Here is a 118,775-nt window from a genome sequence, read left to right on the forward strand (position 1 = left end):
GGATGAAGCCGGCCGCAATAATGCACAAAATGGCTGTTGATTTGGGGCTGCCGCAGAACCAATCCAAAAACACTTTTACCAAAAGTACAGTGTTTTGTACGCACGTACAGAAACAAAAGTAAAAGTGGACAATGATTTCGTCGATGTGATGGTTGCAAACGCTGTTAAACATCGTTTTCGAGATGGCTGCAGCGAAACCACACCATTTACATTTGGATTCACACTTGATAGCATTGGAGAAGCTCTAATTGGTAAAGGAACTGAAGATAGCCCTCTAGTTATTGGGTTTTCGACCAAATCACTGGTCAAGAGACTCGGTCGAGCATCTGAATTTATTTTTCACTTGGATGCCACTTTCAAACTTAATACTAGAGGTTTTCCGGATATAGTTATGGGTCTATCAGATATGTGGAGACAATTTCACCCTGTGGCTTTCTTTTTAGTCTCCGATCTAAAGAGTCCCCAATGGACTCGAGCAATTCGGGTATTGCTGGATCTGTATTACGACATTTCATCACAGAGTGTATCGTTTGGATTCGTGATGATGGATGCAGATAATGCTCAACGAAATGCATTTGAAAGTGTGGCTGGTGCTATTCTCGCTTCAGATAAGCAGCCAACGTACTTGATGTGTTTCTTTCACGTGATGTCAAATGTTAGAAAACATACCGTGGGGTTCTCGGAGGCAAACAAGAGAATTGTATACAGACATGTATACAAAATTCACTACGCGCGAACCTTGGTGGATAAACAGAGTCGAATCGACGATGCTCTGGAATCATGGAAGGTTAACACCGACTTGCAGTCATTCTCCGAGTATTTTTCGGCTCAGTGGCTGGAGGGGCGCTACAGTAAATGGCAGTGTGTGGAAACTCCGACTGGAATGGCAAAAACTAACAACCCGTGTGAAAACTTCAATCGCCAATTGAAAAACACTCATTCTATGCGCAGATTGCTTCATTTAAACCCTCTTTTCATGGAGTTACTTAAAGTGAGCCAGGCAAGATCAATTTTGACAGCTACTTTTGCGACATCGACACGGGCAGCACCCCACATTATTAGAGACTTCAGAAAATTAAAGAGAGAGCGCCTTTTAACCATTACTAGTTCAGCTCGCATGAAAATTGCTTTTCTTCTGGAATCGGGGCACAGTATGGGAGAATTTCGTGTTCAACAACTAAAAGGAGCTCCTACCGATACTCGAAAAAAGAAAACAACTGATGAAGAGATTGAAACCACAACTGACCAGGAACTTGAAGCTGAAGAACAGTGTACTTTGGGATGGATTGTGACAGCTGAGAACGGACTTTGCGATTGTAGAACTATGTTCAAACTGGGCTCATGTGTTCATCTCATGGCTGTTAAAGACACACTAGGTATTTCGCTCGAAGAAAGATCCGCCCGTAGAGAAACCTTTCCGGATAAGAGACCCCACAAAAAACGAGGACGCCCAAAAGACGTTGGTCACGCTTTAAGTCTTTCTTAAAAAAAAACAGTAAAACACCATACGTCTTTGAATCTTTTGAAATTTAAGATGTTGCCAAGCTTTTAAAAAGAAGTGAGCTATGAAATCTCCATTCCAGTCGCTTTCCCAAAAAATCGAACGGTACCTGTTAAAATAGGTTTATCGAGGTCCTCTGTTGTGGAAGTTTTTGTCATTTCATCTTGTGCGTCTTGAGCGGCCTCCTGATATTTCACGTATGCCGCGCTAATCCGCGACACTGCAAAATTATCGGAAGGTCCATCCGTATTAGGCTCGGGATCAAAACAGGTTATTCCGCTTATAGACGAAAAAACATCACTTAAGCTTTCAGCAACGGCGACGTAGGCCTCATCCGCGGTCGTTGCCCTGTCCTTGTACTTGGAAAGCATCACCGCATATTCAGCGCTTTTTATTGCAGCGTCTAACACACCCTTCAAACTACCAGAGTCGTACGCAATACTGAGGCGGACGATCTCTTCCTTGGATGCCACTTCAAAATAACGAGCCCGAGCTTTTAGAAATCGATATTTCTTATGCATATACGATGAAGTTCCATCTGAATTGATCTTTGGTGACTGTGAAGCTCGTTTTCGGGATTCATGTGTCGTGGTCGTTATTTGTGTTTTTCGTGAAGAATTTATGTGTCTTTCATCCACAATGCCGGAGTCACATGGAGGAAAATCAGGATCATCAGTAGTAGCCATCATATTTCTTCGAGTCTCGACAGGGAGTGATAGCCAGGCCTCACGTAAGCGGGTACCCCCTCGTCCTACTAGCCATTTCGAATCGGCGATTTTAAGAGGTGCGCCTGTTAACAGTTTCCGCGATGAGGCTTGCAGTTTAGCGTAACGATTGCCATCCGTCTCTGCGAACTTCCAAACTGCTTCATGAACAAACATAATTCCGGTCTTTGTATAGAGATCTCTGAGGTAAATTCGATAATGTGGTAAAATCTAAAGGAAGATCATTCATCCTCATAGATTGCTATTGATAGTGCATTCAAGATAGCATGAGTACATGGAACATCTATTAGTGTACTTATAGGTTGTACAATTCTGCTCGGCAGATATACGCGCACTGTAGCTAGAATAGTGAGACCCAGTACAAATCTGCCGGCACCTTTGACGGACACTTTGACTAGTATACTGACACCAAGTAGCAATCTGCCTGTAGTCAGTAGTATAGTGGCAGCAAGTACAATTCTGCCGGCAGATATACGCGCGTTACAGCTAGCATAGTGAGACCCAGTACAAATCTGCCGGCACCTTTGACGGACACTTTGACTGGTATACTGACACCAAGTAGCAATCTGCCTGTAGTCAGTAGTATAGTGGCAGCAAGTACAATTCTGCCGGCAGATATACGCGCGTTACAGCTAGCATAGTGAGACCCAGTACAAATCTGCCGGCACCTTTGACGGACACTTTGACTAGTATACTGACACCAAGTAGCAATCTGCCTGTAGTCAGTAGTATAGTGGCAGCAAGTACAATTCTGCCGGCAGATATACGCGCGTATTAGCTAGCATAGTGAGACCCAGTACAAATCTGCCGGCACCTTTGACGGACACTTTGACTGGTATACTGACACCAAGTAGCAATCTGCCTGTAGTCAGTAGTATAGTGGCAGCAAGTACAATTCTGCCGGCAGATATACGCGCGTATTAGCTAGCATAGTGAGACCCAGTACAAATCTGCCGGCACCTTTGACGGACACTTTGACTAGTATACTGACACCAAGTAGCAATCTGCCTGTAGTCAGTAGTATAGTGGCAGCAAGTACAATTCTGCCGGCAGATATACGCGCGTATTAGCTAGCATAGTGAGACCCAGTACAAATCTGCCGGCACCTTTGACGGACACTTTGACTAGTATACTGACACCAAGTAGCAATCTGCCTGTAGTCAGTAGTATAGTGGCAGCAAGTACAATTCTGCCGGCAGATATACGCGCGTTACAGCTAGCATAGTGAGACCCAGTACAAATCTGCCGGCACCTTTGACGGACACTTTGACTGGTATACTGACACCAAGTAGCAATCTGCCTGTAGTCAGTAGTATAGTGGCAGCAAGTACAATTCTGCCGGCAGATATACGCGCACTGTAGCTAGAATAGTGAGACCCAGTACAAATCTGCCGGCACCTTTGACGGACACTTTGACTAGTATACTGACACCAAGTAGCAATCTGCCTGTAGTCAGTAGTATAGTGGCAGCAAGTACAATTCTGCCGGCAGATATACGCGCGTAATAGCTAGCATAGTGAGACCCAGTACAAATCTGCCGGCACCTTTGACGGACACTTTGACTAGTATACTGACACCAAGTAGCAATCTGCCTGTAGTCAGTAGTATAGTGGCAGCAAGTACAATTCTGCCGGCAGATATACGCGCGTTACAGCTAGCATAGTGAGACCCAGTACAAATCTGCCCGGCACCTTTGACGGACACTTTGACTGGTATACTGACACCAAGTAGCAATCTGCCTGTAGTCAGTAGTATAGTGGCAGCAAGTACAATTCTGCCGGCAGATATACGCGCGTATTAGCTAGCATAGTGAGACCCAGTACAAATCTGCCGGCACCTTTGACGGACACTTTGACTAGTATACTGACACCAAGTAGCAATCTGCCTGTAGTCAGTAGTATAGTGGCAGCAAGTACAATTCTGCCGGCAGATATACGCGCGTTACAGCTAGCATAGTGAGACCCAGTACAAATCTGCCGGCACCTTTGACGGACACTTTGACTAGTATACTGACACCAAGTAGCAATCTGCCTGTAGTCAGTAGTATAGTGGCAGCAAGTACAATTCTGCCGGCAGATATACGCGCGTTACAGCTAGCATAGTGAGACCCAGTACAAATCTTTTAATCTAATACATTTTCTGTATTTGTAGTTGCCCGTGTGGATTAGAGATGCTGGAATTAATAGTTCTGCCTGGAATTTACGAAGTTGACAAAATATGTAATATTAATAGTATATAAATAATTAAAATGGGAAGTTTGTTAATGTCCTCTTTCTCCAAATTCTAATTCATTATTGATTTCCATATGTGATTTGAGAAGACAGGGTACCTTTCCATGCGCTCTGTGAAAACAACGTCCTCTCTGTGATTTGACGATTTCCATCTGTAAAAAAGTATTTTTATCCACATTATTAGAGACTTCAGAAAATTAAAGAGAGAGCGCCTTTTAACCATTACTAGTTCAGCTCGCATGAAAATTGCTTTTCTTCTGGAATCGGGGCACAGTATGGGAGAATTTCGTGTTCAACAACTAAAAGGAGCTCCTACCGATACTCGAAAAAAGAAAACAACTGATGAAGAGATTGAAACCACAACTGACCAGGAACTTGAAGCTGAAGAACAGTGTACTTTGGGATGGATTGTGACAGCTGAGAACGGACTTTGCGATTGTAGAACTATGTTCAAACTGGGCTCATGTGTTCATCTCATGGCTGTTAAAGACACACTAGGTATTTCGCTCGAAGAAAGATCCGCCCGTAGAGAAACCTTTCCGGATAAGAGACCCCACAAAAAACGAGGACGCCCAAAAGACGTTGGTCACGCTTTAAGTCTTTCTTAAAAAAAAACAGTAAAACACCATACGTCTTTGAATCTTTTGAAATTTAAGATGTTGCCAAGCTTTTAAAAAGAAGTGAGCTATGAAATCTCCATTCCAGTCGCTTTCCCAAAAAATCGAACGGTACCTGTTAAAATAGGTTTATCGAGGTCCTCTGTTGTGGAAGTTTTTGTCATTTCATCTTGTGCGTCTTGAGCGGCCTCCTGATATTTCACGTATGCCGCGCTAATCCGCGACACTGCAAAATTATCGGAAGGTCCATCCGTATTAGGCTCGGGATCAAAACAGGTTATTCCGCTTATAGACGAAAAAACATCACTTAAGCTTTCAGCAACGGCGACGTAGGCCTCATCCGCGGTCGTTGCCCTGTCCTTGTACTTGGAAAGCATCACCGCATATTCAGCGCTTTTTATTGCAGCGTCTAACACACCCTTCAAACTACCAGAGTCGTACGCAATACTGAGGCGGACGATCTCTTCCTTGGATGCCACTTCAAAATAACGAGCCCGAGCTTTTAGAAATCGATATTTCTTATGCATATACGATGAAGTTCCATCTGAATTGATCTTTGGTGACTGTGAAGCTCGTTTTCGGGATTCATGTGTCGTGGTCGTTATTTGTGTTTTTCGTGAAGAATTTATGTGTCTTTCATCCACAATGCCGGAGTCACATGGAGGAAAATCAGGATCATCAGTAGTAGCCATCATATTTCTTCGAGTCTCGACAGGGAGTGATAGCCAGGCCTCACGTAAGCGGGTACCCCCTCGTCCTACTAGCCATTTCGAATCGGCGATTTTAAGAGGTGCGCCTGTTAACAGTTTCCGCGATGAGGCTTGCAGTTTAGCGTAACGATTGCCATCCGTCTCTGCGAACTTCCAAACTGCTTCATGAACAAACATAATTCCGGTCTTTGTATAGAGATCTCTGAGGTAAATTCGATAATGTGGTAAAATCTAAAGGAAGATCATTCATCCTCATAGATTGCTATTGATAGTGCATTCAAGATAGCATGAGTACATGGAACATCTATTAGTGTACTTATAGGTTGTACAATTCTGCCGGCAGATATACGCGCACTGTAGCTAGAATAGTGAGACCCAGTACAAATCTGCCGGCACCTTTGACGGACACTTTGACTAGTATACTGACACCAAGTAGCAATCTGCCTGTAGTCAGTAGTATAGTGGCAGCAAGTACAATTCTGCCGGCAGATATACGCGCGTTACAGCTAGCATAGTGAGACCCAGTACAAATCTGCCGGCACCTTTGACGGACACTTTGACTGGTATACTGACACCAAGTAGCAATCTGCCTGTAGTCAGTAGTATAGTGGCAGCAAGTACAATTCTGCCGGCAGATATACGCGCGTATAAGCTAGCATAGTGAGACCCAGTACAAATCTGCCGGCACCTTTGACGGACACTTTGACTAGTATACTGACACCAAGTAGCAATCTGCCTGTAGTCAGTAGTATAGTGGCAGCAAGTACAATTCTGCCGGCAGATATACGCGCGTATTAGCTAGCATAGTGAGACCCAGTACAAATCTGCCGGCACCTTTGACGGACACTTTGACTAGTATACTGACACCAAGTAGCAATCTGCCTGTAGTCAGTAGTATAGTGGCAGCAAGTACAATTCTGCCGGCAGATATACGCGCGTTACAGCTAGCATAGTGAGACCCAGTACAAATCTGCCGGCACCTTTGACGGACACTTTGACTAGTATACTGACACCAAGTAGCAATCTGCCTGTAGTCAGTAGTATAGTGGCAGCAAGTACAATTCTGCCGGCAGATATACGCGCGTATTAGCTAGCATAGTGAGACCCAGTACAAATCTGCCGGCACCTTTGACGGACACTTTGACTAGTATACTGACACCAAGTAGCAATCTGCCTGTAGTCAGTAGTATAGTGGCAGCAAGTACAATTCTGCCGGCAGATATACGCGCGTTACAGCTAGCATAGTGAGACCCAGTACAAATCTTTTAATCTAATACATTTTCTGTATTTGTAGTTGCCCGTGTGGATTAGAGATGCTGGAATTAATAGTTCTGCCTGGAATTTACGAAGTTGACAAAATATGTAATATTAATAGTATATAAATAATTAAAATGGGAAGTTTGTTAATGTCCTCTTTCTCCAAATTCTAATTCATTATTGATTTCCATATGTGATTTGAGAAGACAGGGTACCTTTCCATGCGCTCTGTGAAAACAACGTCCTCTCTGTGATTTGACGATTTCCATCTGTAAAAAAGTATTTTTATCGGTCCCGCTGCGATTTGTTCGGACGATGCTACACTACGGCCACGTGGATACAGGGGTTAATGGTAACTCCAAAATCGGTGAAGTTAATATTGTGAAAATATCACCTGTAGACCAGTTAATATAAAAAATATCACCTAATATTTTCTTTTGAGACAATATGATATTATTAAATATCAACTTAATATTAGTTAATACGATATTATATTTTTCAATGATTGCGTAATCGGGCTACATTAACTAATCAGATGTCGTTAACGCTCGACTAGCTGAAGTATTACTAATCAACCGTGAGTACCGGGACAATTGTGAGTGACGGCAAGGTTGGCGTTGTGTGTTGGCACTGCTGAGCGCATTAATCTAGCGCCACAGGCAGCAGGTTTATTAGACGCACGATGTCGACGAGGAGATCGGAAGAGAACAAGAACAAATGTCTTGATTTCGCTCTATCAACGTTAAACAGCTGCAAGCGTTTGCAGTTTTCCATCTCGATCGCCTTTGTCTGTGTCACAGTGAAATACTAGAGCAAATACTCGTCAGTCTTAAAGCCTACTGCTTTTCTAGAACCTGATCGAAAAAGTTATTTGGCTCCGCTCGGTTCACAGAGGTAAGCTGGCAAGAAACGTACTTAAGTGGGAAAATATCATAAAATATCATGTAGTATCTAATATTTTTCAGTTCTCCGAGCTAATATAAAAATATTACGTTAGCTTTTGCAAAAATGAGTTACTATTAATATTTAATATCGAAAATAGTACTATTACTATCAAAAATATCATATGATATTTGGTTACCATTAGCCCCTGCGTGGATAGCTTTGCCACTGCCCTTGACAAAACAAAGACGGCTGATTGCGTACGGTAACACGCGTGTTGGCCTGGTTAGAAGAAGGATGTGACCGAGTACGCCCGGTCTGGTGTTAATTGTAGCGGTGGAAATGGGTCAAGACTTTGGAGATCGGGACCGATGTGGATGCCTGTCATGGACCTTTCAGGTCTGTTCTGCTGGTAGTCGACGCCGTTGGTCCTTTACCAACAACGGAGAAAGGAAACAAGTACATATTGCTTTTTGTGGATTTTTTTCACCCGGTGGGTTGAGTCATTCGCTGTGCGGTCGCTGGATACTATAACGTTTGTTGAGTCCATGATAGATGGAGTTAGTTTGGGTCATCGTGTCTCTTAAATGTTGCTGAGTGATAGGGGTCCAACTTTACGCTGGGGTTGCCAAGGTCATCGTACGAGTTCCTCGACTCGAGTAAAAGCTTCAAGTCGCGGTAGTCGTAGTCGTCCATGAAGTCCGGGCTCAGTGCATATGCGAGGATGACCTTGAAGCGCTTGGGGACTTGTGGGGCCAGCGTGGCCAGGCCTTAAGCTGGGACGCCTAAAAAAGACCTTCGCCTCTGAAGGACCTTTGTTGGCTGGGCGCCAAGCCAAAACATGTCGTCGCACGAGCCAAGACGGTCTTCGGGATCGTAATACCCCAGAATCGCAATATTGAGACTGATAAACGCGCTACGCGACAGGTTGAGGCGCCACTTGAGCTTGCGTCTGGTGTCACTGACGGCTTTGTCGGGCCTCAAATCCAAGTGTCCGGTCATCCAGAAGCGATAGTGACCTCGGTACAGGTCCGGGAACTCGACCAGGTCGTAGTAGGTCTTGGCGTCCGACCCACGCATAACCAAGACGTCACGGCTTGGTGCCGTCCGCGACGACTTCGTCGATGAAAGTTTGGATAGCAGTAGCTACAGCGGGCGATAAGCAGGAGGCGAACTCGAGCTCGAAGGTTGTCTTGGATTTCTTTAGACGGGCGTCTACGTCTTGCCCTTATTGGTGGAAGTATTCTTGCGATTGGAGATAGCAGGGCCGTGCGCTTGAGTGGGCCTTTGATCTCGACCGACATGGCCTTAGCCGGGGAGGTTGACGAGGAGCGGGAAGTGCTCGAGGCGGGTTCAGAGATCGAAGCTGTCGGAGCAGGGAGAAGGCGCCGTCTCCGTGGAGAAATTGGCAAAGGAGTTGAAGCCGTGCTAGCTGAGTACTCGTTGGTGCATGATGTACGGCGACTCGTGCGAGGTAATGTTAAACCTGGAGGGACACCGCGGAAGCGCCACGTCACTGTCGGTCAAGGCAACGGCTGTCGAGGGTTCAACAGACGCCCCCCCCCCCCCCCTGGTCTGGAAAGCCCCGTGACACATCCCACCACAATGCTCTTCTTTTGAACACGTTCTAAAATGTAGTGGTGTTTGAAATCGATGTGCTTTGTCCGGGTCAAAACGCCGACGTTTTTCGACAAGGCGGTATCGTCGTAGCTGTCACTTACCAGCAATGCAGCTCCCGCAATAACGTCCGTGCCCACACCATTTCTTGAGCGCGCCATAAGCGTGTCGTCTACTGTGCTGTGCCGGAACGTAAGACGACAAAACGTTGATATTTGGCCTTGTTAGCCACCGGACACCGTTTTGCATTAGCACAACGCCTAGTGCCGAGCGACGATCGTCGAGATTGCTTCCCCAGCAGTACGCGCGATGAGCACCAGCGTTGTGCAAAGTATTACAGCTTAAGTGATGGTATGATGACATCTTCAGATAGCGCAGATAGCGCAAAATGTAAAAAGCCGTCATCCAGAGTCTTTGGCCGGGGTTGCCGAGCAAATGGCAAAGATGAGCTGTTCCGTAGGCAATATCAGGTCTAGAACAGACTGCAATGTAGAGTAGTGAACCCATGAAAGCGCATTACGGTACATATCGCCGTTTAGCAATTTCTGCATCAGTAGACTGGAAACCCACTCGTGAAAGTGTGAGGCTAGCCTCGCACGAATTTTTAGCCGACTCTGCTCCATCTTGCTTGAATCGAGCTACTGCTTCCAATTTATATCGCCATTGACAAAGGCTGAAGACACATTTATCCACATGCACTTCAATACACGCTAGAGAGTCGCTCATGCTAAAATAATTTCACTTAAGCGTCGGTAGACCCATGGTAATCCCATTCTCACTGTTTTTTAAGAAGGTGCTTCTATTGCTTATCCAAGGCATTTTGCTACCAACTTACTTTAGCCGGATGACAAAAAAATACTTGCTGCTGCAGTCCAAAATAGCGATATCAACTATTTGCCATTTTCTAAAATAGTGCTAGCGGAATCTGGACAGCACCTGCAGAAAAAATGTTGTTGGCCACTAATGGCTAAAACTTTCTAGAGAATAATATAATCCTTATTTTAGTTAAGTGGAGTGGATAGTTTATTCGGTAGAATACGCTATATTCGCTGCTTGAATAACTGTGTTAGGACGTTTGTCATCCTGTAGCACTACGCCTACTGAGCAAAATTAACCAATCAGCGATGTTTGGCAGCATTTTTTACAGTAGAGATTTTAGTTTCTTGTTGGAATGGATAAAATCTAAATAAATGACAGATAGATTACCGACCGATATTCCAACAATTTATAATAGTGGAATAACGCGACCTTCATTATTCCACTGGTATATATTTCTGAACGATATTCTAAAGCCTTAGCTGTTCCAGAAACTTAAGTTCTTCAGTCGGATCTTAAAAGTTGCAAAATGTTTGAAAAAATATTAATACTTTATTTGTCGACATCAAATTATTTAAATAAAGAACGCACTCCACGAGCTCGTTCAGCGGACCGATCGTCGACGGTCACAAATGAGCTGCCACTGAAGCTTCGTCAGTCATTTTCTCTTCTGGAAGAGCGTAGGATTCACCATTGCTGCGCTGTGCAACCTGGAACGCGATCGAGAAATGCATGATGAAACGGTCAAGCGACGCACAGCGATAAACTTTACGCGTGCGATCCGCAAATTTTCTATTCGCAGTCAGCTTTTATTAACTAAACATTTGTTCTGTAAGTAAAAGCGACGGAAACGTTTTATCAGTACTGCGCAAAGTGGCGACATATGGTACTATCTGTTAGTTTTGTGGACGGTACTACGGTTCTAATATAGTAGTTAGGCAAAAAATCATGCTCCCTGACTGCGCGAGCTGAGAATTGCGAGTCCCCATGGCTCGGATCCCCAATCGTATCGTAGTCTCGCTGTTGTTTGTAAGAAAAAATGTCAAGTGCTAAGTCGACACAGGCGAATGTTAGTACCAACAATACATGTGTGGATCCTCCGATTGCACATCCCGAGAGAACTACAAATCATTCGCAAAGTGCGCACGACTCCCACTGATAAGTGCCGGCCACAATGATTACCGGTACCCACCTACCCACGGCCCACCCTACCTTCATTGCTTTCGTCTACTAAGCTCCCAAGTCACTTCGCAATTTCTCCTCCTTCTTCCATGCAAGCTTCTACTAGCACTCTCGACCCGCCCAACCTGCAAAAGCTCAGTGGAAATGTCATTGCTAGCGTCGTGCAGCGATCACGAGCTTATTACGTGCAATCTCAGTCTGTGTGTGAACAGAGTGACATGACGACGGACAGATCTCCTCCAGCATCGACTGCCGGTACAAGTGCAGTAAAGCCAACATCGACCAGAGCCGTTTGATCGGCTCGACAATCAGGCGACAGAAAAATGGTTGACATTGGGAGTTATCGTCGACAATGTCGAGAACGTCGTCGTAAATACCAAGAGCGCTACAGGGCAAGACAACGCAAAATGATCGAGGACCTAGAGGCATGTAATCTCAAGCTACAGCGGGAAATTGAAGGACAAAGGCGGAAACGAAATACCCTCGTGCGCTTTGTTTTGACGCGCTCTGTTTGGCATGTCGCTGTGGACTTTTTTCGATTGTTCAAGTTACGGCAAATGAACCGCCTGTGATGACCTTTTTAAGAGCCACAATGGCACAGGACTTAGATGCTGGATCAGTGCATGGATTACACGCTCTAGTGACAAACTGGGCAGTCTTCACGGAGCTTTTCCAGGAGGTTCACATTCAACTACGTGGGTTGGAGCAGGTTGCCGATGCCACCCTTGTAGCCACAACTACGACGAGCATCACATTCACCTCACGCTCACTGAGCAATCTGTTCCCTGGTCTTACAAGTAGTAGAGCGGATCCTAGCAATGATAGAAAGCGGTCTCGTATTGCTTGCAGACTGCAGGGCCAAATCCTTGTCATGCACGGATCAGTTCTCTCCAGATGGGATGGAACGATCAACCGAGTGGTAAGTCTGATCACTCAAGTGGACATGGTGTCACCGTTGCTGCAATTACTGGATAACTTGGAGGACGTGTCATTGGTGTTTCGTCATGCACGTATCAGTCCGGAGTGCAGCCTTATCGTAGGGAGTGCCTCGATCGGCACAATTGATCGCGTAAACTAAATGTATTGGCATGAGAAATCATACTTTTTTCCTGGAGTACCAGATTCTCGTTGTGCCACACTATTGCCAAAGCGAATCAAATTCATTTATTTACTTGGTGCACCCTAAAACGGAATACTATCACTTGTGGTCTTGAACACAATTTGGCGACAAAGACCCTTTGGAGACCCGTCTTGGCCTTGTACTTAAGCAAGAGCCTCAAGGCATATCTTCCGTACGATGAGGATGTCCATACATGGAACGATAGAATCTTTGATTTGTACTCATTAGATCTTAATAAGAATATCGCGGCAGTATTTTGTACGCCTCAAACCTGCCTCTCAACTATTTGCAATGTTTCAAGTAGCTCATCATGTAGCTGCAGGAGAAGAGGGTGGTGCAGCTGGAGCCGTGCGAACTTCTCGAGCTGGCGTAGTAAATGTAGCATCGTCCGTCGTTGTATACGCAGCCCCACAAGCAGCGGTACCACTTCATGTGCGTAGCCAGCACAGATGACAATAGGAAGCAGCGATACCCACTTACCTGCACACACCACACTCGACATCCACTGCACGCAGAGCTCCGTCAACGCTTCGACCACGTTGGTGTCAGCGCCAGTGCAAACTGTCTCCTCGTCCTCAGGCTCTACTTTCGTTTCGAGGTAGGCTTGTTCTACGAGCCAAGTCCGTAGACAGTGCTGTACTTGTAGTGGGAGAATGCGGGACTGCATAGATTGTTGGCGGAAGCCGTGGCGCGCAATTGGAGAGGAATGCAGGTGGTGGGGGACAGCGCAATGATCCTTGGGCTCATGCAGAGGCGCAAGGAGCCAAAAGCGAAGCGGCTGAAGTCTTGGTACAGGATCGCCAGGAGGCTAGCAGACCAAGGGCAGGTGACAGTATGGAAGCACCACTATCGGAAGTACAATAAAGCAGCGGACTGGCTAGCGAACTACGCTATGGACACAGGCAAGAGTGTGATTTATGGGGCTAGCGAAGAAGAGCAAGGTCACGAGCTGAGGCTAAAGGTGGAGCACTGGGCAACGGGAGACGTTCAGGAATGGCAAAGAGGACGGAACACGGAGGGAGAGGCATAAACAATACGATAAGAATGCGAAAGGAGGCTTCAGCAGGTACAGGCTGAGTAGGTACAACCTGACCGGGCATTTCATGCAAGTTGGGAATGGGTATTAGAGTTCAGGCACATACACGTATGGGCAGGTAACACAATACACCTCACACTTATTATTATTGTAGTGGGAGAATGAGACAAGAGGTAGAGGCCGACAGGACGTGTATCAGGACGTCTGGGGGGAATAATCGTGCCCCGTGACGCATCAGTAATGTCGTCTTGGCGTTACGCTCAACGTGGTTTACAGTAGAAGTTGTTCGGTCAAATTTCGAGTGAGACACGGTAGTCGCTGCGAGGAACAGACTCGTCCTACCGTGATGACTCAGTGCGTTCAACGGGTTGGCTTCTCCAAGCTCCTGTAAGTCGCCGAACACGCTCGTTAAACACTGTAGCAGTGTCTCCACCGTACTTAGCAGCGTAGTGTGCGGGGGTCTCGAAATTCACAGTAGTAACACTCAAGATGTCTCCCGTAGGGTCAAAGTCGGCCAGTAGTTCCATAAGGGAGGGACGCCGCCTCACGATAGCGCAGTGGAATGCCGTCTCTCCCTCATCATTCCGTGTCGTCACGGGAGCGTATTCATTCTCCAAGATATAGAAGACCAAAGTCTCCTCACCCAAAGTCACCGCTTGCAGTAAAACGGCTTGAGCAAAGTCGTGCCGATACGACGTAGCTACACACTGATGATGGTTCAGGAAGAGCTGAAGAATGTTCACGTTCGCACGTTGTATTGTGAGCATCAAGGCAGAGACGCCGTCCTTGTCTTCCAGGTCGATAGACGCACCACGAGAGAGCAGAAGGTCCGTCACTAGCAACCCTCCTTCGTGCACGCAATAGTGGAGCGGAGTCCTGCCATTCTATAGCGCCCTGTTAGTCAACAAAAATGTATCTAGATCGATACGACTCTAGTACCTCATCCAGCGCGTCAATGTTGGCTCCACTATCCAGCAGAAGTTTGGCTACTTCGTATGCATCGTCGAAAGTAGAGCAGTGCAACGCCGTCTTTCCCCGTCCTGTCAGTACTGAAGTTTTTCGGTAGTGGGATCACAAAATCCATCGAGACGATCTGAAAAGGTCGTTCGGCTAGCACCTTGAAAAGGTAAAACCGCGTCATCTTCAAGTTTTTTCTTGTTCAAATGATTACAACCATGTAGTACATTTAATGAGTGAGTTGCCCCGGTGCTTAGTAACGGCAAACACTCGCCGCACCTTTGGGGTTATTTCTTTTTCCTTCGTCCGCAATCCAAGCGTTACTGGGCTTTATCGTCGTGCCGTTAAACATCCTCGTACTGAGGAGTCTAGACGAGCTTCAGATTGAGAGAATTATCAATACTCTAGCATGTACAAGTGGCTAGGAAATGGCACACAGTCGATACAAGTCCCTTTGAGATATGCTTACTAAGCATAACGTTACCAAAGTACTTCAACGTAAAATGGAACATGATCGATGAATCTTCAGGTCCCTTCGACGCGGTTGGCTGAGTCGACAATCCACTTAGGTGAATTCCACGGTTGCGACACAGCGTCCTGGAGGATTGATCCCCGCGAATTCAAAGCGAAGTACAAAATGCAGTCAAGAGCTGCAGAGGTAGTGGACAAGCTTTTCGGCAGCAAGGAGTTGAAGGTCGACTCAGACTGTGAAATAAATAGTGAATCGGACGATTATGTAACCCAAAAACGAGGTTTACGAGGTCTTCCTCGCTACATCTCATCACTGTGCTACTTGAAGTGGGGCAGAAAATGACGATCAGATCAAGAAGCTCTTAAATGATTGTAGCCAGTATACAGGCGTCCGGACGTAGTGCTCTGCATGCACAGGAGGTCCATTAAGTGAATAGAGAGCAATACTGCCCCATCACCGCATTGACGACACTGACGTCTTCAGCTCAACGGCGACGATGGGAAAGCTCTATCATCGTTTCGCTTACTCCCAAAGACTGCGAAGACAGGCAGCCAGACGCGATCGCCACTACAGAAGTCAGTCAATTTTATGGCATGCTAAGGGCTCGAGGCCATCGCGTACAGAAGTCGACCTCAATAAGCGTAGGGGGTTGTCTGATTAACTTACATAGGGAATTCTCAGTGCTCTTGTGATTTGTCAAAGGTATCCCCAATCCATGTGATCCGATATAAGAAGGTATATAAAGTACAGGCTACGCTTATTCAGGGGGGGGGCTTCTGTACTTGTTGCTTTGATTTCAGGCATACGCTAGCTTTTTTTATTTTAAGAGAAATACGGTACGCTTGGCGATGCAACGTTATATTCAAATCTCACTCTTTAGAAACAGCGTTTTCTTAAAAATAGACAATGCCTTTCAGGTGTGGAGAGCGTTGTGCTCCAATCCAGTGGATCTGTGGTCAGCATAATGTGAAGTAGCGGTGCCAACGCTTGAAAACAGTCGTCGGGGTCTTCAGCACCTTCGTCATCGCCTCCAAATGAGCCGGTAACTCTGCGTCGTCTATGCTCGTTTCTTCTGTGGTTTCACTCCTGCTAACGACCGCATCAGATAGCAACTTAAAATCCGTACTGGAAGATGTTTCTACTTCCTGCTCCGCAGATTCTTCACCACTAGCAGTAGCTTGTCCTTGCCTACTAATCTCTTGGACAGTCAGTAGCAACGCCGCCCCCCAGTGCTCTTCCATCTCGTGTTCCGAGCACGTCACGACACGTTTTTCTTTAATCTGTTTGTACGAACGAGTACAAATATCCAACGCTAACCAAGAAAATCCATGCTGCTGAATGGCCTGAATAAACGCCTCCGAGCTAAGAGAGAACAAGTCGCACGCTCGCACCGTTCGCACAGTATACACACTGATAGAAGATCCAAGCAGCCCACGCTCCCCGAAGTAGCTGCCAGCGCCTAATCCAACCGGTCGATCCAACAGCGAGTTGCTCTGCATGTTTAAATGCCCATTTGTGACAAAGTACATGGCTCGAACGATGCTTCCTTCCGTGACGACACTCTCATCTCAAGGATATCCTTCAAATCGCACTTGCTCAGCCAATGAGAGCGTGAAGGCTTCAACGACGCTCTTGCCGCTCCAACAGATGGGAGTAAACACCTTCATGACGAACCAATCCAACGGCTCTTTGGACGCGTATAGCACACAAGCAACGCGAATAGGACGCGGCATTTCCTCCAAAAGTTCGTCATAGTTGACGCCAGCGTGAGAAGACCACAGCGACGTCATAAACGCGTACGTCCTGGATTTTAGACGCTCACTGACACGCCAGATAGAGCTCCACTGCGATGTGGTTTTTGCGAAAATCCACTTCCAGGCCAATGTACGAGATTAAGAGACTCGCTAGTTCTCCAATCACGAACGACATGGTGATGAGGCCTACGTGTGATTTGATAAGTGTATAGCACTGCAGTCTCCGGGTTCATGTTGCGAGCGTTCTTTACGAAGGCTGTGGTAGCGAAGAATAATCCACGTAAGAAACGTTTCGATAATTGGGACGAGGATGGATTTTCCGGATCGGATATTTCTAATTCCTAAGAAGGTAGCCATGACTCCCACTGTGTCCCAAAGCCTACCTCTGTCGCCACAGCGAGATAACTGCAGGCGACCCAGTGGATAACCAGCAGATACATCATCCAGACGTGCAAGAAGTGGGTCAGCTCGTTGGCCACACTACGACGATTTATCTCGTCCAAATATCCCATGACGTTGACGATTTTGACGCATCGTACGTAGAAGTTTTATCCACGGCCGACAGCTGAACACGAACAAGACGCCGCAGAAGGGGATCGCAGCAATGACATCACAGAACATCCGCTGCTTCTTGTACACGCTGCGTAGATTTTGTTCGTACAGCTCCAGAGACGTCGGAGATTCCTGGATGTGCCAGCTGACCAAATATCCAAAATAAAAGCCACTTCACAGAGCAGTCCCACAGCGTTAGCAGAGGTCGCAACCAGTGTAACTCTGTTCAGCGCGTCCATAGATAATCATACGGTATCATGACAGCAACGTACATGGTGCAGAATACCATTAAGCGTAGCCACGCGATGTGAAATTTCGTCTGAACGGGAACGCCATGGATAATCCCATTTATAATATCCATGAATGGATTCTGGATATATCGTTTCACAAAACCTGTCAGCGTTATGCTGATAAGACTGAGCTGTTCGCTGTCACTGCGCTTCAAGCGTGCGTGATCCAGCTTCTCCTTCAGCTGCTCTGCTCGTTCATTCATAATATCTGCCCGGGACAGCATCATCCCAGTAATTGTAGCCATGCCGCGTCGTTGCTCTTATGGGAAAGTTGTAGTATTCTGTCTTGTTCTCGTCGGATATTCGCAATCCGCAGCACTTTCTGCTTCCATTTCGGGTATCTGGCGAACACGAGCTCCATTGATTCTCGAGATAATCTGTACAAGATACAGCAGGTTTGCGCCTGCACACACGCGTTCCGTTTGCCATTGGTGAATAATCCGTTCTCTCCGAAGATATTTCGTTCACTTTCACCAGTTGTTCTTGGCGTTCACAGTTGGAATTCTCTTTTTTCAGTGGATTAACGCGATTTAACGCACCAGATCCACCGAGATTTGAAGTCCGAATTAGAGTTCCAGGTTTAGTGAGATTTCCAGAGCCACTTCCAAATTTCGGATTTGAACCTATCGTTCCAGATCCGCCACTAGGCTTCGCAACAAGCTTTTTTATCACAGATTTAAACGCTCCGCTGTGGCGATTTGCTATGCGTGCAGGGACTAGAATATCCAAGACTCCAGCGAAGATAAAGAACATGTCGCTGCCAGATTCTTCGAAACTGCAGATAGATTCCCCACGGGAGATTAATGAACTGAGAGACCAACATCCGCGTGATGGACCCTTCCATGCCTCGTAGAAACTCCACCTTCTCGATCATCGGCCTCAGGTGCACCAGGCGAATATCCGTGAGCAGAGACGGCGGCAGACAGCGCACTAAAAGCCCTTCCTGCGTGATGGAGTGGTAGCGTTTAAACAGTAAAAACGTTTTGACGCGCTGCTGCAGCTCCTCGGGCATCTGGAAATGGTCCAACATTTTCTGTACGGACCGCATCTTGGCGCTAAACTCTCTGGTCTCGGAGCTGTTGAGCTCGACAATATCCGTGAAGTTCCCGATCACGTAGGCGATCAGGAAAAACCCGTCGTCATGGTTACAGCACTGAATAAACACTGGGCCGTGGATTTCGGGAACTCTGGCTCGCTGGACGCCGACATGAGCCCGAACGACCAGTACAGCGACGCCATGTACTGCAGGACATGCGAGCCGTGCTCCAGCTGCTCCGAGGGGAGCCAGTGGTTGGCTCCGAACGCTGGTGTCCTCGCTTCGACGCTGGCAAAGCTCGAAACAGCCGCTCTGGATGCGAAATTAAACCAGATACAGCCCAAAAAGTGCGACAGCATGAATGTGTAGTACAGCAGCTTAAATAGTCGCAATTCGGTCGTGTGTTTCAGATATTTCGTTTCCAGAGCGCGGAATTGTTTCGGGACTTTGAACAAGCGCAGGAGCTTGTTGACGTTGAGAAGATCCCATCGTTTATCTGAAGGTACAGCCAGGTTGACGATAAAAAACGGGATCAGCGCGAGAATATCCAACATCAATGTTCCGGATCGTAGATATTTTCTCTTGGATCCATGATTTTATTTTCGAATTCGTAATATCCAAGTCGAGAACGGATCTGAATATCCAAGACAAACGAAAGCTCCAGAAAAATCATCAACGCGTCTGCGACCTTGTGCTTACTTTCCATGGGATAACACGCTTGCAGCATCACCAGAGCCCACTGAAGTGTCATCACGGCGAACACCCACGTCTCCCACGCCAGTACAAACGGAGAATCTGGGTCGTGTACAGAGACGACAGATTCTTTTACAGTAGATACCAGATTCTGCAGAATTCGGGACGATATCACTGTTACCGTGGATTTTATGACACGCGTAGTCGCCAGTTTATTGCCTTGCAGTCGTTGTTCCAGTGCGAGGAATTCCTCCTTGAGAGTCGGAAAAATTAGCTCCATCGCCTGAAGTTGGTCTCGAGACACCAATAGTAAAATGCAGCCACTGTTGGCACTCACATGCTCCGTATAGCCTTCTCCTCGCTCCAGTTGTGTGAGCACTGCAGTGCCAAAGAACGAGCCTCGAGGGATCTCACGAGACGAGTCCCCCTTCTCCACCATGTACACTTGTCCCTCCAGTAAGAAAAACATCCCGACCACCGAGTCTCAATGTCGGTACACGATTTCTCCTTGGCCGTACAGAATAAACTTGGTATTCTCGACCATAGTATCTTCCAGTTCGACAGATCAACACGAAGTTACATCGTGAATGAGACGTGCGATGCTGTTGCTGCTACAATGGTGACGTCCCGGACACCGCTCGCGCAGTCCACGGCACCTCGATGGGAAGACCACCAATAATCCAAGAAGGATTTTACAATAGCTAACGGGGCGCTCTGGCGACGCACGAAGAGCTGGATTCGAGTGCTTGTAGCGAAGAACTTCTTCTGCTCGAAGGCTGAGGCTGTGAAGCGTTTCTGCACATTATCCACGACAATCGCCGTGATCAAAAAATCCACTCAACATGAGAATAACTGCCGCTATTAGTTGCATGTCTGTGGGTAGGCTCCACGCTTTTCCCGGGGGATGCCAGCACACCTACTGCGTAGTAAAGAGAGCGCGAGTATTGCAAGAAAGAAATCGCTTGTAGCTCGTGAAAACCCAACGTTTCATCGAACATTGTGCCGTTGCAGTCTTCCAAGTGCGTCGTGTTTAATCTGCTCAAGCATAGATTTATGGAGGATATCCAGGCTTCTTCGTGGTGCGGATTAAATCCCTCCAAGAACGAGATCCCGAAGTGGATACATGTGACGAGGTGGATAATCATAAACAGCAGCATTCCAAGCAGAAGAATCTGTCGTCTGCTGGTGCATTGGATAAAATACGACAGTTCGCTCCGATGTTTGCTCAGATGGAAAATCCGCAGCAAACGAGGCAGTCGCATGAGGCCATACTTTGTCATTTGCAGATATTCGTACGGCAGAGCACACAGCAGGTCGAAGATGAAGTAGCTCGATAGATACCGCTCCGCACTCCGTTTCGGGTCCAGTATCGACTCCGAATCCACCGTGAAGGATAAACTGAAATTCAGGAAAACATCCAGCCACAATCCGATATTTGAGAGAGCTGGATGAACCACCCTGGTCGTTGCCACAGCGGGAACGTCACTTGAACGGGCACCACAAGCCAGCAGAAATACAGATTTATCAGCAGTAAAAGCAGCCACCACTTGCGCACAGTGGAGCGATGATCGATGCATTTTCGAAGCAGGATAAGTCGACATAATCCGAAATAATCCGCTGTCAGTGTTGCCTTAGAGTCATGGCGATCGTACGGATTTGTAGATTTTATCTGCGGATTTTGGATTTCCGGGATAGAAACATGTCTTCGTTCCCTGCTCCACTTGGGTCACCTTGGTCAACAGATTCCGGAGTGACGGAGCTTCTCCGTCCGAGCCAAGAGAGAATGCTCCTCCGAGAGGTAAACACAGCCGCCGTTCTGCCTCGCTTGGATAAAACTTTCACAAAGGCCGAGGCAACTGATGCGCGTCGGATTCCTGCAGATTTTATTGACGAACTCGAAGAGGAAGACGCATGGTTGCTTGCGCTCTGACTCAATTGACTCAACAAAAGGTGGACGTGTCGGTGAATCAGAGAAGCGCATTCTGGATATCCCTGTAGAACTCGTTCGCAGTGAAACCTGGATAATTTGTATAAAATTACATAGGTTGTCGAGATCACTGTGGCTGTGCGTGGCATGGTAGAAAAGACCGAGAGTTCTCCGAAGCAGGAGCCTTTGCGGATCTCGCGGACCATAACCGAATTGATGACAATAGCGAAAACTCCAGAGTGGACCACATACATGGCATCTCCGTGATCCCCTGTGGAAAATAATGTGGCCTGGGCGGGGAACGCGACCATTTCCAGTAGACTCGTCATGGCCACGATAAACTGGTCGGTGCACCCTTCAAAGATGGAAATATCCGCGATGGTTGCCTTCCAAAGCTCCACTTGGATGTCATTAGCGATCGACGGGCACAGCAGTTTACAAGTCTCGCGGTCGTGGGATTCCGTATCGGTGTAATAGCGCTTTGAAAAAAAAAATCTAAAATTAGGGTCAACAATTTTTTTTAGAAAAATCTTTAAATACGCACCTTTAGATATTCAATCGCCTGGGTTTGTTGATCTTCCGGGACGCGATGGAAGGACAAAACATGAACGAGCTGGTTAATCCGCGCCTCCATGGCCTCCGTTTGGCCGCTTTCGCACTTGGAAATGACGAAAATCGTCGCGCAGAGAGTCGTAAACATGGAAAATCCACACAACGCCACTAGAATTGTGAACAGGAACTCGATGCTGTGGTGCGGGAGCTCTCCCTCGAATAACCCCGTCATGATCCCGACACTCCAGAACATGGACGCCAGATACTGACTATGCAGAGCGTGACTGTGAGCAACACTTTCTTCTTTGTAGTGGTGAAAGTTGAACCGGATACACGCTTGGACGTGGGCCAAAAACACCGTAAACGCCAGTACTTTAAGCAGCTTTAAAACTACGAAATATTTGGCGTAAAACTCGTCCAGACTCGACACGAACTGCGGAATTCTGGACCATCGAAGTAGCTTCAAAAGCAGCAACTTCGCCACTAATTTCGGGTAAATCACCACAAAATCTGGTACGGTAACACCGCGATAATATCCATTACAAACTGGACCGACCTTAGGTAGGTACGACGTGTGAGTTTCTTGTCTCGAATGAGATTCCCGTCGGAGTAAAATCCAGTGTGCGCTTGGATATACAAATCCATGGCGAAAACTCCTTCTTCACACGCCATAAATCCAATGAAAAGTGGGGATACGGATTCCACCACCTCCGGCTGGAACGCTAAGACGTACGGGACTAGAAAAGGCTCGACCAACACACTGAGCAACAGCAAATGCTCCCACACTTTGATGGTCCTCGCGTTCGGGTCGAAGGCGTTCTGATGGTCTTCTTCCAACACATTCGATAGTCGTGTATGGAGACTGAAGGGTAATGGATTTCCGACGCAGAGACAGCCTCCACGAGTGCTTCTCACTGGCTAGGGCCATTGTCAATTGGCGAGTAAAAGCGGCAATGGCTCAGAAACTTCCGATACCAGATAGAAGGTGGAGTCGTTGATCCATCTCTTAGCATATAGCTTTTCGATCTCGTATTCGATTTCTGCGTTGCGTTCGTTCCGCGTTGCGAATAGCCCGCCTTGTCGGTTGCGATACTGGATGCCACCAACGTCTTCTTCGTCGCTGCTTCCAGGGTCGACTTTCTCGTGCTGTAAACGTTTGCGCCAAAAAGACCCATCCAGGCGTCGATTTCAAGCCCTAGCGTTCTTTTTGCGCCGCGTTAGAGGTGGCATAGTATCGACCACTTGCAGCTTCGGCTTCGACGATGACTTTTGGTTTGTGTGGGCGAGCAATGAGGCCTTACAAGAAAAATTATGAGAAGGTGCTCTGAGAAATCTACAACCACCGTTGTGCAATAGCTATTACCAGACGGTGGCAGTCGACGATGACTTTTGGTTTGTGTGGGCGAGCAATGAGGCCTTACAAGAAAAATTATGAGAAGGTGCTCTGAGAAATCTACAACCACCGTTGTGCAATAGCTATTACCAGCTATTGCTCAACGGTGGCAGTAGATTTCTCAGAAAACTACGCATTTTTTGCTCAGAAAACTATGTGTGCTTCAATATGCAGCGGTGTTCCACTACTTACCACCGTTATAGTGATAGAGCAGCTGAAAGTGCCCCATAATTGCAAAGTTTGAGCTGTCCGCCGTTATCCAACATCTCAAACAGGATATTCTCTAGTTTGACATTGTTTGCTGTAAAAGTGTAGGTTTTGTAATATATTAGTACGAAACATGATACTTCGAAGTAAATGTGGTAGTCGAAATACGGTGAAAGTGCAAATACTGAGCAAACGATGCCAAAATGCGTATGATATTCTTCACTTCATCTTCCGGAGACGCATTTTCCCGAGATTTCACGCGGTCAAACAGCTAAAATACACATACATATTCAAACATTGAGTGAGTTTAAACAGTCAAATGCTCAAATATCTCGCTAATGCGTGCCGTTCCACGAGGACTAAGTTCCATGATGATATAAAAGTGGTGACTTTCCTCGATTGGAGGAATCAACTTGCCTAACCAAAGTACATAATGAGCAATTGTAGCAAACGATGCCTAAAAACTATTTCTGATGTCATTGTAAAACCCAGAGCATAATACTACACAAATTGGCGAACGACATGCTGTGGTAGAGATCTAACTACTACCTCCAGGATCAAAGTTAGGATTACCTTTTTTGAGGATGTGGTTTTGAAGCGTACAGGCACAAAGCTACTGGCTTACATTTCCTCAGGTACGCTTTTCTACGTCAAAACGGACCCGACAAAGGAGCATATGCTGTCGGGTATAACTACTGCAACCTCATAGCAAAAATAGGTACTACCCATAATCGAAATAGGTAGCCATACGCGTATATTAAAGATCACTTTGCTAGCCAATCAGACTGCTGGAATCATCGGAATGCTATTTGATTGGTCAAACCGAGGACACCGGCGAAAACGTGACTTCAACATTGAAGCTCGCAATGTTTTGGCGCGAAACAAGCCGCTTTGGAGGGTCAACGATTCAAACTCGCGTGCGGGGGCGTCGAGCGCACGCCAAGCCCCAACGAGTGTCATTCCGCAATTTCCTTTCTTGTGAACACTCGGGTTCATACCGACTGCCCCCACCCATCTCTGCTAACCCACCCGCCGCCTGACACTGACCGATGTCACTACCATTGCACGCTGCCTGACACCACCGAAATCTCGGGTGGAAATGCTGCTCGATTCCCATGCTGTCGTCACGCTGGTCCACACATAAGATGCTAACGCCGACAAGTCGCTGTCGCCACGCCGGTCCGCACGCTGTACGATGCTAACGCTACATGGGCGCCGAACGTCAGTCATACATGCTGCCCGTTTGGAGCGATACCGTTGCTACACTGGTCGCTGCATTCCGTAACCGATGTGAACGCGAAACGGCTACGGCAACAACAATCTTGTGCGATGATTTGCTAGTTTACTGGTAAACGATCACGTAGTGGTGGTGCGTGCATATGCGGAGGAGGCGAGTACTGCTACCAGTGCGATGAAAACGAGTGTGGCGACGATATCGGAGGAGACACAGCAACGAGGTGCTTGCTACCAAAGGGCCGGAGACGACAGCCATCGACAGCTTGGTGATCGACAGCAAACTGGGAGACATGACGACGACGCCGCTATCTCCGACTCAACAGCTGCTACAACTGTTGCGTGGAATCCATCGCGACGCGGCTGCTAGTGACCGTATTGTCACTGCTACTACATGTCGGTCGTGAACGCTGCCTTTGGTTCTGCTCCCTCTCCCCGCGCGTGGAAGTGGTGACAGCTGCATCATTGAAGCTTAAACGTTCATTGCCACTGCACGCAGTTGCCAACATTCTTGACGTAGTCTGTTTGATCCACGCAAAGATGTTCAAGATGAGGGTTACCGGCCATTACATGCTGATTCTAGATGAACTTCATTTTTAACTTACTAGCTCGCTCTTTCACGTCATACTCTTCTAGATTGTTTTGAGCGACCTTTCGATAAGTACAGCTCCAAGTTTGTTTGTTTTCTAGATTCTCACCAAACACACACTTTTTCGAATCCATACCACTTGCAGTGGTGTACCTGCATATCTAATACTAGGCAGGTACGATTGTACTACTCTTAGTATTAGCTGGTTCCCAACTGCAACGTAAAGAAGCAACTTGATACGAACTTCCTTCCTTGCTGCAGACTGCACCACGAAGTGTCTCTGAACTGCAACTTGCGGTTAGGAGACTCAGGTGATGATGTTCTCTCATTCTGGCATTTTTCATTTCCAAAACAGCTATCTACTTGGCACTAGCAACTTGGAATTCATTCCCGAATGGATTGGCGCCTCGACAAGGCAGAGGTAACTAGTGTGGTGCTAATAGCGAATCTAGTTTTCTTACTGACATACACGTCTTGCAGCTACCTTTCACTGCAGGAGTTGCAGCGTCCAATGGAGAGCAGCTTTACAAACCGATCGTTATAAAAGACGCGCTTGTTCATTTCAGGTGCCACCGCAGACTCAACTTTGACTCGTTGCTTCCCGTGTTTATACCAGCAAAAGATCGAGTACTGCGTCAACATTCAAACTGAGGGTGTCATGGATACAACTGCTAACATGCAAACGTTTTTTTAATTGCAGGTTTTTGAGAATGTATTCCACTCAACCAAAGACGTTGATGACTTTATTGAGATGTTGCCGGTAAAGGAAATGTACGTTATGAATGTCGACCATTCCAAGGATCCATACAGCGGCTACGACAGACATCACTTTGTATGGATGGTACGCTGGCTGCAGCTGTGTATGGAGCTTTCAGAGGTACGAAAGACCAGTCTTAAATTCGTATATGTTATGATGGTACTAACACCTTTTCGTTACTACAACGTTTAGATAACTACCGAAATGATACGTGACCGACTGCAATATCTGAAAACATTTCTTGTCGAAAAAGCAGAGATGCTTGATGTCAAAATTGAAGTCGACATCCAGATGGCAGACGTTCGGAGCACCGAACAGAGAGCTCAAGCTTGGAATGAAGGTAAAATCTTGGAGAACGCATTCAGCAAAGTTAATAACTTATGGATTGCGATGAGCGAAATTGACATTCTCGCGGATCAGTTCGAATATATGGATATACGAGAGCCATGCACGTGCAGCAAGTGTGCCTACTATCGATCGCCATTGTGGGAGCAAGAGCAATCTGTCGGTTTGACATATGATGTGCTACCTCCAAGCGAACCCTACCATTGGCTAGAGAAATGGGATGAGAAAGAACGGTATTATTTGCATAAATACCTAAACTGAATGAGGCAAAGGCAACCTGTACGAGCTGTGGCTCGAATAATAATAAAAATAAACAATTTGGTTCATATACAGTGACATGAGGGCAGAGTATGATAGTCAAATTGTCGTATGATCGATCCAGAGCAGCACACAGGACAATAGTTTCAACACTCAAAACGATATTTACAATACCAGAGCGCGTGGTAACACAGCACCACACAGATCACCGCTCTACTCAGATTATTCCCACAACGCCGGTGCATTTCCACTTCGCCATACAGGGTACCTACTTTGCTACTTGACTTCTGCAACTGAAGAATCAACGCTCAGCACTACGAATGTGAGGGCCTGCCTTCCAAAATCGGGTCGCACACTTGCCTTCCTACACGACTACCGACGTACGCCTCGCGAACCACATAGCGGTGCACGCATTCGTGGAAGAGGCGATGATTTCGAACTGGCGGAAGAATACGAGTGTGGCGGCGATATCAGAGGAGACGCCGCCACACTCGTATTCCTTGCCAGTCCGGGCACATGTTGCCAAAGGCCCCGAGATGGCGGTCATCGACAGGTTGATGATCGACACCAAGGGGGACGTCATGATGACGACAACGGCGCACCATGTGTGTTGCTGCGCCACCAGCAAACGCTTGTGTCTTGTAGCTGATGATGCCTGCACCACGTGGCGTTGTTTACTGTCCTTGGCGTCTTTTTATGCGCTCACGATACTCTGCATAACGCATTTTTTTTGGAAATTAAACAGTGCCGAACGTGATTCCGACCAATCAGACCGTTCGAAAGATCATTGTACGAAAAAAAAGCAATGGCCAATTCCAACCAAAACGTACCTAAAAAGTTAACTGGAGATGTCATTTCAAAAACACAAGAGCATACTACTACTTAAATTGGCGAACGACATGCTGTGGTAGAGATCTAACTACTACCTCCAGGATCAAAGTTAGGATTACCTTTTTTGAGGATGTGGTCTTGAAGCGCACAGCCACAGAACTACTGGCTTACATTTCCTCAGGTACGCTTTTCTACGTCAAAACGGACCCGACAAAGGAGCATACGCTGTCGGGTATAACTACTGCAAGGTAATTGGTCCTCATAGCAAAAATAGGTACTACCCATAATCGAAATAGGTAGCCATACGCGTATATTAAAGATCACTTTGCTAGCCAATCAGACTGCTAGAATCATCGGAATGCTATTTGATTGGTCAAACCGAGGACATCGGCGAAAACGTGACTTCAACATTGAAGCTCGCAATGTTTTGGCGCGAAACAAGCCGCTTTGGAGGGTCAACGATTCAAACTCGCGTGCGGGGGCGTCGAGCGCGCGCCAAGCCCCAACGAGTCTCATTCCGCAATTTCCTTTCTTGTGAACACTCGGGTTCATACCGACTGCCCCCACCCATCTCTGCTAACCCATCCGCCGCCTGACACTGACCGATGTCACTACCATTGCACGCTGCCTGACACCACCGAAATCTCTGGTGGAAATGCTGCTCGATTCCCATGCTGTCGTCACGCTGGTCCACACATAAGTTGCTAACGCCGACAAGTCGCTGTCGCCACGCCGGTCCGCACGCTGTACGATGCTAACGCTACATGGGCGCCGAACGTCAGTCATACATGCTGCCCGTTTGGAGCGATACCGTTGCTACACTGGCCGCTGCATTCCCTAACCGATGTGAACACGAAGCGTCAGCGGCAACAACAATCATGCGCGGTAGCTACTACGACGGTTTGTACACGGTGTGGCTGGTGATTAGACTGCGAATTTCCGACTGATGTCCATTGTGTTGGACCTGCAGCGATTGCTACACACGCTGCTCGTCAAACGCCAATTCATCTTGTCGGCAGGCACGGAACAGTGCGAGAGGATGTAGCCTCTTTGCTAGTCGTTGGCCACCTTGACTAATGCAAATTTGTCCCACCAGCAGCCACTTGCACCTCGCCGATGGTCTGGGAGAAAATGCAGTTTACGATGACTCGCAACCGGCCATATGGACATCTGACGCAATAATATCTTCACGTTGAGAGCTACCGAAGCGTGGTTTGTCCTCAAGCTTGCAGTGTAGTGTGGGTAGTTTTGCTTACAAAAATCTGCACCAACCAAGTATCTATAAATCCACTTCTCATTTTTTTCATATAATCAAATTGCTGTACCGATGCGACACCGGAACTGCGGTCACGTGAGCCACGTGAGCCTAACGCGTAGTCCTCTTGCTTGCCTTTGATCGGAGGAAAGGTGCCTGCATTTTGTATATCGAAGAGCTTCGCATGAGATGACCTTCGAGATTGTAGACCAGATTAGGCAGATAATATCCATGGTACTTCTGCCAGCATGACCATGACGCTTCTTGACAAAGATGTGGCTGGATGTATCGAGTGGGTAGGTGCTTTCGCATAAAGTAACGTTGTGCTTTTCGCAGTAATCTTCCGTTTGGGTTGGATTCCTGCATTTACTGCCATACGCAGTATATTCACACATTGCACGACGCTTCCATCGACTTTGATCTTGTTCTTCTTGATTTCACTGTGACATTAGCATCTTATGTCGTCGTCACATAGATTTAAATGCCGTACGCCTCTAGATCCGTCTTGCCGTCCAAGGTTGGCGCCATGGCCACCTCCGTCGTGTGGTGTGGCCGTCGATTGTTGTTATCGTGAGTCCCAGCTTGCTGTCGATGACGGTGGTGTTGACGGTCGTCATCTCCGGCGGGTCATGGACAAAAAGCACCTCGTTCGTCTGTTGCTGCCCCTCCGGAACCGACAACGCACTCGTATTCATCGCCTGGGTCGCAGTACTCGCCCTATCCGCGGGTGCACGTGCCACCGCTACGTGATCGTCGACCCGTATGTCGGTATCCTCAGTCAGTGTTTCCATCCATCGACGTCTCGGTCTCGGTTCCGTAATGAGGGCAGCCTCGGGGAATCTTTACCCTATCTTTTAGATGTTAGACGCCAACAAATGATTTTCTTTGCTGAAATCACTATAGAGCGCTTCCGCTAGTATGTATCCCTCCCCCCTCGTCGAGGGCTTCGAGTGCATTCTTCGGTGTGCCACACAACACCGTAACGTAAGAGACACAATAAAATTTGAGGTGAAAAATAGACTACGCTTGCGTTCTAAGTGGTAGATATTGGTGCTTGCGACAGTTGGGTTGCCACCGTCTCAGAGAATTTCATATATCAAAATACGGTGTAATACGTTATTTAATACAATAAACGATTAGTCTATTTGACAAAACCAGGACGGATAATTTAAGAGACCCACCCACTTTTGCTAAATCATACTCTATGCATTTTTATGGAAACGAAAGGGTTAACGTGTTTTCTGCAACCGTGTAAAAAGTACCTTTCAAGACAAAACCGTAAGAGTCGGAAGGCGTAAAATCTCGCATAAGATACTCCTGTCCATTTGAAACCATCGCTTTGCTCACAATACTGTAAGCAATAGCGCGCTTTAACTGGGACACTGTTTTGATGCCAAACTGGTTAATTTTGTTGGTGCTGCAGACTTTTTACGGGCCACTGGTTGCAAAAAATTGATCGGTTGCAAAAATACCGTTAATTCCGGCATTCTGTGGGTGGCCTTGTTTTGACGTTGTTGTGAGGTCTCATTTTCGATGCGACTTGCAGCGGGTCTAAGTGTCTCCGCTGTAGAGGTCTGAATAATGGTGCTACAGAGTACACACACATGGAAAATAGAGATTGTCTTTTTCAATTGCCAAACCGTTCGGTTAAGTTGTTAAAGGCTTATTATTCGGACTGGAGATTGAGAACTGATCTTGGCTCGCTGGTTCTGGATCGTGTACTCATCACTTGAACGAAAATGTTTACTTGCCAATGTGTCAAGTATCTTTCGGGCAAAGTACGAATATGGAGTGGTAAACACAAGCCGAATTTCGAAATGAAAAAAAGACTTTTAGAAATTGTGGTTGTGAGCTACTAAGATTTTCTTCTTATAATAATAGATAATGACCCCCTTGCTCAAATTACATTACCTTCATAAACAGATAAATATTCCTTAGAAATGTCGTATGACAACTTGTACATGTATATTCGTTGTAAATTGTATTTGATTTTTAATCCAAAAACAAAAAGAAGCCCATTATAGCGATTGCTCATTACAACTCTAAAGTCAGCTTTAGATTATGTAAAATTTAATAGGGGGTTTCAAAATCGTCACTTTGGCGGAGTGCGCGGTCAGCTATAGCCGTGGTAGCACTCCTTTTTTATACTTGCAGAGTCAGCCGCACGAAGGAAGCCTTGCTCGCGCTGATCTCTATAGCTAAAACACGACCTCGTTGTGTATGTAGTTACAAGTATGTAGTGTGCAAAAAGAGTAAGCGGCCCGAAGGCTTTCTCTTAACGCTATGCTACAGCGATGTGCCTGTCAGGATGCGGGGGAGGGAGCAAAATGGTAGATTATAGAGAGAGGGAGGGGTGAGTGCTGGTAAAGCTGACGCCAATGGCACGGCCTTTCTCGTAGAGAGGCAAGGCATCGACTTCCTGCTGCTGACCCCCTTCCTTCCCTTGGTCATTCGTCCAAAATAGTATTGTAAAAATACCAAGGGTATTTCGGATTTTCAAAATACAGTGACACTCCCCGTGAAATGGCGTCACCGTCTGGAGCTGGAATAAATGCCAAGAACGTCGATTTTGAAACCCCTATTAATAATAGGTGCACTACCAGCCCAATTCTCTAGTCATAACTATGCCTTTGTGTCTTCCGGAAAACCCTCTATATTCATCCATGCACAGAACATCTGTATCATCTTATTTATATTTTCAAAATTACCTTGAAAGTGCAAAGTTGCTTTATCATCTTTCGAAATCTTTATCCAATACCAAAACTGGTAATCTAACGTCAAGAACACCAAAGTGTAAAGTACGCGCATAGAGTGTTTTTAGGTCGAATCGCACCTCATTATGCTGCACTTGCATCATGCACAGGCAATATTCACCATATTTGCACTAGTTAAGTTGCGATACCAAGTTTTCACAACCTTAAATAAAGCAAGGTTTTTATTAGTACTTCGGACGTGGAGCTAATATCACGTGAAGTTAGAAAAGCGCCAGTGGGACATTTGGTCAACATTTGCCCCGTATGTTTCTGTTTAAGTTTATCTGTCTGCAACAAAACGTTTATCCCATCATTTTTGTAACCTAAACAAGTAAAACTGGTAACTTGGTCAGGTCCTGATGACTGACCACACGCACCGTTCATTTTCTATTTGCGCTGACTACTCAAAGCCAGCAACGCAATATTCAGATGAACACTGAGGAGTTAAATGCGCTAGAGGCAACGTTGGCCTTCTTTGACACTTGTGACGATGTCTCTATAGATTCACGTCGGGTCACAGCAGCGATGATAGTAGTCCCAGTGTGCACAACGTGCCAGTGGAGACCGTCTCAGACATGACACTGGTAGGACCACGACTTCATTCCAGTGCACAAGTCAGCGTTGACGCAGAGGAAATCGCCTCCGTCAAAGCCAAGTTAAAAGTTCCAGGAAAAAATCGATCGCGAGACCTTCATAAAATGCAGCTGCTTGAGCTGCGAGTAGAGGCTGCAGGCTTGCAGGAACAAGTAGAAGCGCTCCAGTTTATGACATCTCTAGAGGCAGATAGTTCCTGCGACTTCCTGTCGTCCGACAACAGACGACTTGGTGCCTGGCAAGGTTTAGCAAAAAGACAAAAGAAGTTGCGAATAGAAGCCGAGGCAGAAAAAGGAAATCTTCGGGTGCTCATTGAGAGTCAGCTGAAGACCATCACGACATGTTCCACAAGCAGGCAACGGCGCAGGTACGAAATTAACGAAGGTGGTCTATCATCTCGAATTGAAACTAACATATCACCAGCTCCTATTCGCAGGTTTATCTCGAGGTCTCAACGCGAACCTCGTGTCTGTCGGTTCTTCTCATGAGTACAAGGTACTGGAGCAACTGAGTCACGATCTAAGTAACTTGTTTTACGACACCGATAGCGTCTTTCAGTCGAAAGGTCTTAGCGCCATTTCGTCACCGTTCCTCCAAGTTAACCAGCAATCTCTGTCTGCTTCCAACACGAGGATTGACTTCCTCAAGTGTGATGTGCTCCCCTTCGACTATCGTTTCGTCGCGAAGGCGTTCATGGATAAAATGACCGGAAACTTTAAATCCGAAGAAGACAAACATATTCCGGTAGGTACCAGTCTATACAACAGGTCCATTGACAGTTGGATACAAACCTTGGCTGTGCTTTTATTCAGTCTACCCTGAAGGAGAAAGTGGTGGCACGTGCCACGACGTTGGAGTTAGAACGTATGAAGATTCGATTTCGCTTTACGGGATACAAATACGTGGAAGCCAAGCGAGAAGTTATCGTTCTTTCTGGCCAGAACGAGTTCTTTGAAGCGTTCGGTGTTGCAGTTGACGGGGTCAGATACCAGGAAAGATCTTGGTGCGTACTGTCAGAGGTGTCGCCGGGTCTATGTCTTATCCAGCTATGCATTAGCGTGACGCTAGAAGCCAAGCCACTGTTGGGCGGTCGCCGTGAATTTATCGGTACGTTGTGCGAGCTGCTAGCCACCTTCAAGCAAGACATGTTCGACTCGGTGCAACAGGAAGTCGAGCGTGCGCTCCTTCGTGCTAGTTAATTGTGATTCTTTCTAAAACTATGAATCTAAATTATAAACACGATTAGTACAGCCTGGTCCGTAGTAGTTAAGCGTGACTCAGTGTGAGGATTTTTGTTTACATAACGGTGAAGTGTGGCTTTCTGGTTCATGCGACTTCTACCAGTATCGTCTCTAGTCATTCGACCTAAAGTCGCCGTTATCGCCGATTAGACTTTTTTGTTGTGACTCATCATTCGTATCAGCTGTTCTTTTCGTACTTTGACATGATACGAATCAAGTCACTATATCCCGTCACGAGTGAGCTGTCGTCGCCATTTCCGATTCGGACACCAGAAAGACATTTTAAACTCTTGTGTTTCCATGGACAGTTACACGCTGTACCCACCCAACAGCCAGTCCTTCAGCGATGATGTGATTGGTAGTGTCGTACAGCGTGGCTGGCTGTTCAATGAGTGCACGCAAGGCGAAGATGGCGACTATTTCACCTACCACAAAGACTCACACCCTTCGTCGTACTCGCTGAACAGAAAAGCATACAATATACATGATCGACGTATCATATCTATCGCAACTATACAAGCACCGATCGTGGAGAAAAACGTGATTAACTCGACTGTGAAAGGAGAAGAGCGTCAACGTGATTTGCGTCGAATGCGACAGGTAAGATATAGGAAGAAGAAGTATGCATTGGCGAAGAAGCTTGAAGCTACCACAGTGCAGTTACAGATGGAGATAGAGGAGCTCGAGGTGCGACGTCGTGCAGTTTCGTCTGCTGTACCGACTGACAAAAGTGTTTGGGAAGTTGCACTCAAGTATTTTCAAGTCTTTCGCTTCGGAGCTCGCCAGTCGTCTGGAAAGTCCTCGTCAGACTCTGTGACAATGGCATCCTCCCAGCTTTACTTCCTGCTCGAGAATATGAGTGAGGAGGTGCTTTTCAACTCAAGACGCGGCGCAGAAGAGATAATGTAAATGTGGAAGTGCCAAAGTCTCTGGCTTAAAGACGTTGAGCTTCATTTAGTAGACCTCAACCAGAACTCTGCGAACACTCTTAATGCCACCATGACAACAAGTTTTACCATCAACGAACGAACACTGGAAAAGGTTTTCCCTCACATGAGCTCGAAGGGAGGTGAATCAGTAAGCAGAAATTTACAGATTGCGAACGCTCTGCTCGGACGACGGGTTACTGCACATGGATCAGCACATTTCGGTTGGGACCCAGTCCTCGGTCGAGTGTCGAGAATGACTACTCAGTCAGATTTGTTGACGCCATTCCTACGATTTCTTGGGAGCTTAGATGACGTCGCTGTTGTGTTTGAAAAAACTATCATTACTCCTGACTTCCAGTGGAGGCGACATTATTGAGAGCAATAATTACTTATATGAATGATGAGAAACTGTACGACGCAACACAAAGGACACGTAAATGTAAATGTAATTTTGTCAAAAAAAATAATTGGAATGTCCCAACCATTCTCACATGAATTATAGTAGCGTTTGCCGCGTCGACCGTCCAAGTTGCAAGTTGTCGATGTAAGGATTATTGATATGCTCTACCAACAACATTCTCGCATAAACTAAATACTGCAGCTATTGCTGTCATTGCTAATGTGAATATGTCGTCCCTTAAATCGAGTCAGTTACTTTCTAGACACACAAAATAGCAGCATATTTAAAAGATAAACTTGCGTAAGTTTTGATGGAAGGACATTAAGTATATCTAAATGATACGATAATTACTGGTTTTTGGCTTCCAAAAATGCAATTTCTTTTTTCGCAAAATATGTCAACAACTCATAGATAACGACGAGTTACCGGCACTAAAAGCGACGTTGTTTCCTTGGATGGCTGTCAAGTGATGCCTTTATTGAGTTTGTTTGAGCATGGACTGGTTTGCATGGCACCCGGGTACGCTGGCGAGAGCATAAGGGACAATAAGGAAGTATGCCTCCACTATTTATCCAAGAGGGGCTGCAGCACAAAAGACCCAGCAAAATGCACGTTTCGAGACCGACTGCACTTCTGGCCTGCCGAGATACCGATGTGCGTATGTGCGTACGTGCGTACATTGCAAAAAACGCTGGGTGGTATGCGTCTGCGGCCGACGCAAGCCTGAGCACGTCTGAGCTGCGTTCGCCCAGCGTACGCAGCTTAGACTGGAAACATATCCGTTTGATTCCTGAGGGGAGATCGAGCTGAATTTGGCGCAAGCTCTGAAACCTGCCGATTCACACCGTGAAAACAGCGTCCACCCTCCATGTTCAACCCGGCATCTTCGACACGATGTCGGCGTAAGCCACTACATATAAGCACCCACTGGGTGAGCCAGCAATTGTCTGCCGAACCTTCATCGAAGGCCAAGTTTCAGATCCGCCCGTGTACCACACGGGCGGCTCTACTACCTACTGCGACGGCTCAACCTAGCAGCACCAAGGTTTTCCACGTCCCCGTACAGGCTATACGTCGGCTCGAAATACCCACATCTTAAGAGGAATCGCTTTCCCCACTGGTTGGGCTGCCTGACCCAAGTATTGTGCAAGGATCACTTAAACACGCCTTGTGCGCAGCTGACATCCGACGAGACCTGGTCATTTCTAGTGCTCTTAATGCCTACCAGATCGAAATGCCAAACACCGTTGAGCTGACAGAACCAGCAATTTCAGCCTCAGTGGAATATGTACGACAACGTTCTCTTTCCGACTACGCGCTACCATGGCTATTCTCTCGTCCAGTTGGTTGAGCTAGTGTGAGGTCAGACACCAGAATATCGACGCTTACACAAGGCCTTATGCCCTCGTGGCTACGAGGTCCTGCTGCAGGGTTACCACCACAGACAACTTCTGCAATCAATTGCATCGGAAGGTATATCTCCACGGTGGCTGCAACGTGATCCGCACGAATATATTCCACCTGCCAATTACCATTCTGCCAACAGACACCTAGGTGCCGCCGTATCAAGCATCAGCAAGGGTCAAGCTGCTGGTCCGTATCTACTGCTCGATGATGACATCGCTGCCTCCTTGCATGGTATACAATTTAGCCCGTTTGGAGCCGTGCCCAAGAAGGAGCTGTCAAGGGTCATTCATGCACTTAGTGCTGGTGAGCGAGGCCGTCCGGGGGATGGTCGGGCGTCTACCCCAGTGCGGCGCGCTTGTCGTCGATATGTCCGCGTCGTTTGGGTGGTCCGGCTCGCCACCATGGTCGCGAGAGCCCAGCTCACTCAGCGGGGGAGCTAGCCCAATTCAGAGCCGCTCTTTCCTTACGAATGGGTGGATGATTATGTCCTCGTGGAAGCTGACACACCGGCGCGTTTATCTGTCGCGGCGACAGCACTCTGTCTCGCTATACTAGCCATACTAGGGTCGCGAGCAATCAGCGAGAACAAATGTTCCTCATGGTCGACGCGCCTGGAAGTTTTGGGGCTGCAATTTGATACCGAGCTTAAGACGGTGTCAATGCCGATAGCGAAGACTAACAAGGCTCTTCAGCGTGCCGAAAAAAGGGCACCGAGTCACGATGTGAGTCGTCATGACCTGTATGGCCTTCTTGGTAGCCTAAGGCACGTCTGTATCTGCCTCCCGTCAGTGCAACCTTTTTATCAACGCTTGCACACGTCTTGCAAGCGTATCCCCAGGCGCGTGCCAGATGTACACGTATATATGGATGCCTCAAATCAAGATATGGATGTCCTCGACCCAGCACGCGAGCGCTACATTCAAGTTCGCTTCGATGAGGACGAGTGCCGATTGATTGGTACGAGCTCGGGCTGAAGTGGATTCTTGATTAACGTTCGTGAGATCTTTTGTGTCACCTTGGCTGACCTCTGTTCCGAAGTACCCTGTAGGCATTTAACTTATGCTGGAATGGATTGAACTTTGCTACTGTCTTGCAGTGATAGCAATGACGAATTCGGAGCGTACACTACCTCGTGATCGCATTCTTCAAGAAAACGTATATCGGAAAACTTTACTCAGTGGGTAATGCTTGGATTTGTGCATAAGGAGTTCAGTTATGGATAATGGTCAGTTCCGGCTACTACTGTACATGGTTTTACTATCGGTATCGTGGCCCGACCATATCCTAGGATTCGATATATTTTATAAAGGTAACACTACAAATTCAACTGAGAAGCAAGGAGAATAATGTCCTCCACATCTATATCTGATTCCGTAGCTTATGAAATTGGTATTTTTGCTTCTTTCATCTACAGCATTAAATATAATACCCGTTTGGCGAAAGCAGTTCTCACTGGTACGCTTACCTTGCAATTCAGTCCAGATTTCATTGCTCCATTGCATTGCCACAGCGTACGCCGTACTATCCATCTCAACGCCGTCCTTAATCTTGTCGTATACCCACCGGAGTTGCTTCCTTTTGTACGCCATTTTAAAGGATGCGATAATGCCAGCGTCCATAGGTTGTAGGAACGCAGTAGTGTTGGGGGGGAGAGAAACGCCACTCGAATACTGGTGCACACAAAATCCCCTAGTTTGTGTGAAGAGGCATTGTCGATAAGCAAGAGGATATGACGCCCACACTCTCGCATATCCCTAGCTAAATTGAGTAAGCACTCCCTGAATATGACGCCTGTTATCCACGCCTTCCTTTAAGAACGGTAGCTAAAGCCGAGTTCCTCCGCCGTGCCTTTCTTAAAACACTGAGGATTCTTTGCGTGCCCCAGATAGAGCACCGGCAGCTTGTCAGTCCCCGTCCACGTTTACAGTAAGAGTGAGGGTTATTCTCGTCTTCTTTTTCTTGGCGCCGCGGGCTTCCTTAGTACAAATTGAGCGGGCCGGAGCCATGACGTAACAAAGCCCCGTGTCATCCATGTTGTAGAAATCCTTAGGTTCGTACAGGTCAGTAATCTCTTGAAGTCGCTGGCGGCCTAGGGCAACCGCTACAGGATCTGCAGATAGAGCTTCACCAGGCAGTTTTCGACTCTTCAGTCGGTGCCTCCGTTCAAAAGCGGTTGGCCACCCATTTGAAAAGGTCGGGTCCCACGCATCACACAAGTCTTGGTGTATATCACGAGCTTTCATCTTAATTAATTTGCGAAAAAGGCACACACCCATAGCTTTAACCTTCATAATCCAATCCAGTAGCAATTTCTCCAGCGCAGGCAACGTCACGTGTCGCGGTCTTCGCCTCTTGCCATCGCCGTAGCCTTCGCTTATGATCTTGGTTGCGTTTTTCAGGATGATGGAGACTGTAGTCTGTGGTGGTACCCGCTTTAACTTGTACTCTGCCTTTGCCCACGTATTCAGCTCTTCTTGCTGGGGAAATCAGCTGCCTTCTGGATAAGCCCACGCTTCTGCTGTATCTTCATCCACCTCCCCATGACTAGATGTGCTGCTCGTTGCGGGTTCTGTTGTGTGAAGTGCGAGCTTTGCGTGGAGCGATCAGATAAAATGACTGGCGCCAAAAGACCCCTATCAAAGGCCCAAACAATTTTTCCCTCTTTAAAACGATTGCATCGGAAATTTCAGGGAATTAGTTTATACCAGTACCGGAACAGGAAGCATGTACTGTAATCGTTTTCCCCCTCCTACAACGCTCAGACTTGGGGCCAAAATATTTGTCGTTACAATTAGGGGCTATCGAACTACCGTGTCACTATAGATCGAGGGGCGACGGTTAGATTCTTGGACGCTTAAGCTTGGGAAGCGAAAGACGCGAGCTGCAGTCGTGCTGCTCTTGAGCTGTCGTTGCGTCTGTCGCTATTTTTTCCGAAACCTATGTTTCAAAATCTTGAAACTCCCATTTCTTATGTACCAAACTAGACGACAAATCATTCAAACTTTTGTTATCGCTCACCACTCAAAAGCTGCGTGGTCATTCACGCACAGGGAACTCCCCATAGATATTGACCATTAGGCGATAGCTGGCAATTGACAGCAGTATTCTCTTACCTGCCGAACCAGGAGGTCCAGACCGACGATTTAGTCGGCTCTGTAGATGAGAGGGGTACACGCGATCGCAATAGCTTATTCGAAAACGAATGGAGGGCTGACGACGTATTTCGCTCTGCATCAATGTCCAGTCGCCCATCGAGTCTACTGTCAAATAATCTAAGCCATCAAACGGCTTACTTAAAGGCGCGCGAGACAGAAGATCCGTCGTGTGCTGATGATCTAGACACTCAACAATCTGCTTACATCGAGCTTCGACGTCGATGGAATTGCATACACCAGGCACGTTACAAGATAAAGCAGCGTCAACTTGTAGCAGACCTTGAAGCCTCAGCTACACACCTCAGAGAAGAGATTCCAGAGCTGGAGCTGCAGTAGCGATTTTTATCGTACGGACTTCCAACAGATACGACGATTTGGAACATTGCCGCCGAGTTTTTCCGTCTTTTTCAACAAAACGTTACAGGTCCAATTTTGAGGAAAATGCCCTCAAATTTTTGCCAGAATCAAGCGCAATTCAGACAACAATGACACCCGACGTCACAGACGGAGCGGTTTTTGGTGTTGACGCGTTAATAGAGAGTCTTGCCCTTCAGTCCCGATGCTATGACGCCATCGACCTGGGGCCTCTACGAATGGAGGACGGACCGGAAGACTCTCTAATCGTCACTATTAAGTGCCAGCTCACAATTACGAAGAACATGCTATGATGCAGGTTTCCAAACCCTATAAAGGATGGGGCGTGGTCGTCTGTAGCTGACAAAATGCTTGGCTAGAAGATTGTCATCCATGGGTCGACGCAATTCTTCTGGGATATTACATACAACCAGAGGTTCCGAAAATGATATTATTATTGAGACTGGCAAAACAGCAATACAAATAGCTTTAAGTGCTTGGAGCGCCACGGGTGCAAAAATTATTGGTGTTATTGCATGCAATATACAGTGGGCTGATACTCGTCTAGTTGGTGGAGACAGATCGAACAATGACAATGATGCACAAAATGCAGGTGGCTCTCGCGGAGTCTCAGCGATCAACCATCAAAATGAGAGGGCAAGAGAGCGGCAGATCGATTGTAGATTGCGGTTCAGCTGGACCGCTGGTCCGTAGGGCTCCATCGAGCTCGTTTAAAGGTAATTGCCTGGAGAGAGCGCGGAATAGATAATTTGATTCTGAAATGGGAGCTCGCAAATAAGGTATTTTACTGCAAAATAATTTGTTTTTAATAAAAATAACATTTTCGGAACCCCTGACTACAACCAGTCGAGTAAACCGCCTCCAGCGGAAGGCGGACATGTTGTCAGTGCTACTTCACCTATTGAGAGGCCAGGATACTGTCCCCCGAGTGTTTAACGGTGCTAGAATATCCCCTGAAGGCACTGTAGTGCACCAAAAAAAAATCGCTTTATTATTTGCAGCGCATCTTTTAAAATATTTGAATGCTGGTCGTTTATTTACGGAATGATTGTAGTATTTATCTTTGTTCCGCAACAATTGGCATTATAGAAAAATGAGTTTGGAGCTGTCGTTACTCGAACAGCAAGACGCTTAATCCCTGCTACACGATATCCTGGCCTTCATCGATACCTACGAAGATGCAAATGCCTCGCCTCCGAATGCACAATTCTCTTTGACAAATACAACAGACAGTGACAAGATGAAACGTGTACCCTGCGTACGAGCGTTGTCGACGTGAGAAGAAGAAGGCGGAGAGAGACCCCCTTCGAAGCCAAGTATCTCAATACAAGGTGCAAGTAGACCTTCTACGAACGCAACGACGTGTTCAAAAACACGACTCCAAATGGAGTTGGGTACATGCTGCTACTTAGCGAATTTAAAGTACGAAGATCCGATTTCTGGACCTTGTATCGAACTGCTATTTAAAATACGAAGATCCGATTTCTGGACCTCGTATCGAACTGCTTAGCTCGACGCCTTTGACTTGCAACGTAAAAACTGCCGGTTCGATGTTGTGGAAGATGATGCTGGCCAAAGAAGTTTTAGGCCCCAACTCCGGATGCTACACGATTAAAGTGGGTTCATTTTATTCAAGATACAGTGCTGAACTTCTACTAACAGTTTTGCAAGTGTAGGTGACGAAGCAAACACAAAGCTCTGCGGAATGGGGCTATTCGGTCAAGTTTGACAGCCCGAACGCTGTTGACGGAGTGACACTGATGGAGAAATTCGACCAAAACGACCACGCTCTTCTCGTGTGGACGTCGATGATGGTGGAACCTGAAGGGAAACCGTTTTTCACGTCGCAAGGATGGATCTCGGTTAAAAAGCTGGCAAGCCTCGATCAGGGCAACCCTGACGGTGAGTCTGTCGTTCGGATGTATAGTCGACTGGCAGGTCGAAACTTCGGCATTCAATGTGACAGTGACAAGGTCGACATTCCAGTTGCCAGGAAGCACCAGTTGATGGCGAAATCTAGACAGGAGCGCGTCCAGCTTAAGATTCTGGAGCAGGCAGAACTACAGAGTTAGAAACAACTAAAAGAAGGTTTATTTTTTCTCAAAATTCCCTCTCCGGTTGCTGTATGGCCACCCAATGAGCCAATCGTAAGTCGTCCGAGTGTAGAGACGAAAAGCAGTGAAGTAAAGCGTGTATGATATCACCAAAGCAGCTCACTTCACAAACGTCGTAGATGAAGTGGTCGAAGCAGTCAGAGACTGGTGACTGCCAGTCACCAGAGTCCGCCTCTGCCCTGTGTCGCTTCTTCTGCTCTCCATTTTCAACCATTTTGTAAATATTACAATAAGAAAAACTCGATCGAGGGTTGTCAAGTTCCTTCAATCGAACTTTTATACTCTTACGTGATAAAACTCGCCAGGTCTTGTCTACCTGTTTCAATCAGCATTTTCCTCTGCAGCATGTGATGTTTCGCCTTCATCTTGGCCCCTATAGCTTGAAGCGCGTGGTTACGTACTTGGTCAATATGTTCGCCGTTAATATAGGTACATCCTTGGGCTTTCTCAGCGCTAAGACGGTACTTAACGCGTATAACAGACTCTTTATCAGTAGACGGCGCTGACCGCGCCGCTGCCATCCACGAACACTCGCGGAACGAAATTTTGCCGCTGTGATGGAACGAAATGGCAGCCCAGATGACCAGTTCGCAGTCATCCTCGCTGTGTCGGCGCAGGAGTCCCACTCCGTCCAGACACTCGTTCATTCTAGATCCTCCGAGATCCACTGTGAATTCTTTCTCTATCTCCCCCTCAGTATACGTTCTCTTCGCCTACAATAATTAGAAATGCGTTAGAAATAGTGGTACTACGGCATTTTCTAGTCACAACTTCGTACCCGAGTTCTGCGAATTTTTAAGCTTGGCTGGACAGGATCTGGCACGGAAAACATGGCCGATAAAAGTTCTCGAGAGGAATCCAAGCTGCAATCCAGCGGAGTTTCCGACGTTAACTGAGAAGTTGGACCTCTTTTCGGGTCCAATCTAACGTTGTAATGGCACGACAATGCCGGTATCGACGCCGCCGCGCCATTTACCGGATCTACTGTCGCCTTGGCTTCATGGTACATTGTGTCCATCAGCGTCATGATCTCTCTCCTTATGGCCACTGGGTCGTCTTTCAACACCGTAGGACTGCTGTGTACACTTGGTGTTGAGCTCATCAGCATGGAACTCGCTAGCGATACCGTCTCCATCGACGATTGTTTGTCTAGTACGGATTGCAAACTCTTCGACCACTTTTTCTCGGCTACTAGCGCCTTTGTGAGCGACTTATTAAGCCGTTCTGCTTCCACTCGCTGGTGTTGCATCTCTGGAGTGACACAACTCGATTCTCTCGTCTCAGAGCTTCGTGGACTGCTGCTGCTTTCTCTCAATTGTGATAAATACATGTCCAGGCGTTGCGTCTGCATTTGCAACTGCAATCGCTCCTCCTTTTGCTGCTGACATCGAAAATCCCGCTCGCGGTTCAGCTCCTGGCGACTGAGTTTGATAGCGCTTAGCGAGTGTTTTTCATTGGGGATATCGGACAGAATAGGGATCTCGTCACTCGCGTTGATCATGACAAAAGCCTCTTGCATCGTGGACCGAGGATCCGCATCGTCCTCCAGCAGCACGAAGCTCATGCTGGTCAAGCCAGTCTTTATGTGGGACATGGCGAGTACAGTCCACCCTATTGGTCCACCTGCATTTTCCGCAACTTTTACTATCCGATACACTGGTATAAGGCATTCTGACAGACATGACTAGCTAAAATTGGATTCCTTCATAAATTGTATACCTACATAATAGACTTAATCGAGAAATTAGGCATTATATTTGAAAACTGTACTAGCAAACCCCATCAAAAGATGCGGAGTTCATGTTGTCGTTGTTGCAGCACTCGAATAAAACTTCGTTTGTGGTTCTCGGGCGTGAGGCAGTACAGTGCCATTTCCAGACTTATGACGGGTAGCCTGAGAGAAAACTCTGCTCGACACGTTGCAGCACTGGCTCGAAGCCCAATTGCTTTTGCTCGGTCAGCATTTGACACGTTCGATCGACGAATTGTTGGCGGTTGGGCATTTCGCAATCAAAATGAACGTACCGGTACATACTTATGCAGACGTTCACGATTGTCACTCCTGGTGTTGCTTCGCTCATGACGAGCCAATATTTCTCTTGAAAATTAACGTCATTTACAGCAATACCGAACACTTCCAGCAACTGACTTCGTCCCGAAAGCACAACAACTTGGCGGTGTCTATCGATTATCCGTTTGCCGGCATAGCGGGACTGGATCCTCACAAGGACCCCATCGTCTTCCAATTCCATTGTGAGCGCTTGCGAAATCGTAGACACTTTTGCATCCCGTTGCGACTGGATGGCAAAAAAAAGTTAGAATTGTAGTTGTGTATTTCAAGATTGAAGCGATATTGAAGCCTACCTGTCCTCGTTCGACTTCATTCTCCACATAGTGTCTAGTCATTTCGTGCCAGAAGCAGTCTGCAACAGCCTTATAGTCGAATGGAATGACCCGATTGAATAGAACGTCAATGGCAGTCACGCTGTCTGTGATTGGACTCACATTCGCAATCGATCTTGGCGCAGTAACGATTTCTGTATGTGACCCTTTGAAAGTAATACTCGTTCGGTATCGGCATAAAGCTGGCCAAGGTCGCCATAAAGACGCTCCATGGCTACTATAGCGCTGTCGTCAGCGTCAAAAGATGAGCAAACGTAATACCTTGTTGTGAAGCGAAGGGTATTCTAGAATACATTATCATTGTGAAAATACGACATGCTCATGATTCGGAAGATACGGACTAACCTGCACTCGCTCCTGCATTTGTAATAGGCTTCGCAACGTTTCGAGTGTGTGTACTTGGTTTGCGTAAAGGCCCCTAAGGTGTTTATTTTCCGTCTCGGCTTCGCTTCGTAGCCGTCGGTGCTTGATTGCTAGATCCTTCCACACGTCGAAGAGCAGATCGTGGTGTTCGAAAGTTGCAACAACATACGCTTCTTCGGCAGCTCTCTGCTTGTCTTTCATTTCTGCAACACGATGCTGCAGCCATTCCGCTTCAGCCTGTAGCTGCAGGGTCTCCAGTTTCTGTCGATCCCGCGACCGATTCCTGTTGGAGCGTTTCACTTTGGCTGCGGTATTCGCTGTACCCAAAACACTTTGAGTGTTGCTGTATCAGATATGATAGGTGTAGAGTTTCAGCCAATCAGAGACAGGATCAGTTTAACATAGATTTAGTATGTAATACAAAAAGGCAGATGAAGGGCGGCCGTGGAACCTTCTAGAAGATTCTAGAAGGTTCCATCCGCCTGAACTGCGGGGGCGGCACTTCTCGTTTCGCGCGCCCTCCCCCAAGCTAGCGTTTCCTGAAATACGGGTAGCACTTGTTGGTTTCAGCAACCTGACCAGAAGGAGCCCATGCCAACAATCGCCCAGCTACGCGCCGAGATCGATCGGCTGAACCAAGCGATGGCCGACCGCACGAAAGTGCCGAGCCATCTGCCCAAGTTCACGGGCAAGAGGGGGGAAGACGTCCGCGAATGGCTGTTCCAGATCGAGAACGCCTGCCGCATCAACAGCATTCCAATTGAAGACACGAGCGCGCGTCATCCTGGAATCGCCGGATCGGCAATGAAAAAGCCAGCATCCGGATGGTTTCTGCACTGGTCGTCGACAACTCGAGCGGAGGAGCACACGTGGGGGATTTTCCGTGAGCATGTGCTCCAACACTTCGAAGCGTCAAATTACCAGTCTGTCCTGCGCGAGAAGCTTCAACGCCTCAAGCAGACAGCGGACATCGAGACCTACAATGGCGAGTATTCAGCCTTGATCTTCAGAGCTGTAGGAATGAGCGTGCTTGACCAAGTACTATACTACGCGAACGGTCTCAAGCCGCGCACGCGTAGCTATGTCAAGCTCGAGAGCCCAGAGACCCTGAGTGACGCAATGGACCTTGCGGTCAAGTATGCGGTGACACACTTCGTCGACGAGTCGTGCGAACGTCACACTCGCCAAGACAAGCGGAAGCCGTCCACTGAGCACGCGCCGAGTCATGACAAGTCGCTCAAGGGAAAAACGTTTCGTGGTAAAGGGCGTTTCAAGGCGAAGACTAGCTCGAAACGAGCCGAAAGTCGTACCTGTTTCCACTGCAAGAAACCTGGCCACATCAAGACCAACTGCTTCCTTTGGAAGAAGAAGCAAGAGAAGCAGGGAAACGGGCAGCCACGTCAGTGAATGAGGGTCCTGTCGTGGAGGAGAACGTCGGATCAGTCAAGTTCGAGAATGTCAGCCTTAACGTTCTGAGCGAAAACCCTCTCGTCTACAAGTCGCGTCCACTGCTCTCCGTAAAGGGGGAAATCATCGTTAGTGGCGCGACCATTTCGACCCAAAGGATGCTGTTGGACTGTGGAGCAACCACAATCTACGTGTCCAGACAGTGGGTCGAGAAACATCGACTCAAGGCCACGAAGTTCATTGGTAAGAACATTCGTGTGAAACTTGGAGACAACCAGATTGTCGAGACGGAACTGGAGGTACTTCCCCTCGAAATTCTGGTGTCTGGGTTGGGCGAGGCATACAAGTGTATCGCTGTCGTCTACGCCATACCCGACGAATTCGACTGCATCCTTGGAATCCCATTCTTCGAGGATATGCAGCCGCAGATCGACTGGAGAGGTCGATGTATCGAAGGAACGCAAGTGAAGACTCTGCATTGGAAGCGAACAGGGGAAACCAGTGGACCGATCGAGGAAGGCGGACCGGTGATTGCCTCCGGGCTTCGGAGATCTGTCGAGGCGGAAGGCCTATCGGCGAAAAGACCTGATTCCTGTCGAGGTGCCGCGCTGGAAACGGATGTGAAGTCCGCGGCTGAAACTGTTTGCGACGCAACGCAGAAAGAGAGCCCAAGAGTTGTTTGCGAACAACCAGGAGACGCGTCAGCCGGCAAGGGTTCGGCGGTGAAGGACAACTTGGAATTGTCGAAACGCGGCGGTACTGTACGAGAGGCTGGAGATAGCAGCAGTACTGGGAGCAGAGGCACTGTCGTGGAAAATATGTTCACGATGGGTGTCGTTGACTGTCCAGACGAAGTTCATCACTCGCAAGAAACCACGAAAGTTCCTGAGAATCAAGACCAAGTCGATCGATGAACCTGACTTTATGTTGGTTCTGACGAACGTGACGATCAAGCAAGTTGCTCGCTCACTGCAACGGCAAGACCAACCCGACAACGTCGGAAGTGTGAAAGCACAACGGTATCTGGATACGGACTGGGATAGCTTCAAGGGGAATCTCACGTACCAGTTACTCATGGAGTACATGGACAATGTGTTCCGTCCTGAGCTCCCAGAAGGTTTACCCGAGAAACGCGAGATTGAGCATAGGATTGACGTGGAGGATCCGAATCTTGCAATGTATCGGCAACAATGGCGTCAATCGCCAGAGCAGCAACGCGAGATTGTGCGTTGGGTGGTAGACAGGGTGAAGAAGAAGCTCATCCGTCCAAGCATCAGTCCACATGCTGCTCCAACCTTCTGTGTACGAAAACCAGTTGGCTGGAGGATTGTACACGACTGCCGGTACCTAAACTCCAACACTGTACGTCAAAGTATCCCAATGACGAGGAAGGAGGACATTCTTGACGCGATGTCCGGAGCGTACTGGTTTTCCACTATGGATTTGATGTCCGCGTACTATCAAGTACGTATGCATGAAGAGGATATCAAGTTCACAGCATTTCATGCGCCAAATGAACTCTGGGAGTGTCTTGTTCTGCCCATGGGAGTCTGTAATGCGCCAGCGACGATGCATCGTTTAACGTCAAAGCTGTTCCGAGGTTTGGAAAACACCAAATCGTTTTATGATGACATCTACGTTTTCACGAAGTCTCAGAGCATCGACGACCACTTGAAGGCGTTGCGCAAGACATTAAATATCCTGCGTGACAACAAGCTGTACGTCAAGCTTGCCAAGTGTGTCTTCTGTGCCGACGAGATTCCGTGTCTCGGGGACTTCGTAGGACGCAACGGTGTACGGATGGATCCGGACAAGGTACAAACCATCAAGGACTGGCCAGTACCACGAACACAAGAGGAACTTCACAGCTTCCTTGGGTTGACTGGTTACGTCCAACGATTTTGTCCAGACTACGCAGCATTTACTGCAACAATGTTCACTCTCTTGAAGAAGAAGAACAAGAGGAACGCGAAGATCCAATTCAATGATGAGCAGTTGAAGAATTTCAAGGAGCTGAAGAGGCGGCTGTGTAATCCTCCAGTGTTGCACCTCCCTAACTTCAGCCAGTCCATGCATCTGCGCACTGATGCAAGCAAATTCGCTGTTGGTGGAGTATTATTCCAAGTCGTGGACGGAGTTGAGCGACCCATTGCGTATACCAGTCGAAAGATGAAATCCGCGGAGCTCAACTATCCAACACAGCAGCAGGAGCTACTTGCTATCGTACACGCGCTAGCAGCTTTTCGAATTTACTGCTTGGACAAACCACCGATCGTCGAGACGGATCACAAAAGTCTCGAAGGGTTGTTCACACAGAAGATGGCGAATCGCCGATTGGCTAGGTGGTACGACATTCTAGCTGAGTACCAACCCACGTTCTCGTATCTTCCAGGTGCGAAAAACGGCATCGCGGATGCATTGAGTCGTAGACCTGACTTGCAGCCAGATACGAAGTATTTCCATGACCTGAGTGTGTCCAGCTTCAACGACACTTCCTTCAGTCTTGCTCTTAGTCAAGTGTCTACAGATTCAGAGCTGCTGAAGAGGATCAAGGGTGCTTACGTCAAAGATCGAGATGTCCAGACAATCCGGGCAGCAATCCAGCGACGTACAAGCACCTCAAAGTCGAAGGAAAAACACCAGCACCACAAGCTATACCGATACTATTCGGAGGCAAACGGCTTGCTGTGGTACCAGTCTCCGGTGGATGACCATCCTCGAGTCGCTGTTCCCAACGATGTGAAGTTGAGACGATCGATAACCAAGGAGAGTCATGACACCAACTACAGTGGCCATCCTGGTGCCGAGCGAACGTACTTGACGTTAGCACGACGCTGGTACTGGTCCAAGATGCTCAAGTCGATCCAAACGTTCATTGCTGACTGCGAACCATGTCGACGAAACAAGATAAGGCTGACAAAGCTTCCTGGCTTACTCGAACCATTGAGTATTCCCGATGAGCGCTGGAGATCGATCTCCATCGACTTCATAACGAATTTGCCTAGAACGAAGCGTGACGTTGATTCGATTTGGGTCGTCGTCGATCGACTGACCAAGAGATGCCGCTTTGTGCCGACAACAAAGAAGGTAACAGCCGAAGGCGTTGCCCGTCTCTTCATCGACAACATTTGGAAACTTCACGGTATGCCGACGAATATTGTATCCGACCGAGATAGAAAATTCGTGTCTGCGTTTTGGCAACACGTCTTCAAGTCTATCGGCACGTCACTCAGCATGACAGTAGCACACCGGGCCCAAGGCGACGGACAAACTGAGCGAATGAATCTAACGCTCGAAGAGTATCTTCGATGCTTCGTCAGTCCACGTCAAGACGACTGGGACATTCACTTAGCGAACGCTGAGTTTGCTATCAACTCAACGGTGAACTCCAGTACTAAGCTCGCACCGTTCGAGGCGGATCTAGTGTATATTCCGCTGAATCCGCTACAGCTTGCAGCGGAGCAGCTCGATACGGTTGCAAAGAGTCGTCGAGGCGCTGAGTTTCACGAGCGACAAGCAGCTATTCTTTTTCGATGCCGTGAAACACTTGCTCAAACGCAAGAGCGAATGCGTGATGTTTACGACAAGAACCGACAAGAACAAGTCTTTGAGGTTGGCGACCGTGTGTACTTGAGCACCAAACACTTGGACCCGAAGCACACTGGTCTGCCAGCATCCACTAAGTTCGGTCCGAAGTGGATTGGACCTTACTCTGTTGTGCGGAAGATACACAACCATGCTTACGAACTTAACATTCAAGCTGGCAACAAGCTTCACCCAGTATTCAATACGGGTTCGCTGAAGCCGTACAACGAGTCGACACGCTTGTCGCGACCCGACGAGGTTGTACTGGCTGATGGAAGTATCGGCCAGATCGTCAAACGCTTGGTGAAGAAGAGGACACACAAGCGACGGACCCAATTCCTTGTGGAGTGGGTGGGAGAAGAGAAGCAGACCTGGGAACCGGTTGAAAACTTGTCACAAGTCCTAGATCTAATCGTAGAGTTTGAGACTGCAAGGCGCAAGAAACGAAAGAGAAGATGAAGTAAAATCAACTTAAGGGGGGCTCAAAGACCTACATGTATTCCCGAACTACATCTCCTCCAAGTTGAAGCTACTGCTGCATCAAGCGTCTCTTCCGGTTACGCGCCGTCTTCGAAGTGCGTTTGCCGTGGCGACACACGTACCCATGTTGAAGCTGAACACGACTAATCCACTTTACACTCTTAATTTAAAGGTAGCTCGAGAGAGGAGACACTTCCATCGGTGGATCGTGGTCAGCCGAGTACCCATCAAGCACGACCAGGCGAGCATTGGGACCAGTCTTCACCACGACGAAACAGTGACCGATGTCATCCTGGCCCGCACTCACCAAGTACGTACCCGGAACCAAGGCTTCAAAGAAGTGGTTCAGAGTCGCAACACTCCCGATGGATTCATGAAGAATATTGGGAAGCATGATGCCGTAGTCCAACAGGAGACGAAGGCGAACGGGGAGGCATGAGACTTGAGCCAGGAGCTTCAGCAGCCGCGTCGTTTGGGGATGGAGCAACAGGAGCCCGTACAGGCGACGAGGGAGCAACAGAAGCCCGTACAGGCGACGAGGGAACAACGGGAGCCCGTACAGGTAACGGTGGAGTTACAGCACCAGCAGGAGCATCGACCATGGCAGCCGGAACAGCAGGGACTGCAGCAGGAGCACGCGGCGTCGGCGAGCGAGGCGAGGGAGCGGCGGAAGGCGAGCTAGTGGCAGCAGCAGCAGCAGACGCAGGAGGCACAGCCATCCCCCAGGACGGACCTATCCAAGCCCCAAGTAAACAGGCCCGCACAAGGCAAGCGTGGGTAAACACGGGGTCGGACTAATCCGTCAGGGAACGGCACCTCTGGCCTTCAGCGCAATTTCGGGAATGACAAGACTGAGGGGACGCGCACGCCAGAGGGAGGGTGAGTGTATCAGATATGATAGGTGTAGAGTTTCAGCCAATCAGAGACAGGCTCAGTTTAACATAGATTCAGTATGTAATACAAAAAGGCAGATGAAGGGCGGCCGTGGAACCTTCTAAAAGGTTCTAGAAGGTTCCATCCGCCTGAACTGCGGGGGCGGCACTTCTCGTTTCGCGCGCCCTCCCCCAAGCTAGCGTTTCCTGAAATAGTTGCTGTCGGAGGATCTTGGATGGAGGGAGGAGTTGTTTCGGTTGGCACCCAATTCATGGGAAGCTAACGAGCAATCGCCCTTGAAAAGCTCATGACCGTACTCGTCGATGAAGGCCAGCGCCGCCTGCAGAGTGTCGTGCGCTTCTTCATCAGCAAAGTGCGAGTTCATAACAGAGGCTGTTGTGCGGTAGGCTTGAAAACCAAAAATAATCTGAAACTAAGGTTCAATTTGCGGATGCGTTAGCCACAATTGAAAGTATCACTGATGTCGTGAGTTGGCAGAGTCCGAATGTATGAGACCACATTGAGGGCAACAGTGATGACGTGAGTTGTAGTGACCACCTCACCATTAATTTATCGGGTGGGGATGAGTACAGGTGATAAAACTCATTACTCAATGGCGGATTTCATATAGACATCGTACATATGTATAGACATGTACCGGTATGTATAAAGCTCTTTTAGAGCATCTCCAGCGGTAAGTCCTAACGTGAGTCGTATCGACGCCCCTTCGAGGCCATTGAGACCGCAGTTTTATTTTAAGACTCCGCACCTCTGATTTTGCCGTAACGGGAGGTCTCAAGCAAAGATCTATCTTATTGTTTTGGCGAATCACAACAAGCATTGTAAGCTCCGTCCCCGCCCCCCTCGCCCCCTTCCTCTCATGGGGGGCATGGCAGGAGCTAATGCGGATGCGTTTTGTGACGCAACAGGGGATTCTGATGACGAGTTCTTCAGTCTCTTCATATTACCCGAGCTAAATGCACAGCGGAAGAGGAAGCACGGTGGTTCTGAAGTCGGCAGGCGAGCAGGAAAGGAACGCAAGAGAGCACAGTATGGGGAGGAGATGATAGCCGACTACTTCTGCGATAATCCGACCTACGATGCGAGTACGTTGATTTCCTGACTTGTGAATCTGCTATTACAACAGATCCTGACTTTTAAGTGTCACCACGGCATATAGAGGACTTCCGTCGGCGCTTTAGAATGCGTCGAGACCTATTTGAAACCATCGTCTGCGCTCTTGTCGAGGATGAACACTGCAACTATTTCGTGCAGCGGCCTGATGCTACCGGTTTGTTGGGGTTTCTTCCAGAACAAAAGATTACATGTGCACTGCGGATGCTCGCATATGGCGCAAGTGCAGACGAGCTCGATGAGGTCATTCGCATTGGTGAATCAACAGCATTGGAATCGTTAAAAACATTTTGTAGCAGCATTACGCAGCTGTACGGACCTGAGTATCTACGCAAACCTACTTCATATGATCTGGAACTGTTGCTAGCTGAAAATGCTGTTCGAGGCTTCCCTGGCATGATTGGCAGTCTCGACTGCATGCACTGGGCATGGAAAAACTGCCCTGTTGCGTGGGCAGGAATGTACCGCGGTAAGGAGAAGGCTGCAACCGTCATACTAGAAGCTGTTGCTTCTCAATCGCTTTGGATATGGCATGCATTCTTTGGAGCACCGGGGTCGAATAATGACTTGAATGTCCTGGAGCGCTCCACACTACTGGATGATTTAGTGAATGGTGAAACACCTAAAGTTTCTTTTAGAGTTAATGACGCAGACTACAGTCACGCTTACTACTTGACTGATGGAATATATCCTTCGTGGGCTATATTCCAGCACAGCATCAGCTCGCCAGCTAACCGCAAAAGAAAGTTGTATGCTGCACTTCAGGAAGGAGCTCGAAAAGATGTTGAACGTGCCTTTGGCGTTTTACAGCAGCGCTTTCGCATAATTGCTCAGCCGTGTAAACTTTGGAGCAGTACAGCCATGGGAGACGTCATGATGGCATGCATTGTTCTCCACAATATGATCATTGAGAGCGAACAAGAGGATAGTGCTTGCAACAATGAATATCTTTACGAAGATGGTTGGGTAAGTCCCGCACCACCACTGCCGAATGAATTTTGCCCGGTCACCGACATTGCGCAAGCACTGAAAGTAATTGAAGACGAAGCCTTGCATTTCGAGTTGAAGAACGACTTATTTGAGCATGTCTGGAAAGTATTTGGAGAAGGTAGTTAGCACGGTATTGTAATGATAGGCAAACAGCAACCACATACCTGTAGTGTCGAAATGCTTTCGAGCTAACCTGATAGCTGGTTAAAGAAGGAATCGCCAATGGTTTCTGAGTTTGCATTGGCGTCACGGTTCTCTTTATCGCCTTCCTTTGACAACGCGTCACAAGTAGATGCACGAAGCTGGGCCAATATTGCCTGGCGCCGGATGGCAAAATATTCCTGGGACTCTGCACGGTCCGGAGCCTGCATATAAATGCTGTACTGGAACTGCTTCTCCATCACTAAAGCCTTCTTTTCCGACGCTGCCACAAATCGTAGATGCAGATCGGTTGCCAAACCATCCTTGCCGACACTTCCAGCAATCTTAGCAGCCTTCGCAGCTTTCTGGCCTTCTGGTCTTGGCACAGCTTCTTTTTTGCGTTTTGTTCCTAGCGTAGTGCTCGAAGTAGTAAGCCGTTGTGTCCACTTGGGTTTGTCACGAAGCTCATTCCAAGCATCCAAAAACTCAAATGGCTGCTTGTGCCGCTCCCTGTAGATCGATACTGCTGACTCTACGAACATCTCCTCATTCCATCCAGAGCGTTCCTTGCTCTTCAGCTTTGAGAAGATGCCCTCGAATTTTGTCACTTCTGGCTGGAGCTTCTTCCACCTACCAGAAACTGCAGCCTCCGATCGCTCGTCTGCACCAGCCCCTCGCTGTGCAAGCCAATGCTGATAAACTTTGGCGTAGAACGAACCCTTCTTTTGACCGGCTCCGCGAATGGGGTCTTCTGATGTCTCCAGCCACGATCTGCACAGCTGAATCGTCTCCTCCACGCTCCATTCTCGACCCTTCCCCATCTTTCTCGACGAGTTCTTCCGTTTTGCGCGCAAACTCGTGTCAATGTTGAAGTGTGGGCCACACCACCCTTTAAGATCCGAGTCTTATTTTAAAACCCCGAAAGGCAAATTTAAGACCTGCTGAAGTTAAAACCAGCGTTGAGACTTACCGCTGGAAGCGTTAAGACTCGCTCGAGTCTTAAGCGCGCTACATTTGAGATAAAACCGCCTTTACGACCAACCGCTGAAGATGCTCTTAGGTACAGAACATGTTTTTGTACTGCTATAATTCTGGCAAAGAAAGTGGTTACCCAGCTGACAGCTGATCTGATGATGCAGGGTCGAGGGGGAGGTGTGGGGGGTAATCCAAAACGGAAAATACTAAGAACTGAGGGATACGAGGTCGCGGTAGTCGTAACAAACCCGCGCTGGGTGCCCGCGAAGCAGGGTCGTGTGGTATTAGCGAAGGCGAGTTCAACGCCGAAATTTCGAGCGAGCGGAGCATTGCACTTTCCTGGATCGATCAGCTTTTGTCGCAGGAGCGCAGCGACTGCCTTTACGACGCGCATCCGACGAAACTAGATTTGCTAAATGTAAACGCAACAGGTGGTAGATGTTCATGTACCCTCCTCGTTCATTCACGATTATTAATATCAATGGGATTTTTTCTATATGTATACATGTATAAGGAATCGTTTAAGAGTACTTATTCACATTATTTAAATAGATGTAAGGGCGTTATAAGGAGTCAGTGCATTCCACTATGATAAACATGGGGTTATCATTGGCTCAGTCAAGGTTGTGCAAATCGTTTAATTGTCTACCGGTATACGTTCTTATTCCTGGGAGAAGGTAATCACAGAGCAAACTTAGTCACATATCGCCCTTGTTGGACCCCAAATGGGTTTTGCGATTGGACAGTACCAGTGCAGAACCAGCCCCATTACAGTATTCTGCGTGAATAGCGAGCATATGTGCCAGTCTGTAGTGTATAAAATGACATTGCTCGAAGCAGTTTGGAGCAAAAAACAGCATGTATTGATATAAGTTAAAAAAGCAAGTAATTGATGCTCACTTTGTTAACTAAACTCGAATGTTGCCAATGGTTGTCACGCTCACCTTCGACCACGTACCCTCGCACCACATCAATGCAGCAAGTAAATCCACTTAATAAGGCTTGGCGTGTCCTCCTCTTTAGCGATCTAATGCATGCCTCATTTTTTTTATAATAGAGTAGCCTTCTCCACTGCTTGCTTCTGATGTGTAGCTGACGACTTGATTGGGAGACAGAACTCGTTTACGGCCCATTCGGCGATTGCCTTGTAGGACATAGTAGGAGAGAGTGCTTGTTTCTTGATAATGGCCCACCTTCTCGGCCCAGATAAGGCGTAGCCGCTTCGTAGGATTGCGGGACATGGCGGATTTGGTAGCTTACCATCGGCGGGTATGTTTAAATGTGAAGGTCCGTTAAACTACATGTGCATACATGTGCAAGGCGAAAAAGATCGCCAAAAGAGCGCCAATTTCAAATGTTGAAATGTACTGGATTTTTTGCGTAGTACCTTCTAGGGATGGGGACGTAAGAAAACGTAAACTTAAAATCCAAAAAAAGACTAGACGTAAGGTTAACGTTTTCGAGACGTAACAGAGGATTCGAAATCTGCTCTGGCCCAGAGCCTCTGTCTACTCCGTATCGCTGGAGCAGAATCTACAGCAAATTGACCGGGGCTACAGCTTGCTCAACCAGCCACCACTGAAGAAGACACACCTCCACCATCGTCACCTCCTCCACTTCCGCTGTTCAAGATGCCACGTGTTCATAAGCAATAATACTGGTCATTTGTTCGGCTTGTAGCGCCCAGCACAAAGATGCCACCAGGCCAAACGGCGTGGAAAACAACGGATGTAGAATTAGCCTACTGTCTCAAGTGCAAAATTACGTTTAGGTACAAGTCCGGAAGTAGTGCAAGTATTCGCAAGCACATGACCCATGAACATCCCCTCGAACTCGAAAGTGTTGGCCGGGACGCGGCCGTTAAGCGTGTGACGAACGCACTCGCTTCAAAGCGTGAATCAAGTGCAGTGATCTTCTCTCCAACAAAGAGAAGAAAGAAGATCAACCCAGCTGAAGAAGAGATGACTACTCGAGCGCTGATTGAATGCAGTATCACCTCTTTCTTCGCGCTTCATCAAAGGCTCCTACGGTAATTGTCTATCACACAGTCTTCCATCACTGTAGCACATTATGAAGGTGGAGGTGAAGCTCGTCTCCGATGCCGTGTCGCAGCCTCCTTCGTCGAGTCGAACAGCCCGAGGTCTCCTTGCCCTGTGTGGGAGCCTTCTCGATGCTCTCCTGCGAGTTTTTCTGCTGCTCGTCGAAATGAAGCCTACCTAATAGCATAAATTAACGAAAGACCTATCATAATGATTGACGTAAACTTTACGTAAGAAAAAACGCGAACGGGAACTTTTCAACGGGAACGGGAAGAGTCTAGGTCGTCAGTAGACATATTTTGATACGCCAATAGACATGTATCAGCCGTCAGTAGACACGAAATGGCAATAGTGTGCACAAAGAAGCCAAAATGTCCATTAATATGCAGATTACTGGCCCATGGAGGACACGCGTACAAGGAGTGGACTGCCGTGACGCCCATGCGTCACAGCCACGTGCAGCGTACCCCGCCACCCATTTCAGTTTAGCCACATCTCCAGACACTGAACCACCACATCGCAGATTCGATGCCCCCTTCGCAAGCGTGGTCAAGGGTAATACAATGCAGAACTGAGGCTGAATTTGTTAGTTACCGATGGCAAGTCTTCTGCTGCTCGGTAGTGCGCGGTGTGAGGCCACTTGTCTGCTCAATTTGTCCGGGTGATCATGAAATGATCGAGCGACACCTTCATTGCAATAGTGTAGCGTGTGAGAATAGCGTGTCATGTACAAAGTGCCCCGTTCGCTGGAAGGTCCGTCACTGCCCTACAGCATCTATTTGGGTCATTCTTAGCAGCGGAAAGCCTCACCTACGCGGCGACACTGAGTGTGCCGTGCCACCACGCCCTAAGGTTACACCCGAAATGAAAGCCAACATCCACCGAATGGACGAAAATGCAGTACCACCTCGGCTAATCTGGAGTAACCTCCTGCGAGCTCCTGACATCCCGAAACCGGCCCTGGGCTACCCATCGTACGCCCAGGTACAACGCAGCGTTAGGTACATACGCTGGCTTCAAGGAAGCAAAAATTCAATACAACGAGTGAAGGAGCTGGTGCATTCTAAGGCTTATGTGGCGGACATTGATCCTGAGACTGCTTTCGTATTTGGAAACGTTGAAGACGAAAACGGTTTCCCGTTTGTGGGAAATGGAGAGGACGAGCAACCGTTGATTTTGGGCATCACTACGATGAAATTGCTGCGAGGTATTCGTGCACTACAACGAGCGGAACCTTTCCTAATTTTTCATCTGGACGCGACTTTTAAACTCAGTGATCTTGGGTACCCTGTCATCACGTGTGGCTTCACTGATAAGCGCCGTGTGTACCACCTAGGTGCCTTATTTATTGTTAGCCAGCGCACGGAAAATGAGCACTTCACGGCTATTGGAACATTGACGAGGCTTTTTCAGACACACACACAAACCCCACTCAGAATTGATGCTGTTATGGGTGATGCCGAAGCTGCCCAGCTAAACGCACTATCAAAGATTGCTGTATTTAATAGCTGCAAGTACTTGATGTGCTTTTTTCACGTGCTATTTAACGTTCGAAAACGCATCCGGCACTTGCCCGATTCGACCCGGGCAGTTGTTTACCGTGGAATTCTAGATATGCACTATACACTTTGTGACGAAGATTCGATTTCTGTCTGGAACCAAGTGATGAGTGACTGGGAGCGTGATTTTCGTTTGCTGGACTTTGTTAACTATTTCTATAACCAATGGATAGCAAGTCGGTTCTGGCGTTGGCAAATCTACCACTCTCCTGGTGGGTTTGCAACGACAAACATCCCGTGTGAGATCTTAAACGCCAGCATCAAACGCTACACGCAACGGAAAGCGGTGGATACTAGACGCTTAATAATAAAGCTGCTCACGATTGTAGAAGACTACTCCATTTGGGCACCTACGCCAGCAACGGGTTCGTTACCAGGTCCCCCTCAAGAAGTTAAACGGTTAGCCAAAGTACTTGTTTCAACTCGTCGAATTGCAGTGTTCCGAACCCGTGACGAATCAAAAGTTCGGATTCGATATCTTGGAGACACTGGACGTGATAACGAGGACATTGCAAACATTGCCGCAATTGGTGATTCGCGGGTTGTAGATATAACGCCGGAAGTGGGTTTATTTAGCTCTGCGGAGTGCCTGACGGACGACGAGAAAAAGTCAGCATCAACGTTTTATCGCTCAGCGGTGAAATGGTCAGTCCGACGAGCGCACCATGTTGGTATGCCACCGACGGGATGGTTAGTTAGCACTTCTGCATTTGAGTGCGGGTGTGCGTACTACAAAAAATTTCTATCTTGTGCGCATGTCATATGTGGACGCATGGCCATCGGGCTAAGTGTACCTGGCGTTGGAGGGTTTCATGTGAAACTCAAGGATCGCAGACTTCGCCGTGCCCGCGATGCTAAACGAAAACATGCAGCTCGCTCGTTACTGCAAAGCAGTGATCACGCTATGAAGACTGTGTTTAGCTGCCCCGTTTCGGATGTCAGCAGTGACTCCTCGCTGAGTTTCGATCTTCTGAGTGCATCGGTTCAGACGTTTTTACGTGACTTCACGGATGACGGCGTCAATTTGGACGGGCCAGTTGCTGCAAACACTTATGCGGGAGAAAATAATCGGATGGATGTACACACAGAGACTAGTGCTGCTGTTTTTGCGGATTCGGCAAGTGGATGGACGCAAACTCAGGTGGGTGACATATTTCTTTCTGCAGACAGCATCCATGAGGCAACGAGTGGCAGCATTCAAGAATCTACTGCCTCATCCAATATTTCAAGGATCGACATATCGTCGCTACTGTCGCCGATACAGCCTCCAGATCAACAACAACACACTGTCTTCCAGGAAGAAGAAATATCTTTACGAAGACAGGTGGGGCGACCGCCGCTTGCATCTCCTGCTTTAGATATTCAATATTTGCTACGCTAAAGAGTTACATGAGCTTGTACCTTCCGTTTGATAACCTTTCTTTTAATGAGTAGCACACACAAGCGATTACAATAGCTTAGTACGGGCTTGTGGTATGGCAGAGCTATTAATTTTATTCTCTCATTAGTTTATCATTGGTATATCTAACTTTCCAACACGCAGACCGCTGTATTAATGGCATCGTGATGACCGCGCTCAAATTTTCGCCAGAACCGCTCCAACATTGAACAAGAAAACTGAGCGAATCGCCAGCGCTTGCAGCGTCACGTACAGAAAGAGAAACGAGACGATAATGCGCGCGCAGACGATGCCCCTGAAGGCCAGCTTCGGGAAGTCTACGAACATCATCTGAAGCGCAGCTTCTCAGCGTAACATTCTCTCAGCGTAGCGTCGACATCACAGCACCAGCTGTGTGGCTCGAAAGGTTTCTAGCTTGCGGCGAGGCGTCGTCGATGCAAGTCGCTTCATGTTGCTGGTGCTGTAGCTCTTCTTCTTCTTCTTTGGTAATTGCATGGCTACGTCGTGGTGCTGGCCAGCACCTTGCTGACATGTTAAGTACCATAGTCTGAATCGAATTATCCATATTGCCAAAGTTTGTTCACTGCATTGGTCGAGCAATCTATACTAGTCAACGCTCGCCAAGGTTACGTGAGTAGATTCAGCAGGTTACGTACATGGCAATAAGAAGAAAGGCTTACCAGGAAGCACATACTTCCCTCAAGATTATCTAATAGCACCTGTTCATGGTCTTCTACGTTTCTGAGTTATTAAAAAACAGCGTTTTGATAGTTGTTGTGATGTGGCTTAGGTGCAATAGTGTTCCGTGATTATCACGTATCTTGCTGATGTCTACTACATCTGTGGTTATAAAATAGCATGCTACAATTGTCACCAAGTAAGAGCTAGTACTTACCATATTCAAGCTTAGTAAGATCAGGTAGGGTCTGCCACATTTCGCTTTACTTTCCTTTGCTACTAGTCTCACTTTAGCTCGTGTTCTCAGACTCACCTTAGCTCGTGGTCTCATTTTAGCTCGTGTTATCAGACTCACCTTAGCTCGTGGTCTCATTTTAGCTCGTGTTATCAGACCCACCTTAGCTCGTGGTCTCATTTTAGCTCGTGTTATCAGACTCACCTTAGGTCGTGGTCTTACTTTAGCTCGTGTTCTCAGACTCACCTTAGCTCGTGGTCTCACTTTAGCTCGTGTTCTCAGACTCACCTCAGCCCGTGGTCTCAATTTAGCTCGTGTTCTCGTTTTAGCTCATGGTCTCAGAATCACGTTAGGTTGTTGCCTCAGAATTATTCTGATAAATCTGATACTCAATGTGACTGGTTGGGAGATAGCCCCATTTTAGATTTAACGCAAGGGGATTTTAAACATGGGGAAACGGGTGAATGTGCAGAGGACGGAAAAGGAGCGAATCGCGCTCCTGAAGCAGTGGAAGGAACGTTCTGAGTGGAGCCTCGAAGAAGCTGCGCGGCAGCTACGAGTTTCGCCCCAGACGCTGCGTGACTGGAAGAAGCGATACTGGGAAAATTTGGATTCTATTACAGGCTCAGATCGCACCCGACGCAAGGGGGCTGGGCCGTCAAGGAAAATGAGACCGTACGAAGGTATAGTACTGAGGTACTTTCACGTTTGCCTACGAGAAAAAGGTGTTTGCAGATTCTCAGAGTTGTTGGTCTAATGCCGGCAGTGGGAAGAATTCCAGCAAGATATTCCCAACCGTCATTCCCAAGAAACGTGGGTGGAAAGGTTCATCAAGTACTACTCTAGCCGTGTCCATGGCAGCGGTGATAGCGCAGAGATTCAAGGTGAAGACGGCAATTGTTTGGCTGCCGATACTGATGTCTTGGGTGGGTGGGGGGGTACAAGTTCAAGTGGAGGGGGTACATGTTCAAGTGAAGGGGGTACAAGCTCAGGTGGCAGCGAGTTCATTTCGGGTGGCGATGGGAATACTGGCGGAAACAATATTGCGGCTGATGATCTAGTTATTGGCGAGGACAATATTATGGGTGATGGTGTAATTATTGGCGAGGATAGTAATTCGTGTGGTGGTGTAAATTGTGGCGGGGGTAATATTTCGGGTAGTGATGTCGCAATAACCGGTGATATTGCAACTCCTGATGGGAGTACAAACTCCACTGCTAGTGGTACACTATCCAATGTTGGAGGTGCAAGTTGGATTGCTGGTGGTACATATCATGATGCAGCATCCGATGGAGGTGGAGTTAGCCCCAGAATTAGCGATGCAAGCGTCGGTGAACATTGTGTGAACGGCGCTGCTTATAAAATATTTCGGGTGGGGACGGGAATAATTTCGGAGGCAAAACCATTCCTGACTCTGGATGTGAGGGGTTAGGTAGAAGTGGTGCTATTGCCAGTGACGATGACAGCATTTTCAGCAGCCCTGATGGAAATTCAGTATCTAGTAGTGATACTGATGACTCAGAAGAAAGCTTATTTAAGGCTGATTTACCCATCACAAAGACAGATGAAAATGTCCACAAGACCGCGGGACAACGCTTTTTTCGAAAGCGATACTCGAAGACTGCAACAGTGCTTGAATGGAGAAACGATAAAACGTATATTTGTATTTTTCCTGACGACCTCAAAAGTATTTTGCCTGGTAGATGGCTAGCCGTGACTGCGGTTGACTACTACATTCATCGCTACATCAAATCTGAACCTGGTTCTGTATTTGTTTGTGGAACTTCAACGTACAAGACAATTGACCTTGCCCGTACATCGACAGTTGCAGTCAAAAGAGCTGCTCGCATGGAACAACTGACCGGTCTGGTAGAATGGGCTAATTACCCATTTGTACTAGTTCCTATTACCGGAAATGACCACTGGAGTTTTGTCGTTGTGGCTAATGCATTGCAATATGGCACGGCAGGTTTGTATCATGTCAATTCTATGAAAGATTACCACGACACGGCCTACGCATTTGAAGCCGTGAAATTGGTAATAGCCAAAGAGCGCTTTAAACGGGATGACTACCTCCGAAGATGCGACTGGAGCCACGGTGTTTTTAACACAAAGCCCCAGCAGAGGAATACGGTTGACTGTGGAATCTTCATGCTTTATTACATGGAGGAAGTTGCAAAATGCATAGTGAAGGAGAAAGACATGTTTTCGTCGAAACCCATCTTAATTAAGTCGAAGCTAAAGGCGTGGACAACAAACGGCTTCAATGCAAAAGAGGCGAGAAAATTCCGACAAGAGTACTATCGCAGAATTGAAGAAGCATCTGAAGAATCCTACAAACGCTACAAGTCGTCGTAATACAGCAGTGTTGGTATTATCATGCTTGTCAATAAAGCTTCAGTCTTTTTAATGATACTTCTTATTCTACTTCGAAGTATTAGATTGTATTGAGCTTAATGCACTCACAATGATGGCTGAACACATTTTTGGAGCGTTTAACCCGCCCTTTCGGGTTTAAAAACATCAATTATCACGTCCTGGAGCTTCATTAAACACGTGGGCAGTGTGAACATCAGTCTTGTGTAGTCTGCCGGTCTGGCTGCTGCAACTCGCCCCGCACTCTTCTTAAGCAGCCTGCAGTGCTCACACAGCCGCTTGGAACGCTCCTGCACAACGAAAAGATGCTGTGTTTGTGTGTGTGGTCCACACATAACCGGCTGAGTGGGCCATGACCATCGTGTGTTGCCGGCAGCTCCGACACGTCGCAAGTGACGTTCGCCTGCAGCGCTCCCGCAGCAGGTTTCGCCACAACAGAGAAAGAGGGTGTGTGGTCCACACACAAGACGATAAAGCGGGACACACTGTACTGTATGTGGATGTTACACATGTCATGTGCACAGACTATGTATGTACACTGGCGCCCAGTACCTGTGTCTACTGATGGTCACATCGGTGTCTATTGGCATCCTTTACTCGAACGGGAACCACCAAATCTTTACGTTAAATCCGTTTACGTCCCCATCCCTAGTACCTTCGGTGGATTTAATCTTAGTTCAATACCTTTGCACATCTCCTTCTTGTCGTGCTAATAGGGTGGTATTATTCTTAGTGGTAGTTTATACGTTAATGACCCGTTCACTATTCATGCAGAATACTGTATAACTGTCGCGAATATTCGAGGTGTTTCCAAAGAGGAAAGTTGATTAATGAGGAAGGTTAAAACAGGTAAAGAAAACAGCTCTAGCAAACTACAACACGCTCTGTACGCGTGAGTGCTCTTGATCATGCAGTCGTGGTGGACACGTGCCATCCCCCACTAGTTTCTGCCATCGCGTGGCCGGAGCGAATCCTCACTGCATAGCTCGTATACTCTGCATCCCCAGGCACGACAGCACACACAACCCACTTGAAGAGCAAACACTCAGCAGGTTTGATGTTGACGCGCCACGGTAGCGCATAGCTTGATCACAATCTGCCGACATTGCCCCCACAGCTCAGCGATACTGGTGCGCTACTCAAACAGCATACGCAGGTCATCATCGCCACTATTACCGTCGTAATCGCGGACCTTAGTAGGAACATCCTGAGCCAGAGTACCCAAGGGCTCCCATGAGTCTTCAATGGCTGGTAGGTCCACCCAGGACACCAGCAATTCCCAGCGTTTGTGTTAGCTGTTAGAACGGTGGTTGCGGATACTGTCGACGCCTAAAACCCTTCGTTGCCGCGACACCAATTCCAGGCGTTCTTCAGTCTGGTTGATCTCCGAGTCCGCGTAGAATTTCAGGCGCGATGCATGTACATCATACTCCCGTCCAGTGATGAGATGCTGGATCATGAACGAGTGCGGCTTCGCCTCATGAATTTTGAATGGACAAGCCACTGTCTAAAGAGCTTGTTATCTGGTAGACGCTGGTCAATACGTGACCAAAGAACATAGTCACCGACGTCAAAATTGACGACCGATCCCTTGTGCGCTGTCATGTCTTGGAGACGTCTGCGCTCCTTCTCATCCAGCACATCTTTGTGCATTCCCGGTAGCGATCGACGCAAAGCTTCCAGCTTCCCGTCAACCACATCCAAGTCAATTTCCAGCACAAAATCGACCTCATCGCGACGACCTACAACAGCGTCCAGCTGTGACGAAGTCGGGAGTCCTGTGAAGAGTTCAACAGAGGGGTGACCTCCCAGTGATCGTAGCGGTGTGTGATTCAGGGTCCCCTGCAGCAAAGGCAGGAGATACGGCCATTAATGGAAGTCTAGGTCATACTCCAGCAGGAGGGATCGCAGCATTTGTAGCACGTCTTTGTTAAGGTGCTCCATCGTTCCGTTAATTCACGGGGAGTATACCGGCGAGAATTGCTGCTCAATCTTCATTCGAGCGCACAGATTCCTGACCGTTTCATTCCGAAAGTGACCGCCTTGGTCTGACAGTAAAGACTTAGGAACTCCAAACCTTGCGCACCACATCGAGAGTAGTTCAGCCGCAATAAATGCCGTGTGCGTACTGCATGGGAACAACTCACAGTAGCGAGCTAACTCGTCTTTGGCAACCGGTAGGTAGGCAGTGTCCCCATAGCCGCTACCAAGAAAGAGGAGATCTCAGTGCAGCGCTTCGTTCCGCACCGTCGCCGTGTGACTTGGTCCATATGGTCGAGGGATCATTCTTGGGCCCTTGACATGCTTGCATAGTAGACAACCACGTATGAACGCTGACACCTTTTCTTTTACACGAACAATCCAGAAGTGTCGCTGCACCAGTGTGACCATCGGGTCCTCTCCTCGGTCGCCTTGTGCGCCAGCATGCGCCACCACAAAAATGCGTGTGAGGAACTCTCTTGCCTTGTTGGGGATCCATGGTCGTCCATTCATTGCCACAATACCGCCCTCCTCCTCGAGAGCGACTCGCAGGTGTGCACGCTCTGGTCTCGCCGCTCTTTGCGCCGCGCGCACATCGTTCAGTGCAGGAAAAACAAACTGTTCATCAGACAACGGGCGAAAAGAAGACGGCATCGCCAAAGGAGCGGCACGTTGGCTGCACGTCTGTACAGCAGCCACAAGGACCACCTCGCGTGTGTGCCATCTAGAGACAATGTCCGCCCAGATATTGTCCTCACCAACAATGTGCTCGATCACATAGTGCAACCCGCACAGCCGCATCGCCCAGCGTTGGAATCGATCTCGAACATGTTTCTTGAGAGCATCATGTAGCGCAAATATGTTCACCAGATTGGCATGATCACAATAAAGCCGAAACCCCTTCTCGCGCAGCAATAGATACTCCCGATCGTGACACGCCTTAACGATCGGATATGCCTCATTATCCACATTCGTCTAGCTAAGCTCATTGACCTTAAACACACCACCCTTGTAGATGATCATTTCGAATCTCTGCTTGGTGACTGGAAGCTCGGGGCCCCATTAAACAACCTGGGTCATCACAATAGAATACCCAGCGAGACTTACATCCGTAAAAACAAGTAGCTCCGCGTCTGGATCTGGAGATGCCATCAGCACCGAGTCGCGAACCAATGACAGCATCGCTTCATAGGCATGTTGCTCGTCCGTCGTCCAAGTAGTAAGCAAGTTCAGCGCATTTCGATTGCGTCCGCCGACACGCTTCTATTCCGCCACTAAATTGTTTTGAAGTGGGGCAATCATTCGTGTATAGTCTGGTAGCGAATCTTGGAGCCAATTGGTGGCGCAAACGAAGTATTTTAAATCGGCGATTGTTGCGGGTAGTGGGAGCGTAGATAGCGCCTCTACGCGGGTAGGATCATGCCGAATTCCAGACCCAGAGATGAGGCGTCCACACCATAGCACTTCAAGATTGAATAGCGAGCACTTGTAGCTGTTCAGCTTTAGTTTAGCCGCAGCGACCAGTGCGAAAAAGTGTCCTAGTACCTCGATAAACTCATCCACTGTACTTGCGAAAAGAATAACATCATCCATCGACACCAAATCAGAGTTAGGGATAAACGGAGCCAGTACACGCTGCATTCCACCTTAAAAGTGAAGAGCTGAGTCCGTCGCTCCCTGGGAGACTCTGTTTGGCGTGAACACGCCATCTTCTGTAATGAAAGAAAAGATCTCTCTGCTTCGCTCGTGTAACGGCAACCGCCAAAATCCTTGAGTAAAATCGAATGTTCCAAACCCTTTCTTGCCAGCGAAAGCGTCCGTCGTGGTTGCATTGCTTGGCATCGACCCAGCAATAGGAGTAGTGACTGGCCTATTAATCGTTGGTCATCCGATACTTGTCGCGAGATTCAGGTTTGCGCACTGGTACAACAGCCGATGCCCATCTACATCTAGACGCATTATTCTTCACGACGAGCCCATTGGCAACTAGGGATCGGACATACTCTCGCACGAAGTCAGCTTGTAGCGGCGCGTATTTGCGTGGTGGGCTTCGGTATGGAACTGCATCGCTTTGTAAAGTCACTTGCAGAGGTTCTACCTGCTCTGGTGGGTCAGCCTCAGTCCAGATATCTGGATACTGGGCCAGGGCTCGTCGAACAGCCTCAACATGTTGTATCGCAAGACCTTCAGACACTGCAAGAGATACTAGTAGCTTGATCACCTCTCTTGGATCATCATGAACGTCCTGCTCGCTAAATAGACCATCTCCCACTGGAAAGTCGTCTTCCTCGGAAGCGAGAAGAGGTTGACCAGCCAGTTGAGCCAGTTGATGCTCCACGTCAATGCCTAGTTCCTTGAGCGCATCTCGTCCCAGCAAGAACTCGTCACTTTCCCTAGCTAAAATTAGAAACGGTAGAGAGCGAATCGACACCGGTCCAGCAATAGTGACTAGCTCGAGGTGCAACAGCACTTCGTGTCCACACACCAACCGTCGGTCATCGGGCATTTCAACATCAATCGGTGTACTTGATGGGGTTAGTAAAAGTGTAGGCTGTACCGCTCGGAGCGAATCCACCATTCCTTGAGAAATTATGCTCTTATCAGCACCAGTGTCAGGAATATATGGTACCATTAATTCGGCCAGCGCCTGACGGTCTTGCGAGCCTAGCAGCCTTGGCGCGAATGGTATTAGACCGCTTCTCCTTGGCCTCCTGGAACCTGTTTCTGGCCTCAGTCCGCTGCGCCTCCGTGACAGTGGGGCAGTCCTTGAGCCAATGTGGCCCTTTGCACACGAGGCATCCGTCGTGAGGTGGAGGGCGAGGAGGTCGTTCAGCGTGCGCAGGTGCGGAAGACGTCACGGCCGCCGTCGTCGAGATCCGGGTCAGTGCTGGCTTAGTCGCACCCACACGTTGTGGCTTACGTTCTGTCTTGGTGTCGGCCTTTGCAGCATAATTCTACGAAATCCGATGAAATCGCTGTTGCACCTTCGCATGTTCCAGTATCAGATCAAAGAGGGCAACATTTGCAGTCACGCCTCTCTAAGTCGATAAGTCGAAGTGATCTGAGCTTTCAGGACAGGTGGTTGCAAATTATCCACTAGTAGACGGCAACGGGCCTTAGATCTGCTCTTGTAGTTGGCGGCTCACTACCGGCTCCTATTATTAATAGCCCTTGAAGACCATTGTCTTCCACAATGCCATCGAAATCTTTGTAATCGCGGAAGATCCGAGCGTCGCAATCATCGATTGACAGATCTATCTTAAGCTTCTGACGAAACAGACACGTACAAACGCATTCTTGAGTGTGCTGCAGCGTCCGCCATGATGTCTGCGTCGGTCACAGAATCAACGGATTTCTTTAACACATAGGTAGCTAAGTTCCTGAGTGTTTTGCGCTTGACTGAACCCTTTACAGTAGCTACGACATTTTCAAATGTCTCGCCAGTGGTCGTGCAGCGATGGCGACTTCTCCACATAGCATTCCCATTTACGGTACCACTCAATCAGCGCATAATGTTCCCAACTGGAGGGCTCTGGGGGTCGGATAGCCTCAAAGATAGGCTGGGGAATCGACATCCCCACGTCACCATCTGAGTCGACCGTAAAGCGCTTCCCCGACAGGGTTGAAGTCTTGGCCTTAAGCACTTCAACCGAATTTAAACGAGCAACCTAATGCGTATAGCACTTAGGTAATCGTACTTAGTCGACGTAGTTCGGTGTAACCTTGGACGACAGGTCTTCTTCCAGTGCCGGACAGCAGCGATGACCGGGATCAATAAACGCACGCTTCGAAGAGCGCAAAGCTAGCTTTGCCGCGAATACACGGGGTGTTTTCAAAGAGGAAAGTTGATTAATAAGGAAGGTTAAAACAGGTAAAGAAAACAGCTCTAGCAAACTACAACACGCTCTGTACGCGTGAGTGCTCTTGATCATGCAGTCGTGGTGGACACGTGCCATCCCCCACTAGCTTCTGCCATCGCGTGGCTGGAGCGAATCCTCCTTGCATAACTCGTATACTCTGCGTCCCCAGGCACGACGGCACACGCAACCCACTTGGAGGAGCAAACACTCAGCAGGTTTGATGCTGACGCGCCCCTGTAGCGCGTAGATTGACCACAATCTGCCGACAAACGCACGCACAACCTCACTTTGTGCTGGGAATGGCTGCATTTGAAATGAATGCGGAAGAAGCATCTGCGGCACTAAAGAATCATCTCCGGCACTATTCCACGAATTTGCTGTCTTAGCCATATTTTAAACGCCGTGTAGCAAGAAGAGCTAAGTAGAATTGATAGTGAACAGCTACTATGGACTCAAAAGATTCACGTTTACTCGCGCGGGTTAAGCTCAGTCGGGGGTCAATTCACCCCGCCTGTATTCTACAGGATATAAATTTTCGTATCCTGTATACTACAGGATAACAAAAAGGCCATTTTCCTCATTACAAAAAGTAAGTGTTTCCATACAAACTTCAAGTGTCCACTGAATTATAAAGTTTTAGAATCACGTTGCTAACCTCGGGGCAATAATTCGTGGCTACGACTTTTTCGAGATTAAGGAAGAGCGAGCGGCGCGCAAATTTCGCGCCATTTGCGAATCGGACGGACATCAGCAAGAACGGTCTCATGCCAAAGCGGAAGCACATCCGGCCAATAACTTGGGGCAAGCTCTGGACGAAGCTAAAAAGGTTAGGATGGCAATTCAAGCGACCTAAAGGGCTATCCAGCCAAAACCGATACTTCACGCCAGAAGGCTGGTCAAGAAGACCAAACGCTACGCATCTTGTCGACTACTTCGATGGGCCAGATGAAGTATGGAAGCATTTACCCGTGGAATGTATGTCGATTGGATGGTACTGACCTACAATCTAGTGGCTAATATTCAAAAGTTTTGTATGATGAGGTTCCTCCTGCCAAGCGATCCGCATCTGCATCGGCGCCTGTTGAGAAGCAGCTGAACATGGAACCTGCTGCATCAACTACAAAACCTCCGACCAAGGCTCAGTCAACCTCCCGGGCCAAACCAGCGGAGGCTCAGACCAAGTCTCCGGCGAAGGCACAGCCAAACCTCCACGCAAAGCCCCAGCTAAGACGTCGTGCAAATCGTCTACGACGGTTTCAGGCCAGGCGCCGCCCAAGTCACCTGACAAGACCCCATCCACGCCGCCGCCCAAGGCTCCAACCAAAACTCCATCAGTGACGCCGCCCAAGTCACCGGCCACGACCCCATCCACGACACCGGCTAAGGCTCAGGCCAAGCAATCACCAGCACCTACAAAAAAACGAGCCAGGAAGTCCACCGCTCCAACTATTGAACCAACGTCATCGACGCCACCGAGACCGACTCATGTAGCCGCAGCGACAAATCTGGTGGATTTATCGACGGGTGACGACAGAATGGAGTCTGGAGACGAAGACGACTTTGTATTGGAGGATGGCGACTATTCTGACGCGGAGGCGGCCAGCGAGAGTTCTGCAAGTGATGCTAGTGATCCCGAGGAAACAAGTGATGAAGAAGATGCGGTGGATTTGTCGGTGGGTACGCCCTTTGACAGAATGAGCAAGGAGGACCTGAGCGAGCATGCGAAGACGGGCTGGACAACATACTTCGAAGCCGAAAGTTAGTATAATCCTGTACGGTACAGGTTTGCATTCATCAAACTCTTTGTGTGATCCGCTAACTTTGAAAACTGTGTGCTGAATGCAGGCAGCTCTCTCGATTTGCCTTCGGCAAGTCTGACCAACTGCACAGCAGCTCCAACTGAGATCGCGCAAGCACTCGGGTGTAATATGGAAAGGACTCTTCTTCCTCTTTCTCCCCAAGGAGATGTGGATATCCATAGCAAAGGAGTCCAATCGCTATCAGCGCCAGCTCCGGTCTAAAGCTATTAAATCGATCATGATTCGCCAGCGCCGCATGAAGGAGAGACGCCCCGACTACAAAATGAAGACTCTGCAACAAGTGAAGAAGGAGCTAGACGCATTCAAGCCTACCCAGCCGCATGAACTGGTGCATTTCATTGGTCTACTATGTGCAAGAACATTATGCCCGCATCGCGAGAAGCTAGGAAAACACTGGGCAGTCGATACACAGGGCGCGGTACCAAAAGGCACCTTCGGACGTTTCATGTCAAGAAAACGCTTCGAAGAAATTGTGCGGTTCATGCACTTTAGCAACAACAACGACGCCTCTGCAAAGCAAGACAAGACTTGGAAGATCAAGCCCATTGCCGATACAATCAATAAGACATTCAAGTTAGGCATGAGTGTTGGACAGCGCATTGCATTTGATGAAGGTATGATACCCATGAAGAGCAAGTATAACCCCATGCGGCAATACCTTCGTGCCAAGCCCCATCCATGGGATACCAAGTGCTACTTGACGTGCGACGCTGCAACGGGTTACTGCTACAGGTATGTCAAAGAGAATCTATATATTCTACAGGTTAGCGTCTAACAAGTTGTGATTGTTATCCTGTGCAGGGCTGAAATCTATCAAGGGCGGCGACGAGTGATAGTGCTGATCTGAACCAGGGACCAAACGCGGTAATTCGCAACCTTGATGATGTGCTCGACGGACTGCCGAAAAAACGACTCGTCATTACGGATCGGTTCTCCTCGAGCGTGCTGCTGTCTTCGATTCTCCTACAACGGGGTCTTTATCACGTGGGCACCATTCAAACGAACCGGCGCGGATATTGCAACACGATTCCATACAAGCAAGCCAAGAGGCCAAAGAAGATGAAGAGAGGGCTGTATCGAATTGCACAGTCAAAGGTAGAGCCAAGCATGGTGGCCGTTTCGTGGATGGACAACCGTCCCGTTCACTTCATTGCCACGGGCTGCGGTACTGGTGTGGTAAGTTTGGTAAGACGTGCAGGCGCTGACACTGTTGACGTCCCAGCACCCCAGCTCGTCAAGGACTACCAAGAAGGCATGGGAGGCGCAGGTATACATGATCAGTTGCGGCTCCAGCGATATTCAATACAGGTACTTCCATTTGTATCCTACACTACTTTATTTCATATTGACAATTGTTATCCTGTACACTACAGGGAGCGATGAAAATGAAGAAGTACTATCATACTATCTTTCTCGGACTCATTGACATGGCGTTAGTCAATGCCTTCATCATCCATCGCCGCGTCGAAGCAAGATTGAACCCAGGTCGTGCTCCACCCACGCACGCAGAATTCATGAGATCTATGCAAGTCGCATTGCTGAACGTGGGAGCTGCCGACTTCGAAGGAGACCTATCTGTCGAAGCTTTGGTTGATACAAGCGTTGTGCCGTCGACACACCCTCGCTACACACTCCCGGCTCATCACACACCTCGCCAAGTGGATATTTTTCGCACGACAAGAGCAAAAACCGGAAAAGAATCGAGCAAAAGACGTCAGTACGGATGCAAAGTGTGTTCATTACTTCGCCCGGCAAAGCCACCGTGGGAGACTACCTTTTACTGCGTTGAGTGCTCAGAGGAAAGGATGAATCGCCAGTCGGGGGCACGAGGAAAGATTTACCTATGCCAAAAGGTTCGCCAGCACGACCCGTCGGGATCAATAAACTCAGCAACTTGCAGCCAGATTTGGCACAACCTTTGGGGCGCTGGTGCTCGTATACCCCCTGGATTGAAGACAATTCGCATGCGCTTACCAAGCGGCTCAAGCTCGCGCCGCACTGGAGAAAATATTGATGACAGCGATGAAGAAGAAAGCTCGACCAACGAATCTTCAAGGGAGGCAGAAATCGAGGTTAGTGCAGGAGACGTAGGCAGTATTGAAACTGCGTGCATCTAATACAAAGCTGTATGAAGTGTCAACCCCGTAACACTAGGAATGATTGTAGTCCGTTTGAGTGAATGCATTTGTAGAATTCTGGAATTTTTCTCTACATCTTCATTGTGTTAATCCTGGTTAATACAGAGTACACGATCCCGTACATTGACTAATAACCTGTACGGAACAGGGTAGATAAGGAGTAAGGATTGTGAGCTTCGCAAAACTCCGCAAATAGTAAAATCAAGATAAAACACTATCCTGTATAATACAGGGTAACTTTTGCCCTAAATCGCGGGGCTAGAGGGGTTAACGCCAATGTGATAATCGGTGAAAGATATCAAGGCCACGTTTAAAATCGGGGTGATACCTCACTTTCGGTACTGTTGATTGTTCCTGGGTAACGGGAATCCCGTCTGTGCCTGCATTTCGATATCTATCCAGTTGATCTAAAGTTTTGCAGTCTTCATAAATAGCTTGAGTTCAATAAGGGCGATCTGTGAATAAGTTTGGGGGTTCTGTGATTATCGTCTCCCCATACTACTCCATGATTAGTCTGATCCCTCTACTCATCTCACTATCGGCTCGAATTTGCACGGTTGGAAATGAACGTGAGGAGCTGGAGGCACTGGAGACGGCGTTGTCCTTTTTGGATGCCCAGGTATTACCACGAATCTCTTTTCAGACGACATCAGTGGTGAGACCAGCTACAGCATACCAACACAGACTGACAGCGCAGAGCCAGAGCAACGAGAAGCAAGAACTTATAATAACCGTCTCAAGGCCATGCTGAATATTCCAGGGAGAAATCCTTCTAAGGATTGGAGTCTCCACTATATTATATGAACAATTTCGATATACTGTACACATTTGTCCTTGCCGCGCCAAAACGTGGAGGAGGTATTAATACATGTACCACTTGCAGCTCCCCGTCCTTTACATATGGCCCAAACAAAATGAATTTCCAAGCTATACGTACGAATCCATGGTAGGTCTCCTCGCTTTGGTCTATTATTAATAAAGCTTCGGCTTGAGCCTGCAAGAATCAAACTGGATTGAAATCACCCTCATAAATCCTGGCTCATCTAGCCCTAGACCTGATCAGGACATTTCTACATGTATTAAAAAAGCACCGACACGCTTCCGTACTAAACTCACAGCGTTTTCCCGAACTATCTTACAATCTGATTGGTCACAATGGGTATCACGGCGGCTTTCTATATTCAGCTCTGGTATATTAGTAGATGAAAATAGTACCAGCAAGATTTCGCCAAAATATTGTTTTCCTACTGTTTGTAAGAAATTGTTTGATTGCGTTGAATCGTCCACCTGATTTACTAATAGCCTGAGTATATGCCACGCTCCTCCCATCCTTGTTTATTGGTCTTTGTGGGCAGTTAGTTTGGCAGCAGTTACATTCTGATCGTCGCTGTGCAAGAGGTATTCATTTCATTGTACAGCGTTGAAGAGTCTGTGAAATCGCAACAAAAGACCAATGCACATTTCTCCCAAGCTTCACGTAAACACTTTCATTTTCAGTTTGCATCCCGATGCATTTCTTCTTTCTGACAGCCGTAGCTTTCATCATCGCCAGTTTATCTGTCGACGCATCAGTCGCAAGAGATCCACGAGGACATGTTCCCAACAGGATTGATATCGATACTCTGAACTCGAGTTCAGGCACGAAGCTCTTACAGAAGAATAGTGGTGGGTTTGCTGGCGAGGAGAGGGCGCCCGTCATAGAAAAACTTAAGGCGTTTTTCAAGTCTTCCTCGGTGACTCAAGACAAGCTTCAGCAATGGCTAGACAAGGGACTACCTGCTGATAAAGTGTTCAAGAACATGAAACTCGACAAACCAAACGAGGGTACTAAAATGAGGTGCACTATATAAGCTTCTCGCTCGCTCAGCTAGAACTCAACTGGAGCGGCGATGATGAACAATAGTATTATCTAATAACCAGATGGTCTTCACGTCTTAGTACAATGATAGACTTTGATGGCTAATCATTGTTCAAGAACCTACTTGACTTCACTAGCTGCACGCACTAATACATGTACCTACACAGTACTCTTTGACTTCACCAACCCTTCAGGAGAGAGGCTTGCATCATTGAAAACTCGAGACACCACCTCTAGACTTCCTAGTAGCCGCAACAGCGGAGTCAATAGGTCTGCCTGCCACTGAAGACGCGTAATTCGACCGCTTGTCTCATCCCTTACAAAATGCATCGACCCGTGGGTAACAAAGCAACTTGTCCGCAGTTTTGGACCGTTTCCCGTTACTGATCAAGTTTGGGAACCCATGACGCAACATTCCCTCTGTAATAGTGAGCTCACACACAGTTTTGACGATAAGGGAGTCTCCAGGTCTATCGCACATGTGCAGCGGTTGCAGGTCGACTTTTTCGTAGCACCGAGATTGAAAGACAATCGTTTCTATCAGGGCTTTGAAACCAAAGACCACACCATCAGAGACGTCATGTGCCACTACCGCCCTGAGGAAATTCAGCTAAGTTTTGGTCTGGGTGAGCATCGGGGTAGTGTCGGATAACGAGAAAGGACTCTTTAGAGCCGGGTCACTGATGCCGTGTCGAAAGAGACGGAAGTACTCAGCAGCAATGGACCAGATGGAAGTATTCGAGGCGAGCTCGTACGACAACAATCGATGCTGCAGCTCCAGCTCTGGAATCACTTCTTCTTTGAGTTTCTGAACATTGTCCTGAAGGTCTTCCACGAGTTTACGCTGCCGAATCTTGTAACGTGCCTGGTGCATTCGATTCCGCTGACGTCGGTGCTCGATCTCGGCTGTGTATCTGGTATTTAGATCGTCATAGGCCGAAGCTGCTTTCGTCTTTTGTACCTCGGACTGGGATGTATCACCGCTCAGAGTATGAGAGAGAAGGCGTTTGTGACCGGTGATACTGGGTAGACGTGTTTCATAGAGAACAGCGTCTTCGTCCGCAGGCCATCCAGATCTCGAAAAGGTGAAGGTCGGATGGGGCTCGGCAACCTTCCGTTCTGTTCGCAAGGGTGGTGTACTATACCCATGTACTTTTCGTTGAGCGACAGAGCCGATGACAGCATTGCTGAATTGCCTGCTGTTTGGGGGGAAAAGAGTGCTGTGGGGCATAACTGGGAGGGAAGTGGAGCTTTCGATGACAGGTCAGCGCAGTTTTAGAAGTGAGAAAGTGAATGGCCAAGGGAGGGTAGTTCATGGTGAAGATTAGTCCATGTGAACGGTACTAAGTCCGCCGGTCGATTAGTCGCGATGTCGTAAGACTAGCCGACCATACCGGTACTGTACTCTCGCTAGAAAGTACTTTAGAACTAATATATTCAGGTAGTAAATCGAGGGTCCGATTTCAGCACGGGGTCAGAAATGGGTAGACATCTGACCTGAAATGCAGTTAGGGTTAATGTAAACTGGTGCTGTTTAGGAGAACTCAATCCGTTATGCCGACATTCAGCGGCTAATATGAGTGGTGAGCGGGCTTTCCATGGACGTTCAGTAGCCAAAATCGACGGACTGACAGCATTACTTGTCAAATACAGCCTAAACTGCCATGACCTACTCCGATGACTTTCGTTGGAGAAGTGTGGTACTGATTCACGTCTACGGTGTTCCTATTGAACACGTTGCTGAGCTTCTGGGACCAAAGGAGAGAACGCTCCGCCGATGGTATGCGCAGTTTTTAAAAGGTGGAGTTGTCAACGAGAACTGTGAGCGTCAACAACAAATGCGCTGGCCATCAGAAGATCTACAGGCAGTGGAAAAATATGTTCGAGTTCACCCAACGTTCTACATCGAGTTGCTGCGCGAAAATATTATCAAGCATTTTCCTACACTTAGCAACGTATCGCTGTCAACGTTGTGTCGTGCACTAAATTTCGATCTTAATTTGAGTCGTAAAGTGCTAGAAAAGGCGGCACGCGAAGCTGTTCCTGCTGAAATCAGTGTATACCGTCATAAATTACTGTCACTTTACTCTTTCGCTGAGCAGTTGGTTTTTCTCGATGAAACGGCGAAAGACGGCCGTCATGCTTATCGTCGATATGGATGGTCAAAACGAAATACGAAGGCCGTAGTCAAACAGCCGTTTCGACGTGGCAAACGTCTATCCGTGCTAGCCGCTCTCAATGTTCACGGTTTTTTTTGGGTGGAAATGGACCGAAGGCACATTCACCCGCGAAAAGTTTCACGAAGCTTTTCTCCGTCGAGTGGTACCGAAGCTTAACCCATGGCCACTTCCTCGTTCTATCGTGATAATGGATAATGCAAAAATTCATTGCTACCCGGAGTTACAAGCGGCGATTCATCAATGTGGCGCACGATTATTATTCTTACCTCCATATTGTCCACAATTGAACCCCATTGAGCAATGCTTTGGCCAGCTAAAGCGTTGGCTACAAAAGTACGCCAATTTGGTGTTTCCACTGCATCCAAAGCAGGTCTTAGATGTAGCTATACGTGCATGTACTCGACGTAGTGAGAGTGGCTGCTTTGGAGCCTTTCAGCACTGTGGATATCTTTGCAATGGGCTCAGGGAACAAGTATTTCATGATCTGATGCAGACAAGTGAGAATGCCGAAGTGTGTTGAGTACGAAATTATTCTGGGATTTAATGTCTTTTAACCAAATTGCGCCTATGTATTTTGCATTTCTTCATCTTCTGACATCTACCATGGTTGGGTTGGTTACAGGTGTTGGGTTAAACTGGTGAAACATACCCTGTAGGAATATGTCATGATCTGGTAGCCCAATTGCACGTCTTAATGAAATGACGTCCACCTCCACAGGCATCCATTGAATTTCAGTGTCACGACACCAGTTTGCCTTGTGGATTCAGAGGCATCGTCGTCACGGTGCATTGCTTCACGCGTCTGGTCTAATGCAATGGCTTGAGATGTCGTATTATCCGAAGGAATTTCAAATGCTGTGCCATCAGGCCGTCGAGCATGTATAACGTCAAGATGATGAGCTGTGATTGCACCAAACGCAATAGAGTTGGTAGCTTCGTATGCCATTCTTTGGACCCTTGCATTTTGTATTCTCTGTGCAGCTGCGCGGTGGAACTGCTCGGGTGGGGTCGCTCGCTGCACGTATAGAAATGCCTCAACCCGAAAGTCACCAATGCGTGCCAAGTCCCCAGGTGTCAGCAGTTTCCATCGATGGTGTAATGTTGCCGTAAAATTATCAGGGGTGAGCAAGACATATTTTTCTTGTGAGTCATTGCGAGCTCGTTTCAAATAAATCCCCACGTTTTCTGGAAGCTGAATCGGCCGCTTAACTGCTTTTGGAGTACTCAAAACCTCGTTGAACTTCGATAAACATTTTTCCTTAAAGACTGCATAACCCTCCTGAATGTCGAAACGAATGTCCTTGCGCCATCCGCCTCGAGCTCGCCCATGAGGTTCACCGACACGAACTACAAGCACTGCCTCCGCACGATGTGGTAGTAGACGTGAGCCATCTACCGCTAAACGTATAGCCTCCACGGGCCAAGGCTGTATCGTGCTCGCCCCTGAGTCGCCTTGGACCGACAGATCTGACGCGACTTGACTTGACGGTTCAGTTCGCATCACCAAACAACAATGAAATTCGAGTGATGATAGTTGGTGCTCGCCGACGCAGATCAGATAATGGGACCCTAGAGTATAGTAACAAACAGGAAGATATGCACAAATGTAAACGGGAGAGACTATACAATTGCCAAATTATCATTATCACACGCATCTCTTCCGTACCATTCGCATGTGTTTGTGTGGACTCTCCCAACAACTGTGTACACCTCAGCTGCAAAATCTAGCTAAGTTTCCGCCTGCATACACGACCGTATACATACACGCCATAAGTATAGGACTCTATCAGACGGAATACACTCCTCCCACCTGATGTTCTCGATCACCAATTTTATGAGAGCTCGTACGTCTATTTGCCCGCGCTACACGTGACGTTCTTTCATCTGCACCCTCTTCATCACTCTATCGGCATGAGTGGTCTCCTTATAAGCAGTTTCTTCCACCATCCTTGTTTGCTACGAGCACCTTGCTGCAGGAATGCACATCATAGCGTGGTCAGTCACTACTATGGCATTGCACCTATCTGCATACAGCAAGACATGTCCACTTTCGTACTGGTACTGGGTTCGCCTCACGCTGCCGGCAACGCCACTTAGCCCCCTCGCCTCTCTGGGGTTCTCTCACTGGCTCCGGTTTTGCGGTTTTATAGTTAATGGTGAGACTAAAACGGGGTGTAAGGTCAAAAATGAGGAAGCCTATCCTGAGATGAGATCCAAATTAGTCATATGGGCTCGTCCGAAATAAGTAGCTAACAGGGGCAGCAAAAAACATGAAATCCACAATACATGTACATGTAATGAGTAACAATGGCGAGTCCCTCTCTGTTGATTAGTAATCGCTTAGCTAGTCGAACTATAACGATATATGATTGGTGGATTATAACCGATTACGAAATCTTTAAGAAATATAATATTGTTTTAACATTTGAAAGCTGATATTTAATAATATCATTTCGTCCAAGAAAAATATATTAGGTGATATTCTTAGCACCTTGGCTCCGAACGTCGTAAGATACGCCATTAGTTTTTTTATGTCGTAACTGACGACATAGCGCAATTTATATTAGAAAGTGGCTCAGAAATGATTTTCACATACTTTAATCAAGTGTTTTCGCAGCATCCGCTACATACATGTATAAGCTGCGAGAGGTCTCTGCGACAAGTTCACATAACCGGGTCAGGTGGATGACGGGATCCAGTCTGGTCCAGACCACTCATCAGAGAATTTGCTGGCTGGCAGGAATGCGGTCCAGTCGCCGCGAAAAACCCGCCGCCCCCGTCGCGGCTGCACATGACGTTGACTTCGGACACTTGTGGCGACAGCTCGCGGCGGCGGGGTGGACGTCCAAGCGGCCAACCGGTATTCAGACTGAGTGGACGTATAGCAGTCCAAAGGGCGCGAATGTGTTGGTAGGAGAGAGCGCTGTGGTGGAGCACGCCTTCCAGTCGGGCTTGCTGGTCGAGGACGAGGAGGATTCGGCAGATGCAGTAACTGATGGCTAAATCGAGAATGTAGAAGATGAGGGCGGAGGCGAGAAGCATGTTGGAGTGGAGGGCGGCGAAGATGGCGGTGACGACGCCCCCATTAGACCATCTCAGATTGACACTAGTGTTCTGTTGTCGCAGAACTCCATCGAGCAGTTGTTTGACGCCTCCGATGACTCAGAGTCTGAACTCTCGCAAACCGCCGTAGCGAGAGCATTTAACCTCTCCCTGGCAGACCAGGAAGATGACGAGGAGCAGCGAGACGCGGCAGGCAGCTTGCGCCTGCTGTCGGACGCATCGGGGCTGGAGAGTGAGGGGGAGGACGAACGTGCTGTCACTTCTCCCACTGTCCCCCCACCGCGAGCTCGAATCCCGCTGAAACCCCGCGCTGTCGTCAATGTGTTGCAGGACGGAGAGAGTAGCACTCAGTACGAGGACTTCAGCTCTGATGACAGCGATGATGTTGGCATCTGCGATGAGGACGGCGACTCTGAAGGCAACGAATTCGAGGAGGAGGAGGATGAACTCTCTGACAGTGAGGCGGCGGAGATTGATCAAGCTTTTCTTGCGTCACTTCATGTTGGCGGCGATGATGCACTGAGCAGAGCTGCTGTCGAGGAACGAACCAGAGCTCTGCGGGCGATGCAGTGGACCACAGCCTCGACAGCGTTCGAGATCCGAATTCGAGGAGGAGGAGGATGAACTCTCTGACAGTGAGGCGGCGGAGATTGATCAAGCTTTTCTTGCGTCACTTCATGTTGGCGGCGATGATGCACTGAGCAGAGCTGCTGTCGAGGAACGAACCAGAGCTCTGCGGGCGATGCAGTGGACCACAGCCTCGACAGCGTTCGAGATCGTTACTCCTTCGTACTTTGGGCTGGGTGCGGAGGAGTCAAGGCCTGTCGGTGAATTGCTTGATGTCTGGCTGTCTCCTCTTTTAACTCTATTCTACTTTGTGCCTAAACCAGTGTGGGTGTCGATCACCAAGGAGACCAACACTTACGGTTTGCAACAAGTGCAGAGGCGAGCAGAAAGGATGGCTGCGCGGCAGATTGGACGCAATCGTGAGACCGCCGCACAAATTGCTCGGCGGCTAAAAGCAACGCAAGCGTACGGTTATCACGAGATTCTTCATGTGGTTGGGCTACTAGTGGCGCGCATGCTGTGTCCCCAGAAGAGGCGCTTCAGTGCGCATTGGACCATGGTTGAGGACGGTGCCATACCTGCTGGACTCTTTGGGCGGTACATGACGCGTGACCGCTGCCAAAACATCCTACGTGACCTTCACTTCGTGGACAACACTGCTGAGCACGGTCGCGATAAACTATGGAAACTGCGTCCTGTCGTGGACATGATCCAAGAACGCTTCTTGGCAGGGTGGACTCTACCAGCCATCTTTTCATTTGATGAAGGCGTGCTTCCTGCCACGTCGAAACGCAACACCACTCGAATGTTTATGAAGGACAAGCCGCATCGATACGACTCCAAGCTATTTATGTTGTGTGACGCAAAGACCGCGTACTGTCACAGGATTTTTATTTAGCTTTTTTGCTATGTCGTAACTTACCGATTAGAGCGGAAGCTAACATTTCTGATGTCGTAACTGTTGTAGATTTGAAATTTATGTGAGCAAGTGTAAGAACGTAGATGGGGGTGATACCGGTATTGATTACAAGACTGGAGCAGCAGCCGTCTTACGGAATCTGAAGACGGCGCTCACTCCTCATTCGCGACACAACTGGCATGTTGTCGTCATTGACAGATATTATTCCTCCATTATCCTCGCTGTCGAGCTGCTGAAGATGAACGTTTATGTGGTTGGAACAATCATGACGAACCGCTTGGGGCTCGACAAGAGCACCACGTCAGGGAGCAAGACCCGCCCATCAAGCATCCCGCGTGGCTCATTTGTCCTCTCGCGCTCTGTCGCGGTCCCCACCATGACCTCATCCCTCTGGTGGGACCTGAAGCCAGTCTACTACCTCTGCACGGGCTCTGCCATGACGTTGACCACTATCGGGAGGAAGGTAAAGCGGGTGGGCGCGATTCAAGTGGGGTGCCCTCAGTCTGTGAGGTACTACCAGAACTGGATGAGCGGAGTTGATCGCCATGGTCAGCTCCGTCTCCAGAGTTACGCACTCCAAATGCCCACGCGGTTCACTAAGTACTACAAGGGGTTGTTCTTGGGGTTTCGGGACCTAGCCCTAGTAAACGCTTACCTGACCCACAAAGAGGCGGCCAAAAGCAAGGGAGCAGTCGCTATGAAACGCTCCGAGTGGTTTGCGTCCTTCAGAACCAGCTCCTGCAACTCAAAACCGAGGACTTTGCGGGGGTCCAAGCTACGTCACCTCAGTCCAGCCAGAAACGTAGGCGAACACCAGTCCGCCTGACACACGGACTCCAGCAGCCCGAAGACTGGGTCACCGTCGGTGGCGTTCAGAAGCGCCGCCAACGGTCGTGCAAGGTCTGTGCGCTTCTGCGAACCGAAAAGAGAATTTTTTTTGCGACGACTTACTACTGCGAGTGTTGTTCTATTGACGCCGCAAAATGCTGGTTGTGCAACAAGATCCGCCGCGAGTACAAGGGCATCGCCAAGACCTGTTTCGAGATATGGCACGACGATTTCGGGGCCGGGCAGGACATTCCGGCTAACCTGGGGAAGCGCGTCGTGCTGCGCCGGCCTGGCAAGAATGCAGGAAAGCGCAAGAAGACACGGCGGGAGCTGCAGCTTCTCCGCGAGGAGGGAAGCGATGGTAGCGACGCTGACAATGACAGCGATGGTGAGTAAGCATGTAGGCTACGTTTCACTTGATGAGCTCGTGTGTTTGAATGCAAAGATTGTTGAGCCAACGAACCTTTTTTTTACGTGTTTTCCGAAAGGAGTTGCAAAATAGTGAGCCCCCCAGCCATCTGTTGACTACAAGTGGTGTCTGTTTAACACGTTGAACACTGTTCAACAGACCCTGTTACGACATTTAGCGGCGAGTGCTCTATCACGATGCCGTATCACTTACGACATTGGCCAGAAAACCTGCTGACAATTTATACACCTATCCCGACATGAAACACATGGCCTTTACAAAATACAAGTGATTCTGTAAGCCGTAGCTTACGCCATGCCTGAGGCGAGTACCGTTCGGACACAAAGGTGTTAATATTAACTAGTCTACCAGGTAATATTATCGCTATAAATCCTGACACCGATGTCAATCTGGTGAATAAGTAAACTGCTTACGAATTGGTTGGCGGCATCTATCATATTTTCTTGACACATCATAACGACCATCACGTCGAATGCAGCGCTACACATACTCATTCTATCATACATGATGAACACAATACAAACTGCCATGCCCAGGTAGTCACGGACACGACACATCGCCGCCCTGAATGGTACGTAACTCTTGGACGTGAAGGCCGCAATCCTATTGCGGGCCTAGGCTTTATTAGATACCCCTTATCGAGAAAGATGCTCTACTGGCCTCACGAATAATGATATGATTCGAAAGGACACAGTGGATACGCGGAGATTCTGCGGGAACATTCACAGTCTTGAGAAACTACAGTAGCGCTTCTCGCCATGGTCGCTTTTGATCGGTAGCAGGACATTAGCGTCTGTTTCCAGATCATCTCTAGGTGAGCCTTGAATTGAACTGTGGTACCCCTCCGATCTATATGTTGATGCTCCTTCTTTTGTCACTTCTTGACACAACGAAAACTGAGCTACAGCGTGGAACGTTTCTGGTGTCTGCACCATTGACAACGATGGTACACTCGACACACAGCGCCAAGGGTTGTGATATATTTTGCCGCTCTATTTCGAGCACATTAACGATGGTTTCGAAACTCGCTAAAAGTATCGAGTCTCAGCCGTTGCTAGGTTCCTCATTTAGCCTCGACATCGTTCCGGAGAGAGAGAGAGGCGATCTGAAGTAGGTATTCTACTGACGAGCAGCGACAAGATGCTGGAGCTACGCGACTCTACCAGCGACAAGAAGAGATCAACTGTTATCTATGAAGACATGGAGAACGGAGGTTCGTTACAACTGCGAAAACGCAAGATGTGGTTCCTAACAACGTGTGCTAGTAGACTATGGCACCTTCTTAGGACAGAAGGACCGGCTAAAAATGTCCACGACAATGCCTCAATATGCCCAAAGGAAGTGGCTTATGCTGGCAATACTGTCGATCCTCACTGCCGTAAACCAGGGCATCTGCTACTCGTACGCGCCAATAGCGAGTATCGTAGAGAAGCGGTGGCAAGAGCGAGTGCGTTTGCTGTATAGCTGCATCTTTTGAGCAAGCAGACTGACGTATATCTGTGTTTTGTTAAGCTTCATTCCACAGAACTGATCACTGTCTACTTCATCTCGTACATTCCGTGTTCGTTTGTGGGCTCGTGGATCATGGACAAGAAGGGGTTGCGCTATGGTGTGTTGCTTGGCGGCTTCTTACAAGCGCTCGGTGCTGGGTTGCGCTACTCTGCGTGTGCTTTTGAGCCTGCGAGAGAAGCTTACGTGACTCTACTGGGTCAGATTTTGGCTTCTGTCGCGATGCCATTCATGGTAAACTCCCCCGCTGTACTCTCAGCCAATTGGTTCCCTCCCCAGCTACGTGCTACGTCCACTAGTGTCGCTGTCAATGCGAACGCTTTGGGCACAGCGTTGGTTTATCTCTCCGCTCCATTTATCGTGCTTTCCAGCAACGACGTACCTTACTGGAATCTTTACGTGGCGGTGATTGCAACGGCTTCATGGATCTTTGCACTCTTCTTTTTCCGGTCATTCCCGAGGACATGTGTGGCTCAATCAATCGTATCCGACGTACAGCTACGTGACGAGTACGACTGGGGTCAATGGGCCACCGCGTTCACTCACAGCGGCTTCTTGCACACTGTCGTGGCCTTTTCAATGGCCGAGTGCATCCTGAATGCCATGTGTGCACTCTTGGGAAAGTTTCTGAGTGTTGCTCATTTCTCCAAAGCTCAGATCGGAATGGTCGGCTCGGTCTTCATCATAAGCTCCTTGGTCGGTGGTCAAGTCATCAGTCAGTACGTGGACAGGAAGAGGAACCACAAAACAGCGCTACAACTCTGTCTTTTATTGACTACCGTTGCTATCTCGTCATTTCGCCTGGTGCCCAAGGACAACGTCCACGCTACTCTTGTAAGCTTGATGTTTTTAGGAGCTGTCCTAGGACCATTGCAGCCTATTGTACTCGAACTTGGAGTCGAGTGCTCGTTTCCAACCAGTGAAGCCACCGTCGCTGCGCTTCAACAACTTTGTGGCAACTTCTTGTCAGCGATTATTGTGCCTGGTTTGAGTGCTCTACGAAGGACACACGTGGATTCAACGGGACATGTACCACCAAAGTACTTCTACGCTAGTCCTGAATGGGTAATGGTCTTCATGACGACGACAACGTTTATCGTTTTCTGCTTCTTGTACGTCTTATGTATTTATTCTCACTAATTTAGCGGAGTTGGAACTGATACAATCATGGCCATTCATACAGCAATGGCACGTACAAGAGATTCGCCCACGAAGAATCCAAGAACACGCGCGCTCGCGGCACTAAAGAAAATGTCTTGATGATCCGGGCCTCTCGCGGCACGGGGAGCTTTTTCTAAGTTCACCAAGATCGCGTAAACAGCTTTAAGTAAATTTGATAATGAAAAGTCCCTAAAGCTCACCCCTTCGTGTTTTCTTGACGGATACGTACGTTCGTCTGCCGATAGGTGGGAGATTGGGAGAAACGTTGGTTGGATATTGGTGTGTGTGATGGCGGATGCCTGTGCATATCAAACATCAGAATGGCGACGCGTTTGTGCATTGCTTATCAGGCCTTGAGTCGCTTCCTCAAAGCACGCCTGTTTCAGACGCCTCTAGGCGAGCCTCGCACTATTGAAGCTAAAATACCTGGTTTTGAAGTGTTTTTGGCGCTCCGTGCTCCTTCTTTCGTGCCTTCTCTTTATATGAAGAAATAACGGGGCTGCGAGTTTTGTGTTGTTTAGTACGATCCAGGCCGAACAGCTACACTATCGCACGTTTTACAGACTTTTGCAGAGTGGTGGAGCACCGTGCATACAGTTACAGTACCTTCAACAGATGCTTTGATTTTCGCCGCCTGTATGGTAAATTAAGCACCGAAATTTTAGCGTCAAGTACTGCTGAGCTCGACACTTGATACAACCCATGTATATATTTGACAGATAGTCCAACTTGCAACAGATATTCCGTTTACAATAACTAGCCTTTTTTAAGCAAACACAACTAAGAGTAGCTCAGATGCTCTTAGTGCAGTGCGCTGCAACACATTAGTCGGGTATGGCTAGTCTTACGACATCGCGACTAATCGACCGGTGGACTTAGTACCGTTCACATGAACTAATCTTCATCACGAACTACCCTCCCTTGGCCATTCACTTTCTCACTTCTAAAACTGCGCTGACCTGTCATCGGAAGCTCCACTGTCCTCCCAGCCATGCCCCACAGCACCCTTTTCCCTCCAAACTGCAGGCAATTCAGCAATGCTGTCATTGGCTCTGTCGCTTAACGAAAAGTACATGGGTATAGTACACCACCCTTGCGGACAGAACGGAAGGTTGCCGAGCCCCATCCGACCTTCACCTTTTCGAGATCTGGATGGCCTGCGGACGGAGACGCTGTTCTCTATTAAACACGTCTACCCAGTATCACCGGTCACAAACGCCTTCTCTCTCATACCCTGAGCGGTGATACATCCCAGTCCGAGGTACAAAAGACGAAAGCAGCTTCGGCCTCTGACGATCTAAATACCAGATACACAGCCGAGATCGAGCACCGACGTCAGCGGAATCGAATGCACCAGGCACGCTACAAGATTCGGCAGCGTAAACTCGTGGAAGACCTTCAGGACACTGTTCAGAAACTCAAAGAAGAAGTGATTCCAGAGGTGGAATTGAAGCATCGGTTGCTGTCGCCTCGAACACTTCCATCTGGTCCATTGCTGCTGAGTACTTCCGTCTCTTTCGACACGGCGTCAGTGATCCAGCTTTAAAGAGTCCTTTCTCGTTATCGGACACTACCTCGATGCTCGCCCAGACCAAAACTCAGCTGGATTTCCTCAGGGCGGTAGTGGCAGATGACGTCTCTGATGGTGTGGTCTTTGGTTTCCAAGCCCTGATAGAAACGATTGTCTTTCAATCTCGGTGCTACGAAAAAATCGACATGCAACCGCTGCACATGTGCGATGGACCTGGACTCCCTTATCGTCAAAACTGTGTGCGAGCTCACTATTACAGAGCGAATGTTGCGTCATGGGTTCCCAAACTTGATCAGTAACGGGAAACGGTCCAAAACTGCGGACAAGTTGCTTTGTTATCCACGGGTCGATGCATTTTGTAAGGGATGAGACAAGCGGTCGAATTACGCGTCTTCAGTGGCAGACAGACCTATTGACTTCGCTGTTGCGGCTACTAGAAAGTCTAAAGGTGGTGACTCGAGTTTTCAATGGTGCTAGCCTCTCCCCTGAAGGGTTGGTCAAGTCGAATAATTCTTTGTAGGTCCAGCAGATAGGATGAGTCTGGCCGAGCGAGAAGCTTATATTGTGCACCCCGTTTTAGTACCCTCGGACCTTTGATTCGCCTCCGTAAAATATTGTTGCTGCTCTGCTACATGCTCAATTTGATGCGTTCCTACAAGGGCATGCGCTGCCGTACACAGGTCGTCTACGTGAATAGCAAAGAAAAGTTGATACCAGTATGACTGATACCGGTAATTATTTTTTTAATCTTACTGATACCGGTAATCCGTTTTAAAGCGTGCACACGGAGACTGACCAGGATTGAATGACCGCAGCGTTGGTTTAGTATTAAACCTAATATTGACGGATACCAAGAAGGCGAACGGTCGTGTGCGTAAAGATCCGATTGGTGGAAGATCACGAAAAGCGCTGGTTGAATGTGGGTGCTTGAGTCTCTGCCTCAACTGTATGACATCTCAACGTTTTGACACTGAATGCATGTGCATGTAAGCAGTCTGCAGTCCCACGTAAGAGCGAAGATGACGGCGCTACCGAGCGACACAAGCGACATCGAAGGTACGTCCAACTTTCTTGCTATAGCTGGTTGAGTTGCGCTAACGTTGCTCCAGGAGTTGTGTTGCTGGAGAAACAGATCCTGAAGCCATCGCTGACCTTAACATCAAGAGATTCCTACGAGAAATGGGTCATGCTTGCCATTTTATCCGTCCTCAGCGCTGTGAACCAAGCCATCTGCTACTCGTACGCACCCATTTCCACCATAGTGGAGGACAGGTGGAACCATCAAGTAAGTAATGTATATCTAACTTATTCGTTGACAAAAAATAACTTTTTGTGTGTGTAGCTACATGCAGAAACTCTAATTACGATTTACTTCATTTCGTACATTCCTGGCGCATTCGTTGGGTCCTGGATAATGGATCAAAAATCGCTCGCGTATGGCGTTCTCCTCGGAGGTTTGTTGCAGGCAATTGGAGCAAGTCTTCGGTACTTTGCGTGCTTTCTCGCTCCAGCCGGAGAGATGTACACAACTTTTAGTGGACAACTTCTCGCGGCATTGGCGATGCCGTTCATGGTGAACTCGCCGCCTCTGTTCTCTGCGAACTGGTTCCCTCCATCAATGCGAGCAGCGTCCACCAGCGTCGCATTAAACGCGAACGCGTTGGGCACAGCATTGGTGTATCTGGCAGCTCCCTTCCTCGTGCGTTCTCGGGATGATATTCCAGACTGGAACCTGTACATCGCGTTGCTGGCTATTGGCTCTTGTGTGGTTGCATTGGTCTTTTTTCGATCAAAACCTGTCAGAATTGATCAATTTTCACACACAAAACTAGAGTACAAAAAATACGACTGGAGACAATGGTCGACCGCGTTTAGCCACTCTGGCTTCTGGCATACCATTGTGGCATTCTCGTTAGCGGAATGTATTGTGAACGCTCTAAGCGCCTTGTTAGATGAGTTTCTAAGCGTCACCACGTTTAGTAAAACCCAAATTGGGTTTATTGGCGCTGGGTTTATCGTGAGCTCGCTTGTCGGGGGCCAACTGGTCAGTCAGAAGGTGGACAAGATGAGAAACCACAAGACCGTGTCGCTCATCTGCTTACTCTTGACGGCAGTATCAATTGCAGTTTTTCAACTAGTGCCAAAGGTGAAAGTGCAGGCGACATTGCTGAGTTTGCTAGTGCTTGGAGCTGTTCTTGGACCCATTCAGCCGGTGGTTCTTGAGCTTGGAGTGGAATGTTCATACCCGACCAGTGAAGCGACGGTGGCAGCTTTACAACAGCTATGTGGGAACCTGTTATCTGCTGTTGCTGTCCCTGGTCTTAGTGCTCTGCAACGGATGCAGACGGACGGCCAAGAAACGACTAGGGATTTTTTCATCAGTCCTGAGGGTGTGATGGTGATTGCCACGATAGCAACGTTTGTCGTGTTCAGTTCCTTGTGAGTACTCATGTTGATTTACTTTTTTATATGTGAGCTCACTATATTTTTTTAATTGTCAATGATAATGCAGTAAAGGCAAGTATAAACGTTCAACCCACGAGACAAAGATCTGTTTGCCGAGCGTCAATGAAGACAGGGAGGTGGCCATGAACTTGAACCATAAACCTGCGAATTTCTGTTAAATCCTCAGAGCGGAGACAGGAGGGAATTATTTCGACGTAAGATTATGAAAATATGAATCAGTTGAAGCGTTTGATATGAGAAGTGAATTTCTACTTACAAGCTGAAATAGGCAGTACAAGCAGGTAAGCAGTGCAAGCTGGACAGGCCATTACTATCGTTTGCGCTGATGTGAGCTAGATTTCATAGCGGCTCAGAAATGGCCCGTGATATCGAGCACGACGCAAAGCTAAGTATATTGTGTGGCGTTTGTAGACATGCTATTTGAAGTGCAGGTGATTCTGACAGTGAATATCAACAATAATAAAGAGACTGTGTCAAGATCACATATTCTTTTTTAAGCATGGTAAGTATGATGCTAGATGCTCAGGTTTTTGTAGGAACAGTTGCACGGACTCAGCATTTTGTAACGAATAGTCTAAATTGAAATAGGACATTAAAGAAGTCGATTTAGACACATTGGGGCTCATAGGTTTTGGAATATTTATCCACCCGAAGCGAAGCGGAGGCGGGAAGGCAAACAACTTGAATAAACCTAAACTACCGCCGCCTAGCGACGGCGCTCGGCTAGTAATAGTAGTAGTAGTACGCATCTAGACGGCAGGCTATCCTTCTGTCAGCGTTCCGTGAATATGATTGGGCAGTAGACCCTGCAACCTGCTAATCTGCCAACCCTGACGGCCGCTAATACATACATGTAGTTGTGCAATTCACAGTTCTTTTGGTATTCCTTAGCCAAACATGCTCTTGGTCTTTGTAATCCATTTGTTTTTAGGATATGTGCATCTCCGTGACGACATTGTCGTCTATCGTTAGTTGGTGCCTTTTGTACAGTACTGCAACCGTTTCGCGCCCTTGGACCTTTGATAGACTTCCGGATGTGATGATCTTCAATTCAATTAAACAATGGATTTTCAGCTAAAATCTGATTTTCTTGCATATCCTATATAAACCAATCTCGCGAAAATGATGTGCAGTACTGTACAAATCGATCTCGTGATACAAACGATATCAGTACGACAGAACATGCCAAACGAGAACCAGTGAATTGCACATTTAGTTGTTGCGTTGACACCTCAAATGCCTGTAAACACCTCAAGTTGCGTTTTGGCACCTTCTCACCATGAAAAACACATAAAAATGCGTTTTTCGACACAAAATACAGGGCAGCACTTCATAATATGGTACCGCCACACAGTGCGTGGATGCCCGCAGCTTGAGCAAGGGACCGCACAGCCAGTCTTACCCACAGCCAATCACGTCGAGGCGGCCCCCTCACACTCAAACTCGTCGACCGGAAGATGCCGAAGGTACTGCCGTGGAGACAGCTCGGCAGAGAGCTTAGCGCCGATGAAGCAGACGCCTTGTTTTCGCAGCTTTAGTCACATAGTACCGAAAAGAGCAACATTATGGCTTGTATGGCTACTCAGAGCGCAGCATGCGGTACAAACTACTACAATGCGAGTCTTCCACTTGCAGCGAGCTTAAGTGCTCTTGGCGTGGAAAAGGTTTGGTCTGCCTTACCACTGAGCGGTACTATATCTATGAGCTAGGAGAGCATTTTACGTGTGCCACATCACACAAGCGCTTGAAGATGTCAATTAGGCAGAAGGAGTACTGCCGCGGGCTCGCGGAGGAAAGACTCCGTCCGTTGCGTATTCGACATGCCATGGCCCGCATATTTTTGCTTATTACTGGAGACGTCCCACCGCTGGCCAAGGGGCTAACTACGCAAGGATGGAGGTCGAGATTGAACCTCCGTCAGGATGGCCTGTACAGCTTCGGTTGCAGTGATGCCCGTGCATTTACTGCTACAAGTTTAGAACCTGCGTACACTTGCTATTTGCCATGCGAGCGCCTGATCGCATTGATGGAGCTGGACGGCGGGTTCTAGTTAGTCGCCGCGCAATTGGAAAGCGCAGAGCTGAATATCAGGATGGCAGGCCTCCTAACACTGGCCCAGCACTCTTGTTGGAGTAGGTTTCCACCTCCAGTACTTGCAATTTTGGCTGGTAACTTTTAAACGAGATTGTAATCTTCTTCTAATGAGGGTAACACTTCTGTCAACGTGAGCGTTTGACCACAATAGATGCATATCTCCGGCAACTGCTACACGAGCTGTTCCGCCCTAACATTGAATTAGGTGTTGCGGACGCTGTTTTAGTTTTGCGAGGAGTAAGCTCCAGCACTCGACACATTGCTCGCACATCTGCTGCAGATACGTACGTGCGATTCTGATGTACATGCAGAGGCTGTAAAACCGAGGAAGGTGTTAAATATCAACATTCGCGCGTGCAAGTAGTTTGGAGGAATAGTAGAGCTTGTACCAGCTTGCGTTAGAATGCATTAGGTACTTGACTGAATTGCTGGACTGTTAATTTTTTTTTAGTAAGAACAAGCGTCATTTACAGAGGAATTTACAGAGCGTACACCTCACTGTATACTCTACCCTGTCCAGCAGTCCTCACATGCGCATCTAAACCAGACTTCATCGCCGTAGTTGACTGTAATTTGAGTTCCGACCTTCGCAGTCTTCCGCATAACGACCAAGACCTTCACTGAGCGTCTGTTGCGCATCTCCAGAAAATCTGCGTTAGGTTCACACGCGTGTGATAGGAATCGCATCATGGAGTCGCTTTTTTCCGCTTGGATGTAGACGAACTTCTTCTTGGCAGACTTGGTGTAGTACAACATCGTGTACCCGGAGTTCGTCTTCTTCGCTACCTCTGGCTGTCCTTCCGTTTGTGCATTATGTTCACTCAATTGACCAACGTACTCACCAATAATGTCTCCTACGTCAAGAAACGTTGCTGTGTAAACACCAATACCAACGCGCATAGTATCGAATAGACAGAGAGTAGCTCGGTTTCTTGGGGAATTACTGCAGACACCACTTCGCGCGCAGCAGTAAGCAGTGCAGTAAATAGACGACCGTGCATTGTCACAGGAATCTAAGAAGGAATCGCCCACACATACACCCGGGTCGAGCTTGCCAACGTCAGGAAAGTGAGACCATCAGGAGCTCTGCACTCATTAATCTCGTTGCCGCCGTCCGACCACTCTACAGCGTTGTCGGGCGGTGGTAGTATCGGACAAATAGTAGCTGAAGTGTCAAGGGAGAACGTCGGCCGTTGGAAATGCAGCGCTTTCAGTCGCTCGCGAACAGGCGTAGGAATTCTTGCAGCTTTTTTGCGTTTAACGAGTTTGCATGGTAGATATTGGTGCCGGAACGAGTGATGGCACTCATTGCCATGTGTTTCTTATTTCGTGATCGAGGCTGGTGCCACCCAATGGACCCCTGCTTTGCTTGGTGGCGAATCTTGCTCCGTTCCAGGCGCGTAGGAATATCATTCAAACGGACTTTTCCGACCAGCACCTCTTCCTCTCTAGGCATGGGATCTGTAACATGTTATGATGTATCCTCACGTCCAGTAGTAGCTTCAGTACGGGCGGACCCTAATTCAAGCGCAGCATTTACGACCCTGACGACAGATGAAGTCCTGGGGCTCGTATTGTTCATCTCCTGCAACTCAAAGAGGTCCGAATCTGACGCAGGCGCCACATTCCTCGCTAAAACTTGACCTTTCGGGTTGTCTCAAGTGGAAGGCGTAGAGCAGAGCTGAAAGCAGCAACTGAAGGTGGCTGGGTCCTCGTAGAACTCGTACTCAAAAAACCGGGGTCTGCTGTAGCTTCTACTTCTCCGTCAGAATCATCAAGTAGCTGCGACTTCTTTTGCTCATTCTTTTGTTGTATACGTATAGATGCTGCCGCCCAACCATGGGCGACTGCCTGCCGCAGCGCAGAATTGAATTTGCTGGACACCGTAGGAAAATTTACCTCGCCGTCCTTCAGAATATATGTACGCAGCTTACTCCACTTGCAGACCTTGAAAAGGACCCCAGATACATCGGAAATCCGCTTCATTAGTTGAGAACATCTTGCGTATGCTCACTCGGATCAAGTATTCGGGGTCTTCATTCTGAGAGACCTTCAAAATCCGTGCGATGCCATGGCTTCTGGGATCGCCACCCACGAACATCCACGAATGATACTCGAATGTATCCCCTGCGCGAAGAGTTTCTTCTGGCAGCTCTCTCATCGAGAGCCCTACCATGGTTCTGCCGGGAGTGCTGTACGGCGTCGCGCAAGCTCGTGTACTGGTGGAGTTTGTATACCGCGGAGGAAGCTCGTGTGTGGTGCTTTCAATAAGCACCCTCAGCCAGCTACATTCAGACAACATTCGCTTCACGAGTGAGCACCGTCGGACTTGCGGACCGTCTATCATCCTGAGCGCAAAGTGAGTGAGCGATATGCGCGCCCGGGGTTTTCTCATGCCAAACACATGCATTTACAGCGTCAGCACACAGCAAATCATTTGACTTTACCTTTATAAAAAGTTGACCTTCTGAGTGTCGCAATAAGACATAATCGACGATTAGAGTTCACAACAGAAAAGTGATTAGCCGCGCCGAGCGCTGACATATGTAAACAGCAATTTCTAAAAGGTAAAATTTTCAGCAATAACTGCCGTCCTGAGTCGAATCGCATCGGCGGTCAAGTCAGAACAAGCCCGGTGGTGCGGTGGGATTTCTGCGTAAGACGGCCTCAACGTCAGGATGAATTACAGGATCGTTAAACTCGAAAAGAAAACCGTCGATCCAAAGTTGACCGATGATCTGCTGAAAGAAGCCGTGCTTAAAACGCAGCTCGACGCTGCCCTCTCATATTCACTGAATATTATTAAGGGAAGACACAAGTATTGGAACGCTGGCACGCAGAAGGTGTGGATCCAAGCTCGATAATTAAAATCGTTAAGATTTACCCAGCCACCGAAAAGAAGTACATGATTGTCTACATGATGCACGAGCGCTATGTTGATATAAAACGACTAGCAAACGTAAAAGGGAAGCGGGTCAGCGACTAAATGCAGCGGTTATTGGTACCTCAGCGCGTGAAACGTATGCATAAAAATATGTTTTCGGTTTTTGCTGTACTGTGAGCGGAATTCCTTCATTTAAATATACTCGAAACCTCAGTAGTTACCATTATTTTTAGTGCTCTCCTTATAGCTCCATAACGTGAAGATGGTCCGTGGATTACAAGCTCGTTCGGCACCAAGAAGAACATATATTTGACCATTCCAGGCGCTAGCAGTCCTTTTGGTCAAAGTAAACATAAGCAACGCATCCATCAAGATAAAAAAATAAATTATTATGCCGATTGGACTCCTGTGGGTAGCTAAAGCCAGGCTCCATTGCATCAAATGTCTTTGGCGTGACAGTTGCGGTTAGTGGAGTTTGTCTTTAAACACTTTTTTTCTCGCAGCGAGCCTTTCCGCAGGGCGTTGTTTTAGAGCCTAAAAACAGATAACATACTCACATTGCATTACCCCCCCCTCTCGCACGTTTTTTTCTACTGCCTGTAGGTTGGGGCTACCACTAGCAGCACGAAAAGAAAACGCCTAAAACTGGAAAGAATTTCCTTTATCACAAACAGCCAATTATTAGTGCTAGTACGGCACTCGCATTTACTTCAGTAGTAGCAAAATAACAAGTAGTACAGGTTTTTGTAACTGACAAGTGCCATTAAGTAATGTTTAAGCTATGTGAAATAGCTAGAACCTCATCTTGACTCGCCAGGGTTGCGGGGATGCACAGCGTTATACTTTGTAAAAAAAACAGGTTGAATTTCATCCCGTTCTTTTGTATCATGCCAGCACCCAGCCCAGATAGCTTATACCAGACCTGGGCCGGTGTTTTTCCTTCCTTGAATAACAAATTGATTTTTCGTAGCCCACTTAGTTCTCCATTCTTCGAGTTGTATAGATTCGTCTCCCACGGATTGTTCACTATCTCTTCTTCATCATCCTCGCCCTCGTGGTTGATTCGCAAAAGCCTCTTGACGTTCCTGGTATCGACAACGCGGACTAGCGCCGCAGCGTCCGTTGAAGCCACTGTGTACATCCTTGTTTGGTCATCGCCTAAGATGGCGGCATTAGCATTGTAGCTTGAGAGTAGACTTGCCGTAACGAGCAGGAAGTAAATGATACCCATGGATGTTGGCTTTGAGGTGTCGCTAACTTGGGTACTGCAATGAAATATAGGAAGTGAGTCTAAAGTTTAGGCAAAAAACACTTCTGGCCTTACCTCAGAGTCGGTGCTGTAGCTCAGCTGATCGCCATTAAGTGAGTATCGATGCAGTCTCGCGCGTAAGCGACCAGACCATTCCTTGACAGAGTCTTTAAATTTGCCTCTCCCAAGAACGCCTAGCACCGTTACCCACATGTCGTCCTGTGCATGCGCTCCGCGTATCAAGGCAAACACCGACAACGTCACTGTCGTGACATGGGCTAATTCTTAGTCCGGCATGCGAGAGTGCGCATCGGCCACTACATTAAGCCACCACGGCTTGTGCTTCACCTTGAAGCTGTACTCGGCAAAGAAGAAAAGCCATCTTGCCATTCTCTGAGAGAGGGGTGGGGGGGGGGCGATTGCGTCGCAGTGCGTAGCGATGCCTGATCAGTAAAGAGCACAAAAAAGGCTTAGACCCTAGCAGGTGTACCCTGAGCTAAGCTAAAGCATACCACATTGCAAGTAGCTCTTTGTCATGAACCGGATAGTTGTTATCTAAAGCTTTGAGCTGGTGAGACTCAAACGCAATCACGCGTTCACGCCCTTCGGCGTCTGCTTGTAGTAAAGTACATAAAGGACAGCCGATTGCAAGATGGGAGGCGTCACAGACGACGCTAAACGGACGATCAGGGTCCGGTAGCACAAGGACTAGAACCGGGAGGAGGCGCTCATTCATTGCCTCAAAGGCTCCGTCGTGCTCGATGTTTCAGCACCATGGTTCATCCTTCTTAAGTAGATCCGATAATGGCCAAGCCATCTCCGCGTAGCTCGCGCTGTATTTGTGCAAGTGGTCGGCTAGGCCTAGCCACTTATGTAAGTTGTTTTTGTTCTTGGGAGCCGGGCCACGATGGCCTTGACTTTGGCAGGATCTGCCCGTAAGCCACGGTTCCCAATGAAACACCCGAGGAAAGATATTTCCTTCGCGCCAAAGACGCACTTGTCCGAGTTGGCATACAACTTATTAGTGCGCATGCACTCGAGTACCGTTCGCAAGTGGTCAATGTGGTTCTCCACGTCTGACTTTCCGTGCTCCACCCAACTTTGAACGAATATATCGTCCACGTCCGTCTGAGCGTGCGTCGGGTAGGGCCAGAACAACTGCATCACAAGACGATTGAGCGTTGCTAGTGGTTTTAACATCCCCTGGTATTACCAGCCTCTCCCAGAGCATACCGCTCATAGTACTCACCGCTGTCAGCTGAATGTCGCTCGCTCTCATGAGCAATTGGTAGTAACCATCGACCAAGTCGAGTGCCCTTTCCAACGCACAGCCTACCATGTTGCTCTGCAGATCATCCTTGCGAGGTATCGGCGTTTTGCGTCGGGAAGGTGGCCGCATTTAGCTTGTCGAAAGCATGAACAATGCGCCACTTGCCGTTCAGCTTTCTGACACAGAGCGTGGGTGTCGAGTGCGGAGACTACTCTCACGCACCTTCCCTGTTAAATGGAGACAACGCCCACGCACCTTACCTATTTCATGCTTGCACGGAATAATACGTAAATGACGTCACACTGTTCCCTTGGCAAAGACCATTGTCTTGCCGCGCAGTATTGTTTCCAGAAAAAAGATCTATTGCATGACACACGCCTCAATCCGGAAGCTGACCCGTCGGTGGGTCTTTCGAAACAACGTCTTCATACGCCTTCACCACAGGGCAGTAGGGTCTTTAAGGATCGCCGATCCACTTCGTACGCTCAGCGCCTTCTTGGCGTCTTACACGACCGCGTCATCCACGACGGGTGAGGAGTTCAACTCCTCCTCAGATCTCCGGAGGACCACCTCGGCTAGCTCACCTGCCTTCAGGCTTCGCCAAACTCATCAAAATACCTCTCGTCTAACTCTAGCAGAGCATCTACAGCGGGTAGAGTGTCAAGGCTGATGTCGCCTTCATCCTCCTCCGTCACGTCAATGAAGAGTGCGTACAGCTGTAAACAGCGATCACGTGGAGCCTTATCGCTCGCCACATTAGACACCTCCTCCAATGTCGACGACGTCACAGATGCCCTGCGTCTTCTTCTCCCCTCTCCTTATCACCACGACCAGGTGTAGCAGCGCTATCACCCCTCTAAGAGGAGGTAGTGTCTCGCGAGGCACTCGGCTGAGAGCCAAGAGGTCTTTGATCCTCAGTCAATCCATGGCTCATGGCGCTCCGGACATGCCGTGTCAAGGATGAGGTCATACCTTGCATCCAAGTCTAAGTCCAAACAGCATTTCACGCTATTGAAGGTCTCGATCTTCACACCAAGGTCGACAGAGACCTATGACACAGACACCAGTGTCCCCATCGAGAGACGGACATAGATCGTATCACTCGATGGAACTTCCAGTGCCTCAGCATACAGCTGCCTCCCTTCCAGGGTGGGGCGTAGTTGGTCAAGGCTCCCGAGTCCATCCGAATTCGCCATGGCTCCGCGAAGCCCTTCACGTTCGCTTAAACGACCAGCAAGCCCGGCTTGCACTCACCCTTCTTGTAAGAGCGCTCCGCTCTCTTCGGTGCTGGTGCCCGTTGCCCTCTACCTCCTCGAGGTACAACAGATCTCGGTATCCCCCAGTAGGCCGCCCCGCACCTTCTGGGCGTTGCCGTTTCACGGCGATGACTGAGGGTTGGCTCGCCGGAGCCTCGCGCTTCTTGCGCAGAGGGCAATAGGCCCTCAACTGCTTCTTACTATTGCACACAACGCATTGGCGGATGCCGGCGCGCTGTACCGCAGCAAGAAGCTCCGCGTCCTTGTCTTCAACATAGCTGAGGCCCGGAGGCTCCGTCCGCATGAAGGTCTCGCGCTGCCAGCGCTCTACCCAGATCGAGCCAACCCAAAGTTGTGCTCGGCATTCAATGCCACATCCACCGCCTCTTTGAAAGCGTTCGTGTGTACACGAAATACTTCCGTTCGAGCTGCGCTCACACGAAGTCTCTCCATGAACACGGTCACAATGACGAGTACCAGAAGCGGGTCCTCCGCCATTTCGGCGATAAGCGCTCTCAACCCTTGGACATAGTCCAATAACTGCTTCTTACCCTGCCAGAGGTATTGCCTGCCTATTACTAATGAAAGCATTATATCGGTACCCCTGATGGACTTTAGACGTCCCAGTAATTTGTTTTCTTTATAAAGTAGCTTTGCTGCAGTAATACCCTGATTAGTCTTAAGAGCCAATTTAAATTCGATAAATACGACAGTAAGTTCACCCACAGAGTTTTTTTCTTCGCCAGAAACAGTTCTACAAACTGAATACAGTATTTGGTTTGTCGACTACGCGAAAGTAATCGATATTTGGTTATGCACTGACATCGAGGTAATCCGGAGCTGGTTGCGCTTCATTCACCAATTATGACATCAAATAAGCTACACCATGCTCCATGCCTCCCCATAAAATTAATTTGCTCGCCAGCGATAAAGCCAACTGTACAAATATCGACTAAAATGACCAAGGTGGTCATCGTCTTATACTCCACGTTCGGACACGTCGCAAAGATGGCTTCGGCTATTCAAAGAGGTATCGACACTGTGCCTGGAGCTCAAGGCCAGTGAAGGATACACTCAGCGTAGACGTTCTCGATAAACGCCACGCCCTACCGAAGTCTGACTTCCCCGTTGTCACTCCTGACGTCCTCAAGAATGCTGATGGTGTCATGCTGGGTTTATCCACGCGCATGATGCCCGCTCAGATGAAAGCATTATTCGATGCGCGGGGGGACATGTGGGTGATAGACTTTTTCCGGGGTCATATACAGGCCTATTCGTGCATTCGGGACGCTTATTGTTGCCGACCTAAGCATCAGGCATGACCGGTGCCAGGTTAGTCAGGAAACTACATAAGTATATGTATTTAATGCATGGCGACAAACATGTATTCAAATATCAGGGAGTCACTAGTTCGTAACGTCCAAAACGCTCACTACATCTATCCCCTACCACAAAGATGTAGCTGGGGTGCTAACAGCTTCTGGCTAGCTGCGAGCACATATTTAGATGCTTCTAAACAACTGCAGCTTGTACGACCTTATCTCCGCTGATGTCGGCCGATTCATCCGCGTTGCCAAACTCACAAGGCTCAAACATGAAATCAACAAGCGCCTTCGTCCCTCTCAGCACATTGGCCATATCACTCTCTTCAACGGAATCAACATCACCTCCGTGCATATCGTCTTCACTTCTAGAGTCGGAAACTTGATCTACTTCAGCAAATACCACTGGAGTGGGGAGATCAATAGTATCTAGGTTAAACCCATCAGTAGCACTCGTGCAACGACGTCCCTTTTCTTTTTGTTAGCATTGATTTTGCTGCCTCTGCTACGCTGCACCTTGTGCCACGTTTGCCAACTTGGTGACGGAATCCTGAGAAATCATCCGAATCGCCGCGGCGAAGGGCGATGTACGGGTGAAGCTTTGGGAACGCTCTGTTTAGCTCTCTTATTTGTACGAGGGGTTGTTTGTTCTAGCCAGAGGACCGTTGAATAGCCCGTGACCATTGTACAATTCGATGGTGTACCGCTCCAGCGACGTAGCGCAAAAGTACTTCCAGAACTATTTCCACTTTGCACGTGTGTATGCAATCCCTGCCGCGTTACATTTGGCGCGAATAGTGCGTTTCGCCCACCGGAGACCGTGCAGAAGAACCAGCTCAGGATCAATAACCGTATGTATGTGAAGCACACCTTTCTCCATAGCAATGCGAACCTCTGCACCACGGATGTAGAAGATAGACTTCATTTGACTCCGGAATGCCTGTTTGGAGTGAAACAGACAGCCGATCACTTCAGCATTTGGAAACGGCTTCGCAATACCCTGTTCAAAGGCTGCTCGAAGTCACACACCACGTCACATGGCTCGCAGCTTCTCGGAGGTATCCCTATAGATCAGAATGTCGAAGTACATGTCCTATGCCTTGGGGCTGCATAGAACGAAGTAAACTGGGACAAATAGCTCACTGGCCTAATCATACACCATTATGACCTTGCACTGCTTAAAGTCGCTGGGTACACATCGAAATAACCCCATCGAAGAAAAGTGAAGCGCCGTTGTACATGAGTAGCAGGCGGCGCTCTGGACGGATCCAGCCAATGTCACGGTCCGGTTCAGCGGTAGGGTCTGACTCTGGGTATGTGAAACTGAAAGCGGCTCGGCGTTTTCCCCTCCACCATCGATAGAGGTGGTACTTCGACCCGCCCATGAAGGTAAATCCCATTGTATTTCTGGCGGACGCGATATACTCGACTCTTCACATGCTTTTCCGACAGCCCTTTTCGAATCAAGTCATCATCCAGGTAAGACTCTGAGCTCACTTGCCGCCACACCTCATTCACCGGTTCCATAAAGTCGAGAACGAAAAGGCTGACAACCCGCCGCTTCGTTGCAGCTGTACAATTAATAATATCAACACGTGTTCCGGGACCAGGCTGGACGCAGATGTGCACATTCACCAACTCGAATGCACTGACTGTTGATCGAATTGCTAGTCGTGCTGTGCTCGCAGTACTACGGTAGACACTGCGGCGGAACACAATCTTTAGGTGCGAGCTCCACGCTCTAGTGTATCCGAAGCCCATTTGAAAAATCTTTGTTTTGGGACCTCTCTCCCTTGATGCCCACACACACCGAGGTGCCGTTGCACAGATATGATAGATGTGGGGGGGCAGAGGCGAGGATAAAGCTATCAATGGCTGCGTCATTCACAGATTCAAAGCTAAACACGGAAACTGTAAGTGTGCTATCTGTGCATCCGTTTTTTTTGTTATGGAACATGGCTGTCACTTAGTTACACTAACGACATTTTATGACCTCGCGGGCGGCCGTCTCAATCCACCCACCCTGCCTTATGACCCAAGTTCACAAGGATGCCCCATCACCTTACAGTGATGAGGACACGGATCTCGAAAAATGCTCATGTTGGTCTCGCTGTAACCAGTGGCCAACATCGTTGGCAGCCTGAGCGTAAACGGTAGACCAGCGCTCGAAAGGGCAAGATTCGTGCGTGAGTCGAACTTGAACGCTACGGCGGGCGTCCATCGCCATGTTGGCTAGTGCTTCAGCCATTTACTTGTGCTCCCTCGAATGGTGCCGCCAGGACAGTACTGTCAGCTGTCCGGCCACTCGTTTGCATTAAACATAAACCGCCCTGAGGTGATGCGCCTTGGGAGGACGCCTGCGGCGGTGCTGGTCCAGCATCAGCTGACAGTCCAAGCGACTCCGCAAGATCGTTGGTCATTCTCGGTAACCCGTAGGCCATACTGCCCACCCAGCACAGATTATAGCTAGCCGCGTCCGTCCCCAAGGACAATACGACCGCCCCCCCCCCGGGACCAGGATTTCCACGGGACCCCCCGTCGAAAAAGAGGAGAAAACGCGTGGAGCCCACGGTGCCGCGGCCACACAGGACAACCCCCTTATTTCTGAGGACCCTTCTCATAACGTTGATCGCACGCTCATAATGGAGATGAGCGGCTTTAAGGCGTAGGTGGTGGTGCATCGTGTCATAGCCACATGCCAAACGCAACCTCAATACAGTCGAGTGGGAGTCCACAGCGACGGTGTTGAGAGAGACGAAAAAAGCGACTCTCCACCGCCAGACGCCGTGCTAGTATAGCGCCGCTTCGACTCGCCAACAGCTTTCAGCTACGTCCGTGAGGACCGGAGTGAGCTGGTCTAAATCCATGGCGGCCATAGACGGGTACAAGTGAAACACATCAGTCCATACTTCCTTGGGTAGTCTGGGCAACGCAAGCCCAAATATCGATTCGATCAGAGCCGGGGTCCCCAGATCCTTACACGCCACCGGCGCAAAAACACCCGACGAAGCGCTGCGGCCGCCGGGAAGGACCAAAAGACATGAAAAAGGTTCACGTGACGAGCTCGAAAGCACTCCGGATGGAGGCGTCCCGGAAATACTCGCGTAGGGTCGTACAGCGATCACGCATAGTTCTTGATTCGGATGAGAAGCTACTCTCCCCATGGTCCAAGTCCGACTATTCGACGAAGACGCTTCCATTCCAGAGCATCCAGTCCCACACACACGTGTCGGTTAGCCTCCTTCCATCGTGTCAACCGCCTGATCGAGCTGGTCTCCCCTTTCCGGTTGGACCGAGCCGCCGCGGCAGCACGATACTGCCTCCGTGAGCTATGCCAGAAGATCCGGGCTCGCCGTAGGCATACGAGGCGGCTGAGCCGAGGGTGGGGATGAATTGCTAGTACCGTGACCTCGGGACGCAGCGCAGTGGCGACGCTCCGAGCAAGTTTCCCGCTGCTGAGCATTTGGCCAATCGGGCGCCATTGTCCTGGCGCTGACGTGGCCCAGGCCGTGGGAGGCATGGCAAAGTCGAGCTCTACCGTCAGCGGGTGGTCCTCTGGCACTGCACGGATGCGCACCTCCGAGCTGTGGGAGGTCACGCTCAAGAGACCCGGGAAACTGATGAGGAGGGCAAGGAGGAACTGTTCTATCTGAAGCCGGGTTCGCTGCGTCAGCTACGATTGCGGGCACAGAAGGGTGCAGTCCAGTCGGCCGTCTCCTCTTCCCCGTGTATCTGTGCATCCAACACGTAGATTGTAGCCAAAGGCGGACAGCTAATCACTGAGCTATTGGAAAATTGGTGGTAAAAATCGCTTATTGTCTGTACTGAATTTCCCGAATATCGCTATTGAATTCACTAAATTTGCCGAATAATCTTCACTGAATTCGCCGAATATCGCTACTGAATTCACTGAATTCACTGAATATTGCTACTTAATTCGGAGTATAGTGATACTAAATTTCCTGCAAATTACACACCACTTCCGCGAGTATCTTTCTACGATCTATTATAAGACGACCCCTTAGTGCACACGACCCACTAGCCGAGCAGACCCGTTTACGATTCGGTAGATAATCTACCCATGTGGGTAAAGGGCGAGGTGATTGGCAATCCTTGCGGCGTCTTCTTCAGCTGTGGGTCGCGAGGCGGGGGCCGAGATGTTTCAGCCATGAGTACCACGGCATACTTTTCTCACCTCGGCATGTTGTTTGTACCCCTCGCGTTAAGCGGAAAAACCATTGAGGACTCCGATGAGATGCATGGGTGCAGTTTGTGGGGGTTGGGAACTGTTGCCAATCATAACATTTCGCGCCAACCGTCGGCGTTGAAGCTGAAGATGGGGGGGGTGCAAGACAAGAAGTTCCCCAACATCACAAATAAATTGGCTGCAGAGTAAACTTGACGACGAGGAATTTCTGCATTTGCTTTTCAGCGGATACACGATGGTGGTTTCAGAATTGAAGCGTTGAATAGGAGCAATCTAAGATTTGTTTTTCTTAACTCCTCTTTCAGCTTAACAGTTCTAACTTCAATTGTAAACGAGCTCTACCCTTGCAACATATTGTTCATTGCGGTTAACCCAGTCAATGCACATACTTCGAGGTAGCAGATAATACATTTAATGAGACTCTTCATGCCTGATAACCTATTCACGGTTCACCCTAATCATTCATAATTTATGGTGTTTAGGATGGAGCATGGAAATTTGGAAACTTAGTTGCCCGTTATGTAAAAACTACCTGCTCATATTTCAAATCAAGCATACTAGGATAAAGTGATCTACCCAAAACCGGTGCTTTTGTTTAGGATTGATAAGTATTCCAGATTTGTGCCGTCACTCAAGCGCGAATGCACGACTAATTTCAAACTGCGACTAATTAGAGTGAGCGGTCTATATCGTATTAAGACTTGTGTAAAACTGAGATGGGACTGATCGATTTGCGTTCACAATAATAACCCAGTTTGAGGAGCTGGTCTAACGTGGCAGGGGTAAGACCCGATTTACGCCATTGCGCGAAAAAGGCTTCTTTTGCCTTAAACTGGCTGTTAAGGACCGAATCAAGTGTTTTTTTGTCCAGCCAGCCCCCAAGCTTCTTCCCTTCCAGGTAGTCGTCAGCCCGCTGTGGACTAAGCACCTTGTTGAGCTTTTCAACTTTAAAAAAGTCGTCGATTTTCTTGGCCGTGTTGAAGACAATTGTGCCCGGCCCAGCACGTTCCTCATTGTCTTCGGTATCCAGTTCAGAGAATTGACGTAACAGGCGCATGACCGTGCCGGCTGTCCCCGCGCTCTCTACCTCTTCATCTGTTGACAAAGCGCTCTGGCTTGATTCTGCCAATGACATTTTGCCGTGGGCTAGAATGACTACTGCCAAAGCTGCATGGACGTAGTAAAATCGCTTTTTTGCAGGTGGTCTTGAGTGGAGATTGCGGGAGCAGAGAGAAATTCGCAAATGAAAGTGGTGGTAGATACATGTACCCTTGCTCCTCTTGTTGACGACCGGCGTAATCTTAATCACGTTTTTGTATGTTACCGCTATTATAATGGTATTTTGGCATTGACCATCAGCAAGGAAGCATACTTAAAAGTAATTAAAAAGGACACTAGTCATCTATTGGAGGAAACAACCACAAAAAGCGACATCAAAGTATCGCAATACCACCGGTAGTCTGCATCTCAATAATTGATGATGGCATGTTTAGTGCCACCGCCAAAAGTGACGATTCATTTTATCATCATGATGTCAAGCTTACCTGTAAAATTACTTTTCCGCGCTGCTAGCCTCTCTGAAAGGGATCGAGATACATATTCAGTAGACCCCGTATACTAGGCAGCAGAGATCCCGAATAGGATTTAAAAAAAAAAATCCTGCGATATAAAATTGAAAAAAATATTTAGACTCTCTGCGCAATTCTGAAGCAGCCAACAGTGCAAGACTGACACCGAACCTAGCATTTGTTGCTTGTTTTACTGGTCAAGATCACCGCAATTGAGGTTCTATGATATAATTCGATAGTTTGATGCTGAATTGAGCTACTCAAACTTCAATAGACCTATTGTGCAGGGCGACCAACATCGTCGTAGTGCAATCACTGCTTAGAGCGACTGTCTCTAACCAGTCTTCAACGAACGCACTAATATTTCTACTACAATATGGCGGCCATAAGAATATGCCAAGATGCCAGTCGATAGCTGTAAATCATGCTAACAATTGCAAGGATTTAAAATTTTAATTCTGTCAGGCTAAGACTTAATTATTTTAATTATATTTTTATTTGTTTTCAATTATTTGTTTTCGAGGTCACCCCCTCTCAAATATTGAACCTGACTCCGACCCGTACGGGGTTGGTTAGTGACCTGCCAGTGGCAGATCAAACTTATGCCTCGGCCTTGCGATCTTAAAGAAATGTGCGGTCACGATTGAGTCTGAATCGTCGCCCGCGATCCGCTTTGACTTCGACTCAATGTCTCCAAAAGAATGATCGTGTCGCCGCGTGCAGAGCAAAACGCTGAAGGTGTTGTCCCTATACGCTCTACACCTATGCGTTGGAATGCGCCTGACAATGTTCCTGTCTGGACCAGCCGAGGCTGGCTCGTTACTACCGAAGCACCGTCAACAGGCGGCTTCTGAATCCCCACGAGACACTTGCACGAAATGGCTCATGCTCGCGATCTTATCGATTCTAAGCGCTATCAACCAGGCCATTTGCTACTCATACGCGCCCATTGACAGCATCGTCGAGTCACGATGGCAGGAACGGGTGTGTACTTTCATAACATTATTGACAGAAAATTTCGCCAATCTTACGAGCTACATATTTCAGATTCACTCCGAACACCTCATCACTATTTATTTCATCTCGTACATTCCGTGCTCTTTCATTGGCTCCTGGATCATAGATAAATTCGGTTTGCGCTTTGGTGTTTTACTTGGCGGATTATTACAAGCGGGAGGTGCAGGTTTACGGTACTTCTCGTGTTCTCTTGATAGCGCTCAAGAGCCGTACGTGACAATACTAGGACAACTACTAGCGTCGTTTGCGATGCCCTTCATGGTGAACTCTCCTGCTGTATTGTCGGCCAACTGGTTCCCTTCATCTATGCGAGCCACAGCCACCAGTGTCGCGATTAACGCCAACGCCATGGGAACTGCCATCGTCTATCTCACCGCCCCATTCGTGGTATTATCAAGTGAGCAAGTCCCGTTCTACAACTTCTGTATCGCTGTATTAGCTGGAGGCTCTTGGCTCATTGCTCTCCTATTTTTCCAGTCGTATCCTAAATCTGGTTCGGATCATTTTGTACCCATTTCACATTTAGAAGACGACTACGACTGGAGTCAGTGGGCCAACGCATTCTCGCACAGTGGGTTTAAGCACACTGTAGTGGCGTTTTCTATGGCAGAATGTGTGTTGAACGCCATGTGTGCTTTACTCACAAAGTTTCTGAGTGTCACGGATTTCTCCACAACTCAGATTGGCGTCTTTGGCGCAGTTTTTATCATCAGTTCGCTTGTTGGAAGTCAAATAATCAGTCGAGAAGTGGACAAGAGGAGGAGCCATAAGGCGGTATTGCAGCTTTGCTTGCTGCTTGTAGCACTGGGGGTTGCCGTTTTTCGACTGGTACCCAAGGTGGAGATCCACTTTACGCTTCTTAGTCTGCTATTTCTCGGGTTTGTATTGGGACCGGTACAGCCGATTGCACTGGAGCTGGGAGTGGAGTGTGCTTTCCCGACAAGTGCGGCGACAGTGGCAGCTCTCCAACAATTATGCGGGAATTTCTTGTCGGCTCTTGCAGTTCCTACGTTGAGTACGTTGCTGCGAACTCACTTGAGTGCTACTGGGGACGAAAGTTACATTTATTACAGCCCGGAGTGGATTTTAGTCCTGATGACTACCACAACGTTTGTCATTATCTGCTGCTTGTACGGTTTGCTGGTAACATTTTTTTTTAAGGTTGGACTCGTTCTCACTATTTTTCAATGATATTGTAGCGAAGGCGAACACAAACGATACGCCCATGAGTCCAAGCTCGTACTGAAGTTTAAAATTGACTCGTAACTTTAATTTTTTGTCAAATGAGATTTTTTTTACCTTTCATCTCTGTTCACGTAAATTACTTTTTAAAATATGGGATATTAATTAATTCACCGCCTCATAAACAGGCACAAATGCTTTCGAATTCGGCTTAAAATGTCATTTAAGCTCTCTATTTAATAGAGACGTTGAAACAAAAAAAAATCATGTTCATTCGAAGCAAGGTGATCGTATAACCCCAGCAGCCTCGCTCTTTTAGGGCAAAACTTTCCCGGTATGATTGTAGTAGGTCTTAGTGATAAAATTACGTCTAGATAAGCTGGCGCTTCCTGGTAAACTCAAACGTCTATTGTGAGTCTTCTAGAGTAGAATCCCTAATGTCCCAGCACGCCCTGTACCTTAACCGTGTTGTCCTAACCCCTAACTTGCCAGCTCGGTCGCTTTCCTGTACTTTGCCCTGTGGGCAGCATTCCTAGTACTGGCTAACGCATGAAGGCGAATAGTCTTGGCTTCGGGAGATGTGTATGTTCCACCTCCTGAAGTAGTGCCAGATGTGACTGCAAGTAGATGAATGCTTTGATCCGTCGGACTTTTTGGCACAGGTAGATTTTCTTGCGACTTTCCGTCTCGGACTCGTCACTGCTGCTGCCGCCTTCATCTCTTGTGTTGGAATCCGCGCAGGATCTCTCGTCTTCGGCTTTTGAGTATTCGACGCAATATTAAGTAGTTTCCCATGCAGCTCGACAAACGCGCAGTACTGAGCAAATCTTGCACGCCTACTGACGACAATTCGGCCCCTCTTTATAGTTTTTTTTGTCTTGTAGCACCTACGCGATTCCACTTGTTCTATTGTGTACGTGGCTGGAAATGCATTGCGAAAAGCCTAGTAACTTGATACGGGCCGGTCGGCTATTGCTTACACAGTCAAGTCTCCCTCAAAATCAGCTACCCCCACCCTAAGTAAAGCTGCCTGCATCGATCTCAGGAGCGCAGTATGTGCGGGGGGAGCTTTCCCAGGGGTCTTTCGGCTTTGCTCGTGGCGATAGATGATGTAGGCGCTCACAAGTGGCATATCTACAAGGCCCAAGAATATAGTTACCATCTTTTTTTTTTCTTTTTCATTGCCCCTGTACAATACATCATAAAACGAAAATATGTTAGCAACTAATGGTGTCGAAGACAGGAGGACAAAAACTGAAAAGAATATCGTCGCATTCGCAACCGGTTGTGTGTGTCCGCACCACCCATTCCGCTTTAATAATCCGTCTCAAGCTGATGTGCAGGAACTATAATAATATCAGCACCTTGCTGACGCGGTAGGGTAGTTCTTGTGATGCTGCAGCCGGTTGGGGTGACGTGTAGTGGTCGGATGTCCATCCAAGATACTGCAACCACGCTTGACTCCACTTTCGATACAGCTACCCGGTAAAGACCCCGGGACTTTAACTTGGGCCTATTCGTTTGTTTGTACGGAATCGCCTTGCAGCAACCCCGTCGCTCTATTTTAATTGTTCCCACATGGTGTGATCGCGCTGTAGTAGAATCGACGACAAACGGAGGTTGGAGCAAACCGATCGGTGTTAATCAGTCGCCGCTGGGAAACCCATCCAGCACCAGATCAATTTTCCGAACAACGGCTTCCGGACCTTGGTTGGGGTTTTTCTTGTCACTGTTCAGTTTCCTTGCTATATTTTAGCCCTATACAGGATTAGATCAAGAAATAGTTCTAAATTATTATGTATAATACTCCACACAACAATGCCTCAACAGTAGCCGCTTACAGCATCACATGACATGAAGCAATTATTTCCCCATGACTGGGGTTTACCTCTCAGGTACTGTCTCATCGGGTTGCATCGGCTACGCATGAGTATCATACCCTCATCAAACGCAATTAACTTGGCCAACAGGCATTCCCGTCCGAAACCCTTTGTTGATAGTGTCCGCGACAAAGATGATCTTCCACGTTTTGATGTGATCAGTATCCAGGTGGTTGTTGTCGCTGAAATGGAAAAACGAATGATCTTCTCGAACCGCTTCCGCGCCATGTAGCGACCAAACATCCCTTTTGGAACGGCACCTGTTGCCTCCACCGACCAGTGATTTGCCAAGCGCTCTCGAGGTAAGCAAAGCCCCCTCGCACACAGGATACCAATGAAACTGACTAGTCTGTTGGGCTTGGTCCTCTTGAATGCGGCCAGCTAATGCTACACTTGCCGGGTCGTCTTCATCTTGTAGTCAGGCCGCCGTTGCACGATTATTCGCTGCTGCTCCATCCGTTTATCCGCACATTGAGATCGATGCTGAACTTGATACGACTCCACGGCAATATCTATCCGGTAGAAACAGAAACAGAAACCTTCGAGCGACGAGCTGAGTGCTTGCGCAAGTTTGGCTGGAGCAACAGTACTTTTAAGCTCCTTTAGTTGGACTCTTAGAACTTGATCTGGCTTAGATTACACAGTGCCACACACAGGATAAACGATTAGAGATATAATGGACACTACATTTAATGTAGTGTACAGTAGAGGACAGCATATATTTTTGTCATGAATGGTGTATGTTAGAGCGTACTTCGAGCTTTGAAATATGTACCCCAGTCCCACGTCGCGTGCGAGCTCAACTCTTCCTTGGACATGCTATCGAACGGTGTCCCAACAGACAAATCGACGGAGTCTTTTTCATCGCTTGTGGCGTCACTCACTTTATAATCATCTAGGGCATCGCTATCAGCTCCCACGTCTGTGTCTTCATCGTCTTCAGCGGAGAATTATATTTCATCGCTCGAGCCTAGCAGCTCGTCTCCGGCGAAGATGTGAACCGCCTCACTTCATCGTATGCACAAAGCGCAGGTCCGGCATGGACTGCGTTGTGGTGGGTGCCTGTGGGGAGGCTATCGCTGGAGACGTTTTTGGCGCCTTGGCGAAATTCACCAGCGCTAAGTCGACGAACACCAAGAGCAAGCTTTTATAGTACTTGGTAAACCAGGTTGAGGTTTGGAGCGCGAACGCCAATCCAATGTTGATAGTCGTTGACCACACCTGGGCATGTCGCCGTGATTGAGCCGATCTGCTTGACGTTCCAATTGATAGTAGAAGCTGTAATGGCCGTGATTGAGACAATCTGCTTGACGTTCCAATTGAAAGTGGAAGCTGTAATGGCCGAAACGCTGCACAAATAAAGCACCGGCTCGATGTCCCACCAGGGAAAGGCAACCATCTGTGGCACATCAACAGAACAGGTAAATGGAAAACTGCCGCGCGAGATTGCTGCCGGTCGCGTCTTCCGGGCTCTCGGACGTATCCAATCCGGTCCAGCATAATGGCGCCAATCACATAGACCCCCCATTCCTAGCAGCTTCACAGTAAGTAAAATTGGAGGATAAAATCTGTCAAGACGACAAGATGTCATTAATGGAGTGTGCTCTCCTCCAAAATTGCCTTCAGGTTACACACGACAGCAGCAGCACCGGTCTAGCTGTCGAATGAGCTACCACAAATTGCTTCAGCATTACGTTTACATCGTACGTCTCGAATCTAGGAAGTTACGGCAAAGGAAGCTAGATATTGCTTTAAAAGTAGAAACTTACGACATACACATTACCTGTGACACAATGCTATCCTGGAGTTACAAACATGAACATTTTTGATCCGTATCGTCTTACATAAACATACGGGTATAATTCCGCTTTGGGATAGATGGCAGGACGCCTCCATCCAAAGAAAAAACTGCAAGTAGGTGCCTGTCATCCCAAAATCACTGCTGTACTTTATCGACAATGGGGCGCAATTTCCAGTGCTTGTCGCGCGTGCGCTGAGTTTCGTTGACAATGGGGCGCAATTTCCAGTGCTTGTCGCGCGTGCGCTGAGTTTCGTTGACCACAAAGTGAAGGTTACACTAAGTATCGGTTCACCAATACGGCCCATGAATCGGCCAAACGTCACAGCAGGAACGGCGCCATCTAGTGGTATCGCCCAGTGAGCCGAAAAGCGCCGCATCCGTGGGTACATCACTCGGGCAACAAGAAGCCCAATCACACGCGGTATCGCGTGTGTCTGGTAGGCCGAAGACTCGCTCAAGCGGCGGTGAATCTGGCCAACGATTTCACGAGTTTCGCGTGGGCGGTCGACAAATCTAGAAATTATGCGCTGTACTCGCCGATCTACTTTTTGTAGACGGTACTTATTTGTTTTCATACCGATCATAGCCCATAGTGACTTGAGCATAAAGTCGAAAAAGGTAAGTGGCGGCGAGTGGCAAATGCTGCGCAGCTCTTGCGTCGACTGGGCATCTTCCATGTTGATCCCAGGATACGCGGAAACGTTTTCCATAAACAACGACGTTGCAGAAGGTCACTGCATTTCACGTAAAGGACGCGCTCGCCGCTGGATTGTGCTCTTCTCAGCGTTTCGGCGACAAATTTAAGCGATATCGCAAAGGCTTCGTCCATCTCCACCGCGTCGTCGTCAGAATCTAAATCCGCGTCGCCTTCGGCTGCTGCCGGCCGCTCAACACCATCGCTTCCAGTGTCAAAGTCGTCTACGTCGCTGTCCCCGGAGCTAAAGCTCTTGTACGCGTCCAAATCCTTGTCGTCCGCCACAAAATGGACGCCGTTCTTGACGCGGTTTCGCGGCCGCCAAACCTGGTCCGTTAGCCAGCTCGCGTAGCCTCTAGGGAAGCATCACATTTGGCCCTGGACGCTTCGGACAGTAGTTGAAAGCGGATGGCTGATTCCCGATGTAACTCAGTCGACGGTAAGCTGCTTCGGGACAGTTCAAACGCCCGGCCCACCATCGCCTGCAAAAGAACCTTCGAGCCGCTGGATGATCCAAACGGCTGGTCCAAGGTTTGTTGTGGGAGCTGAGCGCTCGTGTCGAATTGAGCCGGATGTACGTCGTCAGACCCATCATCATAAGCATCTTCTTGGGGACCTTCGGTCGAGACGTCCTCAGCTGTTTCAATCTTGCCATCTTCGTTTGCGATCTGATTGTCCTCGATGTCCTATAGCAACCCAGCTCAATATCAAACTGTACTACTGCATCATCACCTACAAACGTCTTCGCGCCGTCTGGTCTAACGTATCTCTACTCGTGCTGGATACTATGAGGACGCTTGGCTGTCCTTACTGCTCCACGAAATTACCTCCATATAGGCCTGAAGTCGATATCACGACCATTACAGCGACATCAGCGGTTTTGCCTCGGGGGCTGGAGCGGATGCGGGCCATCCGAAAATTCTGGAATGACTGGCATCAGTGGCCATTCCCTCTGCATTCGCGTATCTCAGCTCCCCCGCACACTACATTGGCCTGATTCTAACTTTTCTTGTTTGACCTTTAGGACCTTATTTATTTTTAATGACTTGTATAAAATAATGGTGTCATCCATTTCCTATTGTCGCGTGCTCTACGTCGTATAATACACCAAATCAATTTTGTATTGCGTATTTAAAGACGTCGGTAAGAAAGGAATTCAAAACATTTTTTGCTTGGGAATAGTCCATATTTTTTCGTATCTAATCGGTAACGGAGAAAATAGCCAGAAGGCAAAACCCATCCGACGGGGGTGCGTGACAGCACAGCGGGTGCGTAGCTTGCTGGAGCAGCTTTATTAGAAGCAAACAACATAGGAGCGCATGTACATAATAATAGGTAAGTGGTTACAGAACGACCCATCGCGGTGTCCTTGACGGCCCCAGTGGTCTCCTACCATAAGCCGCTGTACAAGTCGTCAGGAATACAGGGCGGCCAAACAAATGTGCTTACAAGTCACGGTCATTTAGGTTGAGCAACGTTGGCGCCACTCTACCCGCTACGCTGCTTCAATATCATTCGGGGTTGGCCACTCAATATTGGCTAAAGGTTGGAGACGAGGCATATTTTCCGTCTTCTAGCCCTACATAGACGTCATACAAGCCGCTGTCGGTATTGTCCATCTAAAAACATATCGACACGTACATTGTCTTCGTCTGCTATGTGATCGATATCGTACTTGATCTCACTGAGCTACCAATCCCATCAAAGGAGCTTCCCTCTTATATGATATTTAATTTCAGCGCCTGGTGCGAAGATATTACAAGATTGATGTGGTTTGTAAGCATTTTAAGGCCTTTGTCAGGTATCAACAGGTAATCCAGCTTAAAAAAATGCTCAAATATGGGATAAATCTCTATTTCGATCACGTTCCAGTTCTCGTATGCACCATGAAAACGCCCGCTCAGGACTGTGTGGTTTGACTAAAAAAAAAGGCAAATTTGCGTTCCACTTTGTTACCCCCGGAAGTATTATGCCCCAACCCTCTTCATTTGCGTCGCTGTGCAAACATATTACAATATTCAGATCTGTAACGGGGTTACATGGTGTGGAGCACACAAGGGTACGAAATACCCGGCGAGTTAACAAACTCACAGTACATAAGTTGGAGAGTTAACAAGGTCTCTCAGTACGTTGGCTGAAAGCCACACGTTATGCATTTGATTAGGTTTAACTATGCTAGATAGTTAAAGAGATACATTTACCCCTAGGCGGCTTGGCCGCAATAATAGTAAATAAAACACTTCTGGTTTTGAAGCATAAAAGTTAAGGTGTTAACTTTGAGCCCTGGTCTTGGGCTGTAAGTGTCCTTTGGATAAGGAACTTAGTATTAGTGACTCTTTGAGTCGAACGTCTTCCTCTGACGCTAAAGCTACGGCAGCCCCGCTGCACTTGGTAGCACTCGTAGTCAATCCCGCTCCTGAGTCGGTTGACTATTTCCTCTGCGAGGATGGAACACCCCGTGTTCGCGAATTTGCCCCCGGCGCAGCAGGACGCGCTAACTAAGCTTATGTCCTTGCTTGGCCCGGAGGGCGTGGCTCATCTTGCATCGCAAGGTCCAGAGGCGGTCACTGCCAGGCTGGAATCGTTCTCCCGCTACGAGAACGCGCTCTTGGAGCTAAAGTATCGAATCCTCTATGAGGTTCATGATACGCCCGTGGGCGGGCACTTAGGTCGGGAGAAGACCTATGGCTCGGTGAGCTCGATGTACTGGTGGCCAAAGATGTATAAGTGGGTCGGCACCTATGTACGCACGTGTGAGACGTGTCAACGGACAAAGTCCGCGCCGAGCACGGCAGCGCCATTGGCGAGTTTGCCTGTCCCCTAGGGATGCTGGCAGTCCATGAGTATGGACTTTGTGTTTGGCCTTCCCAAGGATAAGGCGGGAAACACAGGTATAGTGGTCTTTGTAGACCGATTGAGCAAGATGGCTCATTTAGCGGCAGTGCCGGACACCATTGATGGTGAAGGTACAGCTTTGCTGTTTTTAGACCGAGTATTTTGCCAACATGGCTTGCCTGAGGCAATTGTCTCGGATCGAGATCCGCGCTTCACCGCGAAGTTCTGGACGTCCCTCTTCAGAGTGCTCGGCACTCGTTTGGACATGTTCACGGCGGACCATCCGCAGACCGATGGTCAAACCGAACGCGTGAATCGCGTTGTGGAGGATACCCTCTGAAGCGTATGCGCTGAGGCGCCAAAACGCTGGAGCCAGATGCTCCCACTCGCTGAGTTCGCATTAAATAATGCAGTGCACGCCTCGACAGGCTACACTCCGTTCTATTTGAACGGCTTGGTTAACCCTCGCGTCCCACTGACGCCGCCACGCAGTGGCTCAGGGCTTGGTGGGGGAGGGATAGCCGAGCGGCTAGCTGATGTCAGCCCTGTTGCGGTTCGCAAGCAAGTCGATGACTTTGTCTCTTTGAGACTGAGCGTAATGCGTCAAGTACGCGACGCTATGGCGGAAAGCCAAGACACGCAGAAGAAACATGCAGATGCCAAGAGCAGAAGCAATGTTGAGAGGTTTGAGGTCGGTGACCAAGTTTTATTAAACGCTAAAAACCTACCTACTCATACAGTGTCTGCAGTCTTCAAGACGAAGTTAAGACCTCGGTTCATAGGACCGCTCAAGGTCGTGGCCAGGAAGGGCCTAGCGTATACGCTCAACCTTCCGAAGAAGATGCGCACGCATCCGGTCTTCTATGTCGGCTTGCTTAAGCCATACCAAGACCCTGCTCAGGTGAGCGCGGAGGCGTTGGCACCAACGGTGGCTGGGCCACGGACAGCTGCAGGGCAGCAGGTGGTAGAGCCACGGGAGGCTGAACGACAGCAAGTGGTAAATCCACAGATGGCTGATCAACAGCATGTGGCAGAGCCACAGGTCGCGGAGCGAAGTGCTCGAGATGCGGGAGCAAGGCAAGCTGAACGTTCAGCCGAGCAGCTGGGACGCTCAAGGTCCGGAGACCTGGTTTGTGAGTCAACAGTGGTGGCTCTAACTTATCCACAAGGGGATCATCTCTTCGAGATCGACCGATGGGCGGTGAACGTTCGCGTCGTGGACGCCGGCGTCGTATGGACGCAGACGCCGTTCCGGCAAGTGCTGACTCTCCCCGCGAGAGCCCAGCTGAGGCAAGGCCTCCTCCTGCTCTGCTCGATGAGCATGGTGAGCTCCACCTTCACGTGGAACGCCTTGTGGCGTGGCGTAGACGCCAGGGTCGTACCCAGTACTTAGTGAAGTGGAGGGGCTACCCTCACTCACAGAACTCATGGGAGTTTGAGGTTATCCTCCGGCAAGATTGCCCTGACGTCGTTGACGCTTACGACCGGGCACATCATGTGCCGAAGCGCCACCATGGCGTGCGACAGCGTCGCCAGGCGCTGGGCGCCTCCCACTAGAGTGGGGAGCGATGAGGTCAGTAGTTGAGCTCAAATTCTGACCAGTGGCTGCAGCAGCCAGCTCGTACGTATGAGCGGTGCTCGCAGCGGGAGCAGGAGGTGGAGAGACCTCGTAGTGTTAGGGACATAGTCCCGAAGGAAGCAGGTGCTTCGTGTTGTGCTGAACAAGGTTCAGGCACAAGCGTCTCGATAGACGCATAGTTGTTTTGAAACAACTTGCTCGATGAGCATGATCCAAATGTGGATGCGCTGTAACAGCGAAAGTGGTGTCCCGCACGGGGATCGAACCACTGGCCTTTGGCTTGACAGGCCGGAGCTCTACCATTGAGCTACAAGGGCGATGCCCGTACGTCAGTCCGAGAACGGACTGGTACTCATATGAGAGGGCTGCGCCCGGGTGGATTTGAACCACCGACCTGTGACTTTCAAAGCCAGCGCTCGACCACTGAGCTGAAAGGGCGTTGCCCTTAAGCTTGTCCATTCAAGGACAACAGTTCATGGAACGAGAGGGCTGTGCCCTGGCGGGTTCGAGCCACCGACCTGTGGCTTCCAAAGCCAACGCTCGACCACTGAGCTAAAAGCGGATTGCTCTTAAGCTTGTCCAAGCGTGAGCAATCGTTCATGGAACGACAGGGCTGTGCCCTGGTGGGCTCGAACCACCGACCTGTGCCAACGCTCAACCATTGAGCTAAAAGGGTGTTGCCCTTAAGCTTGTCCAAGCGTGAACAATCGTTCATGGAACGAGAGGGCTGTACCCTAGTGGGTTTGAACCACCGACCTATCGCTTGTGAAGCGAGTGTTCAACCGCTGAGCTGTTGTCGACGACTCGAATGCGTCAAGAGCATTGCTCTAAGCGGTTTGCAGCTCTTGGAGTAGGCGCGGAGCGCGAGCGTAGGTCTGAGACCGCTTGAGAGCAAGATGCGCGCTGCGCTTGGAGCATTGGGCCGTGGGCCGACGACGAGAAGTTGGGCATCAACGATGCGTAGGCGTTTGTGAGCTCACGGAGCTGTACAACGCTGGTGTGAGGTGTAGTAACCTCCGCCGTCTTAACAAGACGTGACCTCGCTGAGGAGAGTTTCGAGAGCGGAATGTTCTCATCTTAGTGGGGGAGAGTGTAACGGGGTTACATGGTGTGGAGCACACAGGGGTACGAAGTACCCGGAGAGTTAACAAACTCTCAGTACATAAGTTGGAGAGTTAACAAGGTCTCTCAGTACGTTGGCTGAAAGCCACACGTTATGCATTTGATTAGGTTTAACTATGCTAGATAGTTAAAGAGATACATTTACCCCTAGGCGGCTTGGCCGCAATAATAGTAAATAAAACACTTCTGGTTTTGAAGCATAAAAGTTAAGGTGCTAACTTTGAGCCCTGGTCTTGGGCTGTAAGTGTCCTTTGGATAAGGAACTTAGTATTAGTGACTCTTTGAGTCGAACGTCTTCCTCTGACGCTAAAGCTACGGCAGCCCCGCTGCAAGATCTGCTAGAGCAAGTGTCGCCATTTTCTGCAGTAGGGTTTTTGCACTGTTGAGGCTATCTAGATCGCCAACAGACAAATTAATTGCTATAATACTTGCCATATGTTTCGTTCGACGGGTTTATGTCGACTCCGTATTCAATCTTGTTTTAGTGGCCGACTAATGGCAGTAAAACTATTTTGGTTTAGTGCTTGTTGAGTAAGAGCAAATACCGAAGTGAGTAAATTAGTGCTAACCAAAACTGTCTAACATGTCTCGCTAAATACTATCTCTCTGTTGCTGCGCTTGTTGTCTTCTCGCAACTGTGGTGTAATTACTAATGCCATGTGCCTTATTCGAATCATAGCGCTCGAGAAGCAGTTTCAGCCAATAGTGGAACGGCTCGGTAACCGCTTCAACGGTTACGCCTAATCGTGCAGAGCCGGTGCAACTGCAACAAAAAACAACTACAATGTTGCGCATCCAGCCAACCACACACAGAAATGGCTGGAGAGCGACAGTCGCTGTCGAAAGGGCTCCGATGTTTTCTGAATCGTAGCCCCCCCCCTAGTCAACACGCTTCGATACCACTTTGCCGATGTCGTATTCATACTATATTTATGACAAGAAATAATCCTTTGCTTACAGACCGAATCTACCACTGTAAGGAACTCGTCAATGATCGGCACGTAGATTAGCAGATCATCAATTCCGATGAGTGCATTCTTGAACAATAAGTCATTCTCGCGCATCACGTTTCCTATTGACAGATAAAACCGTAAAAGCAAAATCCACGGAGCCTTATCGTAGCCGAGTCGGAGCAAGTAATTCTCTATCAGCAGCAACATAGGACTGCCATTATTGTCTTTTAGCAGCTCAAATAATCTAAGAGAGTCTTTTAGTGACAACCGCTGTCTGCTTGTGCTTCCTGTCTCTAACGTATTTGATATGTCTCTCGTTGTTGGTCACGCCACCCTTAAATGTCTGAGACAACGCATTAACCGGGCGTAAATGAATTGACTATCTCCACTCATTATCCTTAACCCTTTAAGCCCGGTGTTCTGTATTATACAGAATATGTAATATGACAGTTGGAAGTATGGCGCAAGGTTATATACGCGAATGGCGACAGCGATTCTGCGCATTTAGGAAATTGTATTTGTGAGGATGGGGCATCTTATCATTCGGGATCACAGAGCGGGCGATAGACGTGTATTATTCCCCTGCAATAGAAAAGGCAATATAAATGCCCAGCGGTTTCAAAATTCTAACTTCATCCCGTCATCTTCTCGCCCACACATTTCGTGAAATCGTCCAGAAATGACGGGGTAGATTGACCCAAAGGAGTTCAAGCATTTATGGGCCTCTCTGATCAAGGTTGGATTGAAGGCAAGACCGCCGACAGGCCTGGACGCGGAGCACACCTATGTAAAACCAGGCGCGAAAGGTCGGCTTCGTAAGGACAAGGCAGGAGTGGAGTACTTTATTGGTGCGTGTTGCCCGCTATATTCACACTTTGTCCTAATGCTGAATGGACTAGGCACAAAATCCTTGTGGGATTTTGCTATGCGAGAAGGGTTTATGCCTTCTATTGCCCCCTCTTTTCGGGGCCCAATAACTGTCGGGACGGGCCTCCAATCGGAAAGCAGGCCGCGTATGCAGCTGCAAGGAAGCGAATGCCCTCGCCAACCCTCATGTCTGCTGCAGTGGAAGATGACACGATGTCGGCGGGTACAGATCAAGGGAGCGACGTGAAGGAGCCTGTTACAGGCGATACAGAAACAAGGGGGTAG

General features: G+C 48.4%; 15 protein-coding genes and 1 non-coding gene across 16 annotated transcripts; 9 read left to right on the forward strand and 7 right to left on the reverse strand.

Moving 5' to 3' along the window:
- Positions 1 to 13,107: 13,107 nt before the first annotated feature.
- On the forward strand, positions 13,108 to 13,688 carry PITG_11825 (uncharacterized protein; the record flags this gene model as incomplete). The annotated part of the gene is made up of 2 exons (XM_002901270.1): positions 13,108 to 13,256; positions 13,454 to 13,688. The coding sequence occupies 2 exons, from the start codon at positions 13,108 to 13,110 to the stop codon at positions 13,686 to 13,688; spliced, it is 384 nt and encodes a 127-aa protein (XP_002901316.1).
- Positions 13,689 to 16,435: 2,747 nt separating this feature from the next.
- Positions 16,436 to 16,913, reverse strand: PITG_11826 (uncharacterized protein; the record flags this gene model as incomplete). The annotated part of the gene is made up of 3 exons (XM_002901271.1): positions 16,436 to 16,457; positions 16,507 to 16,685; positions 16,785 to 16,913. The coding sequence occupies 3 exons, from the start codon at positions 16,911 to 16,913 to the stop codon at positions 16,436 to 16,438; spliced, it is 330 nt and encodes a 109-aa protein (XP_002901317.1).
- Positions 16,914 to 16,933: 20 nt separating this feature from the next.
- Positions 16,934 to 19,992, reverse strand: PITG_11827 (uncharacterized protein; the record flags this gene model as incomplete). The annotated part of the gene is made up of 12 exons (XM_002901272.1): positions 16,934 to 16,962; positions 17,044 to 17,218; positions 17,261 to 17,371; positions 17,451 to 17,601; positions 17,702 to 17,976; positions 18,039 to 18,186; positions 18,452 to 18,486; positions 18,537 to 18,795; positions 18,885 to 19,336; positions 19,405 to 19,577; positions 19,647 to 19,899; positions 19,948 to 19,992. The coding sequence occupies 12 exons, from the start codon at positions 19,990 to 19,992 to the stop codon at positions 16,934 to 16,936; spliced, it is 2,106 nt and encodes a 701-aa protein (XP_002901318.1).
- A 1,423-nt stretch (positions 19,993 to 21,415) lies between these two features.
- Positions 21,416 to 22,180, reverse strand: PITG_11828 (Voltage-gated Ion Channel (VIC) Superfamily; the record flags this gene model as incomplete). Its single annotated transcript, XM_002901273.1, has 3 exons — positions 21,416 to 21,448; positions 21,489 to 21,854; positions 21,920 to 22,180. 3 exons carry the CDS (start codon positions 22,178 to 22,180, stop codon positions 21,416 to 21,418), a joined length of 660 nt encoding a protein of 219 aa, XP_002901319.1.
- Positions 22,181 to 32,482: 10,302 nt separating this feature from the next.
- PITG_11829 (uncharacterized protein) lies at positions 32,483 to 33,341 on the forward strand (the record flags this gene model as incomplete). The annotated part of the gene is made up of 3 exons (XM_002901274.1): positions 32,483 to 32,509; positions 32,566 to 32,886; positions 32,955 to 33,341. The coding sequence occupies 3 exons, from the start codon at positions 32,483 to 32,485 to the stop codon at positions 33,339 to 33,341; spliced, it is 735 nt and encodes a 244-aa protein (XP_002901320.1).
- Positions 33,342 to 33,683: 342 nt separating this feature from the next.
- PITG_11830 (uncharacterized protein) lies at positions 33,684 to 34,200 on the forward strand (the record flags this gene model as incomplete). Its single annotated transcript, XM_002901275.1, has 2 exons — positions 33,684 to 33,983; positions 34,147 to 34,200. The coding sequence occupies 2 exons, from the start codon at positions 33,684 to 33,686 to the stop codon at positions 34,198 to 34,200; spliced, it is 354 nt and encodes a 117-aa protein (XP_002901321.1).
- A 7,011-nt stretch (positions 34,201 to 41,211) lies between these two features.
- PITG_11831 (uncharacterized protein) lies at positions 41,212 to 41,721 on the forward strand (the record flags this gene model as incomplete). The annotated part of the gene is made up of 2 exons (XM_002901276.1): positions 41,212 to 41,265; positions 41,326 to 41,721. 2 exons carry the CDS (start codon positions 41,212 to 41,214, stop codon positions 41,719 to 41,721), a joined length of 450 nt encoding a protein of 149 aa, XP_002901322.1.
- A 326-nt stretch (positions 41,722 to 42,047) lies between these two features.
- PITG_11832 (uncharacterized protein) lies at positions 42,048 to 43,327 on the reverse strand (the record flags this gene model as incomplete). The annotated part of the gene is made up of 4 exons (XM_002901277.1): positions 42,048 to 42,476; positions 42,542 to 42,836; positions 42,903 to 43,014; positions 43,060 to 43,327. The coding sequence occupies 4 exons, from the start codon at positions 43,325 to 43,327 to the stop codon at positions 42,048 to 42,050; spliced, it is 1,104 nt and encodes a 367-aa protein (XP_002901323.1).
- Positions 43,328 to 73,706: 30,379 nt separating this feature from the next.
- On the forward strand, positions 73,707 to 74,048 carry PITG_11836 (RXLR effector family protein, putative; the record flags this gene model as incomplete). The annotated part of the gene is made up of 1 exon (XM_002901278.1): positions 73,707 to 74,048. The coding sequence occupies one exon, from the start codon at positions 73,707 to 73,709 to the stop codon at positions 74,046 to 74,048; it is 342 nt and encodes a 113-aa protein (XP_002901324.1).
- A 9,343-nt stretch (positions 74,049 to 83,391) lies between these two features.
- Positions 83,392 to 84,692, forward strand: PITG_11838 (Major facilitator Superfamily; the record flags this gene model as incomplete). Its single annotated transcript, XM_002901279.1, has 2 exons — positions 83,392 to 83,490; positions 83,556 to 84,692. 2 exons carry the CDS (start codon positions 83,392 to 83,394, stop codon positions 84,690 to 84,692), a joined length of 1,236 nt encoding a protein of 411 aa, XP_002901325.1.
- A 9,759-nt stretch (positions 84,693 to 94,451) lies between these two features.
- Positions 94,452 to 94,919, reverse strand: PITG_11839 (secreted RxLR effector peptide protein, putative; the record flags this gene model as incomplete). The annotated part of the gene is made up of 1 exon (XM_002901280.1): positions 94,452 to 94,919. One exon carries the CDS (start codon positions 94,917 to 94,919, stop codon positions 94,452 to 94,454), a length of 468 nt encoding a protein of 155 aa, XP_002901326.1.
- A 3,710-nt stretch (positions 94,920 to 98,629) lies between these two features.
- PITG_11840 (uncharacterized protein) lies at positions 98,630 to 99,218 on the forward strand (the record flags this gene model as incomplete). Its single annotated transcript, XM_002901281.1, has 2 exons — positions 98,630 to 98,701; positions 98,970 to 99,218. 2 exons carry the CDS (start codon positions 98,630 to 98,632, stop codon positions 99,216 to 99,218), a joined length of 321 nt encoding a protein of 106 aa, XP_002901327.1.
- A 262-nt stretch (positions 99,219 to 99,480) lies between these two features.
- On the forward strand, positions 99,481 to 101,021 carry PITG_11841 (uncharacterized protein; the record flags this gene model as incomplete). The annotated part of the gene is made up of 4 exons (XM_002901282.1): positions 99,481 to 99,582; positions 100,148 to 100,264; positions 100,623 to 100,698; positions 100,906 to 101,021. The coding sequence occupies 4 exons, from the start codon at positions 99,481 to 99,483 to the stop codon at positions 101,019 to 101,021; spliced, it is 411 nt and encodes a 136-aa protein (XP_002901328.1).
- Positions 101,022 to 105,445: 4,424 nt separating this feature from the next.
- Positions 105,446 to 106,667, forward strand: PITG_11842 (Major Facilitator Superfamily (MFS); the record flags this gene model as incomplete). The annotated part of the gene is made up of 3 exons (XM_002901283.1): positions 105,446 to 105,544; positions 105,608 to 106,592; positions 106,651 to 106,667. 3 exons carry the CDS (start codon positions 105,446 to 105,448, stop codon positions 106,665 to 106,667), a joined length of 1,101 nt encoding a protein of 366 aa, XP_002901329.1.
- A 2,806-nt stretch (positions 106,668 to 109,473) lies between these two features.
- Positions 109,474 to 110,038, reverse strand: PITG_11843 (uncharacterized protein; the record flags this gene model as incomplete). Its single annotated transcript, XM_002901284.1, has 1 exon — positions 109,474 to 110,038. One exon carries the CDS (start codon positions 110,036 to 110,038, stop codon positions 109,787 to 109,789), a length of 252 nt encoding a protein of 83 aa, XP_002901330.1.
- A 6,124-nt stretch (positions 110,039 to 116,162) lies between these two features.
- On the reverse strand, positions 116,163 to 116,224 carry PITG_27512. Its single transcript has one exon. It is a non-coding gene; the product is annotated as a tRNA-Ser (tRNA).
- Positions 116,225 to 118,775: the final 2,551 nt, after the last annotated feature.

The sequence above is a fragment of the Phytophthora infestans genome, genomic scaffold (genome assembly GCF_000142945.1).
Source record: "Phytophthora infestans T30-4 supercont1.21 genomic scaffold, whole genome shotgun sequence".
NCBI classification, from domain to species: domain Eukaryota; phylum Oomycota; class Peronosporomycetes; order Peronosporales; family Peronosporaceae; genus Phytophthora; species Phytophthora infestans.